The following is a 144,179-nucleotide window of genomic DNA, read 5'->3' as shown; positions in this document are numbered from 1 at the left end:
TATATACTATATGAGCCATTGAGACTCATTTAAACAAATAAACTCATCCATCTATCTACTTCAAACTACTTTAAACTTTAAACTATCTATCTATCTCTTTTTAACTAATCCATCTTTCTTTCTAACTTATCCATCTTTCTTTCTAATTAATCTATCTTTCTTTCTAACTAATCCATCTTTCTTTCTTTCTTTCTTTCTTTCTTTCTAATCTATCTATCTTTCTTTCTAACTTATTCATCTTTCTTTCTCTCTAATTAATCTATCTTTCTCTCTAACTAATCCATCTTTCTTTCTTTCTTTCTTTCTTTCTTTCTTTCTTTCTTTCTTTCTTTCTAACTAATATTTCCTTCATTCTTTCTAACTAATCTATCTTTCTTTCTTTCTTTCTTTCTAACTACTCTCTTTCTTTCTTTCTTTCTAACTAATCTTTCTTTCTAACCTTTTTATCTTTCTAACCTATCTTTCTTTCTTTCTTTCTAACTAATCTTTCCTTCATTCTTTTCTAACTGATCTTTCTTTCTTTCTTTCTTACTACTCTTTTTCTTTCTCTTTCTTTCTTTCTTTCTTTCTTTCTTTCTTTCTTTCTTTCTTTCTAACTTATCCATCTTTCTTTCTTTCTAATTAATCTATCTTTCTTTCTAACTAATCCATCTTTCTTTCTTTTGTTCTTTCTTTCTTTCTTTCTTTCTTTCTGTCTTTCTTTCTTTCTTTCTTTCTTTCTTTCTTTCTAACCTTTTTATCTTTCTAACCTATCTTTTTCTTTCTTACTAATCTTTCCTTCATTCTTTCTAACTAATCTTTCTCTTTCTTTCTTTCTCTTTCTTTCTTTCTTTCTTTCTTTCTTTCTTTCTTTCTTTCTTTCTTTCTTTCTAACTACTCTTTTTCTTTCTTTCTTTCTTTCTCTTTCTTTCTTTCTTTCTTTCTTTCTAACTTTCTAACTAACTAATCTTTCCTTCATTCTTTCTAACTAATCTTTCTCTCTTTCTTTCTTTCTAACTACTCTTTTTCTTTCTTTTTTTCTTTCTTTTTTTCTTTCTTTCTTTCTTTCTTTCTTTCTTTCTTTCTTTCTTTCTTTCTTTCTAACTAATCTTTCTTTCTAACCTTTTTATCTTTCTAACCTATCTTTCTTTCTTTCTAACTAACTAATCTTTCTAACTAATCTTTTTCTTTCTTTCTTTCTTTCTTTCTTTCTTTCTTTCTTTCTTTCTTTCTAACTACTCTTTTTCTTTCTTTCTTTCTTTCTTTCTTTCTTTCGAACTAATCTTTCTTTCTAACCTTTTTATCTTTCTAACCTATCTTTCTTTCTTTCTTTGTGTTAAATAATGCCAAGATCATGCTAAGAACTCTATAAAAACTCCATAGTAACCATCTGTGACAACTAACCTACCACTCAAAATACTTTAAACTACTTTTAAATACTTTAAACTTCAAACTACTTTAAACTTCAAACTACTTTAAACTTCAAACTACTTTAAACTTCAAACTACTTCAAACTAATTTAAACTTCAAACTAATTTAAACTTCAAACTTCTTCAAACTTTCTGGTCCGACTTTATCAAGCCAACTTAAAGTTTGTCTCGACGAACTTTCGCATCTAGTTTCTTACTGTTTTTCTATTTAAATTTGTTTATTTGTAAGTCTCTTTTTCCTTTTATAAATTATCCTTATTTTTGTTACTAAGACTACATATATACACTCACCTAAAGGATTATTAGGAACACCATACTAATACTGTGTTTGACCCCCTTTCGCCTTCAGAACTGCCTTAAAGGAGAACTCCGGTCAATTTTAACATTGAGCAAATTATTTTGTAAATTTGGAGTGCTGTCAGTACAGCCAGCGCACATCTTCCTGTTTTCGGTCAAAGTCCACAGTAGTCGATTGTCGAGTTCGGGCGCATGATCGTACGTACTAAACCTATGCGCGTGAACTCGACAATCGACTACTGTGGACTTCAACCGAAAACAGGATGTAAATACAGGTATGTGCGCTGGCTGAAATAACATCATTTTTATTCATATCTTGCACATCTACTGCAGTCAGATTCACACGTGTTCACTCAGAAGGAATCACTCACATGGCTGTGCACTTGTAATGACACATCAAGGATGTTAAGAGCCTAAAAGCAGGTTTAAAACTTGCCCCATTTAAGTCATCAGGGTGCAAATTTTAAAAAGAGGATAACACGGTGTACGCAACACCGATTTTTGTCGTTGTTCTCTGTATTGACAGCACTCCAAATTTACAAAAAAAAATGAGCTCAATGTTAAAATTGACCGGAGTTCTCCTTTAATTCTACGTGGCATTGATTAAACAAGGTGCTGAAAGCATTCTTTAGAAATGTTGGCCCATATTGATAGGATAGCATTTTGCAGTTGATGGAGATTTGTGGGATGCACATCCAGGGCACGAAGCTCCCGTTCCACCACATCCCAAAGATGCTCTATTGGGTTGAGATCTGGTGACTGTGGGGGCCATTTTAGTACAGTGAACTCATTGTCATGTTCAAGAAACCAATTTGAAATGATTCGAGCTTTGCATTATCCTGCTGGAAGTAGCCATCAGAGGATGGGTACATGGTGGTCATAAAGGGATGGACATGGTCAGAAACAATGCTCAGGTAGGCCGTGGCATTTAAACGATGCCCAATTGGCACTAAGGGGCCTAAAATGTGCCAAGAAAACATCCCCCACACCATTACACCACCACCACCAGCCTGCACAGTGGTAACAAGGCATGATGGATCCATGTTCTCATTCTGTTTACGCCAAATTCTGACTCTACCATCTGAATGTCTCAACAGAAATCGAGACTCATCAGACCAGGCAACATTTTTCCAGTCTTCAACTGTCCAATTTTGGTGAGCTCGTGCAAATTGTAGCCTCTTTTTCCTATTTGTAGTGGAGATGAGTGGTACCCGGTGGGGTCTTCTGCTGTTGTAGCCCATCCACCTCAAGGTTGTGCATGTTGTGGCTTCACAAATGCTTTGCTGCATACCTTGGTTGTAACGAGTGGTTATTTCAGTCAAAGTTGCTCTTCTATCAGCTTGAATCAGTCGGCCCATTCTCCTCTGACCTCTAGCATCAACAAGGCATTTTCGCCCACAGGACTGCCGCATACTGGATGTTTTTCCCTTTTCACACCATTCTTTGTAAACCCTAGAAATGGTTGTGCGTGAAAATCCCAGTAACTGAGCAGATTGTGAAATACTCAGACCGGCCCGTCTGGCACCAACAACCATGCCACGCTCAAAATTGCTTAAATCACCTTTCTTTCCCATTCTGACATTCAGTTTGGAGTTCAGGAGATTGTCTTGACCAGGACCACACCCCTAAATGCATTGAAGCAACTGCCATGTGATTGGTTGATTAGATAATTGCATTAATGAGAAATTGAACAGGTGTTCCTAATAATCCTTTAGGTGAGTGTATTTCCTGTTTGTATTAAGAGCTGTTCCCTCTGGCTATATCTCCTCTATATCCTATTCTGAAGAAACGGATTTTATGCAGCCATGTTTGCTTGTAAATTTTGATATTTTCAATAAAAAAAAAATAAAAAAAGATTTGACAGGTTTGGAACGACATGAGTAATAAATTAATGACAATTTTCTTTTTTGGGTGTACTAACATGGCTCGACACTGCGAGCATTTCCCTTGCATTCGACACTAAAAATAGATGTTTGTGAACTGTAAAATGTATTTAGGAGCATGATTGCGAATACAAATATCTAAATGTTTACTTAAACATCTAAAATGGTAGGCTATAACAAGCATCTTATTTAAATTTCAGTTTTCAATTTGGTTATGGGAAAACATCGATAAAGCCTAATATGATTATTAAACTTTAAAAGGCTATTATTTAATTAAGTAAATAACACGGATGAGTATGGCGGAACGAGTGGAGTCGCGCTGAAGGAAAATACACATTCTCTCTCTGACAGCAGCTGCGGTTACTTTCAGAGTTTTGCGATATTTTTTAGTGTACATTATTAAAATCTAAATTTAAATATGCTAATATTAATGGACTTGAGCTAACAATGAACAGTTGTATTTTTATTAATTAACGTTAAAGAATAATAACTATCAAATGTAGCTATTGCCCATTGTTGAGGTACTTAATGCATTAACTAACGTCAACTAATGGGACCTTATTGTAAAGTGTTACCTATTGTTCTTTATAGTTCTTTAATTAGCTTGACACACTTATTTGCTTTATACATTTTTGTGTGTGTTGTTTTATTGTACATTTAAAGGTTCAGAGTTCATTTTATTTTAAGAAAAAAGTTATTAAACTTGTTAGGAGGACAACACTTTATTCTAACCTAATTCGATACGTGACAATACCTTATACAGTGATAAAAGCGTCAGCAATTATCATTAAATTAAGATTTGATACCATCACATTTACAGTTTAAAGTAGGACTATAAATAATTACATGATTATTGAAAACAGTTTGAAGCAGCAATATTTAAAAACCTTGTGTACTTTTTGGATTCTTCTAATAATGTCTCTTTATATCCTTCTTAATCCGGTTTAACATCTATATAAATGAATATAAATCGTCTCGATTACTAACGTAACCTCGGTTCCCTGAGAAGAGGGAACGACTATTGCGTAAGTAGCTTACGCTGTGGGAAAACTCCTTTTCTCGAGAATATGAAGCCAACATTTTTTAAAACGCAGTGTAGCTGCACAGCACACACAGATGAGCGGCGAACGCGGTCATTGGCTGTGCTGCGGCAACTGCATAAACCTATCAAGGGGCGGCTCAGACGCGCGGTCCAATCAGGGCAATTCGCGCCCTGACGCGTCATAGCCTGCCAGAATGGGCGTGGCTAGAGGCTATAAGTATAGCCTCCCGAGCTGTCATAGCCAGGTTAAATCGACTGAAGCGATACACCGATAAAGCACAAGCACGGCGGATTACGCAATAGTCGTTCCCTCTTCTCAGGGAACCGAGGTTACGTTAGTAACTGAGACGTTCCCTTTCGAGAGGTCTCTCCTATTGCGTAAGTAGCTTACGCTATGGGAACTCCCTTCAAAACGCTGTGCGTGCTTGACTTCGCTCTAATAAGCCCGAGGCCGAAGCCTGAAGCTGTGAGAGTGAAGCATGATCCAAATAAGCCGGTCAGTGACGGGCTTCATAAGGAAACATAAGTGTGGCCTAAGAGGGCCATGATATAATGTTATATATGAATTACAGTTCTGTAACAGGACCGGAAATAACGGGCCCACGTTAAACAGAGAAAAAATGCCTTATTCGCAGTATGGTATAATATATGAACATAGTTCGTGTAGGAAAACGGGACCGGAAAGACTCGGATCCGCGTTTCATGGGGTGGGGTTTGTGATAACACATTCATACCGAAAGCACCCTAGAATGCAAGGCAGGGACTTGTAGGTTATAAAACCTGATAAAAGTGGACGGCGAGGCCCAGCCGGCCGCCGTACAGATATCCTGTATGGGTATTCCACACGAACAAGCCCAGGAAGAGGCCATGCCTCTAGTGCAGTGGTTCTCAATTCCAGTCTCCCTTATTTAACACACCTGAACCAGATCATCAGCTCATTAGGAGAGACTCCATGAACTGAACTGGGTATGTCAGATAAGAGAGACATCCCTTCCTTGTCTCCTTCATAAACAGCTGTCTTAGCTTGGGAACTGTTCCCACTGCTCTCAAACACGCCATTGTCAGACCGCTGCTGAAGAAACCCAACCTTGATCCTTCCATACTGTCCAACTTCCGCCCTATATCTCACCTGTCATTTTTGTCTAAGTTGATGGAGAAGATTGTTTTCTCCCAGCTTCAGTCTCACCTCCAACTGCACGTCATTGCTGATAAATTTCAGTCTGGTTTCAGGTCTAGACACAGCACTGAATCAGCGTTACTGAGGGTCAATAATGACATTCTAGGAGCCCTGGACAGTAAAAGCTCTGTGGTTTTGGTGTTACTGGACCTGACCGCTGCATTTGACACCGTGGATCATGCCATCCTCATCTCTCGACTTCAACATGCTATCGGTCTGCAGGGCACAGTGCTCAATTGGTTCTCTTCATATCTCACTAATAGAACTTTCTCAGTAATGCTTAATGACTTTTCCTCCTCAGCTGCCCCCCTGTCATCCGGTGTGCCACAAGGATCCATTCTCGGTCCTATTCTGTTTTCACTTTATATGCTGCCACTTGGTCAACTCATCTCCAATCACAACGTTCAATTTCATTTCTATGCAGACGATCTCCAGATCTACCTTCCTGTGATTCTGAGCAATCGTTCTGCACTGGACCCTCTTCATAACTGCCTTCAGGACATCAAACAGTGGCTTTCGCAGAATTTCCTTCATCTGAATGAAGGAAAGACTGAGTATATCCTATTCAGCCCGGACTCACCCAATAGTTCTCTCAGTTTTGGTCCTCTTACACCGCAGTTTGCACCCACTGTGCGTAACCTGGGTGTTATTTTTGACAAAAGCTTGCAGTATGACAAACAGATTAGTGCAGTTGTGAGGGCGAGCTTTTACCAGCTAAGGCTCCTCAGTAAGGTAAAACCATTCTTGTCAAGAGCTGACCTTGAAAAAGCCATTCATGCCTTCATCAGCTCAAGGATAGACTACTGTAATGCCCTCTACACTGGACTTAATCAATCATCCCTCAATCGGCTTCAACTGGTACAAAACGCGGCAGCACGCCTTCTTTGCAACACCTCAAAACGCTCACACATCACCCCAGTCCTCCGCTCGCTCCACTGGCTCCCGGTGCGGTTTAGGGTGGAGTATAAGAGCCTGCTGTTTGTGTTCAAGGCCATTAATGGTCTGGCACCGGCATACCTTGCTGAATTACTAACGGTCTACCAACCTGCCAGAACTCTGCGCTCCTCTGAACACACCTCTCTGGTCACTCCCAAGTTTAAATATAAAAAGTTTGGAGGCCGGTCATTTGCCGTCCAGGGCCCAAAGCTGTGGAACGCTCTTCCGCAATACCTACGAAGCATTACCGTGTTGAGTGTTTTCAAATCCCAGTTGAAAACACACCTATTCAGACAAGCTTTCAACACGTAGCTTCCTATTTGACTGTTATTTTATGCACATTTATGTTTTTATTTATTGTTGTCTATTGTTGGTTTTACTGGAAAGCGCCTTGTGCACCTTCTGGCTGTTGTTAGGCGCTCTACAAATAAAATTTGATTTGATTTGATTTGATACAAAATGTGCAGAGCAAGGGGTCCCGAGGACTGGAATTGAGAACCACTGCTCTAGTGGAAGGAGATTCCCAAGGGGCAGTGAAGGCCCTTAGACTCATAAGCCAGCGCTATAGTGTCAACTATCCAGCGCGATAATCTCTGCTTTGAGACGTCCCGACCCTTGGTGTGGCCGCCAAAGCATACAAAAAGCTGCTCTGACTGTCTGAATGAGGCAGAATGCTCCAGATATACTCTGAGAGCCCTGACGGGACAGAGTAAATTCGCGTCTCTTTCATCCTCTGGTGAGGAGAGAGCTGTCAGGGAAATAACCTGTGCTCTGACAGGGGTAGAGAGCACTTTAGGAATATACCATGTCTCGGCCTAAGGACAGCTCTGCAGTCGTTAGGTCCAAACTCGAGACAGGACGCGCTCGAAGACAGCGCGTGCAGATCGCCAGGCTTGGGAATCAGTTCCAGGTTCCGGTTTGGAAATGTCATCTCTGATAAGAGAGAGAGAGAGAGAGAGAGGTGGTAGTGGTGGTGATGCTGTCGGCTCACGCGCTAGTCTGTTTTGATCTTCTTTACCGCCAACAGAAGTAAACTAAGTAAACGAAGTCAATCCAACAGTGTGATAAGTGCGTGCCGTCAGATTTATATTCCAAGTTCACATTTTCATAGCCTGTTTAGATCGAATCCATGAACCGCATTATTACACCGTTTTCTAAGGCTACGCGATCTATTTAAAACTATTTACAATCATAAAATAGCAGAGTGCTATCATGAAATCGTAAAGGCTGTGATATGCGGCAAAAATATATGTACTGTTTTTTTTGTTTTGTTTTGTTTTTTACAGAGAAGCACGACGCTTTAATTATTTATATGCATGACAGCCTGCGCTCCACAAACAATGGTAGGTTGGCTTATAAATGATATCAAAACATTAATGCTAGATGTAAGTAACCAATGATCAGCCTGGAGAGATCAATGATCCTCCCAGAAAAAGCAGACATGCTTGTTTTTCTGCACAAGAACTGCTAGAAATGTTTAAATGTTAAATGATTAATTGATGAAGTTTTTGTGAAAACAATAAAAGTTAAAGTTAAAATGTAAACCATGATGCGTTGTTTACTCTTTTATAGTTTAGCACACACGACTAAGTGTGATTACAATACAAAGCTTTGTTTTAGAAATGTTTACTTTTTTAGAAATTTCAAAGCAATCAACTTCTGTATTGATATTGCACACTTTGTTTTCATTCTCTAAAACCACTTTAAATCAGACTCTCAAAGCCACCCTGTAAGTGTTCAGCAAATGGTACAGGAATCGATATGGTAATCGATAAGGAATCGCATCGATAAGCAGACTCGACAATGGCATCGATATCGATAATTTCTTAACGATGCCCATCCCTACAGATCGCCCACTCTCTTAACTGAAGCGAGCACCAGTAAAAGAGCGGTTTTGAGCGAGCGGTGCTTCAGGTTGGCAGACTGAAGTGGCTCAAATGGGGCGCCCTTCAGTGCTTCCAGGACCGTGGAGAGGTCCCAGATAGGCACGGAGGGGGGACGCTCCAGCAGCTCTTGTAAAAAAACGAGTATACTGTGTATCTCGCACGAGTGCGGGCTCAGGTTTCTAGCGGCACACCAGCTAGAGCAGGGGTTCCCAAACTTTTTCATTCTAGGACCCACCTAGACAAGTATAATCAATCTCAAGACCCACTTGCACTGGTGCTACCAACTTTCTCAGTTGGTCGCATCAGAATGATTTGGTCGCACCTTTTTTTTTTTTTTTTGCTACATGCCATGGGATTGATCAATGCATGCTGATGAGTTTGCATGCTAGTTTTGCACTGATGTAAAAAGACTGACAGTGACAAGACCTCATGTTAGCAAAATATTTTAAACTTTTAACTCTTAAAAAAAAACTTTAAAAAAACATGTTCTTTAATGTTTGATTACAATTTTACAGATGGGAAATTAAAATATTTTATCAATAATAATAATGCCACTGACGATTCTGATTATCGATGCGATTCTTTAACGATTCTCTTATCGATTCTTGATAGCACTGTGTGGAAAAATGTAGTCATATGCTTTTCAAAAAAACTAAAAAAAACAAGGGGTTTAATTTATTTTAAAGCTTAAGCTTGAGTAAGCAAACTGTACTTTTTATGTAATTTATGTAATAAATAGAACCTTATTGTAAAGTGTTACTGATTACACCGATTCAGACGTCTTCTGAGTTCACTGTTGGAAAGATCAGTTGTTTTAACCATTCATTCAAATTAATTTCAAAGGAGTCGATTAGTTCGCGAATTGGACGTGTCGTGCGCGTTGTGTGATTATCCCAGCAGTTAGGACACGGACATCCAAGATTTGTGTCAACACAGAAAACCTTTCATCACTGGATAGTTTTTTTGTTTAATTAAAGTGTTGTTTTATGTCAGCTGAATGCATGGGCGTCAGTTTGGTTTGAAATGTGCTGGGGACAGAGACGCATTCATAAGTGCATTTTCAGAAGTGCTGGGTACAATGACGCATTCATTTTTTTCTCTCTTTCGCGCAGGTTATGTTTTGGAAGACGATGTCCTGTAGCTCAGGCACGGCCCCACTTTTCAACAGGCCCACCCAAAAGTAAAAAAAAAAAAAAAAAACTTTTACTATATTCTAATTTTGTCAATAATTATAAAAAAATCGCCAATAAGCTCATAATTTGTGCTAAAATAGTGTTTAGTTTTAAAAACCATTTTAAAAAGCTGGTTATATTTTGATGTTTCTGCGCAAGTTCAGCAGACAGTGAGGTTCGGGTTTGTTCCGATCAGAGCTCGTGAGTGGAGAGCGCATTTCTGAATTTTCCGCTCCGCTCGTCCACTTCGTAAAAGTAATGATTATGAATGATTGTTAATAGGCTATATCTTCATAGAGATATAATTAAACAAAAACTAGTCAAAACACATCTAACAGAACATAGCCTAAGTTGTTTATTTTTTACACCTTGTGTTTTTATTTTGTTTTATTAACGAAATGTCAATCTTCGTGTTTATAACAGAAGATACAATACAATACAAAAATCTTCAAGATGTATAACGGATTGTCACCTTATAAACAGTCCCTTTTAATGGAATAATACACCCTTATAATAAAGAAAAAGCTTCAGTGATCAAGAATATGAACGCAATGCATTTAATTATACATTAAGCGTTTTCCTTTCATAGAAACCCTTTATTATAAGGAAAATAGGTGGCTCTTAACGTGTCTTTCTATGGGAGGATGGCATAGCGGTGCATAGCAAATATTCAATGCATTCAATGAAAATATTCAATGGTATTCAATGCAAAACAAATAAAATAAATAAATTATTGTGGCATTAATTAGCCCATAAACAATATTTATTTTAAAGCCTAAACGAATTTGTTTAAAGAAAAACACCAGCGTTGGGCGTTTATCTGAATAGGCTAAGTGTTTCAGCCGCCCTTTTCAAACTGCCGCAATAAAATGCAACAGAATTTGATTAGTTAAACATGAAGAGGATTATCAGTCTGGCATGGCCGCTCGCTCTAACGTTAACCTAGATAAATGTTTGCTATTATGAAGCGCATATCCGAGTGTTTGTGCAGAGTGTGGAGCGCGCACTATGACATGGATGGAGGCGCCGGTGCCATCACTCGCATTTTCCTATCAACAGTGGAAACAACTTAAAATACTCCATTTCTGGTTATACAGAATATAATAATACATCAGTCGCAACTACTTTTATTTGTGTAAACTCACAACAACAAGAAAACGGTGTGCCTTTGTAAAATAAAAGAAAACGAACAGGGAACGCTTTCATTATCTCTGTGAATTGGAGCGCGCCTCAAAAATGAACTGACAAACAGTAGACAAGCCTCACAGACATGAGAAATATAACTATAAAGTTACAAAAAAAAATGTCCACCAACGAAAAAAAATCCAATCGAAAGCAAATACGGTAGCTACCATCTGATAATGTAATCCTGTCCGTATGAAAGGCGCATCTAGACTACATTACAGCGGAGATGTGGAGATATGTATGCAGGCAGCCTACACTGATTTAGAAAAGACTAGATCATTAATAAACAATTAAAATGCATCGTTATTTTAAAACGACATAAGATCTCGTTAGTAGACATAATTGAGGTGAAAAAATAATATATATGTGGCAGCAATGCGTCACCGTATGATTCACGTCCGTAACCGAGAACTGACACGTTGTTTTTTCCCTCATAAATGCGAACACGGAAAATAAAATAAAATGAATATTATAATGTTTTTTTGTTGGGTCAGACAATGATTACCAAATTTCTCTCTCATATTGCTCCTCACAACCACTGAAAACGGTCAAAAAAATCGAACCAAAAGTCAAATTAATATGGACGGAAGTTAAAAGTGGTGGGTACAAAATTACTCATGACGAAATCTGGGGGGTACGCGTCCCCCCCGTCCCCCCCGAAATCGACTGAATGTCTGGGACGCTTTTCAGAGAAGATCAAAGGCAACAACTTATTTAGCAGAATTCACACCCAGCAGTAATTAAGGGGAAAAAAATCTCCGAATGCTCCACATGAAACTTTGGTCTTCCGACCTTTTACCACCGTGTCGATTTATTTTGATTAATATGTGCGAGGGAGAGAGAGCAAGACAGCGCTTAGTTTGGAGACCGTGAAGTCTTGTTTACACTTTCGCCTGGCTCCGAAGAGAGAGAGAGAGAGCGCGCGCGCGACCGAGTCTCTCTCTCTGCTCGTACTCTGTCACAAGCGCAGCCGTTCATCTACATTACTCACCGATCAAATAAGACTTTGGCGGGACAAAAATTCACTTTGGCGGGCGCTAAAACTCACTTAAGAGTCGTTTGTTCATTAATCGGACTGGTTTTGTTTCACTCATCGTAATGTAAATTTAGCTGCAGCTAAGTGCCTTTGTGCGACCCACCTTTTCTCACTGTGTGACCCACAAGTGGGTCGCGACCCACAGTTTGAAAACCACTGAGCTAGAGAACACTTTCCATTTCTGCGCGTAGAGGCGTCTGGTTGACGGCGCTCTAGCTTCAGCAATGGTTTTTGCCACTTTATCTGGGAGATCCCCGGGTACCCGTTGAGCGGCCAAACATGGAGGGCCCACAAGTCGGGACTGGGGTGCCAGATTTCTCCGTTCGCCTGCGTGAGGAGATCTTTCCTCAGCGGGATCGGCCACGAGGCTAATTTCAGCAGTTGTGCCAGCTCTGAGAACCATTGTCGGTTTCTCCAGAGGGGGGCTATAAGAAGCACTGCACATTTGCTCTCCCTGATCCGTTTGATGACCTGAGGTAGCATCGCAACCGGGGGGGAAATGTATAATGGGCAGTTCGGCCATATGTGGGCGATCGCGTCCGTACTCTTTGAATAAAATAATCGTCAGTGAGCGTTGTCTTCGGAGGCGTCCTCTGCCTCGCCGAAGGTGCTCCATATTAACTGAACCGTCTGAGGGTGAAGAGACCATTCCCCCGGGGGAACATTGTCTCTTGATAGCATATCTGCACCCTGGTTCAGAATGCCTGGCACGTGCGCCGTCCTCAGGGAGCGCAGGTTGTGCTGAGCCCACAGGATTAGACTCCTGGCCATGTTGTGCAAGGTGTTTGACCTGAGGCCGCCTTGGCGGTTTATGTAAGCCACCACTGTCATGTTGTCCGTTCGGACTAGTACGTGATCGCCTTTCAGGTGCGGGAGCAAGGCTTCGAGTGCTAGAACGACCGCTCTCATCTCCAGACAGTTTATGTGTAGGCGCTTCTCTGGGCTCGACCAAAGGCCAGAGACGGGCCTGCCCTCGTAGAGGGCTCCCCAACCTAGGTTGGAGGCGTCTGTCGTGACCACCTTTCTCCTCGAAATCACACCTAAACTCATGCCCGACTGGTACCAGTCAACAGCCACGCGTAAGCTGGTACGCGGCTGTTTAGCCAGCGTTGGAGAGGGCGCATTTGCAGTAATCCGAGCTGGAGCACTGCTGATGCTGAGGCCGTAAGACCCAGCATCCTCTGGAACCTTTTGAGGGGGGCGCGGGCGCCCGCTCTGAAAGATGCCGCGAGGCGCCAAACAGAGAGCGTGCGCTCCACCGAGAGGTGCGCTTTCATATGTATAGAGTCTATTACTATCCCCAGAAAGGAAATGTTCTGTCTGGGGGATAGTGTGCTCTTGGAAAAATGTATCCTCAGACCCAGGCATTCTAGATGGCTGATGATCCAAGATCTGTGCGTTATTAGCTATTCCTCTGATTGTGCTCAAATTAGTTTAGTATTCGCACTCCCCGTGCTGCATCCATACACTTCGTGAATGTACGGGGGGCCAACGATAGACCGAACGGTAGAACTGTGTATTGGTATGCCTGTCCCTCGAAAGCGAATCTCAGAAACTGCCTGTGATGAGGCGATATTTGGATATGAAAATAGGCGTCTTTCAGATCCACTGAGAAAAACCAATCTCCCAGGCGAATTTTCGCAAGGATATGTTTGGTTGTCAGCATTCTGAATGGGCGCTTCGCCAGTGCTTTGTTCAAGTGTCTGAGATCTAGAATGGGTCGAAGACCACCATCCTTTTTCGGGACGAGGAAATAACGGCTGTACAGACCCGACTCGCTCTGCGAGGGGGGTACTGTTTCGACAGCACCCTTTTCTAACAGTTTGAGCACCTCGGTGCGGAGAACATGTGAAACATCTTTTCTCACTCTCGTCTCGACCACGGCTGAAAAGCAAACTGTAGCGAGCAGCCGTGTTTTATTACGTTCAACACCCATAATGATATGCCGGGGATAGCCTCCCAGGCTCTGGCCCGTATAGCTAGGGGTTGAATAAAGGCTGGGGACAGGTCGCTGTGAGATAGGGACCCGGTCGCCAGGCCGTTTTGAGCTATAGATGGCGTGTATACAGCGCTCATGAGCGGGGGCGCACGCTGTACAGCAGGCGCACTAGTATTCATGTTCCCAGCATGTCGTATTCATGTTCCCAGCATGTTTGAGGGAAAACTGATGCGGGAAAAGTTTTTATGTGTAGCTGTGAGTGCTGAAGAGTGGACACAGGAGCTACGTTTAATATTTCTCCCGCGCTGGGCGGGGGGAGAGTGAGTGTCGAGTTGACAGTGTTTGTGTGTAGGGGTGCGTGTTGTAAAACAGGCACGCTCGCTACCTTTAATCATTTTTCAGCTTGAGCGGGGAAGGCATTTGTGACTGTGGGGACAGTGCTTATGTGCAGGGGTGCGTGCATTACAGCAGGCACGCGCGCTACATTTATGTGACTTCCAGCCTGGGCTGGGGAAATATTTGAAACTGTGGTAACAGTGCTTATGTGTAGGGGCACGTGACCTACAGGTGACACAGACAGAAAAGGGCTCTTTTCGTGCTTTGTGTGTGTTGCCGTAAAAACGGCGTTTGTTTGCAGGTGATCGAGTTTTGTAACCGGCACATTGACTGCAGTGTAGATATTTTCGGCCACCTGAAATGTTTGAAAAGCTTGGGGGAGGACGGTCCAGCCTTGGCGGGACTCGAGCTCACCCTTTTTCTCCGTTGTTAGGAAGACTTGCGAGGCTCGGGGTCCAACGCAATCTTGGGTCGGGGTCCCCGCCTCTCAGGGAACTGTCGGCGCCTAGCGGAGCGAGAGCGGTGACGAACTTCAGTCGCCGGCTGGGACTGAGTGGCCGTCGGTGCTGCCTTTACCTGTGAAGGTGGCGCCGCCTTCTTCTGGCGGCTCAACGCTGAGCTGGAGCGCTTGGGCAAAAAGTGGCGCATAGCCTGCGATGCTTTTTGAGCCTCAGTGAAGCGCTCGGCAAAACCTTTAACTGCTGGCCCGAATAATCCACCAGAGGAGATCGGTGCGTCGAAGAAAGCCGCCTTGTCTGAGTCTTTCATCTCTGTCAGCGTGAGCCAGAGGTGTCGCTCAAGAACAGTCAGGTTCGCCATGCTGCGGCCGATGGACTGGGCTGTTGATTTAGTGGCTCGCAGGGCCAGGTCTGTGGCGCTGCGGAGGTCCTTGAAAGCCTCAGGGTCAGGACCAGACTCGTCCATAGAGCGGAGAAGTTTGGCCTGAAACACTTGTAAAACAGCCATGGTGTGAAGTGCTGAAGCAGCTTTGCCGGCAGCGGCATAAGCGCGACCGGTGAGAGCTGACGTAACTCGGCAGGGCTTTGACGGATGAGAAGTGTTGGACTTCCATCCGGCAGCAGAGGGCGGGCAGAGGTGGGCGGCCACCGCTTCTTCGATCCTTTATCCTTCATGCCGTCCACAGAGGAGAGCATCGGAGGAAAAGAGTGTTTCAAGCGAGCTGAGTGTGGCGCTTTCCACGACTTAGAGAGCTCATCATGAACTTCATTGAAGAACGGGGCGGGTCTCTGTTGGGGGGCCTGTCGGCGCCCTTGCAGGAACCACTCGTCGAGCCTGCTGCGTGTAGGCTCCTCAGGGGAAGACCACTCGATGTCGAGGTCTTTGACGGCTCTGGAGAGAATGCAGATCATTTCGGTGTCCAAACTCGCTCTAGAACCGGCTTGGGTCGACAGTGGGGGGCCAGAAGTAAAGCCTGCCCAGTCGTCGCAGTCAGATACAGCGAGAGAAAGTCATAGGTTGCAGTTGCCGCAGCACAGCCAATGACCGCGTTCGCCGCTCATCTGTGTGTGCTGTGCAGCTACACTGCGTTTTAAAAATGTTTGGCTTCATATTCTCGAGAAAAGGAGTTTTCCCATAGCGTAAGCTACTTACGCAATAGGAGAGACCTCTTGAAAGGGAAATATATATATTTGAGAAATGCGGTTTGTGGGTGGGGGTTGGCAACGATTAGGGTGGAGCACTTTTCTTATGGCAGCGTGAAATTCTTATCAGCCCCTTTACTTGATGCCAGAACGATAGTGATCACATCTCCAGCCTCTTAATCATTGATCTGTTAAACAATTCGTTTATATAATGTCTGCAGAGTTTGAACTTTGTCCTGGAAGAAAAGTTTCTAATCTTTCTGTCATGTCTTGTTCCTTCTCATAAACTCTGATCGAATCTGAAAAAACGGCCATTGTAAAGTAATACATTTACTACCGCACATTTTTTATTGCACTTTGTCAAATTCGTTATTGTCCTGAAGTCATCTGTGGGCCTGTAAAGGTGCTGGTGTATGTGGCACTGCTAAATAATTTGCTGCTAAATACATAATGGCCTTACGTGATCAAAATTCGACGACATCTGAATTAATTATTGGCTTCTTAATCCAGTTTAACATCTATATAGAAAATGTATGTATAAATACATATATAGGCTATTTGAGATACGTTTTGTGGGTGGGAGTTGGCAACGGTTAGGGTGGAGCACTTTTCTTTAAATGGCAGTGTGACCTTTTTTCTGGCCCCTTTGCTTGCTGCCAGAACGCTAGTGATCACATCTCCAGCCTCTTAATCATAAATCTGTTAAACAATTAGTTTATAAAATGTCTGCAGAGTTTGAACTTTGTCCTGGAAGAAAAATCGGGGGCTCCAACCCCTGTTTTATCATCGCTGAGATTGGACAGAACCATCAAGGAGACATAGAAATCGCCAAAAAAATTATCCGAATGGCAAAGGTAAAGTACAGCTTTATCAGATATGAAGTCTGATGTCGATTTTGTCGGTTTTGGGGGTAGATATCAATGTTAGCAAGAGCAGGGAAACCCCAAAACCACAGTTTGCATATAGAAAAAATTACAAATTAATTCAAATTTGAGAAAATATATTAAATAATAAATGAATATTTTTTTCTTTATTGAGGACTTTTTTTTCTAAACAGAAGAAATGACTTGGAAACAGGATAGAGAAACATCCTGAGGGCCGTTCACACAGAACGCGTTTTCCATTCTACTGAGCTACTTTCCCTTTGTTTTTTTATTTAAAAACGATGGACATGTTTGACCATTTGCAGCATGCTTTAACTACAAAAACGTGTTCTGTGTGAACCGGCCCAAACTTAGAACCCCATCTGTTTAGTAACCATGGTAATTTCAGTCCAGAAATAGTTTTTTTTTTTTTTCAAATATCAGGTCAATAATTAAGAGGGGACGTTTCTATAATACAGCTCCTGAGCTATAACTCAAACATTGTATCACATTAAATTAACTTTAAGGTTTCTTATATGGTTAAACTCATTTTTGTTGTCAACCAAATCCACTTCTGCTTCCTACTTTAACTCCACACAGGACTGTGGAGCTGATTGTGCCAAGTTTCAAAAGAGCGAGATCGAACACAGATTCACCAAGCTCGCTCTGGAGCGTCTCTATACGTCCCCTCACGCCTGGGGCCCGACCTACGGGGCTCATAAACACCATCTGGAGTTCAGTCACCAGCAGTACAGAGAGCTGCAACAGTTCGCCAGTGAAGTTGGCATCTTCTTTACTGCATCAGGGATGGATGAGGTGAACAAATGAAAGAGGGTCTCAACGTTTCCCTAACGAAAAAGAAGTATACTTCAAGTTAATTTTATGAAGTATAAGCTACTTAAGTAATGTTCAAGTATATTTTTAAGTATACTTTATGTTAGGCTAAGTATACTAATATCAACTTGTAGTAAACTTGTAAGTGTACTATTTCAATACTGCTTGGGACTAAATTGGCTCACTTTTAGTATATAAAAGTATACGTTAAGTGTAGGCCTACTATAAGTGTAAGAGTAGTAAACCAATTAGTTTACTATTTTAATACAAGTAGTAAATTTTTTTCTTTATGAAAGTACACACTGAAGTGTAGGCCTACTCTCAGTAAACTACTAGTTTAGTAGTTTTACTGGAAGTATACTTGTAAGTACGGAGCCCCTGAGGGGACCTTTGCAACAAAAAATAATAATACGGACTGTCGCGTGCTCACGCGCTACAATTTCCGGTTTGGTTATAGTGTCATTACTACAAATGTGGGAAAAGGGATGAGATGAGAGTGTGCTTGGAGGATGCCTCCAGAGATTTGTCGTATTATAGGGAGCATGCATTTGAAATTGTTTGTGGACTGTGCTTTATTGTAAGAAAAAAAGCATGAATATCACATAAATGAATATCAGGTCCCACATCATGGATTACATAATCAGAGAGTAGCCTATTTCTTTTCGTTTAGATTTTTTCATTTAAAGACATTTCAAGCTTTCTTCAGATATTTCTCATGTATGTGAGGTATACACAGAGTTTCTGTTAATTTATGATGAGATGCGCTCCAGTTCACGAGCAATTATGCAAGTGAGCGCAGCCTCCTCCATGATTATATTGTCTGCTATATATTTGCTTCTCATTTATTAAATACAGGCAATTGGTTGATGAAAAATTTATAAAAATTAAGATACAATTTATACAAAACGAAATTCACTTTAAACAAAGTCTTCTACAAAACAAAACTTAATGAAGTGGTCAAAATCATGTCTGACCCACTCCATGTCTCATATATTGCGAAAGTGAAAGTGAAAGTGAAAGTGACACGTGACGGCCAAGTATGGTAACCCATACTTGGAATTTGACCTCTGCATTTAACCCATCCAAGTTAATGCACACACATTAGGAGCAGAGTAGTGAGTAGTTAACACACACACACTGCAAACGTGGATACACACACCCAGAGCAGCGGGCAGCCTTTGTGTGGCGCCCGGGGAGCGATTAGGGGTTAGGTGCCTTGCTCAAGGGCACCTCAGTCATTTCCCACCGGCTCTGGAATCGAACTAGCAACCTTTGGGTTACCAGTTCAACTCCCTAACCACTAGGCCATGACTGCGCATCCTATCTTACTTGTGCTGTTCACTTTTCATAATCAACATAGATGGAAAAATTATACATTATAATATTTTAACAAATATGAAACTAAATACGCTTATTTAATGGCTACAACACATAAGCCTATAGTAGGCCTACAGACTCTCTATTTGTACAAATTGCTGCACATTAATTTAATTCTGAATTTTGCACACATAAGTTGAAAGGCATTTGTTTGTGCATAGTAAAACATATCTGCAACATTTATAAATTTTACGGATAATTGTGCGTGCATTTATTAATTAGGCCTATTATCTTAATGAATAATGCAACAAAGACGAATAATGTAAACTGCATTGTTTATTCAGAATGGAATGGATCGCAAATGGATTTTGACCACTTCATTAAGTTTTGTTTTGTAGAAAGCCTTTCTTTAAAGTGAATTTCGTTTTGTATAAATTGTGTCTTAATTTTTATCAATTTTTCATCAACCAATACAATGTAAAGATTCCAAATTATAGACTTGGATGCAAAATGTTGCCCTTTATTATACAGAAATTTGCTGTTGGTGTATTAGCCTAAAACAGGGGTGGGGAACCTTTTTTTACCTAAGAGCCAATTTATTTATTTATTTTTTTCATTTTTGGTTAATGCATTTTTCCAAAAGAGCCACAGTATATATATAAATTCTTATTAAAGATTCAACAGTAGCCTAGGCCAGTAATTATTAGGTCCATAGACAACTAAAAAGAAACAAATATTCAGGAAACAATAAATAATTTGCAACATGGAGTTGAGTTACCAACTGATGAGCATAAATCCTGTGTGTGTGTGTGTGTGTGTGTGTGTGTGTGAGAGAGAGAGAGAGAGAGAGAGAGAGAACGCACACAGTACTTGCATCTACAGTGTTTACGTGAATACTCGACTTGGCATTTTGATATATTTCTGTGTTTATTTGACCGTTTAGGCGCGCAACCGAAAACAAAGGCTACTATGCTTGTCTGTGTTGCGCTCGGAGCGCGTGCACAGCATCCTGTCAGTAGAATTCAGTTCTCTTTCGCGACTTATCGCGCTTTTAATATTTATTTTCAATATTCTTTTCTTTCTCATTCATTCATGTTTTGTTATTAATAACTTCAAACAGAACGGTCAACTGAAATCTGCGCGGATTATCAACAATAGGACACATTTATAGGACATAAAAGGGTATGTGCGGCAAAAGTGAAAGTAGGCTAGGTGAAATGTTTCGAAATGTCTCTTTGCACAGAAAAGGACCCGTTTCAATAAAAGATATATTAAAGTTTATATAGCCTACTTTCACATTTTCGCTGCTGTTCTAAAAATGGTTTTCGCCACAAGCTGCAGCTGCTTGCATCCCAGTGCAGGAGCTCTAGGTTACCACAGAAACGTAAGCGGTTAGTTGATTGCTGTGGTGACTCGTGACACTCGCGAACAGCACTGAACACGCACTTTTGCCGGTACAACTTGAATATAATTATTATGATCATAAACTTTTCATTAACTTCGGTAGGCTGTACAACAAGGGAATGCAGATGAAGGGCAGCCTGCCTTTTTCTTTTTCTAAAGTTTTCTTTAAGTGAACATAATAGCCTATTATACTTAGTTTAGGCTACTATTTATATATTATTTTTGCACTTGCAGTATACTTTGTTCAAATGTAGATATTATTTTTATACATGAAAAATACATTTAACTGTAGGCTACTTTAATTTTAAAAACAGTTTATTAGCTTCATGCATTATTTTTTATTCAACACTTGAATGTCGGTAAGTTTCATAAAGAAAGGCAACATTTTAAACAAAAAAGTTGAGAAAATCACATCTTTGTCAAAGACTAGGCTACGCCTCAGATTCAGAACGATGATCAAAACACAGATGGAGTAGATCGAGTCCGACACCCCCACAGCTTCACAGTCGTTTTCTCTTCATGGGTTACGCTTCATTTCATTTGGTAATATTAAGCAGTTTTGATTTACACTCTGTTTAATGTTTGATGATCACGTTATTTTACATTTGAGTGAGCAATCTTGTATCACTTGTTTCAGCTCCTTCTCCTGTATTTTGTTTTGGAGTCTGGAGATTCTGTACTATAAGATGTGTCATAGCGCCCCCTACCGTATAACAGTGAAAACATGGATCGCTGGAAAATTCAGTCAATAGTGGGAAAAGGTAGAATTAGAGTAAATTCTTATGTATGCTACACTACCAGTGGACAAGCCTACACAAAAATTCAGATACGCAAAATTAGAAACATATCTGTTTTATGTCAATATTCTAATCAATATTTTCAAACAATGTAAGTTTCATAAGACTGTATATGAAAAACTATGTAAAAAAAAAAAGGTATATTTAATAGGCTACTCGATCAAAAAGGTTAACACAACTACAAGCCAAGTATACTTTGAATACTTAATTATACTTTTTAATATATATCGATCAAAAGATTGAGTAGGCTACAAGTACAGGCCAAATGAGGACTTTCCTCTCAATATAAGTCAAGTACACTGAAGTGTAATTTTAAGTATTTCTGAGAAGTACATATTAAGTATATTTTTGAGAAGTATATAAAATGTAGACTGAAAGTATACTTTCTTATTTTTAGTTTAAAAGAAGTATACTAATAGAACACTTGAATAAACTTATTTTTCGTAAGGGTTATTATATATATCAAGAGAATATGTGCATGTTAAACCCAGTAGATTGAAATGCATTTCATAACTTTTCCTCTCCCTACCTCAATCAGATGGCTGTAGAATTTCTTCACGAAATCAATGTGCCGTTTTTTAAAGTTGCCTCAGCTGACACCAACAATATCCCTTACCTGGAGAAAACCGCCAAAAAAGGTAAAACTCACTGACGCTGACACACATTTCAGATGAAAAGTCCAGAAGCTGTCGTTACAGAAACTCAAAAGTGTTGCTGCTGAAAAAAACTCTATGTGTTCTATGTGTTTGTCAGATTCACTGCCACGGTCACAATGTTCCTCTATTTACACAACATTTATCAGACACTATCCAGTGACTCGCAAATGAGAAAAGTACAAGCCCAACCGAGAACTGAATCTGAGAAGCTTCTCTTGCATTGAGACATTAGGTATTGACAGTGCTGATTGGCCAGAGAGCAGAGCCAATGAAACCTAGAAATTCTGGTGTGGATTTTCTGGAGTTTCATGTTGCTGGCTTTGAGTCTACAGAGAATTTGGCGTGTGTGTAATGTGATAATGACTAAACCTTTGACCTGATTTTCTCCCAGAAGCAGCTATGTCTTGAAGCTGATGTTTTGGTGTATTTGTGTAGGTCGTCCCATGGTGATTTCTAGTGGAATGCAGTCTATGGAGAACATGCGCTGTGTTTACCAAACCGTCAAGCAGCACAATCCCAATTTTACGTTCCTGCAGTGTACCAGCGCTTATCCACTGCCAATAGAGCACGTCAACCTCAGCCTGATCACTGTAAGACACAAATAACTTTACTCGCATCTTCATAAACTCCATAAAATTATAGTTTATGAAGGCATTTTTAGCTGAGTAGTTTCGGTTTCGCTTAGACTCTTTCGGTCTCCTTTTTCCTATGCAGGAGTTCCAGAAGGAGTTTCCGGATATTCCCATCGGCTACTCTGGACATGAGGCGGGCATCCATGTGTCTGTGGCCGCTGTGGCACTCGGGGCAAAGGTCCTGGAGCGTCATGTGACCCTGGATAAGAGCTGGAAAGGCAGTGACCACGCAGCATCACTGGAGCCGGCGGAGCTGGCGGAGCTGGTGAAAGCCATCAGGACGGTTGAGATGGCAATGGGTTCACCGGTCAAACAGATGCTGCCCTGTGAGGCTTCCTGTCACAGCAAGGTCAGATAAAACGCTCATTCTGACAGATTATACAGACTACCAAAAAATGATCAAACGTCATTCAATCAATGGTTATGTTCTTTCTTGCAGTTGGGTAAGTCAGTGGTGGCCCGGAAACCATTGAAGAAGGGTGAGACATTAACTCTCGACATGCTGACAGTAAAAGTGGCCGAACCGCACGGCATGAGACCAGAGAACATCTTCAAAGTGGTTGGCAAGAAAATCACTGTGGACCTGGAGGAAGATGCCACCATTACTGATGCCATGATAAAAGACTGATGAGCAGACATTCCAAAACTAAAGGGGCAATGAGGGGGTCTTATCTTACACTTCTATTAATTTTAATTATAATATAGAAAATCAGCCATTGTTAAACCACATTTTTAATGAGGGAGATTTTATTACATTCTTATTATTTTGACATCAGAAATATGTAAATATGGCGTCTTGTCTTGATTTTGCATATGGCTAATGTCTTGCTATAAGTTTGCTCCATGTTGTAACCTGTCTCACAGATGTACTACAAGTAATAATTTTTCTCATCGCTTTGGCTCAATTTTCAAATGAGATTTTTTTTCAAATCAGTTAGATCTCTGAACAATTAGTTTCTTGTTCACATCAGATTTGGTTCTTCTTTCGGTTCTTCTCTGTTGTTTGTTTTGGTCCTGTCATTTTCTGCAGCTCATGATCTGAGCAATTCCCAGATGTGTCTCCCCCATGTTGTCAGTTGATCATATGCTTTGTCCCATGTCCCATGTCCTTCTGTTGCTTACCTGCTGGCATTTGTGTTCAGGAACCTAAGACGAGGGGTTTGAACCCGGGATTCGTCATTTAGTGGATTGTCCTGTTATTCTCTGCTGTCGGTGGTCTCCTCTACCTGCGTGTCCATTGAGTGTGGGCAGTGCACACTATACGGATTCATGACCATTTTGGCGAAATGTTTGTGATTTAATCACAAAGAACATTGATGGCCAATTTGTATTGTTTTGGAAACATCTATTATTTGGTATTTTGGAAAACTGTAAAGACAAAGCACAGTCAGGTTTATATAATACATTTTATTCTTTTAATGGCAAAATTCCATGGTCACAAATGTAAATTTTCCTGTAAAAACTGTTTTATATAATTTAAGAAAGAAATTGAGCTTTATATTGACTCAATTAGATTTTCTATGAAGCAAAAAGCAGTTAAAACTTTGAAAATGTGTAAATGTTTCAATGTCTTTACGTAGATCTACATGAATCCCCCTAGTGTGCAACTCTGTTACTTTTGCTGTATTTTCTTGAATGCTGTACTGTTTGTAACATGCTCTTTTTTGTAAAAAAAAAAAAAAAAAAAAAAACACTGCGTATTCATAACAACTAACGCACTTTCCAGCAGATTCCAATTACCCCGTTATTCCGCAAGGGGGCGTTGACAATCCATAGTCATTGAATGTGTCAACTCTCAGTAAGAAAGCCCTACTAATTAATACATTTATTACCTGTGGTGCTAAATACAAGGCCATTTGTGACAACTTTCATCGTGTGAGTGTTCACATGCAAAAAGCTCCATTCAGTGAGCAAAATCTGTCAGACATGGTATATTCCATAAATATTTATGAGTATTACATGTAATGTTTGCTAAATTGGCAAATGGCCTGCCAATGTAATGAAATAGGAATCTCAATCTTACCAATCAGCTAACCAATCAAGTTTGGAAACTATATTCTGTAGCCTATATGGAGTTTGCTGACAGCACAATCACCACCATATTGAACATGGAGGAACATCACAACACTGAACAGTACTTTTTTTTCTAGAAATTATATGCTTTTTTTCTAGTAAACTAATGCTAACTTACATGTGTAAAGTGTGTAAAAATGAACAAACAACTGAGAATTTTCAGGTTACATGTAACACATTGCTGCAAAAATGTAAGGTAAAAATACAATGTTTTTTTCTTTTTCTTTTTTTGTGTACTACAGTGTTGACTTTTCCCAGTCAATTTTCACCTTCTCTCTGAAGCTGTATTTACACAGACAAAACTGACATTCTTTAACTGTATAGAAAGCAGATAGAGTCAACAAAAAAGTAGTAAAATAACATGAAATTTGTATATAACAAATATTTCCATGGTGAAAAGGCATCTAAACATTTTGACCCGTGTGGCTCAATGATAAAAACACTTTTTATTTTGGTGGCAATGACCAATTTTCTGACCCAATAACTAGGTTTTGAAGCATGAATTAAATGTTTTGGGTGAGTTATATGTTTTGCAGTCATGCCATTGTCACTGTTGTGTTCTGTTTAGTTTGTTTTTTCATTGGACTTGTCTTCTTCACTGTCATCATTAGTTCTTTTGTATCACCTGTGTTCCGTTAATCATTAGTTCATCATCATCACCTGTGTCTTGTCAATCACCTTCATCTGTGTCACCTGGTTTATGTTTATCAGTGTTTGTATTTAAGTCCCTTAGTTCAGTCAGTCCTGGGGTGCGTTCTCCGATAACGTTGTCTCTTAGCGCGCTACGAAGACTCAAAAGGTACACCTTAACTACAGGTATACCTTTCCTACGTGTGTTCTCCGAACTATACCTTAGGATGTTGCTTAAGGTAAACCTTCTTAAGTTCGACCTTAGCAGGCGCTGTCCATGGTGGAGGCGCTGAATAGGTTGATATCGATGCCTCGATGATCGATTGTGCGCTCTTTCCTTCACAGCGGTATAGGTAAAGTATTGAGAAAACAATGTTCTTTATAAAGAAGCGTTTTAGAAATAGTACAAACTGCATTTATCGGGGCTCATTGAAATATGTACATGCAGAAATAAATATGAGTAGGCCTATGTGTTTATAATTGAGCAAGTGCAATCCCAAACCCTCACGGCCATAATGTTCTCCACAACGTATGCTGATTATCCACCAGCCATGTAGTTGACATACACTAACTGGCTCCGCGGACGTCTTTGATTTAAAACAAGTAGCCTACTCGCTGTCTCGCTGCCATAGCTATAAAGTTTGTGTAAACTCATCTTTCTTTATATAGACTCCTAAGCCTTTTCTGTCAAATGGTTCGCCAGCTGATGTGCCTTAGGATAGTAATTAAAAAAAGCTAACAACCATTAGTGTATGGAAACTTTATTAATGAAAAAACTTCCATACACTGGGTGTAGGCTATAACAACTTAAGTATTTTATGTGTAAAATTTTAAAGTAAAGTAAAAATTTAATTTTAATACTAAATCAGATTTTATATTAAATGTTCATATAACATTTTCTATGTATAATTAAACTGCGATGTAGAAAAACTTTTTGCGTAGTGGTGGCCACTAGCGGTATGAACCGTCAGCAGCGATAAGGTATAGCTAAGAGCGCTCCAGACCAACCTTACGAACGTATGACTTACAGAAGGTATACTTAACTAAGAAGGTTTCGGAAACCACGTATTAACGATAAGGTACTTCTTAAGGTACAACTTAAGAACGACGTAGCGTTAAGGTAGTTTCGGAGAACGCACCCCTGGTCCGTTAGTCATAGGCTGTTTCTAGTGATGGCAAAATGAGGCTTCCTGAACCACTGAGACCTTGCAGGCCATTGCTTCAGCTAAAGGTTCATTACTCGAAGCTTCATTCAGCATCGCTCATAGTGACACCTAGCTACTGTGCAAAGAAATAGCAGACAAATTCATTCATTCTGAACCAGTGTCGCGGGCGCTCCCTCCCTCCCTAATTTTATATAAAATATATATTTTATAAATAAAAATATTTATTTTTAATGTAAATATACAAATAAATATGTATATTTATTTGTATATTTATATTTAAATATATTTTTTATAAAAATATTTTTTATAAATAAAAATATTTATTTATTTTGTACTCACTGTTGATGTCTGTAACCTTTCATTTGCAATAATAAAAAGACATGATCAGACATTTGTCCATTACTGTGTATAATATAAAATATGTAGCCTATCTTTCTCTGTCTGAATTTACTTGTCCAGAGTCACACTCACAGTTAATTAATTATTCATAAATTGTTTGGATAGTGACAGTATGAACAACAACAGTGACACTGTGTTGAGTGCAGTGCTTATGTTAGAAGGAGTGTAATAAAGTACATTTATTCATTTAGCAGATTATAGATAACAGATTAAAGTAAACTGCAACAGAATAGTCCGGAAGGAAGGATTACAATAGATTTTTTATTAAGAAACAGAATTATTTCAAGTGTGTTGGGGTTTAGACGATTCCTCTTCTTGGACAAAATCTCTCCAGCCTTGGAAAAGATCATTTCACAAGGACCAGAGGATGCAGGGGAACATATAAATGCCAGTGCCAGCTGGTATAAATGAGGACACTGATGCTTCTGTTGAGCCCAGACAGGGGAGGATTCCCTCTTTCTTGCTGGCTCCATTACCAGGAAAAAGGAAGAGTCACAAAAAGCAAACAAATCCAAAAGGGCAATCCAAATAAAAAAGCAATCCAGTCCAGATGCAAAAATCCAGAGCAATCCAAATAATCTTATCTAATTAATATAACAAGACTATAATATAGCTAGGCCTACTATAATAATAATATAGACTACTATAACTATTCTAACCTAATAATGTAATAATATAGGCCTACAGCCCTCACATATGACACAATAACGACAATGACAATGATAGTTTTCTAACTCTCTGACTCTCTGACACTCCTGACAACACCCACAAGGAGGCGCGAGTTTCGAATCCTTTTATCCGGAAGCGACACAACGATGACGTATTTACACAAACCGAGGCCTCGTTTGTCATTAGTCACGTGATTTTCACGTTAACAACACAAGCCTCGAATCGCGGCTTCATCTGGCATGCCCACTTTTTCTCGACACACGCTCCGACGCCTCGGTTCAAATGTCACATCACTAGCTGTTTCTCAATTCCAAGAACGCAGAGAACGGACTTGTGTTCTCGTGGAGACCGGTCTTGCCAAGCTTCCTTGGAAGAACGAACTCGGAACCGGCCGCAATGACTTCTGGGACACCAGGCGAGTACTAGCATTCGATGCATCCTCGGTCTGAACTTCGACGGTTAATGATGACGTAAAACGAGAACACAAGGACGCAAGATCGCTGAAGAACGCATATTGAGAAACACCCATAGTCTATGTAACGTTGTATTTAGTTAGTGTGTGTGTGCGCGCGTGCGCTCATCCTGCCTGTTTGTACCTGTTTGGAATATTATTAGAAGTAAAAGTTTGTATGGGACCCTTTTGCCTCTTCGCCTTCTTCAGCCCGCACCACACCCTGACAGAAGAACGGACCCAGAAACGCAATATGGGTGTTTCATTGTACCCGACCGATCGCCTACTGACCTGTTTTCAAGGCGGCCGCCAGATTGAAGAATATGTTGAGCAGTTTCTGGAGTTCTAACAGGAGGTAAACTGGGCAGATGATGTCCTCAAGACCATTTTCTGGTATGGGCTTGATGATCATTTACACCAACAAGCTCCAGCAGCAATTATCCCAGGTACATTCACTCAGTACCTGGATCGTGTGCTGTGGTTGAGTGGCTCAACCTTCACCGTTGGTGAGGTTGATGACATCGCCACTCAACCACTATCACCAGCCATTGTCATCGCGACGCCATCCCTCCTGTCTTTATCTCGAGCTCAGAGTCCCCTGTTCCTATCCTCAGCCAAAGTAAGTCTCCGCCATGGCCACCCGATCCGCCATTGCCTTCTGTCCGGCCGGTACCGTCCTGGAGTCCCCTGTCCTAGTTCTCCATTCTGTGGTAGACTCCCTCCCTCCCGTTTAGAAGTTTAGAAAATGTTAAGACTGTTTTGAAAATGTGCCAAAGCGATTGAGAAAAACTGTAAAATACTTACAAGTTCACATGTAGTACAGATGCAGTACAAATGAGAATTGTAGTTGTGACCTAGTTGTGCACTTAAAGTTTACTACTGTTACATATAGTACACTTAAGCGTATACTTTTATATACTAAAAAGTAGGCCAATTTAGTCCCAAGCAGTATTGAAATAGTACACTTACAAGTTTACTACTAGTACATTGATAAAACATACTTAAAATATACTTGAACATTACTTAAATTTCATAAAATGAACATGAAGTGTACTTTATCGTTAGGGTCAGTAAAAACTGCATGTAAAAATTTAAATGATACACACAATTTAAAGAAAAACAGTAAAATAATAGGGCAAAAGCAAAGTTAATTGATCATATAAATCACTTTTATTTCCAGCACATAAACACTGTTCGGTTTTCGTTAAGCAAAAGCTGTGGCACTGCTGCTTTCGTGTGGTGAGTGTCAAATATAAATGATGATGTGAAACAAATATCCATTTCCTTCTTTCGTTCAATATATATGCATTTTTTTCGGTAACACTTTATATTACGACCCGCAAACAACTGCGTAAGTAAACCGAAACTACGGTGTACATTTCTGTAATTATAGTGTACTTCCGTGTAGGTATAAGGGAACAATATGTTAAGTTTTGGGTAATAAAGGGGTAACAAGCAGATATACAACCTGCAAAGAACTTCGTAAGTAAACCGAAATTACGGTGTACATTTCTGTAATTATAGTGTACTTCCGTGTAGGTATAAGGGAACAATATGTTAAGTTTTGGGTAATAAAGGGGTAACAAGCAGATATACAACCTGCAAAGAACTTCGTAAGTAAACCGAAATTACGGTGTATGTTTCTGTAATTATAGTGTACTTCCGTGTAGGTATAAGGGAACAATATGTTAAGTTTTGGGTAATAAAGGTGTACAACCAAATATACAAGCAAATTATTTATAATGTAATTATTTTAAAACTAACAGGTACCTATTCTGTTAATATATTCCAGGCAACAATTGTACGTCTGTTGTATATAAAAGTTTTTATCACATTTCTGGAAAAATATGTTCTTGTGCAATGTAGTTACAGGGTAATTTTGACATCTGTGGGTTGTAAATTAAACTTTTTGGCAATGCTATTTATTGGCTTTTCTTACTAAACTACTTAACGTTAAGCCAAAAAAAAAAAAAATAGTTTTTGCTATGTTTTTTATTTAAAACGTACCATGTAGTACTTAGTACTACTACTTACCTTATCACATTGTATTGCAATGACACTTAAATGTCAGGGCAAATATACTGTGTAATTAAATGTTTTTTTTTATTTATTTTTTTTTAATAAGAGTTCCTTTCTCTGTAATTACTGAGCAAATAGTGTTGTTTCGTATTGTTACATAGTAAGTAGTGTTTGTTACCCATTTCAACTGTGCAGTTACAGGGTAAGTGTAACTCCTGCGGGCTGTAAATTAAAGTGGCGCTTGTTACCCCCTTGTTCTGTGTAGTTACAGGGTAAGTGCAGTAAATATACAATAAAGGATCCAATTTAATTTCTGACTTTTATTTTACAAAAAAATGTCAAAACACTTTTTCATCTTAATAAAACATTATCTTTTCTACAGTATACTCAAACAACAAAGTAACACATTATACCCCCCCCCCCCCCCCTTATTTGCGTCCCTTGCTTTTCTTCTTCTTTCTTTTCTTGCTCTTCTTTTTCTTAACTTCCACTGGGACTCTGAAGTTGAGGAGTTGATGGAGTCCCATTGGTCTTGCTGCACTGCAAAAATATGAATATACAGTATACATGCTCTTAGCAAGCTACACCTTCAATTTTAAGTTGTCGAACAATCCTCCACTCTAAACATTTTGTGCTACCTGATATTACTGTAGTAACTGTCATTTTGAAGAAAACACATTTTGGTGAAGTTTGAGTCAGATCATGGGGGGGTTGTGATATTTTATAGTGATAATGACAGTAGTGCAGTAGAAAATGTTTTTTTAAAAAGGCATAGTTGTTCTGACAGCAACAAAAAAAAACAAAAAAAGAAAAAAAAAGCATGAAACACAAACCTGAGGGCTGTGGCAATAGTTCAATAGTTCGGATTGAGCTGATCAACAAACGGACAGGGAACTACGTCATCACGTTGAAAGGTCACGCCTGCGCCGGCCGAAGTACCGCCCCACTGTTTACAATGCGACCGTACATAGGAGGATAATTCAAATAGTATTGTTTGCGATTATATATAGAAATAGTATTCAGTGAATATGAATATGAATAGTATATGAATAACATTCTGATGAATATGAATAGTAGTTCAAATAGTATTGCCGGCGCAGGCGTGACCTTTCAACGTGATGACGTAGTTCCCTGTCCGTTTGTTGATCAGCTCAATCCGAACTATTGAAGGTAAAAAGTCTATAAATTATATTTCTTTTTTTTAAATGACCTATCGTTTCGCTAGATAACAACCTATTCTTCAGCTGTGATCGCGTACAGCCCGTTTAAACACTTAAAAGACTTTTGAAACTGCATTGATTTGGACTTAACGATGGTGACCAATGAAGTCCGTTGTAAATTTTCATTTTGGGGTGAACTAATCCTTTAACAAGTGCATTTATAATGTACAGTACCAGTGATGTTTAGTTCTTCAATTTGATGTTTTAAAAAATAGGAAAGTGGTCACAAGTATAAGCCCTGGAGTAGGGCAGGAGTAAAATTTAAACGTCTAACCTTCTTTCTTTCTTTCTTTCTTTCTTTCTTTCTTTCTTTCTTTCTTTCTTTCTTTCTTTCAAAGATAAGATTATCACTCTTAAAGCAGAGATCACCTTGCTCAAAGATGAGTGTGATTTTTTGAAAAAGGACACTGAAAGGATGAAGTCTGCTGTCCCATCTGCAATGGCACAGAGATATACTGTTACTATAGTGCCACAGCCCTCATGTTATGTTTCTTTTTTAAAAAACATTTTCTGCTGCACTACAGTCATTATCACTATAAAATATCACAACCCCCCCATGATCTGCCTCAAACTTCACCAAAATGTGTTTTCTTCAAAATTACAGTTACTACAGTAATATCAGGTGGCAAAAAAATGTTTTAGAGTGGAGGATTGTTCGACAACTTAAAATTGAAGGTGTAGCTTGCTAAGAGCATGTACATACTGTATATTCATATTTTTGCAGTGCAGCAAGTCCAATGGGACTTCATCAACTCCTCAACTTCAGAGTCCCCAGTGGAAGTTAAGAAAAAGAAGAGCAAGAAAAGAAAGAAGAAGAAAAGCAAGAGAAGCAAATAAAGAAAGAAAGGGAGGGAGGGAGGGGAGGGAGGGGACGGAGGGAGGGGAGGGGGGGTATAATGTGTTACTTTGTTGTTTGAGTATACTGTAGAAAAGACAATGTTTTATTAAGATGAAAAAGTGTTTTGAAATGTTTTTGTAAAATAAAAGTCAGAAATTAAATTGGATCCTTTATTGTATATTTACTGCACTTACCCTGTAACTACACAGAACAAGGGGGTAACAAGCGCCACTTTAATTTACAGCCCGCAGGAGTTACACTTACCCTGTAACTACACAGAACAAGGGGGTAACAAGCGCCACTTTAATTTACAGCCCGCAGGAGTTACACTTACCCTGTAACTACACAGAACAAGGGGGTAACAAGCGCCACTTTAATTTACAGCCCACAGGAGTTACACTTACCCTGTAACTACACAGAAAAAGGGGGTAACAAGCGCCACTTTAATTTACAGCCCACAGGAGTTACACTTACCCTGTAACTACACAGAACAAGGGGGTAACAAGCGCCACTTTAATTTACAGCCCGCAGGAGTTACACTTACCCTGTAACTACACAGAAAAAGGGGGTAACAAGCGCCACTTTAATTTACAGCCCACAGGAGTTACACTTACCCTGTAACTACACAGAACAAGGGGGTAACAAGCGCCACTTTAATTTACAGCCCGCAGGAGTTACACTTACCCTGTAAATACACAGAACAAGGGGGTAACAAGCGCCACTTTAATTTACAGCCCGCAGGAGTTACACTTACCCTGTAAATACACAGAAAAAGGGGGTAACAAGCGCCACTTTAATTTACAGCCCGCAGGAGTTACACTTACCCTGTAACTACACAGAACAAGGGGGTAACAAGCGCCACTTTAATTTACAGCCCGCAGGAGTTACACTTACCCTGTAACTACACAGAACAAGGGGGTAACAAGTGGCACTTTAATTTACAGCCCGCAGGAGTTACACTTATCCTGTAAATACACAGTTGAAACGGTAACAAACACTACTTACTAAGTAACAATACGAAACAACACTATTTGCACAGTAATTACAGAGAAAGGTAGGCTACTCTTATAAAAATAAATAAAAAAAACCTTTTAATTACACAGTATATTTGCCCTGACATTTAAGTGTCATTGCAATACAATGTGATAAGGTAAGTACTAAGTACTACATGGTACGTTCTAAATTAAAGTCATAGCAGAAAAAAAAAATTTGGGCTAAACGTTAAGTAGTTTAGTAAGAAAAGCCAATAAATAGCATTGCCAATGTTTTTCGAAATCAGTTGTTTCTAAAATTGTTTCAGATTAAATTTGTATCATACTGTACATACAGCCATATATATATATATTTATTTAATTTACAACCCACAGATGTCAAAATTACCCTGTAACTACATTGCACAAGAACATATTTTTCCAGAAATGTGATAAAAACTTTTATATACAACAGACGTACAATTGTTGCCTGGAATATATTAACAGAATAGGTACCTGTTAGTTTTAAAATAATTACATTATAAATAATTTGCTTGTATATCTGTTTGTACACCTTTATTACCCAAAACTTAACATATTGTTCCCTTATACCTACACGGAGGTACACTATAATTACAGAAACATACACCGTAATTTCGGTTTACTTACGAAGTTCTTTGCAGGTTGTATATCTGCTTGTTACCCCTTTATTACTCAAAACTTAACATATTGTTCCCTTATACCTACACGGAAGTACACTATAATTACAGAAATGTACACCGTAATTTCGGTTTACTTACGAAGTTCTTTGCAGGTTGTATATCTGCTTGTTACCCCTTTATTACCCAAAACTTAACATATTGTTCCCTTATACCTACACGGAAGTACACTATAATTACAGAAACGTACACCGTAGTTTCGGTTTACTTACGCAGTTGTTTGCGGGTCATAATATAAAGTGTTACCTTTTTTTCTTCTGAGCTTTGTGCTCTCTTAAAAAAAAAAAAATATATATATATATATATATATATATATATATATATATATATATATATATATATATATATATATATATATGGCGAATGTACGGCAGATTCTTTCTGGGCTCACAATATTCTCTGAATTTAATAACAAAAAAAAGTTTTATTATAGCGCCTTTCCAGTGCTCAAGAACACAACAATGTACATGCAACAAAAGGGATAATTTCCCTTCAATTTTCAGTGCATCAATTTGATTCCTGTCAAGGGGAAATGATTAAGGTTATCCTTTTGTAATGATGTGGAGGACGCAGAAGAATCCATTTGCAGCTTTATTAGAATAGTCAACAGGCAGGATAAATCAGGGGCAGACAGAACAACGGAGATAATCTCAGAGCAGAAGTAGATAACAGGCAAGGGTCGAGGCAGGCGGCAGGAAACACAGTCCAATGAACAATCTGGGTTGAGACAGGCAGCAGAACAATCAGAGGTCGATATAACAGTCCAAGTCGAGGTAGGCAGCAGAAGAATCAGAAGTCGGTATAAACAATCCAAGGTCAGTAACAGTTCAGCAAACACAGGGAAAACGCTCAGAAATTGTACGCCGGGGCAATGCAAAACTGTTTAATGAACTTGAGAGTGAACAGGCTTTATATGGGTGAGTGTGGATGAGCTGCAGGTGTATGTGCAATCAGTCCCAGGTAAGCGGCATGATGGGATGTTGAGTTTGGGATGGTTAATATTCTGGTGAAAGTGTCCTACAGTGGTGAAGAGGAGGTGGAGTGGAAGCCTGCTCTGTAACACATGTAGTCCTCCAGATGTCTAGAACACGCAATCATTTTGTATTGATTATTTGTCAAATTGGAAATTGTTGACAATGTTGGCCATAAATATTTTGATATTCAATGGGTATTCCACTTGACCAAGCCCAAGACGAGCCCATGCCTCTCGTGGAATGAGCTCTGACGCCTAAGGGGCAACTAAGGCCCTTAGACTCATAAGCCAGCGCTATAGCATCAACTATCCAGCGCGATAATCTCTGCTTTGAGACGGCCCGACCCTTGGTGCGGCCGCCAAAGCACACAAAAAGCTGTTCTAACTGTCTGAATGAGGCAGAACGCTCTAGATAAACTCTGAGAGCCCTGATGGGACAGAGTAAATTTGCGTCTCTTTCGTCTTCTGGTGAGGAAAGAGCTGCTAGGGAAATAACCTGTGCTCTGAATGGCTTAAGGATGGCCCTGGAGTCGTTAGGCCCAAACTCAAGGCAGGACGCGCCAGTAAAAGAGTGGTCTTGAGCAAGAGGTGCTTCAGGTTTGGAGACTGAAGCATCTCAAACGGGGCACCCTTCAATGCTTCCAGGATCGTAGAGAGGTCCCAGATAGGCACAGAGGGGGGTCGCGGAGGGTTCAGCCTCCTTGCCCCTTTAAGGAAGTGGACAACGAGGTTGTTTCTTCCTAATGATTGTCCGGCCACAAGAGCGTGGGATGCTGTTATGGCCGCCACATATACTTTGGCGTGGAGGAGGTGGGACCCGCGACCATGAGCTCTTGTAAAAAGGCGAGTATACTTAGTACTTTGCAAGAGTAGGGGTCCAGGCTCCGTGCTGTGCATCAGCCAGAGAACACCCCCCATTTCTGAGCGTAGAGGCGCCTAGTTGAGGGCGCTCTTACTTCAGTACCCGTTGAGGGGCCATACATGAAGGGCCCACAAGTCGGGATGGGGATGCCAGATTTTCCCGTTCGCCTGGGTGAGGAGATCTCTCCTCAGCGGAATTGGCCATGGGGCTGTTTTCAGCAGTTGCGTCAACTCGGAGAACCATAACTGGGTCTTCCAGAGAGGGGCTATTAGTAGCGCTGCACACTTGCTTTCCCTGATCCGTTCGATGACCTGTGGTAGCATCGTGACAGGAGGAAATGCATATAGCGGACGGCTCGGCCATTCGTGGGCAAGCGCGTCCCTGTTCTTTGAGAAAAACGTTCGACAACGAGCGTTGTCTTCTGAGGCAAAGAGGTCGACCTCTGCCTCGCCGAATATGCTCCATATTAGCTGAACCGTTTGAGGGTGGAGAGACCATTCCCCTGGGGGAACTTTGTCTCTGGACAGAATATATACAGTTTATATGTAGGCGCTTCTCCGGGCTTGACCATAGGCCAGAGACGGGCCTGCCCTCATAGAGGGCCCCCCAACCTAGGTTGGAGGCGTCTGTCGAGATCACTTTTCTCCTCGAAACCACCCCCAAACTTAAAGCTGCACGATAATGGTTAAACTGACAATCACGATTATTTTGCTCAAAATTATAATCGTGATAATTAATCACGATTATTCTCATTTTAGTCCAGTCATTTTATGAAAAAAGGTTCAACTCAACTGATTTTGTATGGAAAAAAAAAAGCCCAGAAGAATCCCATTAGGGGAAAGTTTAGAAAAAAGACCCAAATATAGCCTATTCATACGCCTATTCATTCTTTTTCTTACGTGAATAGGGTAAAACTTTTAACCTTTAGATATCACCATGAAAATTACTGAGTTGATTACTTACATCAAGACAAACAAAAAATGTATTACAAGTTATTTGAAATTGTTTGTTAACATGGACAAACGGTGCATAATCTAATTACGTATGTGCTGATTTGCATAAATACCACAACAGATCTAAACATTGGGTATAGCCAGGCGAAAATGTCTTGTTGAATCTTGTTGACGTATAACAGTAAAAAACTTAATGTTGAGGTCTGAATGGAACCCATTTAGGCTACCCATGAACATTAATACATAGAGGCAGGAAGAAGTACTTTAAACCAGCCTTTATTAATTATTATTGCAGAGATGGGGTTTGGGGCTGGGTCCATGGTACTGTTTCTGGGGATTCACTCTTTATTTTGCCTACCTTTTGTCTTCTGTATTCTCCTTACCCTTGTCTCCTGTTCTTCCCTCAGACTCGTCCCCCAGAAACAGTCCCACGGGCCCAGCCCCAAACCCCATCTCTTAAAAATTAATAAAGGCTGGTTTCTAAAGTACTTCTTCCTGCCTCTATGTATTAATGTTCATGGGTAGCCTAAATGGGTTCCATTCAGACCTTAACCAGGGCCGTGCACAGACATTTTGAGGGGCAGTGGCCTAAACCAAAAAAAAAGGCACTAAGGGGGTGGTTGCTTGTTAACACAAATGATCCAATTTATATAAAAAAAAATATCCAATTAAAAGAGAATTTTTGACATTTTTATATTTACCTGTTCCATTTACAGCAACGCTTTTTTATTTAAGTTGTTATAATTTAGAAATAAAAGGCATATTTCCTAGCCTGATTTTAGCCTCTGATTTGAACGCTCTGTTTGAAGGGGCGTGTAAATGCCCACTGCTGTGATTGGCTGCTGTGAGACTTCAGTGTAAACGTCCTCTGCTGTGATTGGCTGCTGTGAGCCTTCAGTGTAAACGCCCACTGCTGTGATTGGCTGACATGCTTGCATATGAAATAGCTAGCATTACATGTGGAACGCTCTCGAAAACTTTTACCATTACAGCTATTATAAATTTTTACTATTACAGCTATCGAGATTAGCGAATCGTGAGAAGTTTAAGTATTTAGATCTATTCCCATCACATAAAAGGTTGCAGTGATGAGCATTGAGCAGATGACAGTCTGTTGATCGCATGAATGAAGATCTTATCATTGCAACGCAGTTTCTGTACTCTCACTAATGATTTCACCAATGCAAACATGAGGTAAGTACAGTAAGAGCTTCGTTGTGCAGCTTAACACCGTCATTGATTTCATAACGAGTTTTGGCAAGTGTCCAGATAAACTCGCGCTGTGTGATTGACAGCTTGGACGATTCGAAAGGGATTGTTTTTTGATCGCTTTCTGTAAATATATTAATCACAGTTTAAATAAGATTATTTTCATCCTACTAAGAGAAACGACGTGAAGTTGATCGTTTAGTCACTGGCTTGATTTACTGATGCATAAACAGTATTGAACGACTTTGAGAGAAAGATTATCTGTCTGAACTTCAACAATTACACATCAGAAATCCACATAACCCACTGGTTCTTCAGAGGCTCGGATGAAGGAACTAAAAAAATACTTTTGTGTTCATTTGTACATCCAAACACTGAGCAACTGCCGTGCTCCGCTCGTTTGCAAGCCATGATGTCTCTCGAGGAAAAACCAATATTGCACTCGCGCAGCTCATTTTCTCATGGGCGGGCCAGAAGAGAAAGGGGAGGTGACCTTTCCCCTTATGACGACATAAGGGGAAGATTTCTAGATTCGCCCGTCTGAGCTTTCATTTTCTCAAAAATACCCAGGGCTTGGTTTATACCCATCAAAACGTCTAGCCACTGGGGGACCATAGGTTTGTCTACAAAATGTGCCAACAACAGAAAATGTTGTTATTTGTATTAGATCTGATTGAGAGTACTATAATTTGATTAGACCATAGACAGTAAAGAAATGGACACAGCGACCCCATAAATTTCAATGGAGAAAAGTGAAGCAAATTAGAAGCACTCACTTCCTGATGGCTGAGCGTACTGCGCAGACTCAAACTGAGCTTGACGACGTAGATGTGAAATGAGCAACCTGTCTGACAGTTGTAAGTCTTCTAGTAGCTATGCCAAGAGAAATCTGAATCATTCCCTTCCGAATCTTGCAGAGACGGAGAGCGTGAGTAGGAGCTGTCCATGAGCTAGCAGCAGGAGCAACTTTATGGGCTTCTCCCTTGACTTTATCGGACTTTATGCCTCCACGTCCCCCCAATTAACTGCGAGCTTCTCTTCCTGTCTATATGGTAATTTCCAGAGAGTCGCATGGTTATGACGCAATCGTTAGCCTATTTTTACAAAAACTGCTTCTACGGGGCCATAACGTAAGATACAAGGTAATGGAGAATTTTATACATTGTCGTGTTTCTTTAGAAATAAATAATGGACAAATGGAGTCTTTAAACGCCTCAGATGTAAAGTTATTCGCTGTCAAAGTGATGCCACTTCTCTGATTGGATCCCGCTTCAGAATAAAACGTGTTTTTATTATTATTTTAACAACGTCGAAAACACAATGGCAGATTTTAAATGACCACATACATGTATACATGTATACATTATTGCAAAAGTATTATTATTAAAAAAAAAAATGTGTGGAGTATGTGTGCAGCCGCAGTTTATTGCATCACTTAATCGCGCGTCTTTTTGATTAGCCTAGCTGTCAGATACTGAATAAAAATGAAAAGAAACAGCTAGGCCTATTCATTCTTCCCTGGATGTTTTTTTAACGAAGAAATTAAATAATAGCAATTAAAAAAAAAGAGGACTGTAGTGCTGTCAGCGAAACGTTAGGCCTACCCACTATATGCAATAAAAACTGCACTGCAACAAAAAGGTATGGCATGTGCTTTTATATTGAATGCACTGTGACTTTTAATTAATAGTGCAATAGAGTAAATAGTGCATCATGCATTTTGTTTGGTATAATGTGAGGTAGCCTACCATTCGGTAATGTCGTTGTTCTATATAACGTTATGCCCAGAGGGAATGCCATAGCCTACTGCTCTATGTTTTTTGTGAAACGCCGCCACTTTTGCATGTCAAGTTCGTTGAGAGCTTTATTCAGTCCATTTTAAATTCTGATTTTGGTCATCTCTGAAATGGGTCAAACCATACCTGAGAAGTTCAAGTAAATATGCTAGTAATCTGCACTCATTCATGCATGGACGCCTGCAGGATTTCATCTGACGGTAGGCTACGCACAAAGGTTTTTTTATTTAACACTAAAAAGTTAAGCATAGGCTATATAGCTAGCCTAACTATAACGTTCCTTTCGGACCATCAGTGAGAGCAACTGTACCGCAGAACAAGTGAAGAGTGAAGACCTCCGATGCAAAAGCCTCTAAAAGCCACCTATGTCAAAAATCTGATAATAATAGGCAAGGCAAGTTTATTTATATAGCACATTTCATACACAATGGCAATTCAAAGTGCTTTACATAGAAGAAATTAAAGTAATAAAAAGAAATAAGAATAATTAAAACCGTTTAGAAAAATAAAATAAAATACAGTAGCCTACAGTATAAACAGTTGGACGAACTGTGCTCATTCAGTAAATGCATAGCTAAACGGATGTGTTAATAGGCCGCGACATAGTATACGTTCATACTTTCACTTAAAACTCAATAAATCCCAGCCTCAGCCCATTCAGAAATGTCGGTACTTAGGTAGAAACCTATACATAGGAGTCTGATAAAAATGTTAATATTAAAGAAAAACGTTAGACGGACTTAGAGGCTTTTGCATCTTAAGTCTTCAAGTATAGCCTGCAGGAACAATTGCCCAGGGGTCAAGCTGCGGGGAGCCAGAACTACGGATGTGCCCCGAAGCCGAATACCTTATTCACGACAGGCACAGATGATGGCTTCAAAACGCATGCCAAATTCTTACGAATAATAGGGGAAATATTCAGCAGACACACCCTGGAAAAATGTTGTCGATTCAACTTAGAAAAAACGATTAGACTATTACTGAATTCAACCAACCAGAAAAACTGAAGCACTACTGAAGCATAATGGCATAACCTGATTTCTCTGCAAGGTAATATTACTTAATATGTTTGATATAATCTTTTTATTTATTTTTTATGATGAAAGTCCTTTTCCACATTAATGTAAATACACACACACACACACACACACACACACACACACACAAATAATTCATTATCCTTACTTTGAAAAAATACTTACACAATTTAGTTACCATTATTTATTCCACTTTTGTTGATTGATCATAATTTTATCATTATTATGTTGAGAATTAATTGTCAGCCAAGTAGTGTTATTTCTCATTATACATAACAGTGAACCACTAAATAAAGACTGGTGTCAGTACTGCTCTACTCTTCAGCACAATATAACCACAACATTCAGTAACAGAAACTCCTCTAAATGTCCAACATAACTAAACATTAAACATTAACATAAACTTCCAACATCTTTCCCTTTACTGAAAAACACATAAAATAACACTTAATCCCTAAATTTACTCTCCTAAGGCAGTTCCTTGCAAAGCATGCTGGGAACTACAGATCCACTGCCCAGGGCTGCATTTCTCAAACGCATCATGAGCCTAAGTAGATAGTATGTAATGCGGTTATGTAACTCAAATACGTTAAAACAGCATTCCTTTGTTTTATGTTAAACCTGATTGAATTAGGTTACAACAGCAAAATTTGAATTTAAAGGTAGAATCAAGTAGAAAAACCTCCTTAAAGCAACAACTGCACGTTCACTTGTGTTTGCTGGCAGAGCCATGGGATAGCACAAAATTATACATATAATATACATATAATTACTAGAGTGAATGAGTGTGTGAAGTGGATGAGTGTAAACTATGAATGAAATTGCAAATCAATGGCACTGCCTTATGCGTCTCAGAAATCTTTGTTAAGAATAGCTACTATCAACTAAAATACTTGAAAATACTAAATCATGTGCATTTTCTACTATTTGACATGCCTATTTAAACGTTTTAAACCTTGTACTACATGATACACAAATGAGTGCAAAGTTGGCTGTGAATGAAATGAGTGTAATAGCAAATCAAATAGCTGTAGTCTATATAAACTACTGGCCAACAGGTGTTCGTTTGTGACCTTTTGACCTTCCGTTTCCAGAGTGTTTGTGTTTGTGTGTTTATGACCCTATATGTTGTGTGATAAGGGAGTAAATGTTTTTTCAGGTTGTCTTTTTATTGCTGCCGGTTAACGACCCCAGGTCATTGAATTTATGATCAAACGAGATATGGCAAAAGAGATATGGCAAAAGATCAAAAGAGAGGTTTGGTTTTCAGATTGCATGGCAACGTCCATAATGTCTGTGTGAGAATGAAAAGGCACAAATGAGTTTAAAGAAATAAGAAGCAGTTCTGTAGTTTACTATTTATATATTATTTTGCACTTTAAAGAAACACGCCGGCTTTTTGGGACTTTATGATGTTTTATTAACAAAGTTCGGGAGGAGCACGTTCAGGTAATTAAACCTAATTAAACACATGTGGAGCACATTCAGACAATCAAACTTAATTAGACACGAGTGGAGCACACTTTGTTAATCAACCCAATCAACGAGGTAAGAGGTGTACATATTTATACTGCAAACTTACCTCCGTTCGTTGACAGTTTAACAGCATCCCTCCACCACCCCATCTCCTCACTTCTAGTCCGAAATACTCTTACAACAACAGGGGAGTACTCTGGGTTCGGGCAAAATTTCCGAGCTCGGAGCCCTTCCCCGGACAGCACGCCAAATACGCATAATCTTTACTCTGTTTAATTGATGTAAGGGTGAACTTGTGAAAGCTTATTCACCGTATCCCCCAGAGTTAGATAAGTCCATACATACCCTTTACATAGCCGTAACTCTGTCTGACACACCCACCGCTAGCCTAGCTTAGCACAAAGACTGGAGGTAAATGGCTCCAGCTAGCCTACTGCTCGCAATAAGTGACAAAATAATGCCAACATTTTCCTATTTACATGTTGTGATTTGTATAGTCACAGTGTGTACAAATAACAAGGTCACATGAGACACAGCCATCTTCTAACAGTATACATACTGGGAACTATATTCTCAGAAGGCGAAGCACTGCTACTTGGGCGGAGTGATTTGCTCGCAGCACCTGAGAAGCCCTGTGGTGAGGAGCAGAGAGTTCGCTCAGAGTTTTCCTCTAGTAAAATCACAAACAGTTTTTGTTCAAAAATATAGAATTATGTACCAGCAGCACTCATACAAACATAATGCTTATGGACTTACGCATATTCTGAATAATTAGTAACATACAAAGCCGCTCTTATACACAACTAAATAATAAAGAGTTATGACTTGAAATGTTTGCTGTATACCACAATCAAAAACAGCTTATACAAAAAAAGTGAATGAACATCTGCAGAGAGCACAGTCAAAATGTAACTTTTTGTGACTGCACTGATACAAACTGTGACTGTGGAGGGCAGTATAACGTACGTATAACAGATCGGTTAACAGCATATTAATGTGAAAACTAAACAATACAGAAAGCAGCTCTCATACAAAAAATGCTAAATAGGTCACAATGAAATTGCCAATTTTCCATACGTTAGCTTTTAACGAAGAGGGTGCCGTTCGAATTTGGCTCTCAGCCATCATGGTGTCTCTGTGCACGCCACAGACTGTCTGCGCACTGCACGTCCGCTTCACCCCTAATTTCCACCAACTGCGGAACAGTCATGGTCATGATCTCGCGAATTCACATATGATCGCGCGATATAAGTGCTGAATTGCTGAGGAGCTCTCCGGCATCCGGCAAAAATAGAAGCTCTGCGTATCTGCTCCGGAGGGCTGCGGATCACCGGAGTCGGAACGCAGCCATTCTGCAGTCAGTGAAAATACACACATTGACTTTAATGGAAACCTATTGACTCCGCCGCCGTTCCGGAGTTGGTGGAAATTAGGGGTTAGAGTTCCGCCTTTTGCGTTCTGTCATATTAGTTATTAGAATTATTTTTGTTAGAAAATCGATTTTTGACATTTGTGAATCGATTCAGAATCGTCCGCATAGCGATGCATCTAAGAATCGATTTTTTTCCCCCCACCCCTAATAGTAATGAGGGAACTTAACAAGAACAGCTGGATGAAGATTAACTGAAGAAATCAGAAACCATAGAAATTAACGAGAACCAATGCAGACATGACTGAAAAATAAGAAAACAGAACATACAAGTGACAAATGACACTTTTGCCATTAATAAGTTTATAAGCAACTGAAAAAACTACAAATGTCAGGGCATGCCCGCTCAGGCCCCTGATGCTTTAAGCACAGACCGGTTGCGTCTGCATTGGCGATACCATTGGGCTGCGTGGGACTATCTGTCAGGGTTCTGTCACTTCTGTAGTTTATTTCTTGGTTTTGTGACCAAACAGAAAATAGGCTTCTAACCACAGGTGGAGAGCTGTCTTTCCAAACACACAACTTTGTGATGCTGCTTGCGAATGTTCGTTGGAACTATGGTTTCGGGAAACACCGATTCGTTGAACTATGCTGATAATGACAGAACTTGCGAACATTGTTGGCTAACGATGTTTTCGGGAAACTCACCCTTGATCAGAGAAAACCCAACAAACGTGTGAATTGACCTTTATAGTTATGAGTCTAGTGTATAAGCCTATCTAATTCTGTTTGTTAGCTGAGTGCCTAAGGCAGGGGTGGATTTCTGGTGCCAGTCTTTCCATCACAAGTGCTGCCAGCGGTGTCTTGAGTGGTGGTATGTGTACGTGTGCCTGAGAGTGTTTATGCACAGGCGTAAGGTGACTTGCTGTGGAGGCCCTGCTGTCATGCCTCGGCTCCTTTACCCTGAAACTCCTGTTCCTGAAATGCAAGTTATTTCGTTATCAGCATAGTTCAATGAGTCTGTGTTTCCCGAAACCATAGTAATCCTTATCTTGAGCCAAATAAGAAAGCTGACATTCCGTACAATCTGTATCTTACAGAAAAATTGGGGCAAAAATCTGAGCAAAAGTCATGTAGTGTATTCCAGCCTGACGTATCGATGTTCTACTGGTCACATTTCTTCAGGTGATGCGAATTCTCAGTTCAGAGTTCACCATACTTAAACTTTGAAATGCATGCAGCAAAATACAAAACTTTTCATGAGCTGTGAGATTCAAACATAACTAACTAAACTATTTAATTGACATCACAGCTCCTGAATTATATTTGTTATTTCTAAGGTGAAATAGATACAGTGTTCATGTTAACCACACAACTCGAGCTCAAAAGAACGATACCGGTTTTGAGCGATTTAGATGAAATGGGGTGGAGACGTCACATTTTACTTTAGCTTTCGAATTAGTGGCAATTCGGGGTGGCAATTGCTTGAATGGTGGGTCCATTATTATCTTAATGGAAAAACACAACAACAAAACAGTACAATGACAAACTGAAAACATAAAACTTTTATAAACAAAGCGAATAAGACGGCTTTATTAACAAAACAAATAAGCAAGGCAGCCTCATTCTTGTGGTGTGCTTGAGGTGTGTGTATATTAGAATTGCTGCCACCTTTATCAAGCAAAGTTTACAGATTGCCTCATTAATGTTTGTAGGTTCCCTATTATCATTTGGTTTAAATCCCAAATTTTCCCAATATACAATAATATTTACATTTCACTTCGAATTTTATATTGTGTAAAACAAATCTAAAATAAACTTAAACTCGCATTTATACATTCAATAATAATTCTACATTTCATTAAGGCTTTCTCTGTGGTTTGAATTAATTCTAGGCCAAAACATTTTGCTTTTGGGGAACACAGATTGGTCTAATAGAGAGACCAACATGAACAAAGACCCAAGAGTCAAAGTTGAATTGAAAGAAAGATATTTTACTTAAAGTGTTCATTCACCACAATTTCAAAGACAATCATCTGTGAGACAGGTTACAACATGGAGAAAACTTATAGCAAGACATTAGCCATATGCAAAATCAAGACAAGACATCATATTTACATATTTCTGATGTTAAAATGATAAGAATGTAATAAAAATGTCTCCCTCATTAAAAATGTGATTTAATAATGGCTGATTTTATATATTATTTTTATTCAAATTAAAAGAAGTGTAAGATAAGACCCCCTCATTGCCCCTTTAGTTTTGGAATGTCTGCTCATCAGTCTTTTATCATGGCATCAGTAATGGTGGCATCTTCCTCCAGGTCCACAGTGATTTTCTTGCCAACCAGTTTGAAGATGTTCTCTGGTCTCATGCCGTGCGGTTCGGCCACTTTTACTGTCAGCATGTCGAGAGTTAATGTCTCACCCTTCTTCAATGGTTTCCGGGCCACCACTGACTTACCCAACTGCAAGAAGGAACATAACCATTGATTGAATGACGTTTGATCATTTTTTGGTAGTCTGTATAATCTGTCAGAATGAGCGTTTTATCTGACCTTGCTGTGACAGGAAGCCTCACAGGGCAGCATCTGTTTGACCGGCGAACCCATTGCCATCTCAACCGTCCTGATGGCTTTCACCAGCTCCGCCAGCTCCGCTGGCTCCAGTGATGCTGCGTGGTCACTGCCTTTCCAGCTCTTATCCAGGGTCACATGACGCTCCAGGACCTTTGCCCCGAGTGCCACAGCGGCCACAGACACATGGATGCCCGCCTCATGTCCAGAGTAGCCGATGGGAATGTCCGGAAACTCCTTCTGGAACTCCTGCGTAGGAAAAAGGAAACCGAAAGATTCTAAGCGAAACCGAAACTACTCAGCTAAAAATGCCTTCATAACCATGGTTCGAATTACGTGGGAGCCAGTGGGAGCTGAGCTCCCATAGAGAGAGGATGAGCTCCCATGAAAGCAGCAAAGTCATACACCTGTGGGGGTCTCATCAGCACCATTATTTTAAATTACAAATAAAGCACTTTTTCCTTCAGACTACTGTAGCGTACCTATACGAGACTTAGGTAGGACAAGATGCCAAACACATGGATCTCGCGGGATCTCGGATCGTTATCACACTACATCCTTATGCTTCGCTTTCTGCCAGGACTTTTACTGACTTTTCTCAACTCACAGAAGTGACGTCAACGTTTGATCTAGCAGTAACATAACCCATCAGGCAAGTGTTATTTTAACATAGGCGTAATTTGCGGGTGGGACATGTCCCCACCACTTTTTGAAACCACTCTGGTTTCACTAATATACCAATAAACATCTCCAGTTAACTAGCAGAGCATTCATTTAGTTTGTTTGTTAAATAAGAGTCAATCTAGCGCTGAAATGTGTTGTTTTTTAAATCAAGTGATCAAAGTGCTCGTTGCCGCTGCGATCAGTGGCGCGGATACTGCGTTCTCTTGTGGCTCGCGCACAGTCTTCACTCGGACGCGCGCTTCAATCCGTTGTGGAGACTCTCTATTCGTTCCGGTGAAATTACAAAACAAAATGCACACAAACGTGTCCTTGCCTGATATACAACCACTGATAAACATAATCGATTTTGATGAGAGAGAAAAAAACCTATACGAGTGCGGATAAGAACCCAGAACCTCTGACACACTTGGCAAAAGTTCTGCCACTGGACCACTTAAATACACACTTAAAATTGTTGGATCTATTTATTTATTCACGTGAAAGTTAATCACCACTAACAACATATATCAGTCCTCATTAAACAACAAATTAAACCAAATGTACTATTTCAATTGAATTGTGTTAGCAACTCTTTTTTATGAAACATTTTTATTTATTTACATTAGTAAGCTACTAATGTACTACTACGATGAGCGCCTGCTCATAGGCTACTTTTTTTTTCTTTTTTTTAAGAGACCCCCACAAAGATGAAATCATAATTCGAACCCTGTTCATAACTATCATTTTATGGAGTTTATGAAGATGCGAGTAAAGTGAATAGGCTTGTTTGAGATGAGCAAAATCTGCGCAGAACCGATCACTGGTGATCACCGCGAGATGCATGCCGGTTAGAAATGTGTCCGAGTGCGGTCCGACTTGCTCTGATGTCATGCTGACGTATGTAAAAAAAAACTCTCGCGATCGCAAGGCGGACGTGTCGGATTCTGCAGTCGAGCGCAGTTGCTCTCCACCGACTGCGCTGATCAAAAGCATGATGGGAAACGACTTGCTGACGACACAGCCTATTGCTCATTGGTTTAAACAACCGTGATGAATTGTTCTCTTTTAAAAAAAAAATTATTTTAAAACTCTTATCTCATGTTTTTATGTGTATAAATTATGTGTTAGTATTCCCAAACTCTCTGACAGTGTGATCTATAGGTTATTTGATTGTTGTCATAGGCCTATTTAAAAAATATATATAAAACATGTCTTTAATTAAAGTAAAAATGATTTATAAACACATATTTGGTATGTAATTAAATGGGTGTCTTGTTCATTATAATTATTTTCATATAAAAGCAACAGAACTTAAATTACATCCAGTTTATTAGCAACACTGTGCACGAGCGTGAATCCCGTGAATCCCGCGATATCCATCTTTGATCTCACAGGTGTCTGACCTAACTATGAATGCGAGAAGAGAGATCTGTCCGTCTTGCCTGCGCTTTTTTCACTCCTCCCCTCACTGCAGCCGCCTACTCTCGCATACATTTCAGGCGAGGCAAGGCGCATCTCAAACAAGCCTATTGTGTCTTACAGGGATCAGGCTGAGGTTGACGTGCTCTATTGGCAGTGGATAAGCGCTGGTACACTGCAGGAACGTGAAATTGGGATTGTGCTGCTTGATGGTTTGGTAAACACAGCGCATGGTCTCCATAGACTGCATTCCACTAGAAATCACCATGGGACGACCTACACAAACACACCAAAACATCAGCTTCAAGACGTGACTGCTTCTGGGAGAAAATCAGGTCAAATTTTAGTCATTATCACATTACACACATGCCAAATTCTCTGTAGACTCAAAGCCAGCAACATGAAACTCCAGAAAATCCACACCAGAATTTCTAGGTTTCATTGGCTCTGCTCTCTGGCCAATCAGCACTGTCAATACCTAATTTCTCAATGCTCCAGAATAACTGACTTCAAGTGCACAAGAGAAGCTTCTCAGATTCAGTTCTCGGTTGGGCTTGTACTTTTCTCATTTGCGAGTCACTGGATAGTGTCTGATAAATGTTGTGTAAATAGAGGAACATTGACCTTGGCAGTGAATCTGACAAACACATAGAACGAGTTTTTTTCAGAAACAACACTTTTGAGTTTATGTAACGACAGCTTCTGGACTTTTCATTTGAAATGTGTGTCAGCGTCAGTGAGTTTTACCTTTTTTGGCGGTTTTCTCCAGGTAAGGGATATTGTTGGTGTCAGCTGAGGCAACTTTAAAAAACGGCACATTGATTTCATGAAGAAATTCTACAGCCATCTGATTGAGGTAGGGAGAGGAAAAGTTATGAAATGCCTTTCAATCTACTGGGTTTAACATGCACATATTCTCTTGATATATATAATAACCCTTACGAAAAATAAGTTTATTCAAGTGTTCTATTAGTATACTTCTTTTAAACAAAAATAAGAAAGTATACTTTGTCTACATTTTATATACTTCTCAAAAATATACTTTATGTACTTCTCAGAAATATACTTAAAATTACACTTCAGTGTGACTTATACTGAGAGAAAAGTCCAAGTAAATTTGGCCTGTACTTGTAGCCTACTAAATCTTTTGGTCGATATATATTTAAAAGTATAATTAAGTATTCAAAGTATACTTGGCTTGTAGTTGTGTTAACCCTTTTGATCGAGTAGCTGTGCCGTGCACAGAGACGCATGATGGCTGAGCGCCAAATTCGAACGGCACCCTCTTCGTTAAAAGCTAACGTATGGAAAATTGGCAATTTCATTGTGATCTATTTAGTATTTTTTGTATGAGAGCTGCTTTCTGTATTTAGTTTTCACATCAATATGCTGTTAACCGATCTGTTATACGTACGTTATAAGAAAAAGTTAACCCTTTTGATCTTTTTTTACATAGGTTTTCATATACAATCTTATGAAACTTAAATTTTTTGAAAATACTGATTAGAATATTGATATAAAACAGATATGTTTCTAATTCTGCGTATCTGAATTTGTGTGTAGGCTAGTCCACTGGTAGTGTACATAGGAATTTACTTTAATTCTACTTTACTCTTTCCCCACCATTGACTGAATTTTCCAGCTATCCATGTTTTCACTGTTATACGGTAGGGGGCGCCATGACACATCTTCTAGTACAGAATCTCCGGATCAAAATACAGGAGAAGGAGCTGAAACAAGTGATATAAGATTGCTCACTCAAATGTAAAATAACGTGATCATCAAACATTAAACAGAGTGTAAATCAAAACTGCTTAATATATCAAATGAAGCGTAACTTACAAGTATACTTACACTAAAACTACTAAACTAGTAGTTTACTGAGAGTAGACCTACACTTCAGTGTGTACTTTCATAAACTAAAAAATTTACTACTTGTATTAAAATAGTATACTATACTCTTACACTTATAGTACACTTAAACGTATACTTTTATATACTAAAAGTGGGCCAATTTAGTCCCAAGCAGTATTGAAATAGTACTCTTACAAGTTTACTACAAGTACACATTGATATTAGTATACTTACTATATAAAGTATACTTAAAAATATACTTGAACATTACTTAAGTAGCTTATACTTCATAAAATTAACTTGAAGTATACTTTTTTTTCGTAAGGGAAACGTTGAGACCCTCTTTCATTTGTTCACCTCATCCATCCCTGATGCAGTAAAGAAGATGCCAACTTCACTGGCGAACTGTTGCAGCTCTCTGTACTGCTGGTGACTGAACTCCAGATGGTGTTTATGAGCCCCGTAGGTCGGGCCCCAGGCGTGAGGGGACGTGTAGAGACGCTCCAGAGCGAGCTTGGTGAATCTGTGTTCGATCTCGCTCTTTTGAAACTTGGCACAATCAGCTCCACAGTCCTGTGTGGAGTTAAAGTAGGAAGCAGAAGTGGATTTGGTTGACAACAAAAATGAGTTTCACCATATAAGAAATCTAAAATTTAATTTAATGTGATACAATGTGTGAGATAGCTCAGGAGCTGGGGAGAGAGATGGGGTTCTAAGTTTGGGCCGGTTCACACAGAACACGTTTTAGTTAAAAATGCTGCAAATGGTCAAACATATTCCAAAAACAAAACAAAGGGAAAGTATCTCAGTGGAATGGAAAACTTGTTCTGTGTGAACGGCCTCAGGATGTTTCTCTATCCTGTTTCCAGGTCATTTCTTCTGTTTAGAAAAAAAGTCATTAATAAAAAATAAATAAAAAACTCTATTTTCTCAAATTTTAATAAATTTGTCATTTTTTCTATATGCAAACCGTGGTTTTGGGGTTTCCCTGCTCTCGCTAACGTTGATATCTATACCCCCCCACCCATGAAAAGAACCGACATCAACAAGGTATCAGTCAGACTTCACATCTGATAAAGCTGTACTTTACCTTTGCCATTCGGATCATTTTTTTGGCGATTTCTATGTCTCCTTGGTGGTTCTGTCCAATCTCAGCGATGATAAAACAGGGGTTGGAGCCCCCGATTTTTCTTCCAGGACAAAGTTCAAACTCTGCAGACATTTTATAGACTAATTGTTTAACAGATTTATGATTAAGAGGCTGGAGATGTGATCACTAGCGTTCTGGCAGCAAGCAAAGGGGCCGGAAAGAAGGTCACACTGCCATTTAAAGAAAAGTGCTCCACCCTAACCGCTGCAAACTCCCACCCACAAAACGCATATCAAATTGCCTATATATATTATTTATACATTTAAATAGATGTTAAACCGGATTAAGAAGCCAATAATTAATTCAGATGTCATTGAATTTTGATCACGTAAGGCCATTATGTATTTAGCAGCAACTATTTAGCAGTGCCACATACACCAGCACCTTTACAGGCCCACAGATACAGAGCCCCTATATGTGGTGGTGGAAATATTTTTAGGTTGGGAGAATTATTATTATTTTTTTTTTTTATATATATATATTTTGCGTTCCCTCGCAAAACATTTGCATTCCCATTGCATATTTTTAGGTTGGGAGAATTTTATTTATTTTTTTAAAATCTTTTGCATTCCCCCGAGAAACTTTGCGTTCCCTCGCAAAGATATTTGTGTTCCCACGCAAAACTCGTTTTGAGCTCGAACAGACACTGTTTAAGTTTTTCGGTTCCTTGCCACTGTTGCCTTTGGCTTGCTCAGTTGGGGATATTTGGGGATATTAATTTAATTAATCAGTCAACAATACTATTGATCAGCATTACCAAACGTGGACGTTTTCCACTAGAAACAAACATTGATGTATTATTTTAATTTAATACTGTGAAGCTGCTTTGATACAATCTGTAGGCCTATTGTGAAAAGCGCTATATAAATAAACTTGACTTGACTTGTTTAATGTCCCACTGGCAGTGTTTCAGAGCTCCGTACGTTAATGGAGCGTTTCATAGTGTTTGAACCTGAACTCGAATATAAAGAAATGCGGTCAGTGCTTAACTCAATGAGTTCAGTGAAGTTGGCAATATTCACATAGGCTATTCGAACTTCCCTATTCTTGAGCTAAACGTTGTTAAAACACAAACGACACCTATTTACAATCACAACATAGGCAACGAGCTACAACCCAATTCTCATCAAAACGAGCTTTATAATATTAATTTGTCTCTAAAGACGAATGAGAGACAAGTCCAAATAAGGGGTCGTCTGCAAAGTGCAAATCCTAAAACCATTCTGCACATTTTATATTATTAAACATATTCAAGCTTCACTTTGACGCACTGTACTGTCACCAAATTCAGTTCACACATCACTGCTCTCCTGCTGGTTATACTACATTACTTAGTTTGATTAAAAAAAAAAAAAGCATAATTTTTATGATTATTTATTATGAAATAAAATCAATAACTTCACCCTTTTTAGAAAAAAAATTAAATAACTTCACACTGTTATAGTGTAATGCCATCAAATTCAGTAAGCAAATATAATGCAAAATCTGCGTACAGTACCAATATAATTTGTGTAAAGAATAGGCCTACTTATTTTTTATGTGCAATTACTTCCCAAACTAATGTGTTGTAGGCCTATAACCAACATTAGAGCAGTGATGTGTGAACTAAATTTGTTGTGTTACAGTGAAGTTATTGAATATTTTTCATAATATAAAATGTGCAAAAGCAGTGTAGTATGACCAGTGGGTCACCATTGATGTGTAAACTGAATTGGGTGGCACTACAGTTTATAACATTGAAGTTAATGACTATTTTTGTATTTTTGACTTTGAGTTGATGCTGTAGTTGTTTTTTGTGTTATTGCACTTTGCAGACGGTCCCTTTGAACTTGTCTCTCAGCCGCCTGCTCATAGAGATCCATTTAGCCTATATTACAAAAGCTTGTTTTGATGAGAATTGGGTTGTAGCTCGTTGTCTAGGTTACTGTGATTGTAAATAGGTGTCGTTTGTGTTTTAACAACGTTTAGCTCAAGAATAGGGAAGTTCGAATAGCCTATGTGAATATTGCCAACTTCACTGAACTCCTTGAGTTAAGTAGCCTACTGACCGCATTTCTTTATATTCGAGTCCAAGTTCAAACACTATGAAACGCTCCATAACGTACTGAAACACTGCCAGCGGGACATTAAACAGGAAGTGTCTGTCCGAGCTCAAAACAGGTTTTGCGTGGGAACGCAAAAGATTTGGATTTTTTTTTTTTTATTCTAACATTTTTCCCACCACCACGTCCCTTTAGGGGCTCCGTACATTTACACTTTAAGACAAACGTTTTTTATGTATTTTGCTATGTTTTTTTTTTTGTCTTTTTTTTACTTTTGTTTGTACTTTGTTTTTTCTTGTATTGAAATTTTGGTGGATGGAACCCTGTTGCACTGTTTGGAGCATGCCCTTAAGAGAAAATTAAATGACCTTTAAGAGACTTCAGTGTTTTTACCTTTTTTTTGCTGCCTGCCTAGCCACAGCTAAGACCATCTTTACCACAGAGAATCCACCAGAATTTTCTGATTTACGAAGTGATATCAAAAGAGATATAAAAATACCTTCTGTAAAAACCTTAGTATCAACAAAATTTTGAACCTGGCTTTATCCAACATTCAGATGTCTTTGCTGGAAAGTATGCAAATTAGTGCAAATGAATGCACATCTGCACATTTAAACGTAACATTTCAGAAAGCTTGTATTACAAAAATGTTTTGCAATTCTTAATGCAATCAATCAACTGGGGAAGTATGATGATATTATTAGTATACTTGAGCTGTGCACTCAATTACTGATTATGTTAACTCAAACAGAATGTGTTACAACAGATTTCTAGTTCCCAGCATGCATTGCTTAAAACTCTGTAAGGAGAGTAAAAATTTAGAAATTACTTATTATTTTTTTATATTATAGTTTTTGCACAAGATCATTAGTGAGGGATCTGTTATTTTTAGAATTTAAAAGGGTGTCTGTTTTAAATGTAAGAGAATTGAGTTACGTATTCTAAATGTAATGGTTTTAATTAAGTTTCAGTTTCTTTTGTACTTTTACTTCACAGTACTCATAACGTCATGTGAAGGCCAAGTGTGGTAACCCATATTCAGAAATTGTTCTCTGCATTTAATCCATCCAAATGAGTGAACACACATTAGGCGCAGTGAGTAGTGAACACACACACATCCGGAACAGTGGGCCTGCAGTGTTTGCCCACCCTATTCCTGGTGACACAGCAATAGTACAAATATCCAATGTTTCTCTAAGTTTGAGACCATAAATCAGGTGTGTTTGATTAGAACATTTGCATGTCGTGTAGCCTCTGGGGACAGGGAACATAGTGTCGGACAGGATCTGGTACACGTGGATTCCACACGGCTAAGTAAGGGATAATGCAGAGCGAGGCAGTTGTTATAGCGAATACAACCCCAACAGGCTGATCGGGACCCCGACGCGAAGCGGATGGATCTTGAATCAGCTGAAGGGGTTGTATTCGCTATAACAACCGCCTCGCTCTACAATATCCCGCTTATTACATGGCTACCCACCAAATAAATCAATAATTTGACACAAAATATTGATTTAAAAAGGAGTTTATTGATTTAAAAACAATTGTATTGCTTCCGCTAAAGAAAATAGTCCATTCCGTCTCTACGGTTAGAATCCTGCGTCCATAGCAACGCTCTGTTTTTCATGGCAACGGTGTGTTATACTCCGCACAGCGGTCTGTTATCAAGAAATAACAGACCACATTCTGCATTGGAATTCAACCAAGCCATGTAATAAAATAAGTTAGTAATAAAATAAGCATATATCACCACCAGGTGATATGCTTTAGTTATTTTGTTTATCCTATTTACCTGCATTACCCTGTCAATTAGATGCAAATGTGCGCATTTTAACTAGTTGACGCCTAATTTGCATACAGATCGTCCCCAGTTAATGACTTACATCAAGAGTCTTTCCCCCTGAAATTTAGAAATCTAAATTGGTGAATTTAGAAGAAATCTACAGATGCAAACAGATGGAGGATACACTCTAAAGAACGTAGTAAATCTGAGTAACTGCATCTGGTACATTAATAAATAAAACTGAGTAGAAATAAGTTAACATTAAACATTAAAAATAACAATATTTATAAATTAACTTTTTATTTATGAGTAATTAAACTTTTTTTATTTCCTCTAAACCTTTATAAAATAGTATTCCATACAACCACAAATACATACATGACATTGGCTTTTATTGAATTTTTACTCAATTATTTTGGTAAGTTTAATTCAAACAATCAAGTAAGATTTTCAGAGATTTTATTAAGTTAATAAAGTTCAATATTTCTGTAATATTTACTAAGCCACAGAATATTTTTAAGAGTGTAGTAGGTTTAAAACAAACTCCATCTAAATGTGGATTTTGAAGGTTTTATTTGATGATGATGATACAGTCCTCCCTCAAATGTGAAACTAAGTCCATGTCAGTCACCATCAGTTATTGTGTATGTGTGTGTACATATCTAAATATATACTTGAAACTAGTAGCATAGAAAATGTTTTCAAAACATGCACATTGTGGAATGGTTTCCTTTGCTGCTCTATAAACCTAGTGAATACTAAGGAGACCATGGTTTCTGTGTGAACTGATTATTTTGTACACATCTTTTGAAAATGAAACAATTGCGTGAGTTTGAGGAAGATAAAATTAATTAACTTTTTTAATTAATTTTTTTTAAAGGAAGTCAGAGTTGCGTTAATATATATACTTTTTTGTTTAAAAAAAGAAAAAAAAATACGTAATTATGAGAAGTGCCCTTTATTTCACTTGAGCCCCTGCCCCTCAAAATGTCTGTGCACGTCCCTGCTTAAAACTATACATCTGCACAACACTCTCCTTGATAACATTAACAGGACATTTCCTTATCACATAGCAGAAGATTTAACATTAAACCATAAAATGATATGCAATAAGTAAATGAATATTGAATTTGAAGAAATTAGTCAATATGTAGAGAGAGAGATCAAGTAAAAAGATAAAGTAGAACAACTGTGTAATTGCTCACAGACACGCACAGGTGTTTTATTCTTTCAAATTAGATCCGATGTCATGTTAAACACAACCTGACTGTTTAAAGCTGAAACTGGAATACTCTTTAAAAATGAGCCCTGTCAATGTGATCCTGGTTCACGTGTGACGAGCTCTTCTTCTTCAGCGTCAGAATGTACTCTGCAAACTCTCGAACGGCTCCGTGGCCGGCGGGTCTCTGACAGGTGTATTTCGCTGCGATGAGATCTGCCACAGGTGCGTCACATGGGACGCCATTCAGCCCCACCTGAGACAGGATCTCTACGTCTTCAGCTTCTGAACCTGTGAGGGAAAACATCCCAGACTGCTCAATAAAAGTTTTATTATTTTGCATGTGGATCCAGGTTTATTTACACCATTCGTTTGAACGTTCCGTGTCTTCCAGTGTAAAACACTGCAAAATGCTCTAGATCGAAGCTTTAACTGACAGCCTATGATACATAGATTATTAAAATCTAGATTATTAATTAATAAAGAGCTACAATTTATTTTAGTAATTTCACAAGTAAATATTAGCATAGTTATACCATCAGGGGCGTAGCACAAGATCCCGGGCCCTATGCATAGGCAGTCCTGATGGGCGCCCCATGTTCCTCAAATCCAAAGAGGAGGATGAAGGGTCTGTTGCTACTCTACTCCCTGATGTGACAGTTTCTGAAACTGAGGGCCATGTGTTTCACAATGATCTGCTTCTACTAAATCTGACATAAATATAATGTTGACATGATATGTAGATGAGCTACCAAGCTACCTATGAGACTGATTAGCCTATTATTGTTCATTTTAGATATTATAGCCTATTAATTTAAAATTAAACATGTTTCAAATTAAGCTATTATAATGGTCTGTTGTGCAAACAGCATTGTTAATACAGTTTATTTATTTAACCTTTACCTCAGATTACATGTAACCAAATTATCATCTGAAAGTGTATGTTCTGCTCTTTCAATGGGTTGTCTCAGTTCATTTTTAGCACTAACGATCGCAGAGATATTCAAGCAGTTTAGCATTAGGCTATATATTTCGTGTTCTAGTTTGTGCTCAACTTTGTTTGAAAAGAAGTCCGTTACCAATTGTTTTCCCTTTGTGTTCTTTCCTTCTCCTGTCTTTCCTTTATTTTTTGGTGGTCTGATTTGGCTTTCTTTGAGAAAGACATTTCTACGCAGAAGTTTGCGCTCCACCAGATGCTCAACTAACTAACATGAACAAAATGCGTGCAGATGGACTAAATCATTTGGCGCATTAGCAAGGGGTGAGACCGTGAGACCTTAGATAGTCTTTACTTTTTTGTATACAAAATGTAGTCAGTCAATCAACCAAGTTATTCAGCCAATACACTAACTTTACATTTCATCTGACATTCGTTATGAAATTTAATTAGGAAATAAAAATATCCAGGTAAAATAAAATATATTCCAGACTTTTCAAGGGTCCTCCCTCCCCTTGGGGCCCTGGTAATCAGTACTGGTTTTACCCCCAGTCCGACGCCCCTGCAGTCGATGTCCACGTCGATATCAACGCTGTGCTCAGGCAGCATTTCATAGTAAGCGATCTTGCCCAGCTAAAACACAGAACAGATCAAAATAACTGAAGCAGAGCGATTGAGGTCATGAGCTCTCATGGAGAGGTTTCACACATGGGACATGTATTTTTTTAAATGTTGACTTTTTCTCCCATTAAAGCTGATGCCAAGTATCATTATCAGATTATTATGTCCAGCCAAGACTAAACTGTTAAACCAGTCAATTTTATTCTATGAAACAAGTTCATTTACACTTTAAGACAAAACACTACAGGCAAAAAGGTTTTTATGTAGTTAAAAAAAAAATGCATTTCTTAGTATTTGAAACTCAAAAGATTTTGTAGTTGCTTTATTCATTTATTTTTCTTTACAGTGTAGGCTACATAACTTTAAAAGCAGTTTTCTCAAAATGAGTTTTTCTTTTGCACTGAACCATAAATCCACTTCAGCAGCACTTACATAAATTTTTATTCCTATTTCTCCATTTTAATTTTATTTTTTTTCAGAGAGGTTTGTTCATATATCATTTGTTAATTTTAAACATTTTATTCATTAAAACGTTTTTTTTCCCTCTACGGGCTGTTGACAGAATTTTCTGATTTACGAAGTGATATCAAAAGAGATATAAAAATACCTTCTGTAAAAACCTTAGTATCAACAACATTTTGAACCTGGCTTTATCCAAACATTCAGATGTCTTTGCTGGAAAGTCTGCAAATTAGTGCAAATGAATGCACATCTGCACATTTAAACGTAACATTTCAGAAAGCTTGTATTACAAAAATGTTTTGCAATTCGTAATGCAATCAATCAACTGGGGAAGTATGATGATATTATTAGTATACTTGAGCTGCGCACTCAATTACTGATTATGTTAAGTATAACTCAAACAGAATGTGTTACAACAGATTTCTAGTTCCCCAGCATGCATTGCTTAAAACTCTGTAAGGAGAGTAAAAATGTAGAAATTACTTGTTATTTTTTTATATTATAGTTTTTGCACAAGATCATTAGTGAGGGATCTGTTATTTTTAGAATTTAAAAGGGTTTCTGTTTCAAATGTAAGAGAATTGAGTTACGTATTCTAAATTTAATGGTTTTAATTAAGTTTCAGTTTCTTTTGTACTTTTACTTCACAGTACTCATAACGTCATGTGAAGGCCAAGTGTGGTAACCCATATTCAGAAATTGTTCTCTGCATTTAATCCATCCAAATGAGTGAACACACATTAGGCGCAGTGAGTAGTGAACACACACACATCCGGAACAGTGGGCCTGCAGTGTTTGCCCACCCTATTCCTGGTGACACAGCAATAGTACAAATATCCAATGTTTCTCTAAGTTTGAGACGATAAATCAGGTGTGTTTGATTAGAACATTTGCATGTCGTGTAGCCTCTGGGGAGAGGGAACATAGTGTCGGCCAGGATCTGGTACACGTGGATTCCACACGGCTAAGTAAGGGATAATGCAGAGCGAGGCAGTTGTTATAGCGAATACAACCCCGACAGGCTGATCGGGACCCCGACGCGAAGCGGAGGGATCTTGAATCAGCTGAAGGGGTTGTATTCGCTATAACAACCGCCTCGCTCTACAATATCCCGCTTATTACATGGCTACCCACCAAATAAATCAATAATTTGACACAAAATATTGATTTAAAAAGGAGTTTATTGATTTAAAAACAATTGTATTGCTTCCGCTAAAGAAAATAGTCCGTTCCGTCTCTACGGTTAGAATCCTGGGATCATAGCAACGCTCTGTTTTTCATGGCAACGGTGTGTTATACTTAGCAGCGTCTGTTATCAAGAAATAACACACCGCATTCTACATTGGAATTCAACCAAGCCATGTAATAATAACTAATAACTTATAAGTGACTTAAAACTATACATCTGCACAACACTCTCCTTGATAACATTGACAGGACATTTCCTTATCACACAGCAGAAGATTAAACATGAAACCATAAAATGATATGCAATAAGTAAATGAATTTTGAATTTGAAGAAATTAGTCAATATGTAGAGAGAAAGATCAAGTAAAAAGATAAAGTAGAACAACTGTGTAATTGCTCACAGACACGCACAGGTGTTTTATTCATTCAAATTAGATCCGATGTCATGTTAAACACAAACTGACTGTTTAAAGCTGAAACTGGAATACTCTTTAAAAATGAGCCCTGTCAATGTGATCCTGGTTCACGTGTGACGAGCTCTTCTTCTTCAGCGTCAGAATGTACTCTGCAAACTCTCGAACGGCTCCGTGGCCGGCGGGTCTCTGACAGGTGTATTTCGCTGCGATGAGATCTGCCACAGGTGCGTCACATGGGACGCCATTCAGCCCCACCTGAGACAGGATCTCTACGTCTTCAGCTTCTGAACCTGTGAGGAAAACATCACAGACTGCTCAATAAAAGTTTTATTATTTTGCATGTGGATCCAGGTTTATTTACACCATTCGTTTGGACGTTCCGTGTCTTCCAGTGTAAAACACTGCAAAATGCTCTAGATCGAAGCTTTATAATACATAGATTATTAAAATCTAGATTATTAATTAATAAAGAGCTACAATTTATTTTAGTAATTTCACAAGTAAATATTAGCATAGTTATACCATACAATACAAGGCAGAGTAAAATGCATTTATTTATTTTTTAGATTATGTCTTGAGGTCTTTTGAATATACAGGAGCTCATAATGGAAATAAATTATACAGTACATCTAATATAGTCAGAGTTAAAATCTTGCCTTAAATATAATTTATAATAAACGCTGCAATATTCAATAAAAATAAGAACTGTATATTTGATTTCATGATACCTTTGATGAATTTTGCAACATTGACAATGAACTGAACTGAATCAACATTAAACTGAGTTGAATAATGACACTATTGTCTTTCCAGCACAATTTGAATTTGTCTCATATTTGATGAAGTCTTCCTCATTAATTCTGTTTTTTTCCTGTTTATTACTGTGAAGCTGCTTTGAAACAATCTGTATTACATATAAAGTGCTATATAAATAAATGTTACTTGACCTGCTTAAAACTGGTTTTGCTGGATTTTGAACATGACACTCACCCATGAAGGCCACTTCATCCCAGCGCAGTTTCTTCTCTTTCATCAGCCGCTCCACATCAAACCCGTTCTGCTGTTCTCCAATGCTGAGGCCACATCCGGCCTGCTGGGACACTTTCTCCAGGAGACCCCTGGACAGCGGCTCGTTCACGCTGGATATGAGGATCACCTGATGAAAGTTAGGAAACATGAAATCAAAATGATCCCTGTTTACTTTCTTAATACATATTCTTCTGCTCTTAATGTTGCATGCTATTGACAATAATAGATGTATGAACAAATGAAATGGTTTGTGAATGGCCATAGGTGTTGCTACTCTATGAAAAGGGGAAAGTAACGGCAGCTGTGGTTGGTATCCCATGGTATCCCATTTATGCATATCCCACAATTTGCATAAAAATCACTCATAAAAATAGGTGGATGGAAACATAGCTACTGTAAATGATAATTTTTATTTATTTTTTTACATCCAAAGTCTGTTCATTTGACAGTATTTTAATGTAAAATTATACTTAAAATGTCCTGTTATATTTACAGTTTATTTACTATAGTAAGGGAACTTCCCATTAATAAATGATTAGGTGTTTACCATAGTATTTTTTACAGTATTATACTGCTAAAATGTTTTTTTTATTTTTTTACAGTGTAAAGGTACTCTGCCCCATTATTTGTCCCAGGCTACACAACTGTACCTCTATATTTTCTCTCTTTAGCATCTGTACGCCTGCCACGTCTCGAGCATTAAAGGCCACAAGATCCTCTCCAGAAACAGACATGTATATCTTACTGCTCGTCAAACAGCCAGACACTTTACACAGAAACAGCCTGACCGCCGCTTTCTCCTCTCGGCCGAAGTAGCCAAACCTGCAGAACAGGGCAGCATTTATATCTGCATTATTGTGTTTTGTCACAAACAGAGTTTGATGAAATACTCACCTCAGAACTCTCTGCTCAGCGACAGGCCAGTCGATGTCCACGTCGATATCAACGCTGTGCTCAGGCAGCATTTCATAGTAAGCGATCTTGCCCAGCTAAAACACAGAACAGATCAAAATAACTGAAGCAGAGCGATTGAGGTCATGAGCTCTCATGGAGAGGTTTCACACATGGGACATGTATTTTTTTAAATGTTGACTTTTTCTCCCATTAAAGCTGATGCCAAGTATCATTATCAGTAAATAATTATAAGGATTATTATTATATATTATTGATATTACTGTTGTGTTTGTAAAACTGTGATTAAACAATATGCTAGGATATGGTTTTATTTTATATATGATGTGATTATTATAAATATCGGGACATATTTGAATGTTTACGATAATGAGGATTATCATATAGCATTATTGTGATTATTGAGACAGCATAATGTAACTGTGAGAAACTATAATATCAAATAAATATTATCAAAACAAATAAATTATTATTAATTTAACTGTTAATGGCATTAATGGTTATATGGGGTCATATATGACAGACGGTGACAGCTGTCCAAAACCCCACAAGGCTGCCCGTCATGATTGAAGCAGTGGGCAGAGCTGTCAGCACTCAGACTGTGACTTTGGTGACTATGAACCAAAATATTGATAACATCTTGGAGAAGCTTACAGCTTTGCAAAGGCAAATGGATCGTTTCGGAGACCCAAATGGACCAGGAGCTGTGTAAATTGGAATGCGGCTACTCGTCCCAAGACCAAACAACCCCAATCTTATCTGCTTTCGGCCCCCCTCTACCAGCACTGGCCTTGGCCGAGGCTGCTGCTGCAACAACAACTCCCTCTGGAGAGAGCACTGCAGCGAGACGCTCTCGCGTTCCTTCCCCCACTCCCCACTGACACCTGCTGATTGTTGACTCTGTCTGGGACCTGATCAAGGTTGACTCCATGGCAACTGCTGTGTATCGCTATGACATCCTGCGGACTGAGGCACCTAGATTAGGATGTCAGGCGTAGCGACTCTCCAGGCCTACACATACATACACGAACTCTTACATACAGATATGCAATCACCACCCCAAACCCCAATCCCTCGCCTTCGACGCTTTGTACCACCAGTCTGACAGGCGGGTCTGTGACCAGCGCCGAAAATGGCTGCAGGACCGGATGGCTGCTTGCCTGTGCTGGGTTACCTCCATCCCCCACTCCACTCCCCTGTTGCAAGTCTTGTGTGTTCATGTTGTGTACTGATTATGTGCTAATGTTGCTGAGGTGTTTTTTACTGTTCCCAAACTGTACTCCTTACAGGAGCATAGTCTGGGGGTTGCCTTTTTTTCTCCTCACCTCTCCCCATGTTATGCTGTATTCTTTCCTCAATGCTCTGTCTTCCTGTCCTGTCTACCCCCTTGTCATATTGTATGTATGTTTGTATGGACAGGTGGATGGCGGAATTTCACTGGTACCTGTGACTAAGTGACCAGTAAAGCTACTACTACTACTACTACTACTACTACTACTACTACTACTACTATATGGGAAGGAATTGGGGGTGGGAGCAAATAAGTTATACTTCTTTCCACTCCCTTTCGAGCAACTATTATTAGTGTAAATAATGTAGTTGGATATGTGTATCAAAATTGTAATGTGCGTGTGTGTGTACAGATACACCTGTGTATATGTATACGTGTGTACGTGTATAGTTATTATTTGTAATGTGTGTATGTATGTGTATATATTCTTTTCTTTTTATTGCTCAAAATAAACTTCAATCAAATCAAATCAAAGTATTTATGATAATTGTGTTGTACGTCACACGCATCACACACATGACCAGCGTCGGCCAATAGTGAGCCTACGTGGTGACGTACAAACCAGAAGCGCTGCGCTGTTACACTACGTGAATTCATTCAGGCCCACGCAGACGAAAATTAATAGTTGAATAAAGTCGTTATTTTTGTTGTTTTTTGTGTGCAAAAAGTATTCTCATCGCTTGATAAACTTAGTGTCTTGGACTATTTTAACGATGTCTTTAATAACTTTTCTGGGCCGGCAAGTTTCGATCCCATAGAAGCCTATGGAGGAGTGAGCCAGCTCTCAGATTTCATCAAATATCATAATTTGTGTTTCCGAAGATGAACGAAAGTCTTACGGGGTTGGATCAACATGAGGGCGAGTGATTACTGACAGAGTTTTCATTTTTGGGTGAACTAACCCTTTAACACTCGCGCCACCGGCCTTAAATTAAACATTAAACATTAAAATGACAGTAATTTGGACAAAAAAAAGATGGGGTTTTTTTCGGTGTAATCGAGTTGTTTTCAGTGTCGTCTAGTAGCAGCTGTACAGTTTAGTCGAATAGTCTTGCACATCCCTAGACAGGACTAACATGAGTAAATGCTCTTCCATTATTTCTATTTATTACATGGCTTGGTTGAATTCTAATGTAGAATGCGGTCTGTTATTTCTTGATAACAGACGCTGCTAAGTATAACACACCGTTGCCATGGACGCAGGATTCTAACCGTAGAGTCGGAACAGACTATTTTCTTTAGCGGAAGCAATACAACTCCTTTTTAAGTGTCAAATTATTGATTTATTTGGTAGGTAGCCATGTAATAAGCGGGATAATATAGTGCGAGGCGGTTGTTATAGCGAATACAACCCCTTCAGGCTGATTCAAGATCTGCCTGTCAGGGTTGTATTCGCTATAACAACCGCCTCGCTCTACATTATCCCTTACGTAGTATCCATTCATCACCTAACAAAGAAACTGGGCTGAGTCCTTTCAAAGATCATCACAGGTTGACCAATGTCATTGCCAGACACAGATCTTGCTGAGGCAGATGGTCTCCAGAGGGGGGACATGGAAATGGTATTGTGCCAGGGTAAATGATTTACATACAGCATACAAGTTTAAAACCAATATGGAATGGGTCCTATGTAGTTTTATTAGTCACCCCTTCAGCTGAAAAAGCTGTAAGATTGTTAGGCAACATTAATGGACACATATTAGTCATTGTAAATAAGCTCATACTCCCAAACCTTAGATACATTTAATGCGAAGGGAAAAAGTCATGGGAAGAACCTTGTCTTTTAGTGACTTGGGGGTCAACCCAATGGTGAAGATATGGTAGGTGGGAGCTAATGGGTAGCTTACACCACCTGGAGTTTAGTCGCCACACGGTCATAGCTGTCTATTTCTCTATAAGGGAGTCTGTTTTTCGTTGTCTCTGTCGACGGCCTTTAAGAAGTTCACTGGCAATCAGAATAACAAAAACTTCAGAGAGACAAAACTTCACAATATTCAATTTCAAGATGGTTCTTATGGAAGAACTATGGACATAACAGGCTAACATAACGTAACAGGCTATGGAGACATTTTTAAGAACAGAGACATTCTGGGCTTTAAGGTCAAAATTAGAGACACTGAAATTTTTGTCATATGACAGAGCTATAAAAGCAATGGGCTTTACATTCGTTTAGGATGATTTATGGGTACATCACCCTGAAGATCGACTAAGTTGGACTCTAACTATGTGTACTCAGTACAGGGGTACTAAAAATCACATAAATCACATATCTGTCATAAAGGGTTTAAGCCTGAATATAGATTAAAGCCAGGTCTATGGATAATTCTGGTTAACTATCTCACTAAATGGTAGAATCGAGCTAACATATTGCCATGATACTTTACTGTGTTGGTTCCTTACTGATTGATTACTCAGATTCCTTATTCCATCCATGGTTGGAACCTCACAATTCTTGTGGGTGTAATCCTCACAATTCTTTTTCCCGATATCAATGTTATGAAATCCGTTTTAACAAGATTACATTACATATTACATATTTTAAAAAACTTTGGTTTTATTTTTTCAGTTTTTTTATACTTTTTTTACAGACTCAATGACACATATAGGCCACTGGGGGCAGAATATGCCTCACGCTCAAGCACATGCATAAACAATCTAGGCTGTGTTTCCCATACAACAAGGGGATGAAACCCCTGAAAATGAAATTTGACATAGATTGTATTGAACATCAGCTTGTAGAACTATGCTGATACCGAAGGAAGTGGTTACCATAGTTGGCTAACAATGCTTTTGGGAAACACATTGAATGATTTGTGCATTTCAAACTGACAATTCTAGCATCAAAATGATAAACAACTTGTCAAGGGTATTCTATGACAACAAATGTTAATAGATTTTCACAATGACTTTTGGAAATTCCAGTTGTATTAAATCACAGGGTAAAACTGGTTCCAAATGCACAATTTGTTTTTTTAAGGTAGTTGATTATTCTTGGGACAACAAACAGCTGTTCACGATTAGTGTATGTCACTATAGAATAGAAATGATTCTCATTAACTTTATAGTTTCATGGCTTATGCCTGCATACAACAGTACTGATCCTATCAGTTTGCTCTTAAAGTGAAATCTGAAGGGAATTCTTCCTGGTGAATTTTCCAGATGTGATAAAATTCTTCTAACAATGAGAATTTGTTGTTCTAATGGCACACACTTGGTAACAAAGCGTATCTATTGTTTTCTAAGGGATGGAAAGATAGATGTTACTTTGCTTATCTATTGCTGGCAGTGTGAGTAGTGGATAGGATTATGACACAGACTAAGAATTCAATCTCTGAAACTGAATGTAATGAGGAAGGTTGTTTTACAAAAACACTCTTGATACACTGTTAGCCGCCCAGTGAGGAACATGCAAAGAGATTGCAACTGAGTGTTGTTCATTTATCCCAGATAGCTCTGGAAGAGCAGTGCACAATTTAGCTAAAGTTCTGCATGAACAGGTATAGCAAACATTTTTAGAGTATGTTTTGATAATGATCAAAGGTTTGCTTGCATTTAATCAATCTATGTAATCAAATGTTTTCATAAATGATTAAGAGGGGAGAATGAAGGATCTAAGGGTTTTCAATATCACCCTGTTTTACTTTATGAAAGCAACCATACATTGGTGTTTTATTTTCTTTCTTATTTTTTATATATTTAACTTCATAACCATTTATAAACATTAGTCATTGGCATAGTTGTCATTTGATTTATCATCTATTCATTTTATTATTATTTGATTTACATCATTTATTCATTTTATCATTTGACCATTTTATTATTATTATTATTATTCACTTATGTCATTTTAGGTTTTTAGATTTTATATTACTTATTTTAATTATTTCCTTGCCCCTGCAATGCTGGCTATTGTTGTTAAATCTTACGATTATGTGGTTTAAAGAGGTGTTTGTCTTCACGGGTAGGAGATAAGAGAATGTCTCCATTTCAAGGTTTTTAACGTCACAGGACGATGTTGTGAAGCAGTAATTTCCCATGGTTTTTCCCCTGGTATAATAACACTTGTTGGAATTGTACTGGTCAGATGAAGTCAGAGCATTGAGTAGTGTAACATCTAGATGAAGTCAGAGCATTGAGCAGTGTAACATCTAGATGAGGTCAGAGCATTGAGTAGTGTAACATCTAGATGAAGTCAGAGCATTAAGCAGTGTAACATCTAGATGAAGTCAGAGCATTGAGCAGTGTAACATCTAGATGAAGTCAGAGCATTGAGTAGTGTAACATCTAGATGAAGTCAGAGCATTGAGCAGTGTAACATCTAGATGAAGTCAGAGCATTGAGCAGTGTAACATCTAGATGAAGTCAGAGCATTGAGTAGTGTAACATCTAGATGAATTCAGAGCATTGAGCAGTGTAACTTCGAGTAGTGTAACAGCTAGATGAAGTCAGAGCATTGAGTAGTGTAACATCTAGATGAAGTCAGAGCATTGAGCAGTGTAACATCTAGATGAAGTCAGAGCATTGAGTAGTGTAACATCTAGATGAAGTCAGAGCATTAAGCAGTGTAACATCTAGATGAAGTCAGAGCATTGAGCAGTGTAACATCTAGATGAAGTCAGAGCATTGAGCAGTGTAACATCTAGATGAAGTCAGAGCATTGAGTAGTGTAACATCTAGATGAAGTCAGAGCATTGAGTAGTGTAACATCTAGATGAAGTCAGAGCATTGAGCAGTGTAACATCTAGATGAAGTCAGAGCATTGAGCAGTGTAACATCTAGATGAAGTCAGAGCATTGAGCAGTGTAACATCTAGATGAAGTCAGAGCATTGAGTAGTGTAACATCTAGATGAAGTCAGAGCATTGAGCAGTGTAACATCTAGATGAAGTCAGAGCATTGAGTAGTGTAACATCTAGATGAAGTCAGAGCATTGAGTAGTGTAACATCTAGATGAAGTCAGAGCATTGAGTAGTGTAACATCTAGATGAATTCAGAGCATTGAGCAGTGTAACTTCGAGTAGTGTAACAGCTAGATGAAGTCAGAGCATTGAGTAGTGTAACATCTAGATGAAGTCAGAGCATTGAGTAGTGTAACATCTAGATGAAGTCAGAGCATTGAGTAGTGTAACATCATCTAGATGAAGTCAGAGCATTGAGTAGTGTAACATCTAGATGAAGTCAGAGCATTGAGCAGTGTAACATCTAGATGAAGTCAGAGCATTGAGCAGTGTAACATCTAGATGAAGTCAGAGCATTGAGTAGTGTAACATCTAGATGAAGTCAGAGCATTGAGTAGTGTAACATCTAGATGAAGTCAGAGCATTGAGCAGTGTAACATCTAGATGAAGTCAGAGCATTGAGCAGTGTAACATCTAGATGAAGTCAGAGCATTGAGTAGTGTAACATCTAGATGAAGTCAGAGCATTGAGCAGTGTAACATCTAGATGAAGTCAGAGCATTGAGCAGTGTAACATCTAGATGAAGTCAGAGCATTGAGTAGTGTAACATCTAGATGAAGTCAGAGCATTGAGCAGTGTAACATCTAGATGAAGTCAGAGCATTGAGCAGTGTAACATCATCTAGATGAAGTCAGAGCATTGAGTAGTGTAACATCTAGATGAAGTCAGAGCATTGAGCAGTGTAACATCTAGATGAAGTCAGAGCATTGAGTAGTGTAACATCATCTAGATGAAGTCAGAGCATTGAGTAGTGTAACATCTAGATGAAGTCAGAGCATTGAGCAGTGTAACATCTAGATGAAGTCAGAACATTGAGTAGTGTAACATCTAGATGAAGTCAGAGCATTGAGCAGTGTAACATCTAGATGAATTCAGAGCATTGAGTAGTGTAACATCTAGATGAAGTCAGAGCATTGAGTAGTGTAACATCTAGATGAATTCAGAGCATTGAGCAGTGTAACATCTAGATGAAGTCAGAGCATTGAGCAGTGTAACATCTAGATGAAGTCAGAGCATTGAGCAGTGTAACATCTAGATGAAGTCAGAGCATTGAGTAGTGTAACATCTAGATGAAGTCAGAGCATTGAGCAGTGTAACATCTAGATGAAGTCAGAGCATTGAGTAGTGTAACATCTAGATGAAGTCAGAGCATTGAGCAGTGTAACATCTAGATGAAGTCAGAGCATTGAGTAGTGTAACATCTAGATGAAGTCAGAGCATTGAGCAGTGTAACATCTAGATGAAGTCAGAGCATTGAGTAGTGTAACATCTAGATGAATTCAGAGCATTGAGCAGTGTAACTTCCAGTAGTGTAACAGCTAGATGAAGTCAGAGCATTGAGTAGTGTAACATCTCGATGAAGTCAGAGCACGTACCAACGTGCTAAAACATGGGCGTACAAAGAATTCACAACATTATTTTACAGTATTGTTTTAATTATTATTTTATGTAGCCTATATGACAGACTTGCGCTGCAAATGTTCCTTTTCGAAGTGATTCCAATCATATTTCAAGCAATTCAAACCATCATGGCAAACAGCACACATCTGAAGCGTCTCAGCTAAAGGAAATGATTTATCGGCTTTAATACAGTGGCCAAATTTTCTTATTGGGTCGATAACTATAGTATTAGAAATGATCATATATCGGCCGATACAGATATACTGATTTTTAATTTCTAAAAAAATGTAATAAAAATTAACAAATAAATAACTGTAAATGTCATAAGTGGAGTACCAAATGAAAGGGGACAAGGGGCTTTTCAGGCACTAATAATAAAAAAAAACATTTACAATTTATGTCTTTACATGGTGTTTCAAGGCTAATTAAAATATTTTCCATGACTGAGAAGTCAAGGAACAGGTTTTTCACCATATTTTGATAACTACCCACCTGTTTAAGGCCGTTTTCCAGGTCCTTTCTCTTATAAAAGTAGAAAGAGCCATTTTCATAGAGTTCCCCAGGCCAGTCTTGGCGTCGAGGTCTGTACGCCACATCGATGTTCGGAGAAGTCGGATTCTTTCCCTCTAATAAACCTTCAGATGTAGTTAAAGCTTTTATTATGACTGTCACTAAACAAAAAACCTTTTCATAGAAACAGGGTTAGGGGACATAGAGATTTATAATATGATATCAAAGTATACTTAATGTGAGACTTCTGTTTTTACAACATGCTTTTAAAACAGTGATCATAAAGGATTGTGCATTAACATCAAATGGAAAGTCCTTATTTGCCTTATATTCATACAAAGCAAAAATCTGTAATTGTCTCCTTATTGGAGTTTGTGAGATGTTTTCGTGATCCTGTACCTTTCTGGTCCACCTCCACCCACCGAAACTGGTGTCTGCGCACCACTGAAAACACATAATCACACCCCTGTCCCGTGATCATCTGTAGGGCTTCTCTGATATGATGAGGGTGCAGACATGGAGACGTAGCCTGAATATGACAGACGATGTCCACCTCTAAAACACAGCGACAAAACAAATGACAAATACAGTAAAGATGGAGGCCTTTCTGGGCCGTAAACAGTTTTGGTAACACTTTACAATAAGGTTTCATAGTTAACATGAACTAAGAATGAACAATACTTTTACAGCATTTATTTATTGTTAATGCACTGTGAACTAACATGAAAAGTTTGATTTTTATTATCCAACATTAAATAAGATTGTAACAAATGTAGGTAACATTTTATTTTACAGTGTCCTTGCTACACATGTTACATGTTGTTACTATAGTAATAACTATATGCATAATTACATGAAACTAAACCTACAACAAACCTAATTCTAACCCTAACCCTAGTCAGTGTACTTAATTAATTAATATTACTCAGTACTTAAATGTATAATTACACTGTATCAAGGACAGATGTTAACAAATGAAACCTTATTGTAAAGAGTTAGCATTAATAAAGGCAAACCCTAAAATATTTTACATCTTTTAATTGTTTGTAATTGCCTTATATTCTAGGTCTCCCTCTTTATATTACACAAATTTATGCTTATAAAACATCTCAACATTTGAACAACATTCCTTGTTATAATTCATACTTTTTGCCTACTAAAAATATTTACAATTAGCCTACATATATTTGCATGGAAAATTAATTTCCCCAAAATTATTTAAAGTACATAAATTTCCTTGCTAAATATACTATACAAGTTCAAATTAATTCTGCAGTGCTCAACAGCAAGTTTTTTTACACACACACACACACACACACACACACACACACACACACACACACACACACGTTGTGTTTTCATGTTTTATAGGGACTTTCTATAGAAATAATGTTTTTTATACTGTACAAACTGTATATTTTCTCGCAATACACATACTCTATCCATAAACCAACCCATCACAGAAATCTTTCTGCATGTTTACATTTTCAAAAAACATCACTTAGTGTGATTTATAAGCGGTTTTCCTCATGCATGGGGACCAGAACATGTCCAAGGATTTGGGACATTGTCATCCTTGTATATATATGTGGTTTATGGGAACTCTCCATAGACTTAATGTTTTTTATTCTGTACAAACTGTACACATTTGTACACACACACACACACACACACATTATTAGCTTATATTTTTATCTTCTACATTCCTCAGTTCAAAACACATATGCAGGAAAATTATAGCATATAGGCTAAATGACAAAACATATATTTTTTTATCTCATAAAAGGCTCTACAAGTCATAGACTACTTGCAATGCAAAATATTATATGTCAGCAAGTTAGATCTTTTTTTAGGCATAAAATGAAAGTAAGATGATGCTGAAGGTCTGTCTCACCGGGTCTGTCTCGGATGAACTCCTGGATGGTCGCCAGAGAGCTGGAATCATCTTTGGAAACTTCAGGACTGCGACGATGAACTTTCGCACCCCAGACTTTAGCGACGCGCTCAATTTCATCATTATCTGTGGAAACCCACACACTGCCACACAACATCAGTCATTAAAATAATAAATATCTCAATTTTACTTACAAAAGACAAATTAAGACATTTAAAAGCAGCCTATCTGGTAATTGTAGCTCATTTTAATCTTAAACATGACGACAAACTTACTTTTTGCAAACTTTTGCTTACTTTCACAAACATTTAATTTATCTCCCAGTTTAAGTTGGTTCAACTTTCATTCACACATTGAATAACAAATATCATATTAAAGCCATAATATGAAAACAGTTAAGAAAAGCTCAAATGTAGTTGCCTGTCAACGACTCCTGAGTCCAGGCAGCTCTCAGCACCCATCCGATGAGAGGAACACCGGCCAGATTCTTGATGTTCTTCAGATGGATTCCTTTACTGCCACCCCGGGCCAGAATCAGAGCCGCCCGGTGAGGGAGTCCAGAGGACGGGGAACCGACACCCGAACTCACCTGAGCCTGTGCCTGAGCGAACCTGTGGCTCTCCATCGCCCTGAGACGCAGTGAGGGAACTGAGAAGTGAGATTCACACAGGATGCGGACTGGACACACTTTTTTGAGAATTATTTTATTTACTCGTTAGATTATTAGTTTGATCAATTTAAAAGCATATGTTTAACGATCGGAGGCGTTTCCTATATGACAAATACTCAAATAGATCGTCTTTATCTGCCAGATATTCATCACTACCGGTGCTACTTTTACTGTACATCTCTCGTATCACTCCGCGATCTCTGACTTCAGTTAACCAGAGACGTACCCTCCGTTACAGCATGAGTTGTGTTTTAAAACAGTCACAGGCAGTGGACATTAAGTGTTTTTATCATTGAGCCACACGGGTCAAAATGTTTAGATGCTTTTTCACCATGGAAATATTTGTTGTATACAAATGTCATGTTTTTTTGACTACTTTTTTGTTGACTCTCTATCTGCTTATACTGTAAAAGAATGTCAGATTTGTCTGTGTAAATACAGATTCAGAGAGAAGGTGAAAACTGACTAGGAAAAGTCAACACTGTAGTACACAAAAAGAAAAAAGAAATTCTCAGTTGTTTTTTCATTTTTACACACTTTACACATGTACGTTAGCATTAGTTTACTAGACAAAAAGCATATAATTTCTAGAAAAAAATTACTGTAAAATACAAATGTAGTTACAGTACTGACGTAGCTGCTGCTGTTCAGAGTTGTGATGTTCCTCCATGTTCAAAATATGGTGGTGATTGTGCTCAGCAAACTCCATATAGGCTACAGTATATAGTTTCCAAACTTGATTAGTTGATTGGTAAGATTGTGATTCCTATTTCATTACATTGGCAGGCCATTTGCCAATTTAGCAAACATTACATGTCATACTCATAAATATTTATGGAATATACCATGTCTGACAGATTTTGCTCACTGAATGGAGCATTTTGCATGTGAACGCTCACACGATGAAAGAATGTTAAGAAGTTGTTAAAAATGGCCCTGTATTTAGCACAGGTAATCAGTAACCACAGGTAATAGATGTATATAGTAGGGCTTTCTTACTGAGAGTTGACACAATCAATGACTATATGGACTGTCAACGCCCCCTTGTGGAATAACGGGGTAATTGGAATGTGCTGGAAAGTGCATTAGTTGTTATGAATCCATAGTGGTTTTTAAAAAAAAACAACAACACGAGGGAGCATATACAAACAGTACAGCATTCAAGAAAATACAGCAAAAGTAACAGAGTTGCACACTAGGGGGATTCATGTAGATCTACATAAAAGACATTGAAACATTTACACATTTTCAAAGTTTTAACTGCTTTTTGCTTCATAGAAAATCTAACTGAATCAATATAAAGCTCAATTTCTTTCTTAAATTATATAAAACATTTTTTTACAGGAAAATTTACATTTGTGACCATGGAATTTTGCCATTAAAAGAATAAAATGTATTATATAAACCTGACTGTGCTTTGTCTTTATAGTTTTCCAAAAGACCAAATAATAGGCTAGATGTTTCCAAACCAACACAAATTGGTCATCAATGTTCTTTGTGATAAAATCACAAACATTTCGCCAAAATGGTCATGAATCCGTATAGTGTGCACTGTGCACGAGTTTGTCTCTTTTTATAAAGTGGTGTTATTTAATCGTGTGCGTGCATCTAAAAGTAAGTTTCTAAGTTTCTTTTTCATTTGTTGTTAATGGGTTATCAACATAATTCTGTTTGTTAGGTTAAATAGGCCTCATTAAAGTCGTCTATACGGCCGATCGACCTGCTTATATTATCTTATTGCATGTTCATAGTTGTTTACACAGTACTTGTGTATATTTATATTATTTGTTGATATTGTCGAGTATGCTAAAAAAAAGTGCTTTGTCTTTCTGTTTTGCACGCGCTATCTATGTGACGTCATAGACGCAATGGCCATCGAACCAATCTCCGGTCTGACAAATTAACAATGTTATTTTAAGTGATTAAGTGATAAGATAAGAAAGATAAGTGAATAATATAACTTCTGGATATGTTCTAATCTATCTCTAACCAGAAATGGTTTATCTTTGTTATTGATTATTGTATTCTTATGCTATTATTTATTAATGTTTAGCCTACTTATGTAGACCTATTGGTTTCCATTTGTCTTATAGAACCACACATAAACCTAATAAATCCTCAACGAAACCTATGTGCATCTTCATTGTGTCCTGACCAGACATACCACAGTGATTAATTTAACCCGAGCTACATCGGTTACTACATAAAAGAAGTTGTGAAAGGTTTCACTAAGAATCAACTCATCAGTTTTGATCAACAAGCCATGTGCATTTAGTCATTGTGCAAATTGTGTCGGGAACTCAGAGAATAGAAGGACTCAAATGTTGTGATGAACGTGAGAAAAAAGTTTATTAGAAAACTTTGAGAACAAAACAGAAACAGTCTATGTGACTCTCCGTAAAATGTAGACTCTCCGTATGGTTCCCGTGCGCACTGCCCACACTCAATGGACACGCAGGTAGAGGAGACCACCGACAGCAGAGAATAACAGGGCGATCCACTGAATGACGAATCCCGGGTCCAGCAAGTGAGATGGCCTTGCTTACAAACCCCTCGTCTTAGGTTCCTGAACACAAATGCCAGCAGGTAAGCAACAGAAGGACATGGGACATGGGACAAAGCATATGATCAACTGACAACATGGGGGAGACACATCTGGGAATTGCTCAGATCATGAGCTGCAGAAAATGACAGGACCAAAACAAACAACAGAGAAGAACCGGTGACACATTCTGACCCGTGGCATACTTACTCTTTTGCACGTGTGCCAAAGCTCATGCAATTTGCTTAAATCAATAAGAAATTCAAATCTGATGTGAACAAGAAACAAATTGTTCAGAGATCTAACTGTTTTGAAAAAAAAAATCTTATTTGAAAATTGAGCCAAAGCGATTGAGAAAAACTGTATTACTTGTAGTACATCTGTGAGACAGGTTACAACATGGAGCAAACTTATAGTAAGGCAAAATCAAGACAAGACATCATATTTACATATTTCTGATGTCAAAATAATAAGAATGTAATAAAATCTCCCTCATTAAAAATGTGGTTTAATAATGGCTGATTTTCTATAATTCATTACATTTATATAGCGCTTTTCTAGGTACTCAAAGCGCTTTACATAGAAGGGGGAATCTCCTCAACCACCACCAATGTGCAGCATCCACCTGGATGATGCGACGGCAGCCATATTGCGCCAGAACGCCCACCACACACCAGCTTACTGGTGGAGAGGAGACAGTGATGAATCCAATCAGTATATGAGGATGATTAGGAGGCCATGATGGACAGAGACCAAGGGGCAAATTTGGCCAGGATGCCATGGTTAAACCCCTACTCTTTTTCGAAGGACATTTGAAATGACCACAGAGAGTCAGGACCTCAGTTTAACATCTCATCCGAAGGACAGTGCTCTTTGACAGTATAGTGTCCCCATCACTATACTGGGGCATTAGGACCCACACAGACCACAGGGTGATAACCCCCTGCTGGCCTCACTAACACCTCTTCCAGCAGCAACCTGGTTTTTCTCAGGAGGTCTCTCATCCAGGATCAGCCCTGCTTAGCTTCAGTGGGCAACCAGTCTTGGGCTACAGGGTGATATGGCTGCTGCTATATTTTTATTCAAATTAATAGAAGTGTAAGATAAGACCCCCTCATTGCCCCTTTAGTTTTGGAATGTCTGATCATCAGTCTTTTATCATGGCATCAGTAATGGTGGCATCTTCCTCCAGGTCCACAGTAATTTTCTTGCCAACGAAGATGTTCTCTGGTCTCATGCCGTGCGGTTCGGCCACTTTTACTGTCAGCATGTCAACAGTTAATGTCTCACCCTTCTTCAATGGTTTCCGGGCCACCACTGACTTACCCAACTGAAAGAACCCATTGCCATCTCAACCGTCCTGATGGCTTTCACCAGCTCCGCCAGCTCCGCCGGCTCCAGTGATGCTGCGTGGTCACTCCCTTTCCAGCTCATATCCAGGGTCACATGACGCTCCAGGACCTTTGCCCCGAGTGCCACAGCGGCCACAGACACATGGATGCCCGCCTCATGTCCAGAGTAGCCGATGGGAATGTCCGGTATTTTGTGACGTCAGAGCTACTCAGTCAGTGCTTCAGACCCACCCCGAGCTCTGCCCACCGTCAGGAAACTACATCATTGAACAGGCTTTCGAACAACATTAAAATAAGAGACCAGTGGCTAATGTTTATTTATTTGGAAATAACACAGCAATTTAGTTCGACCTTAACCGTCTGTTCTGCACATTTCACAAGTGACTGTTTCGTCAATCAGGCACAGTTCAATGCCAGGTGTTCAAAGAAGCTATCAAAGATTTAATGTTACATTATGGAGCCAGCATAATCTGAAATTATAGTTTGTAAACGGAAATGCAACACTAACGTGTTGCTAAGTTGATGCTGACGTGTTGTTTTGTACAGTCTAGATGGTTGCCAAAAGCTTAATTTGATAGAATATCTGTTAGAAACAAGACATAATACGTTGTTTGTTTTCCTAAGTTACAGACACCGTACAGACCGTACAGACACAGACATCAGTTGGTGTCTGATGTTTTTATTAAGTTAAAGACTGTGAGATTGAGTTCACTCAGTGTGTCTTTTGTTTTGCTAACAGAAACTAACGTTTAGTGTAGGCTACTTGCATGGCCAGGTTACCCGGGTAACTTTATTTCAAAAGTCTGAGATTGTTTACGGAGTTTAAATTAGCGTTAACGTTAAATCTGCGTGCAGCATTGATGTAATAGGTTATTATGAAACTCTTACAATAACGCAGAAAGTACAAAAAACAACAACAAAAAAACATTAATTACCATTCTGAAACATCCTTTTGTAAGCGCGTTTGAGGAGGTGGAGGTGGTTGGTTGTCTCCTGCAATGTTCCTCCATTTCCCTCAGCAATGTCCATCATTACAGGTGTTTTATTTACCTTACTTGTGCATCACCAAGCTACAGCATACATGACCCTAGTTACCTGTGGTTGGCCTGGCCTTGCATCACTCAGAAAACAACAGGCCAATCAGAAGAGAGGCTCATGAATATGAAGTAGACAGGCCAAAATCGACCTGTTCTTAGCAGAGTTTCTGAGAAAGGAGCTGTAAAACTATATTGAGATTGTTTTGGTACTTGTACCGCAAATATATATTCTTAAGGACATCAAACCCTAAAATAAAACTCCAGAAAGGTGTACAATATGGGACCTTTATTTGGCGGTCAAGTTTTTCCTGTCAGTCATCTTAAAGGGTTAGTTCACCCAAAAATGAAAATTCTGTCAGTAATTACTCACCCTGATGTTGTTCCAACCCCGTAAGACCTTCGTTCATCTTCGGAACACAAATTAAGATATTTTTTTATTAAATCTGAGTGCTGTCTCACTCCTCCATAGGCTTCTAAGACATTATAACTTGCTGGCCCAGAAAATGTATTAAAGACATCGTTAATATAGTCCAAGTGACTCCAGTGGCTCAATCTTAAGTTTATAAAGCGACGAGAATACTTTTTGTGCGCAAAAACAAACAAAAATAACGACTTTATTCCACTTTTCATTTCCTTCTCTCTGGGCCTCGAGTCTTTTCACGTAGTGTTTAAGCGTAGCGCGTCTGTGCACGTCACCACGTATGACACACATGACCAGCGTCGGCCAATAGTGAGCCTACGTGGTGACGTGCAACACAGACGCGCTACGCTGTCCCCCCCCCCCCCCCCCCCCACTTTTTATAAAATGTAAATTCGTCCCCCGCACTTTTTCATAGGGCAAGTGTGTCCACAACAAGCTGAGGTTTTCGCGGGTGTGTATAGCCTACATCGAGATTTAAAATCCAAAGAGTCAAGGATAGTCTATCTACATATGTGACTTTCACGTTTCCATTGGAAATCAGTCACTCGTGCATCACGACACGCCCATGCTCGCACCCGCGCCCAATCCATTTTTTTTCATAGAGGTCGCAATGAGTTCAAAACGGCAAAAAACTCTTCACTCCTTTTTCACGAAAACACATTTAAATAAATGTTAATTTTAAAGCAGCCTACTTCAGTGTGATATTTTACCATATTTTCATGCTTAACACTGAGAATTTGAATAATTGTAATGTGATGATCAAATATCATAGGTTTGGGTGGTTGGCGGTTGGATTATTTATTTTTAACAGCAGATTTGGGTGACTCAAAGTGCACCAGATTAAGGAATTTCTCTTTAAAATGTAAAAATTTTCTTCCAGGGGGGCATGCCCCCGGACCACCCTAGAGGTACTGAGCTCCACCCACAAACACAGTATGATAGTCTACGAAAAATACTAATTTAAATATGGCTGCGGGCCCAAGCCGGTGGCACCACCACCCTGGTGCCTTTAGTTACTCAGCTCGCAGCTATATTTATATATATATATATATATATGTATGTATGTAGGGCTGTCGCGATAACCGCAATATCGCAGTACCGCGCTTCTGACAAGCCAACTGCAGAGGAATTCAAGTAACCGCAGCAACCGCGATATTCGCGTGTTTTCATTTTTCATAAGGCAATACCCTTCTTGATTTGAACTTCGTTCATGTGTATTGAATGTTAAATAAGTTAATGATAATAAGACGTGGTGATCATGGTTTTATTATGGTGATTTGTACAGAGGCTTCGTGGAGTTGCACTTAAGCCTAAACAGACAGTGAATGAGAGAGATCGACTGAGCGCGTGCGATTACCTGCGTCTGTCTTTGAGGTCAAGTCATATTCGTGAAAAGGTTGCCGTGTCCAAGGAAAGTTAAATATTTGTCCTGTCATCCTTAACGTTTAAAATGAAGGGTATTTACCATGAATGGCATCAGCGACAGGCAGCGCTGGTCTGCATCCACAGCACGAGGAACTCGCGGTCGCGGGAAACAAAACTTAGTGAGTCACGCATTGAATCAATGCCATTTGTCTCTATTAAGTGAAGCTTCAGCGTTACCCATGCGACGCATTGCTGGTCAGCTGAGCCTTGAAAAGTGGAGCTCAAAGTTAAAAATAATTTACCTTGTTTCATTTAATGAATCAATCAGCGTTTTTGAACGTGTTGTTAAATGAATGGTTTAATGACTCACTCAAAGACAGTCCGTTGCCGTAACAACTGCGCGCTGAGTAACAGGCTTTCAATGCGGAGAGACGCTGTTTAGTTTCGGTTTATTGGTTACTGAAAATGTACTCGTTTTTGTGCATGCTGACCACATCGTGACACTTATAGCAACAAATAAATATAAATAAATCAAAATAAATTAATAAATGCGGTAAAACCGCATATCGCGCTATTGAACCACTCATAATTACCGCAAGGGAAAATCCTTCACCGTGACAGCCCTATATGTATGTATGTATATATATATATATATATATATGGTGTGCGTCCACAGCGAGGAACGGGCAGAGAAGAGCAAACGTTTTTTAGTTCATTCCTACTTCCATAGGAATTCATTGAAAACGCTCGCTCTGCACCATTATCCATGTCAGTGCGGACGAACATATTTTACTTTTATTTTTAAGTTAGCAATTCAAAAGCCCCCAGCGGTGTCACATGCTGAATAACCGGTGGTAAAATATTCCTCACCGTCACATACCTAGTATATTTTTATATAGATACAATAGGCCTACCTGACTTTGAACACAAGAGGGCAGTATAGCACTATGAATGACATTATTTATTTATTTATTGGACTAAAAAAATATTCTGGATGTTTTTAAACTTAAACAATTATTAAATTGAAAAAAAAGAATAAAATGGGTTTAGTTCTGATATTTGTATAATTTTATATAGAAATAAATGGTGTATAATTACATTTTTAGAAGATAGGAGGTTTTTAGTGTTTCCTTTTTTGACATTACTTTAATCCCTCGCCATAGCAAAACCGTTTGAGATATTTATTATCTGTTTACAATTTAGCATCTTTAATGTATTTTCATCATGTTGAAAAAGTTTGGTGGGAATAAAATAAACCCCTTAAGAGAAGTGGGTAAAAATTCAGAGGCTGATTTTGCAAAGAAATCCACATTCAAACCAAAATATCTGACTTCCTGTTGCTCTGAGCTAATTACTGTAAATTAGAAAATTGTCCGGCTCGATGAGACCAATATGTGTTCTGATTTTTGTGACTGTACATAAAATTAACCCCCTCACTTTTGTCAAAAGCATTTAGAAAGTGACACGCTTCCTGCTGCCAGTTGGTGGCGCTATAACTTTGACTCACAATAGTTACATACATGTGATCGGCCTCTTACCACGAACACACTGCTGAAGTTTCATCAAGATCAGTTAATGTATGCAGAAGTTATAACACTTCGTTTTTATCTTTTCTCGCCATAAATTCGTTTCCTCGCCACGGCCAAACCGTTCGAGATATCAAAAATCTGTCCGCAATTTAGCATCCTCAATGTCTTGACTTTATGCTGACCGAGTTTGGTGGCAATTGAAAGTATTGCCTAGGAGGATTATTTCAAATACCAGAGCAAGCGTTCTCCAAACAACCCATAATAGCCGACTTCCTGTTGGGCTGGCGTAAAACTTGACCGAGGGAAAGTTGTTCGGCCCGATAAGATCTATACGTGTACTGAGTTTCATATTAATTCATGCAAGTGTGTTTGATCTATGGACCAAGTTTTCAGACACCGTTCAAGGGTGAAAAATCCCCCCCCCCCCCCCCCCCCTCCTCACACACACAGAGACCGAGAGAGAGAGGGAGAGAAAATTCTCCAGAAAAATCCACATTCAAACCAAAATATCTGATTTCCTGTTGGTCGGTGCTAATGACTGTAAATTGGAAAGTTGTCCGGCTTGATGAGAACAATATACATACCAAGTTTTGTTGCTGTAGATGAATCTAACCCCCCACTTTGGTCAAAAGGTGGCGCTACTGAGCCATTCCACCACGCCCGTTTCTGAAACTTTGCACATGTCTACTGGCTAATAAATGTGATGTGTCTGTCGAGTTTCATGGAATTTCAAGCATGCTAAGAGTCTCAAAAGCATCAAAAAATAATATTAAAGTTCGATGCGTTGCCATGGACACAGTATCTAAGATATCAATAATCCTTTCACAGGTCTACATCTGCTGTGGGTCTACATTATACACATAAAGTTTGAAGCAAATCGGGTAAAAATAAGAAAGTGATTTCAAAGCATTTTGAAAGTGACAAACTTCCTGCAGCCAGTTGGTGGCGCTATAACTGTGACTCACAATAGTCACATCCATGTGATCGCCCTCTTACAACGAACACACTGCTGAAATTTCATCAAGATCAGTTAATGTATGCAGAAGTTATAACACACTTCCTGTGTCCCATTATTCGCCATAAATTAATTTCCTCGTCACGGCCAAACCGTTCGAGATATCAAAAATCCGTTCGCAAGAATTCATCCTCAATGTCTTGACTTCATTCACACCGAGTTTGGTGGCGATCGGATGAATTCCCTAGGAGGAGTATTTCACATTCCATTGTATGCGTTTTCCAAACAATGTATAATAACCGACTTCCTGTTGGGCTTTTGTAAAACTTAGAGCACGAAAGTTGTTCAGCCCGATGAGATCTATATGTGTACTGAGTTTCATATTATTACATGCAAGCGTGTTTGATTTATGGACCAAGGTTTCGGACCCCATTCCAGGGGGAGCCCCACTGCCACGCCCGAGTACCAGCTTCAGTCCGGCCCTGATGGCCGCAGGTTCTGACGTGTGTGAAAAATTTCAAGAGTTTTTGAGCATGTTAAGGACCCCAAAAGTGGCAAAAAGGCAAAAAAAAAAAAAAATCTTTCCCTAATTATCTTATTATTAAAATACATGATCAGGATTTTACCACATCCGCCTAGTTTTGAGCCAGGAAAAACCCAGCATTTGCAATATAAAGTACTGAACATCTTTCTTTCTTTCTGTTTTATTGCTTTAAAAATAAATAGCATATTAAGCCAATTAAGCAACCTGTCAACAAAAGTCTGAAAAAAACTGGTATTACACTTGACATTCTGTCCCCCTCACTTTTGAAATGATGGCTACGCCCCTGAGATTATGTGTATCGTTATGCTGTAGGCTATTATTCTGCTTGTTAAAATGTATGCAGTAATTTACAACAGGCGTGTTCGTGTAACAAACTATAGGTGATTCATGCTACAATTCAGTAAGCGAGGCATTGCATGCAGGGGCAGCGCTATGGCAGTTGCCATACCCTAGCAGTCAGTTCAGATAAAACATCAGCTAATGATGATGCTCCTTAAAGATTTTAGGATCTTAAAGATTAACACTGTTTCCCACTGTAAAATATGGGCTTATTTATTTATGAAATTCCCTTCATCTAATGGCATGAGACTTTGTGACTTTTCCTACTCTTGCTACACTTCATACTTCAGTGAAATAAAATTGCAAAAAAAATATATATATATATATATAATATTCATTTGATAATAAATTCAAAGGAAAACCGCAATAAGTCGACCATTCACGATGAGCGCTGCTCTTATAATCTTACCGCTTCACCGATTTCTGATGACTTCTCTGATTGGATAGATACAGACTGTTGGTCTGGGAACGCCCCCGGGAACGCCCCGTCACATGGGGGAAAACATTGCCTTGACGCTCATTGAAATACACCGGACAATCATGCCGAAGAGTTGCTGTGTCGTTTTCTGTACCGCCAATAAACAAACAAATTATGAATTGAAGTTCTACATCCTTCCTAATAAACACACAGACACCGGAAAGGATGACAAAATGGCTTTTGAGCTTTCTTTTTTTTAGATTACTGTGTGAGTAGATCCCTGTGTGATATAGTAGGCCTAGTGGGTGTTAAACTCGTATTAGGCAGTGGGCCAGATTTGTCTACAAGGATTAATAGTTTTGAGTGAAGCATACGTACAATTGTTAAGTGACAAGGTTTTATGGAGTTATAGTATGCAACATATACGAAAGTTGATTGAGTTATAGGCTAATGTTACCGCTACAGCTACCGCGATGTCTTACCTGGAGATTCAACCAGATAACAAAATATGTCTGGAAACGACACATCCGGCCATTTGGTTGGGTCATTGACCCAGTTTTTTATTAAATAAGGGCAATCATAACCTATTGCAGTTCATTTTGCAATGTACCGTTGCCGGTCGGCAGGCGTCAATGACTCGCAATAAGACATTTTTGTCATTCAAATACACACTATGTTCGCTGTGTTTTCCCCTGTTACAATATATTCGGTTCCTGAAATATTTGGTTCCAATGGGTGTATCATGAATATTCACGAGACCATAGCGTGGGCGGGCCGACAAATACAAGCGAGTGGAACAGAAATTATTAGCGTGAGCACCTCAGATCGCATTTTGTCCTAAACTACTCCTAACTGTTCGTTTCTCACTAATGACTGAGATGAAACTTTTTAAATGTCTATTATTGCATGTTAAAAATAAATATTAACAAATATATTCTTGTGTTTTGATTCGTCTCCCAAAGTTGTCTGTAGGCTATTATTGAAATAGATTTTATATTATATATGATAGCTCAAGACAACATAGGCTACTTGGAGTTGCATGTTGTTGCATGCTTTGAAAATCTTTTTGATACAGAACTGTCAAAGGTTATCATAAATGTTAAGCTTCAGTTGCTTTAACAGTTGTTTTCTCTAGCAATGCTTTAGAACGTTGGTCAAATTAAGTGATAATTATTTCAATTGTATTGATGTATACATAGCAAGCTCCAACTACTAAAGTAATGTTATATGTGCAATTTGTAGTTTTGAATGTAGGCTACCATTCCAAAGGTAAGTGCACTTAATTGTAATAAAACAGAGACGAAACTCTAGCAAATTGATTCATTTAATTTAGTTTTTTATTTGGCAATGCCAAATTTCAAATTTTCTTTCATTGATATCATGCATAGGAGTACAAAATTAAGGGTGTTTGCATCTAGGGCAAATAAAAACCTCACTGTATAATATAGTATAAGACTTCATCTAAAAGTAGTATGTTTTGATCATGAAGAGACAGAGAAATCACTAAGTATTGGGCTACTTAACTCACCTCTCATTGTGAAGGTCTGTGCCCTTCTAAGAAGGACATATTTTATTTATTTTTTTAGAAACACCATGAGGAACCTTTTCAGATTTTTTCAATTCATACAAGGTTTTAAACATTTCCTTATCTATATTGACAGCCAAAATGACAAATTCAACAAAGATGGGTAGGTTTATTCATATGAATTGTGGTTGAGACTCGTTATTCTTTTAAAACATCACCATTGGATGTTGAATGCTTCACAAACTATATGTACTGAACCAATTATTGATTTGCCAAAGCTGTGTACAATAGTAAATTGCACAGAAATAGAGGTCAGAAAATAAGTTTCTCAGGTGTGGTGGGATATGGACATATAATTAAAAAGTATTCTCATTTAAAGAATATAATAATTTTTATAATATAAAACAATATGCATAAAGTTATCTACCTATCCTAAATATGGTCTAGAGTCTAGACTGTTTAAAATTGATAAACAAAAACATCTGCCTGAACATATTTCTGTGTAAAAAATTGAGTTTTTTTTTAAAGCATTCATTCATTAACTCGAAATTACTTTTATAGTAAGATACAGTGTCTTAAAATTACATATTTTATTCATATTCATCTGTAAAAACGAGAATGTTAGACAAAAGAAAAAAATGGGATCAAGGACAAAATTAATACTTATAATAAAAATAATAAAATATTTACTATATTATTCAAATATGTATTTATAAATATACCTTTCCTTAATATTTTGGTATACCCATGCCTTCTACACCAGTGTGTTTTTGTGTTCACTTGTTTACAAAAAGATTACATAAGAATGATAACATTACTAAACTGACAAGATGTAGGCTTAATTTTTATGATTAATGGTTAGTCATTATTATCAATTCATTTGACCAACCTTCTAAAGCATTGCTAGAGAAAACAACTGTTAATGCTTAACATTCATGATAACCTTTGATAAAGTAAAGGTTGTGTATCAAAAAGATTTTCAGTTGAGTCAGTATAAAGCAACATCCAAAGCATGCAACTCGCAACTCCAAGTTCTTGAGCTATCAGCCTATAATTGAAAGGCTATTTTAATAATATGCAGACAACTTTGTAATATATTTGTAAATATTTATTTAAACAACAATCACACACCTTTAAAAATCCAAAATTTGGAGAAATATGCCTTTATTGTAGGTCTTGCAACGCTTCCTACAGGATCAGGTCTGTAATAGTTCAGGTAAACTCAGAGTAGGCTACTGAAACACATGCTACAAAACGATGAATTATTTATAAAATATATACGAGTAGTTTAAGATTAACTTGGTTCAACTTTATTACCTGTTTGAAATAAATAATCCATAAAACAAAACGAGGCGCTCACGCTAATAATTTCTGTTCCACTCGCTTGTATTTGTCGGCCCCGCCCACGCTGTGGTATCGTAAATATTCATGATAGCTACACCCATTGGAACCAAATATTTCAGGAACCGAATATTTTAGGCTTGTTTGAGATGCGCCTTGCCTCGCCTGAAATGTATGCGAGAGTAGGCGGCTGCAGTGAGAGAAGGAGAGAAAAAAGTGCAGGCAAGCCGGACAGTTCTCTCTTCTCAGTGGATCTGACACCTGTGACTCTGGCGAGTGGATAGTGCCATTTCTAATACTACCCTGAAGAAGAAGGAGCAGTCTACCCTTCCGTCGCCGTCAGTCCGTGTCTATTTTTGAATGGGATTAATAGAGACGGCAGACGACAGACCACGGCGGCGTCTCAGTAGGAATGTAACTGACGGCGACGTGGCGATGGCGTATGTGAGAAATGTTTACAAAAATCATGACGTCTGAACTTGGCACGTCACCTAATAAGACGTCTGATAAACACGTCGTCCCTCTGTACGTCGCCTAATAAGACGCCTGATAAACACGTCGTCCCTCTGTACGTCGCCTAATAAAACTGATAAACACGTCCCTCTGTACGTCGCCTAATAAGACGCCTGACACGTCTTTCCCCATGTATTTCGCCTTTAAACATTTCAAAGTTTGCATTAGTAGATGTACTTGTTATAGGCTATTGCTTTTAGCCTACAGTAATTAGTAAACTCATTTCTCAAAAAGGGCCACGTGCTTAATAACTAAGTTTATTCAATGTTTGATACACTAGGCTACAGTCAAAAGTTTTTGAACGGTAAGATATTTTAAACAGTAATATTGTGAAATAGGCTATTTATACAACTTAAAATAACTGTTTTCTATTTGAATATATTTTAAAATGTCATTTATTCCTGCAATCAAAGCTGAATTTTCAGCATCATTACTCCAGTCTTTAATGTCACATGATCCTTGAGGAATCATTGTAATATGATGATTTTATGCTCAAGAAACATTTATGATTATTATCAATGTTAAAAACAATTGTGTACAATTTTGTTTTTATGGTTATTTGAATAATAAAAAAAGTTCAAAACAACAGCAACTACCTGAAATTTGCCAGCACAGAAATAAATTGCATTTTAAAATATATTAAAATAGAAAAGTTTAAATTGTATAAATTATAAATTGTGAAACAGTTTAAATTGAATAAATATTTCACAATATTATTGTTTTTGCTGTATTTTGAATCAAATAAATGAAGCCTTGGTGAGCAGAAGAGACTTTAAAAAAAAAAAATCTTACCGTTCAAAAACCGATATAGCCTAACTATATTGGCTGTTACGTTAGTGTGTAAAAGTTTTTTAACATGTTTTCATTAAGTCCTTATTTCAACATAATATCTCATTATTTCGACATAAGTCGTTATTTTCGACATAATATCTCGTTATTTCCACATTAAGCATTCTTATAATGGTTTTCTATGGGAGGAAAATTCTTAACGTGTAATTAAACATCTGATTTTTTGTACATATAGTATAGCCTACTTTATTATGATTTTAGTATCATAATGATTTATAAATGCAGGCACAATTATCCGTGAACTTGATAAATGTTGCAGATGTTTTATGCACAAATAAATGCCTTAGTTTGAACTTATGTGTGCAAAATTCAGAATTAATTGAATGTGCAGCAATTTGTACAAATATAGAGTCTTTAGACATGTTGTAGCCATTAAATAAGTGCATTTGGTTTCATATTTGTTACAATATTATAATGTTTTTTTTTTTTTCCCATCTATGTTGATAATGAAAAGTGAACAGCATGAGTAAGATTGGATGCGCAATATATCGGGAGACATGATTTTGACCACTTCATAAGTTTTGTTTTTTAGGAAGTCTTTCTTTAAAGTGAATTTCGTTTTGTATAAATTGTATCTTAATTTTAAGCAATTTGTCATCAACCAATTGCCTGGATTTAATAAATAAGAAGCAAATAGCAGACAATATAATCATGACATGGAGGCGCCCGCGCGGTCACTTGCATTGCACGTGAACTGGAGCGCATCTCATCCTAACTTAACCGAAACTCAGCGTTTGTATAAAATTGTATTAATTATAAATTGTGAAACAGTTTAAAATAAAATAGTCAATAGTCAACTTATTTAAAATAGTCGACACTGACAACCCTAGTTTTGAACATTTGAACATGAACCTACATTGTTTTGCATTTTGTGACTAAAAGACTATTTCCCTGTCTTATATTTTTTCATTGTTGATTTCTTGAAAATAATAGGCTATTAAAATACTTTCTTGTCACCTTCTCCTGAAAACAATATCGTGAATAGTTTCATATTGTGTATTTGCCCATTATGGTCAACTGTGTTAATTAAAATTATTACCACCTTCAAAAGTAAAAACTCAGAATGACACATTCCAGAATTTTATGTTTATAGATTACAATTAATGAATTTATCTGTTCAACTTTAAAGTTGTTGTTAATAATTGTGCAAAAAGTTGTGACTTTGATATTGTATAATTTGCATAGTCCTCATATCCAGTAGAAAGTGAGTGAATTATTTAAAAATATATATATATATATATATTATGTTCGTAAACCATTCAGAGATGACATTAATGTCATACACAACTTTGTATACAATAAAAAATTTGTATCAATGATATTTTCAATGTCATCAGAACACAAGAAAAGAATGATTGATTAGAAAACAAAACAAAGGAAAGATAAGAAAAGCTAGGGGGAAAAATAGATATTAATTTATTGTGGTGCGACATTGGAGTCACACGTTGGTGTCACGCGTCTGTGGTGCAGCATACCCCTTCTGTCACATAAAAGTACACGACTGTCGACTTCGGTAGGTTATCCGTGGCACTATCCACTCGCCATACACGTCAACATGACATCAGAGCAAGGCGGCCCGCACTCGGACACATTTCTAACTGGCATGCATCTCGCGCTGATCACCGGTGATCGGTTTTGCGCAGATTTTGCTCATCTCAAACAAGCCTATTGTAACACCCCCACGCCGACTCCACCCTCGCCACGCCCCCAACTATGACTAGATGCCAACTGTATGTATCCCGCTTCAGAATAAAACGTGTTTTTATTATTATTTTAACGTCGAAAACACAATGGCAGATTTTAAATGAACACATAAATGTATACATGTATACATTATTGCAAAAGTATTATTATAAAAAAAAATTGTGTGGAGTGAGTGTGCGCAGCCGCAGTTTATTGCATCACTTAATCGCGCGTCTTTTTGATTAGCCTAGCTGTCAGATACTGAGTAAAAATGAAAAGAAACAGGCCTATTCATTCTTCCCTGGATGTTTTTTAACGAAGAAATTAAATAATAGCAATAAAAAATAGGATAAAACTTCCACCACCAAAACCTACAACTATTAAGGTATCAAACAGACAACTGCAAACTAAACTTTTACAAACTGTTAACCATGCGAAAATTCTATGGGACCCTGAAGCTAAACCAAAGGGGATTTTTGGTGGTCACATTAATATTAGAAGTCTTCCATCTAAAACGGAACAATTGGAAAAATTATTATATGACTCAAATCTAGACTACCTAGGGCTCACCGAAACTTGGTTGAAAACAAATACCCCTGCAGGTGCCTATACTATTCAAAATTATAATTTATTTAGAAGAGACAGACCACATAAAAAAGGAGGTGGTGTGCTGTTAAAAGGATGTTAAAAGGAATATCCAATGCAAACAGATGGTTTTTCCCGAAAATGGCTTGGAATGTGTGGGAGTTACGATTTGTCTATCCCCTGAAATGTCTTTTAATGTTGTAGTATTATATAGGCCGCCTAATGAGAAGGATGCATTCTTTGATATGTTAAAAGATGTATTCAAAGTCTGTAGCAACAAGGAAACTATTTTTATGGGGGATTTTAACTTAAATTGGTTGGATAAAACACGTTCCAATAAGTTAAGGCACCTTGCCAAACAGTTTAATCTAACTCAAATGATAAAGAATCCAACTAGAATAACTAGCTCCACTAAAGCACTGCTAGATTTGATATTCACTAATAAGTCAGATTGTGTAAATAAAACATATAATTTAATAACCGGTTTATCGGACCATAATCTAACACTGGTTTCTAGAAAACTCTCCAAGACCCGTTATAGAAATCAAAATAGAGAAAAGACTTGTATATCTTTTATTCCTAAGCGTGACATGGAGCTCTTGGATACTGAAATAAAAACTACTGTCCAAAATAATTTAGTTTGTGGCCAAGACTGTGCACTGTAAAAATTAAACCGTGATTTTTACGGTAAAAACACGGCAGCTGTGGTTGCCAGAACTTTACCTTCAAAAATACGGTAGCAACGTTATTGGTTTTACAGACTTAACTTAAAATTTACAAAAATAAACCGTATTTTATCATCTGATATAATATGAATTTACCATCCTATTGAACTATTAATATCTGTTTTGTACCATTGTAATACACTCATAACCACCAATCACAGCAGTGATGAGAGTCACATGATCAATCAAAGCTCATCACAAGCAGCTCTTCCACAAGAAAGTTAATACTAATTTATAAAAGCTGCATAGTGTCATTCACACAAACATTAAACACCATCATGGTAACACATGAAATTTAAAAAATGCAATAAACATTAATTTAACAACATTAAATGTAACATAAAACCCTAATGTACATAACTGATTAGAAAAAAAGAAGAAAAAAAAACTAAGAAACAGTTATTTCAACAAAAATACATCAAATGTGAAGTGTCACACAGGGAATTGTGGGAATGCCAATTTACGGTTTTTCACTGTAAATTATACAATGAGTTGTTCTTTTTCACTTTCAAAAACCGTAAATTTAACGGTATTTTACAGCAAAATTACATTAAATGTACCGTTAGATCTATCACAGTTATTTACCGTATATAGTACGGAAACTTTCTGTTAACCAATTAACAGTTTTTCACTGTAGCATTTTTACAGTCTTTTACCGTTAAAATTACGATCATTTTTTACAGTGTGTGAGCTGGCCTGTAGCACTCTTAAAAATACAATTACTCAAATTCTCTCTAAATACACAAAAAGGCAGCCGCGAAAATTTTAAAGTAAAAAAATCTTACCATGGCTAAGTGAAAGGTTATGGCTTTTAATGAAAGATAGAGATGCTGCCCTAAAAAAGTATCTCAAGTCAAGGTTGGGGACTGACCAGTTGATTTTCAAAAGCCTGAGAAATAAAGTCACAGGACAGCTCAGAAGAGCTAAAGCAGACTTTTTCTTAGAAATAATTAAACAGGCTAAAGGGAATAGTAAAATGATATGGAAGTGTATTGACAATTTATCTGGGAAAGAGCGGATTAAAAATGGACCTATCGAACTTAACATAAACATTGACAACAATGAAACACACGCACCAGGAACGCAAGCCACTGCAAAGGACAGCTTAATGGTTGCCAACATGTTTAATGACTACTTCATCACTTCAATTCTGGAACTTTGTAAACCCTCAGAGCTGCTTTTAACACCATCTGCAGCCTTTGTTGGGGCCACGGTTGCTGGTCCCACAGGAGGACTTCAACCCACTCTGATGGAAGTACTGAATTTTGAATGTGTAAATGAAGGCAAGGTCAACAAAGTTATTACATCACTCTCTAACTCGAGAGCAAAGGACTCATGGGGTCTTGATTTGCTGTTACTAAAAAAATATAAAGAGGACTTTGCTGAACCAATTGCGCACATAATTAATCAATCGTTTAGTGAGTGTCTATTCCCTTCGTTCTGTAAGACTGCAATTGTCACGCCCATTTTTAAATCAGGAAATAGAAAGGACATTAAGAATTATAGACCCATTAGTATACTGCCTGCAGTTTCTAAAGTTATTGAAAAAATTGTCGCCGAACAGCTGATTGAGCACCTCGATAATGGAAATATGTTACATCCCATGCAATTTGGCTTTCGATCCAAACACTCCACCGACACAGCTTGTTGTTATTTCCTCGAGGTGATCAAATCCAGTCTGGAGAAGGGAGGGGTGGTTGGGGCCGTTTTTCTGGATCTACGTAAGGCATTCGACACCGTTAACCACTCAGTGCTGCTGACAAAACTGTGGAATTTCAATCTCGCTGCAAACACTATTAGTTAGACCGTTACCAGTGCGTAAGAATAAATGATAAAACTTCACCGTTTAGATCCTGTACTACAGGGGTACCCCAGGGGTCTATTCTGGGGCCATTGCTCTTCAGTTTGTACATCAATGACCTACCTTCCATCTGTGATGACGTGGAGGTCTTGATGTACGCTGATGACACGGTTTTATATACTCAGGGTTCTAATGTCAATTCTGTCGCTGCTAAACTAACTAGTTTACTAACTAAACTAATCTGTGGCAATGAACAAAGCAACAGAGTGGATGAACAAGTCTTGCCTTACACTGAATACAGAGAAAACGGTCACAATGTATTTTTCGAACAAAAGAATTCAAAGTGCTATTCCAAATATCTATGTGGATAGTTACATGATCAAAAATGTGGAAGAAGTTAAATACCTTGGTGTGATCTTGGATCCTGTACTAAATTTTAAAAATCATGTTAAAAGGGTATGCCGTATTTTGAAATTTAACATCGCTAACTTCCAGCACATCAGAAGCTCTTTATCATTGGAAGCAGCAAAATCTTATTTTCAGGCCATGATTATATCGCATATATTGTACTGTATGTCATCGTGGTCTCAAGCCAAACAAACTGTTTTAAACCCTCTTAGATCATTACATAATCAGGCCTTGAAAATCCTCGATAAAAAGCCTCGGCGGTACCACCACTGCAATATACTTGAAAAGTACAGTATACTAAGCTTTGACAACCTGATCAGGTATTCTGATATCCGTTTGGTTCATAAAATCCTTAATGATGCTGCCCCACCCCCTTTAAAAACTTATGTACAGCTACGCTCTGAACTAACAAACAGAGCGTTGAGGTCTGTATCTAGGGGTGATTGCAATGTACCCAAAAGAAAGTCAGCCATCTCTCAATCAGCCTTTTCCTATAAAGCCATCAAAGAATGGAAAGGGCTTCCAGACAATCTAAAGAACAATGCAGATTTTTACAGTTTCTCACGGACAGTCAAAGACTGGCTTTTAGACCACCAGTCCTGTTCACACTAAAAGTACCAGACGGGTATCTGGCCATCAGATGATGTACCATTTGATGGCTTTTACACTGTATTGTGTTTTGTGTGTTAAAAAATAAATAAAAACTGTTGCACTTTATATATTTAGCACCTTATAACATTGCAACTAGCTAATTTTTGCACACAAATTGGTAATTTGCACTTTATATTTGTATATTGTACCTTCTCTGTAAACTGTTTTTTTTATATATTGTATTAACTGTCTTTGCTATGTAATTTTAACTTTGTTATGTAATTTTAACTGTGTAGGACTACAGATGGAAATTAGCATAGAGCTAAATCTGGTGCAGCCATCTTTTTAATGTAACTGCACACTGTCCTGATATAAAATAAAAATAAAAATAAAAAAAAAGAGGACTGTAGTGCTGTCAGCGAAACGTTAGGCCTACCCACTATATGCAATAAAAACTGCACTGCAACAAAAAGGTATGGCATGTGTTTTTATATTTAATGCACTGTGAGTTTTAATTAATAGTGCAATAGAGTTAATAGTGCATCGTGCATTTTGTTTGGTATAGGCTAATGTGAGGTACCATTCACACGCCCAGAGGGAATGCCTACTCTATGTTTTTGTGAAACACCGCCACTTTCGCACGCCAAGTTCGTTGAGAGCTTTATTCAGGCCATTTTAAATTCTGATTTTGGTCATCTCTGAAATGGGTCAAACCATAGATATTACCTGAGAAGTTCAAGTAAATATGCTAGTAATCTGCACTCATTCATGCATGGACGCCTGCAGGATTTCATCTGACGGTAGGCTACGCACAAAGTTTTTTTTATTTAACACTAAAAAGTTAAGCATAGGCTATATAGCTAGTGTAAAAGAATTTCCTCTATCCTGACTATCTGAAATAAAACTGTTGCGTCTACTGTCGACACAGAGCGTCTACTAATCGACACTTAATAAATAATAAAACTGTTGCGTCTACTCATCGACACAGAGCGTCTACAATCGACACTTAATAAATAATAAAACTGTTGCGTCTACTCATCGACACAGAGCGTCTACAATCGACACTTAATAACCTTTATACTCCAGCTCTTGCGTCTTCAGTCGACATCTGGCCGAGTTTCTTACTCTAACTTACTTGATTCCCTAAACTGACCTGCTGCGCAGCAGAAATTAACAGACAGACTTTCAGCAAATGTCCTTCAAATGCTTTAATAACGGCCGGGAGAGTCTTCGAGCAGTTCTCAGAGAAACTCTCCCAAGAAGAATCAAGGCCGGAGGATCTCAGACAAATTCCATTGAGACATCCCACCGTAAAACACATATACAACAGTTTTTATAGTATAGAGGTATGACATAATCTCAGGCTGCATTACATAATTTCCCCACTATTTGATTGGTTCTTCATATGCAAACCCCTCTGTTACTAGGTAAAGCAAACTCTGATCTTGCGGTGACTTCATCTGTAATCACAAGATTCTAACAGACTGTCTAGTTTCATTTCCCAAAACTAAGTTATTTTTACATACATACGCACACAGTCAAAGACACAAGTTTTCCATTGGTTTCATACAGTACATCCTATTCCATTGTTAGATGTTAAATAAGGTTAGATGTTATAAACATGGTTAGTTTAATATACAGTTTAAAATCTCCACGACAGTTCCTCTCTCTGGTCGTAATCACACGACACTAGTCTAACTATAACGTACCTTTCGGACCATCAGTGAGAGCAACTGTACCGCAGAACAAGTGAAGACCTCCGATGCAAAAGCCTCTAAAAGCCACCTGTCAAAAATCTGATAATAATAGGCCGCGACATAGTATACGTTCATCAAATACTTTCACTTAAAGGTGATCTAAGTAACTTTTTTACCTTAACTGAACAGCTTCAGAGTCATTGGAATGGTTATATTACTTAGTTGGGGTTGAATGGTGGTCGTTTCGCACCCCCCTGGTGCCCGTGAGCGGAAAAGCCGCACTTGCAACTTTGAGCCGTCTCCCAATAATAACCCCGCCGAGTCAGGAAGTATCGCGTGATATCAGGTCTCGCGATGTAAACAATTGCTTTACGGCCAAAAGAAATCTGCTAAAATGCTGTCATTATTGCGCTCCCTCACGCTGTTCGAACCCGAATGAAGAAGACGTTTTAAAGAATGTCCCATCTGCTTTGATGTCGTTGATCTACTAGCCTCTGGTTTAGTTTTTACAACAGTGTTGTCAAATATCTATTCCGAAGCTGTGGGGGGAGCTCTAGAGAGAAACCTGCGAGCAAAAAGCGAGAATACAGCGAAGAAATCCCGAAACTACTGAGCCCTGCTTTAAAACTCAATAAATCCCAGCCTCAGCCCATTCAGAAATGTCGGTACTCAGGTAGAAACCTATTGAGAATGAGGAGATGTCGTCACGCCACAGCGCCCCCGCCCTCAGAGACCGCGTCATCCTCCCCTTTCCGCCATTTTGGGAGGATACCCGCCAGCACCGTTCATTGTTTGTATTGGTAGTAGAGGAGATTGTCGCACTATTTTAGAATGCCTGGAAAACACTGCTGTGTAAAAAACTGCTCCAGTGTCTCACACGATTGTCATGGAAACCGTAGGAACCATGTGTTACAGTTTTTTCGTATTTGAAAATTTAAAAGTAAAAAAAAAAAATCATTTTTGTTTGGCATTGGTAGTAAGTTTCTCCCTGTAAGGACCCTTTTCTTTTGTCGCATTCTTCTCCATTTCTTCTTAATTTTCTCGTAATTTCTATTATAATTCCTCGAGCCGTCTTTCCTGCTCCGTCTCTGTATTGCTCTTGCACTGTTGCCCCTGGCAACCGATAGCGTATCCTCCCAAAATGGTGGACGGGCTCAATTCGTCACGTGACAGCAAGCTACCTATGAGTATGTCCTCATTCTCAATAGGAGTCTGATAAAAATGGTAATATTAAAGAAAAACGTTGGACGGACTTAGAGGCTTTTGCATCTTAAAGGGTTAGTTCACCCAAAAATGAAAATTCTGTCAGTAATTACTCACCCTCATGTTGTTCCAACCATGTAAGTCTTTCGTTCATCTTCGGAACACAAATTAAGATATTTTTGATGAAATCTGACAGAATTTTGACTCCTCCATAGGCTTCCAGTGTGACCGAAACTCACCGGCCCAGAATAGTTATTAAAACATCGTTAAAATAGTCCAAGTAACTACAGTGGCACTACATTAAGTTTATCATGCGACGAGAATACTTTTTGTGCGGAAAAACAAACAAAAATAACGACTTTATTCCACTTTTCATTTCCTTCTCTCTGGGCCTCGTAGTCTGTTTGCGCTGCGCGTCTGTGTTGCACGTCATCACGCAACACACACATGACCGGCGTCGGCCAATAGTGAGCCTACGTGGTGACGCAAAAACACTACGCGAACCAACTAGAGGTCCAGAGAGAAGGAAATGAATAGTGGAATAAAGTCGTTATTTTTGTTTGTTTTTGCGCACAAAAAGTATTCTCGTCGCTTGATATACTTAAGATTGAGCCACTGGAGTCACTTGGACTAAATTAACGATCTCTTTAATAACTTTTCTGGGCCAGCAAGTTTCGGTCACACTGGAAGCCTATGGAGGAGTGAAACATGGCTCAGATTTCATCAAAAATATCTTAATTTGTGTTCCGAAGATGAACGAAGGTCTTACGCGGTTGGAACAACATGAGGGTGAGTAATTACTGACAGAATTTTAATTTTTGGGTGAACTAACCCTTTAAGTCTTCAAGTATAGCCTGCAGGAACGGATGTGCCCGAATACCTTATTCACGACAGGCACAGATGATGGCTTCAAAACACATGTCAAATTCTTACGAATAATAGGGGAAATATTCAGCAGACACACCCTGGAAAAATGTTGTCGATTCAACTTGGTTAGGTTATTACTGAATTCAACCAACCAGAAAAACTGAAGCTCTACTGAAGCATAATTGAATAACCTGATTTCTCTGCAAGGTAATATTACTTGATATGTTTTATATAATTTTTTTTTTTTTTTTTTTTATGATGAAAGTCCTTTTCCACATTAATGTAAATACTCACACACACACACACACACACACACAAAAAAAAAAAGAATTCATTATCCTTACTTTGAAAAAATACTTACACAATTTAGTTACCATTATTTATTCCACTTTTGTTGATTGATCATAATTTTATCATGTTGAGAATTAATTGTCAGCCAAGTAGTGTTATTTCTTATTATACATAACAGTGAACCACTAAATAAAGACTGGTGTCAGTACTGACATTAGCATTGAATATTGAGTTCCCACAGGCTGAGAACAAGCACTACTCTTCAGCACAATATAACCGCAACATTCAGTAACAGAAACTCCTCTAACACTTAATCCCTAAATTTACTCTCCTAAGGCAGTTCCTTGCAAAGCATGCTGGGAACTACAGATCCACTGCCCAGGGCTGCATTTCTCAAACGCATCATGAGCATCAAGTAGATAGTATGTAATGCAGTTATGTAACTCAAATACGTTAAAACAGCATTCCTTTGTTTTATGTTAAACCTGATTGAATTAGGTTACAACAGCAAAATTGGAATTTAAAGGTAGAATCAAGTAGAAAAACCTCCTTAAAGCAACAACTGCACGTTCACTTGTGTTTGCTGGCAGAGCCATGGGATAGCACAAAATTACATAAACCTCTAAAATTACTATGAGTGAATGAGTGTGTGAAGTGGATGAGTGTAAACTATGAATGAAATCGCAAATCAATGGCACTGCCTTATGCGTCTCAGAAATCTTTGTTAAGAATAGCTACTATCAACTAAAATACTTGAAAATACTAAATCATGCGCATTTTCTACTATTTCACATGCCTATTTAAACGTTTTAAACCTTGTACTACATGATACACAAATGAGTGCAAAGTTGGCTGTGAATGAAATGAGTGTAATAGCAAATCAAATAGCTGTAGTCTATATAAACTACTGACCAACAGGTGTTCGTTTGTGACCTTTTGACCTTCCGTTTCCAGAGTGTTTGTGTTTGTGTTTGTGTGTTTATGACCCTATATGTTGTGTGATAAGGAAGTAAATGTTTTTTCAGGTTGTCTTTTTATTGCTGCCGGTTAACGACCCCAGGTCATTGAATTTATGATCAAAAGAGATATGGCAGAGGTTTGGTTTTCAGATTGCATGGCAACGTCCATAATGTCTGTGTGAGAATGAAACGGCACAAATCAAGTTTATTTATATAACAAATGAGTTTAAAGAAATAAGAAGCAGTTCTGTAGTTTACTATTTATTTATTATTTTGCACTTTAAAGAAACACGCCGGCTTTTTGGGACTTTAGCTTATTCACCGTATCCCCCAGAATTAGATAAGTCCATACATACCCTTTACATAGCCGTAACTGTGTCTGACTCACCCACCGCTAGGCTAGCTTTGCACAAAGACTGGAGGTAAATGGCTCCAGCTAGCCTACTGCTTGCAATAAGTGACAAAATAACGCCAAGATTTTCCTATTTACATGTTGTGATTTGTATAGTCACAGTGTGTACAAATAACAAGGTCCCATGAGACACAGCCATCTTCTAACAGTATACATACTGGGAACTATTCTCAGAAGGCGAAGCACTGTTACTTGGGTGGATTGATTTGCTCGCAGCACCTGTGAAGCCCTGTGGTGAGGAGCAGAGAGTTCGCTCAGAGTTTTCCTCTAGCAAAATCACAAACAGTTTTCGTTCAAAAATATAGAATTATGTACCAGCAGCACTCATACAAACATAATGCTTGTGGACTTACGCATATTCTGAATAATTAGTAACATACAAAGCCGCTCTTATACACAACTAAATAATAAAGAGTTATGACTTGAAATGTTTGCTGTATACCACAATCAAAAACAGCTTATACAAAAAAAGTGAATGAACATCTGCAGAGAGCACAGTCAAAATGTAACTTTTTGTGACTGGCATTGCACTGATACAAACTGTGACTGTGGAGGGCTCAGGGCAGTATAACGTATGTATAACAGATCGGTTAACAGCATATTGATGTGAAAACTAAACAATACAGAAAGCAGCTCTCATACAAAAAAATGCTAAATAGGTCACAATGAAATTGCCAATTTTCCATACGTTAGCTTTTAACGAAGAGGGTGCCGTTCGAATTTGGCGCTCAGCCATCATGCGTCTCTGTGCACGGCACAGACTATCTGCGCACTGCACGTCCGCTTCACCCCTAATTTCCACCAATTGCGGAACAGCTGCATTCCGACTCCGGTGATCCGCAGCCCTCCGGAGCAGATACGCAGAGCTTCTATTTTTGCCGGATGCCGGATGCCGGAGAGCTCCGCAGCAATTCAGCACTTATATCGCGCGATCATACGTGAATTTGCGAGATCTCGTGGGTCCTCATGACTTCAGCTGTTAGTCATGGCCGAAGCCGTTCCGCAACAAATCCGGAACTGGTGGGTATTGCAGGACGACGGAGCACGGAGCCGACACGCAGCGGAGCCGTTCCGCAGCCATTCTGCAGTTGGTGGAAATTAGGGGTTAGAGTTCCGCCTTTTGCGTTCCGTCAATATTAGGTTATTAGATTTTATTTTTATTTTTTTTAAATAGATTTTTGACATTTGTGAATCGATTCAGAATCGTCCACGTCCGCATCGCAATGCATCTAAGAATCGATTTTTTCCCCCACCCCTAATAGTAATGAGGGAACTTAACAAGAACAGCTGGATGAAGATTAACTGAAGAAATCAGAAACCATAGAAATTAACGAGAACCAATGCAGACATGACTGAAAAATAACAAAACATACAAGTGATGACACTTTTGCCAAACAAGTTTATAAGCAACTGAAAAAACTACAAATGGCAGGGCATCAGGCCCCAGATGCTTTAAGCACAGACCGGTTGCGTCTGCAATGGTGATTAGCTTCCGCACCATTGGGCTGCGTGGGACTATCTGTCAGGGTTCTGTCACTTCTGTAGTTTATTTCTTGGTTTTGTGACAGAGCCCTGGCACTCCTGTTTGTCTTGTCTTTGTGTGGGCATGTGGTTTCGAGCTGTTCGTTCTCTTGTCTGTGTGCCTTGTTTCATGTGTGTGGCGTTTGGATCCCGGCACTTCGGTCTAGTTTGGTTTCACTTCAGTGTCGGGATTCGGAAATTTATGCTCCGCGTGTTTGTATTCTGTTGTTTGTATTCTGTTCATTCTCGTGTGCTCTGTCTTGTGTTGGATTTAGAATTATCCTTGAATTTAGAAAAAAAAAATTGTCATGTTCACACTGCCCCAATCGACACCAACAAACACTGATTGAACATGGTCATTCAGGTGAAAACAAACCCTGACCAACGCCAACAGGGGTAACACACAGGGGTGCGTTTCCCATACAACAACGTCACTCGCTGCTTATCTACCATAGTACGATGCATCGTTGAAGAAATCAACTAGCTAGTCACGACTGTTTCTTGAGCCCATATTGTCAAAAATTGGTCATTCAACCACTTTGGCTTAGGATGTCACGCACGTGGTTCGAGGGTGCAAAAACGGTGTTTGGAAAGTGCTGTCAATCTAGGCTTGTTCTTACGTAGGCTGTTAGAGCACATGCGCACACTTCAAAAACGACGCTTTATATCACTCCCTCCAGGAAATAAATGACACCATGGTTCTGGTTACTGATGGATTTATTGCTCTTGTCATCCTTTTCTCCGCCATCACATTCACCGTCAATGAAATCCACCGTCAAACTACAGTATGACAATGTAAAAGATAATCACGTTCACACTATAAAGAGGTAAATAAAAATACACTCGGGAGATACAAACGTAATACACATACCTCGCTGGCTGCATATAACCAAGAGGGAATGAGTTCACTTGAAAATACCCGGTTCAAAAAACAAAAATGAAAAACATCTTTACTTCTTCACTCAAAACACGAGTAACTTTTGTAATCCACACACGGAGAATAATTTCTGCCCAAATATGTGTTTTTCCTGTTGCACCTTGAAAAGTGTCCGAGTGCGACGCAAAATGTACTTTAATTCCTAGTTAACATCGACACTCAATATTCATAAATGGATTAAACAAATATAACAAAACATGTTAAATAACAGAAATAATATGTATGGCAGTTATACTTTATATCTCTTGACAAACTAAACAACGTAAATGACATTTGTATGTATTCTAAATAAAAGATTGTACTGAATTTCAGCTTGCTTATTTTGCACATGTCGTGCAAACAAGAAAATAGGTCTTTCCAAACACACAACTTGCAAATGTTCGTTGGAACTATGGTTTCGGGAAACATCGACTCGTTGAACTATGCTGATAATGACAGAACTTGCGAATGTAGTTGGCTAACGATGTTTTCAGGAAACGCACCCTTGATCAGACAAAACCCAACAAACGTGTGAATTGACCTTTATAATTATGAGTCTAGTGTATAGGCCTATCTAATTAAGTGTGCTTGCTGAAAGCAGCACACTTATAGTTCTTCTTAAGTTTTCTTATTATTATTATTATTATTATTATTATTATTATTCCCGGGAGAAAAATTTTGGCCAGCTCCTGCCCTTTGAGACAGAGACACCGTTCCAACTTTAAAACGTACGGTCAGTACCGGTTTAAGTTGCTCGCGAAGATGACATCACGAGTCCATGTCGTTTGTCCGCCACACTGGATTGAACAGAAAGCGAAACTAAATTTTCACAGGTCACAAATTTAGTCCGAACTTCACGAAACTGGACGTGCATGATCCTTGGACCAAGCCTCACAAAAGTTACTAGAAGGATTTTTGATTTTCGGAAGCGTTTGCCCGTCACAGCCAAACGAAATCAGCGGCGTAGTCGCCAAAACAGGAAGTAGTTCATATTTCAGGAACTCTATCACGTATCGAAACCAAACTTTGTACATTAACTCAAGACTCCAATGTGAGGATGTACAAGATAAAATAAAAAAAAAAACCAATCCAAAATTGTACATAATTTGGCAACCCCCCCCCCCAGCTATTTGGTCAGCTCCTGCGCCTAGGCCCTTTGAGACAGAGACACCGTTCCAACTTTAAAACGTCCGGTCAGTACCGGTGTAAGTTGCTCGCGAAGATGACATCACAAGTCCATGTCGTTTGTCCGCAATATTGGATTGAACAGGAGAGGGGCCAAGATGGCGACGAGGTAGGAGGTGTTTTTGAAGTGTCGTCGGGAAAGTTTTAGGTTGGATGATATTACAACCGTGTACACATTTTATATGAATGAACAAATACATGAGATTGGCGATTAATCTCTCAATTTGAAGCGAATTTATGGGCAGAAGAAAACATAAACAAGCTCCAGTTGTTACCGTGGCAGTGCCTGCACATGAGTCAAAGATGGATCATGTTCAAAGTGCATGTAACGTTATCATGGAAGCTACCTTTTCATCAGAGGAAAAACACGAATCGAAGATGGAAGAGACAACGAACAAATGGTTTGACTCTCAACCCAAACTCTGTGATCTCCTTGCTACTCCTCTTCCTGACACCCCAATTAAGCCGAGTTTGAAAAAGTCTAAACGCGAGCACAGTGAGCGTTATGACACTTCTGCTGAAATTTTGGCGGCTATTCGCGAGTTTCGCGATGAGATGTTTCAAAAAATTTCAACAATTGACAAGACAACCGCCGTTACTGCAACGCAAATTGAAAGTTTGTCTTCGACCGTACATCAGCTTGTTTCTGAGGTGACCAGTCACAAGGAGGCGTTGAAAGTCGTGTCGGCTGAGATACAAGATCTTAAACATGTGAGCACAACTTTGAAAGAAGAGGTTGGAGATTGCAAGCGGTACAGTTGGAGGTGGACGCTGAAGCTGCACGGGGTGCAGGAAAAAGATGGAGAGGATACCAGGCGTGTTGCAGTCAATATCCTTGGCAAGGTGGTACCTGGAATCAGTGAGAAGATGGAGGATGCAGTGGATATCGCCCATCGTCTCGGCCCGCGAAGAAATGATGGTGCACACAGATCTATAATTATCCTATTTGCTCTTCGCCGTTTCCGGGATGCTGTCTGGCAAGCTGCCAGAGGTTGTAAGTTTCTCCGCGACAACAAGCTGCGACTCACTGAGGCCTTATCCCCTGAGGACAGGGTGGCAAGAGAAAAACTTTGGCCCTTGGTCAAGAAAGCCCGAGATGAAGGGAAAAAGGCTTCTTTTCGTGGATCGTTTGCTCTAATTGACGGGAAGAGATTTGATTTTGCCAAAGTGTAGGCCTAGTAGTATGCATTGCATTCTTCCGTTCTTTCCTGGGTTGAGGTCAGCTATTGTATTATAGCTGATTACCCTGGTAAATGAATGCCTCATATTTGGTCAAAGACTGATTTATTAACGTTCAAATCTTCAATACTCATGTCTAAACTTGACTCTTGTTATGTCTTGTTTTGATTTTCGCTTGCCCTGATTAATATATGTGCCAGTTCATTTGGCTTTTTTTTTTCTTTTCTTTTTTCTCCTCGATAAAGAAATTTTATTTCTGTTTTTTTGGCGGGAGAGTCATGTTTAAGAAGTGATTATCTAGGTTCAAGATAAGTCATTTTGTTTGTTCTATGACCTCAGTGGTTTGTATATCATTCCTTCCTTTAAAGTAAAGTTTCCGTACAGTTTCTTCAGTCGTTGATACATACTTTATTCTTTCTTTTTGTCTTTTTCTTCTTGTTATGGATTTCAAGTTTAGTTCGTTTTCTGTTATGTCCTTAAATGTAAGAGGTATGCGTGATGTGGTAAAGAGGAAAGCTATTTTTTTATTTTGTAAAAGCTGCGAAACTGATTTAATTTTTCTTCAGGAAACACACTCTTGTGAGTTGGATGTTAAATTCTGGAAGAATCAATGGGGAAATTTAATTTATTATAGCCATGGTTCTAATCACTCAGCTGGGGTTTCAATTCTTCTGCACAAATTTAAGGGACAAATTCTGGAGGTAATAACTTCAAGTGAAGGTAGATGGATTATTATGACATTAAAGCAAGATAACTCAACTTTTATTATTTGCAATTTGTATGGCTGTAACACCCTCTCTGCAAACAAAATATTATTTTCTCAAATTACTTGTAAATTGACAGAATTGCTGGATAAATACCCGGGCTCCTTTCTAGTTGTAGGCGGAGATTTTAATGAATGTTTAGATAACACACTGGACAGATTTCCTCCTAGAAGCAATGAAGGTCTCAATATTAATCATAATTCTAATAATATTTTATCAATATGTTCTTCTCTCTCCCTCACTGATCCTTGGCGTTTCTTTCATCCTGACACGCAGGACTTTACTTGGTCAAATGGTAAAATGTCGTTAAAATCTAGAATTGATTTCTTTTTAGTTTCATCATCAGCCCTGCAATTTGTTAAAAGTGTATCTCATTCGTATGCTCCCCTTTCTGATCATAAACAAATAATTTTGAAATTAGGCTGTAATGATGATAGTCGGAAGTTACGCGGTTATTGGAAATTTAATAACTGTCTTTTAAATGATAATATCTTCAATGACAATATAAAAAAATTAATTAAATATATGTTTTCTGATCAAATTCATAATGAGTACAGAGCCAATTGGGAATTTTTTAAATACAGAGCTAGACAAATAGCTATAAAAAGAAGTAAAGATTTAAAAATATCGAAAAATAAAAAAATAGCTGAACAAATAGAAAGAATAAATTCTTTGTTGATAGGTAATATATCTCAGGAAGAGGAGTTAGAATTAAGACAATTACATCTACAAATTAATCAAGCCTATCTGGATATTGCCAAAGGTGCCTTTGTCAGGTCCAGGGCTAAATGGCTGGAAGAAGGAGAGGTGAATTCTAGTTATTTTTTCGCTTTAGAGAAAAGGAACTGCAAACGAAATTCTCTGACTGTTCTTAATATTAATGGCGTCAACTGCACAGATTCTAATTTGATATCTAATTTTGTCACAGCCTTCTACAAAAACATTTACACATCTGTGTTTGATAAACACAATTGCGAAAATTTTATAAAGAAGGTTCAAGCTCATGTTCCAGTTATTGATACTGACTTTAAAGCCCTCTGTGATTCTGATTTGACTATTGAGGAAATTCGAATAGCGCTTCACTCAATGAAGAAAGGAAAATCTCCAGGCAGTGATGGATTAACTGTTGAGTTTTATATTCATTTTTGGGAGTTAATCAAACAACCATTGCTTTGTATGTACAAAGAATGTATTGATTCAAAAGAAATGACAGCATCAATGAAACAAGGCATCATCTCTCTTGTTCCCAAACCAGACAAGGATACTCTTTTAATAGACAATTGGCGTCCAATTACGCTCCTGACTATTGATTATAAAATTTTAGCCTTGGTTTTTGCTAATAGATTAAAGGTCAAGCTTAATCAGGTTGTTGCAGAGACACAATCAGGTTTTATGAAAGATAGACATATCAGTAACAACATAAGACTTATTTTAGATCTTTTAGACTATACAGATTTTATACATTCTAAAGCCATGATTCTTTTCCTAGATTTTTATAAAGCTTTTGACACCCTTGAGCATGAATTTCTTTTGCAAACTCTTAAATTATTTGGTTTTGGTGACTTTTTTGTTAATATTATTGAAATGTTTTATAGAGATATTAGCAGCTCTGTCTTAATAAGTTTTAATACTTCTAAAAGATTTTTCATTACCCGCGGTGTCAGACAGGGCTGTCCAATTTCCCCCTTTTTGTTTATTTTAGTTACAGAACTTTTATCTTTAAGTATTATCCATGAACAAAGCTTGGAAGGTATATCCATCTTTGATAGAGAAATTAAAATCTCCCAGTTGGTGGATGACACAACTCTCTTTTTAAAAGATAAGAGTCAATTAGCCAAGGCTATAAATGTAATTGAGCAGTTTTCATGTGCTTCTGGATTGAAACTGAATATGTCCAAGTGTGAGATAATGACGCTCTATAAAAGTGATGATTCTTCAATTGATGGTATCTCTGTTAAAGATACTGTAAGGTATCTTGGTATTTATTTAACAAAAAATGTAACCACTCGACAACAGCTAAATTTTTCTGGACGGATCAAGAAAACAAAAAATATCTTTAATCTTTGGCTTCAAAGAGACCTTTCCCTTTATGGGAGGGTTCTTTTGTCCAAAGCAGAAGGATTATCTCGTTTTGTATATCCTTCTCTTTCCCTTTTTGTTAATGACTCTTCTGCTAAAGGAATAAACAAAATTGTTCTAGACTTTATATGGAAAAATAAACCGCACAAGCTAAAAAAAACAGTCCTCTCAAATTGTCGAAAAAAAGGTGGACTTGAAGTGTTAGATTTTAGTGATACAGTGAACACCTTTCGGATAAATTGGATCAAAAAATGCTTAACAAATCCTAATTCTATATGGTTTTTTATCCCAAATCATATCTTTACCAAAATTGGTGGCCTTCCCTTTATATTGAAATGTAACTACTTGCCTAACAGATTGCCAGTTGCACTTTCTAAATTTCATCAGCAGGCCCTTCTTGCTTGGAAGTTATGCTACACCCACAATTTTTCACCTCATAAAACCTTTCTATGGAACAACTCTAATATAATGATTAGGAATAAATCTATTTTTCTCTCTACATGGTTTAATAGGAATATAATTGGAATTCTCTAAATTTTTGATAAATCTGGTAACTTTTTATCTTATGAAGAATTTATGTCTGTTCATAATTTCCCTTTACCGTTTAAAGAATATAATGCAGTGCTTAAGGCAATTCCTTCCGGTCTAAGTCAACTTGTTAAATGTCATCTAACCTTTAATAAGAGTGTCACCAAAGAACCTGATTTGATCTTAGATGGTATAAATATACTTAGTAAGAAATGTAATAATAAGCATATTCGACATATTTTTCAGAGTAAAAAATATAATGTTGCTAAAGGCAAATTTTATTGGGCCTCTTTTATTGAACTTATAGACTGGAAGGAAGCCTGGTTGTTACCTCATAAGTATTGTATTTCTAATAAGACTAAGGAAGTTCATTTTAAGATTTTACATAAAATATACCCAGTAGGGCTGAACGATATTCTGTTTTAACATCGACATCGCGATGTGCAAATGAGCGATAGTCACATCGCCGGAACATGCGATGCGAAGGGTAACGTTAGTAGCACCCATAGTGTAAGAGAACGGGTAGCACACAGTAAACACGAGTTTGTTGTATGGCTTTTTGCTGGGGTGACATACGCGTTCCGCGTGCCTGCACAGTGATTGTTTGCTCTGCCGCGCTTACGCTCACAGCCAACATTCACTGGCAATCCTCTAGCTAAAAATGCGCGACGAAGTGGATCGTCCGCAACAAAATCAAAATCAGCTATTTGGGACTAGCCTATTTCGTCTACAAAAAGGAGGATGTTGACCAAAAAGAGGTAGGCTACTTTGCTGGAGTGTTATAAAGTCGTGGATGGTTGTCTTTTTTTAAAAATCGTTTCGTGTTCGCATTTATGAGGAAAAAACAATGTTACGTGACATTATGGACGCGTCATGCGACCGTTATGAAAGCCGCACTAAAAGACTGCTTTAAAACTTTCACAGAGACCTCAAACAGAAAGCACAAAGCCTTTCTTTAAAACGAATTTCGTTTAGTATTAATTGTATCTTAATTTTAAGCAGTATTTCATTATCCAATTTTCTGGATTTAATAAATAGGGCCTAGCCTAAAAATTAAATATAGCAGCCAGCGCCTGAACTGGAGATTAAGCTATCATCCATGAACCGAAACTCAGCATAAAAGGTAGTCTACTCGCCTCTCACACACCTAAAAATAACAATAATAATAAAAAAATAGAAATATAACTATTATCTACAGAAGAACCATTAAAAAAAAATTAATCTGTATGAAAAGTGCATTTCTCCCGATCACTGCTGCGAAGATCGCGAGTCAGTAATTGTCAACTTCATCTTTACAGAAAACACTTCTTTATTAATAAACAATTAAAATGTCTCACTGTAATATTTTACATATTATTAATCATTACTTTTGCTGGTTCTAGGTGCCGTTTACATGAACGCGTCACTGAATCAGCACAGAAAACATAATTTTTCAGGTCCTAGAACCCGAAGAACGTTAGGTCCTGTGTAGAACGTTCACCGAATTCTGAGAGAAATATGTTTCTGGAATAAAATATTAAGTGGCCTTTTTGTTACTTGTAATGAAGCTTGCTTATTAGTGAAATTATTAATAACATGGAATGGTAATTATTGACTTTAGCCTGGATTGATGGCTCGCAATATCGCGATATATATCGTTGGGAAAAAAATATCGCAATGTAATTTTTTTCCCAATATCGTGCAGCCCTAATACCCAGTGAATGATTCTGTTGCAAAATATATGGATGTTGACAGTTCTTGCTCATTTTGTGGGAATAAGGATGAAACACTGATCCATTTATTTTTCCAATGTGAAAAAACTCAAAACTTCTGGAATAGGTTATATCTCCATATTGGCAAGCACCTTGATTCTTCCAAATCCTTTCAATTAAAGGATATAATCTGTTACTATAAAGAAGATAAAGCTAGTACTTCAATTAATTATATTGTAAATTTTTTTATTTTGTTTGGAAAAAATTTTATTCACAAGCAAAAATTCTCTAAATCGCAGCCTACATTTCCGCATTTCTTAATTGAAATTGATACATTTTTGAAATCTCTAAGGTTGATTAAAAACAAGAAAAGTGATAGATTCTTGAAATATTATGATGATATTTTTGATAATACCACTGATGCATAATGTTTCCTCTGTGTATGTCTTTTATTTACTTATTTTGTATTTATATTTATTTTTATATGTGAAGCTTTACATATATTGATATAATTTAATTCCTGTAGGAGTTCTATTTGTTCTGTCTGTTATATTGGATTGTTATTTGATACATATTCAATAAAAAAAAAAAAAAAAAATATTGGATTGAACAGAAAGCTAAACTAAAGTTTCACAGGTCACAAATTTGGTCCGAACTTCACGAAACTGGATGTACATGATTCTTGGACCAAGCCTCACAAAAGTTACTAGAAGGATTTTTGATTTTCTGAAGCGTTTGCCCGTCACAGCCAAATGAAATCAGCGGCGTAGTCGCCAAACAGGAAGTCGTCCATATCTCAGGAACTCTGTCACGTATCGAAACCAAACTTTATACATGAACTCGGGACTCCAATGTGAGGAAGCACAAGATCTGTTTTTTTTTTTTTTTTTTTTTTTTTTTTTCAGGCTAATAGACAAACCCATTTACCTATGTCTATGCAAGAGTTTCACCTTTTAATGTTAATGCATTTATCTCTGGAAACACCCACTATTTCCCACAATCCGACTCTATAAGGCGATAGAGCGCGAATGAAAAATAAACAAAAATGTCACCATGGCAACGGTGCACGCGAGTTAGAAAACAATCATTTATAAGACCAGACGCCTGGTTATTTATTTATATATACCGTTATATCTATATTTGAATAAACAAATGTGTTGTGTTGTGTTGTGTAGTGTTTTGTTCTCTTTAATTTTCACATATAAATGTAAAAAGTAAATAAATATGACAAGCAAGTGTTTTTATTATCTTTTTTTTTAATCAAATAACGCAATAAACGTGAAAAATACATACATACAATTGTTACATACAATTCATACAGCCAAAAAAAGGAATTATTAAAGATGGGTAGGTAATGTTTATGACAAATTGTCTGAGCTCTCTGGCGCATGATAATTATGTCAGAGTCCGAATTATTTGCTGATGTAGTGCACTCAACTGCCATTCATTATGTAGAGATGGAAAATAATAAGGCGCCCTGTACAGCTATGATCAGCTGTTCGGCCGAGCATTCAATGTTGTTATGCTGCAAGCTGATGGTTCGTTGCTGCCGCGCTCTATCACTCGCACACCATAAAGAGCAAATTGTTTTTTAATGTTTCAATTTCGTGGAAGCGGATAATTTCTTCACAAACAGCTCATTATGACTCAATGTTAGAATGCTGCACCTACACTTGATAGTGTGAATAAGATCAGCGCAACGCAGACCACTGCATTGACAGGGTAAAACATATGATCTGTCTACGGCCAGGGCTCAGCGGAAGACAGAAAATGCCGGTCCAGCGCTGATTGAGGAATTAAATTCAAAAATAAAAGACAGTTTTACATATTTTTTCTCGCATTCTCGCATTTTTTCTCGCATCTCGCATCTATCCACTACCTGCTAACGTTAGTTCACTGCACCCGAGCAAGCACACTTTGCAGTTCCTCCGGAAATGCATTTTTCTAGTTCTGTTTGTTAGCTGAGTGCCTAAGGCAGGGGTGGATTTCTGGTGCCAGTCTTTCCATCACGAGTGCTGTCAGCTGTCGTGAGTGGTGGAATGTGTACGTGTTGTTAGGGGTTAACAGTTTAGGACCCAAGGACCAGATGTTTGAAAAGAAGACCCGGAGTCAGAATTATAAAAAATTGAAGAAAAGTTTTACTGAAGATAATTTGCAGTTTCATCAGCAGAAGTCAGCTTCAAGACTCACACAGGAGTTCGTAGGCCGCCCCGCTTACAGTTACAAAGATCACAGCAGTTATACCGTTTCCAAAGTCTAAGCTACGTCATTGCTTACAGGCTGAATGATTCTTATTGGCCAAGAAATTGATAAACATAGTAATTTTCCACACATATACAGATAGACTGAAGCATTTCTCCATAGATTATGCCGCTGACACTCGGACCCTGAAGTTAGGCACGTCATGACCTTCCAGGTCGCAAATTTGGGTTGCTGGGTGCCAGCATGTCTCGAACAACAACTCAGTCAATCTCCAACAATGCCAGTGGTTCCTTAACCTGTAAGCAAGAAGACTAACACACACACCGACACACAGCTTTCCCAAGGTTGGATTTGGCCAGGCTCTAACTATAAACAGGAGTCTCGTCTCAAAACATCAAGATAACAAGTTCTTTCTCTCAGAATAGGACACTTTAGTCTAAATGGAAACTATAGGCTTTAACTGACAAATGGTCCCTTAAACTATAGACTTAAATGACCCCTATGTGTTTTAACATGTTGAAGACCTTTCTCAAACACAAAACCAGTCCCTATTTAATTTCTGGAAGCTGGGATAAATAGGCAAGCAACGTTACTGCATTCAAATATCAAATACTGACATTAATGAATACATGAAAAGAACATTTCAGTAATCACACTGGTAACTTCTATAACAAAGTAAAATCTCCAGAGAAGTCATTCAACTCATTTGATATTTAGAAGGAAAAGTGTTGATTAATACCTTGATTATAATCACTCATTACATATACATTGAAGCAGCAGTGGATTCCAATCCACTCCCTTCAGTGTGCGTGAGAGTGTTTATGCACAGGCGTAAGGTGACTTGCTGTGGAGGCCTTTATTCCCTGCTATCATGCCTCGGCTCCTTTACCCTGAAACTGGGTGTGACAAAGGGGTGTGTTTCCCAAAAGCATCATTAGCCAACTATGTTCGCAAGTTCTTTCGTTATCAGCATAGTTCAACGAGTCTGTGTTTCCCGAAACCATAGTTCCAACATACATTTGCAAGCAGCATCGCAAAGTTGTGACCTTGGAACAACACTCTCGACCTGTGGTTAGAAGCATAGTTTCTTGTTTGCATGATACTAATCCTTATCTTGAGCCAAATAAGAAAGCTGACATTCAGTACAATCTGTATCTTTTATTTAGAAAACATACAAATTTACAATTTAATTTTCGTCTTTTAGTTTGTCAAGAGATTTAAAGCTGCATTTTTGACGAGTGTGCATGTGAGAACATGCTCTACGTAAGAATGAGCCTATGACTGAATCTGGAAATTTGACTGGTGCAGACATTTGGCAACTACTACCGACTCACCCAGATCGCAAATCGGGGTAAAAATCTGAGCAAAAGTGAGCTGTGAGATTCAAACATAACTAACTAAACTATTTAAGTGACATCACAGCTCCTGAATTATATTTGTTATTTCTAAGGTGAAATAGATACAGTGTTCATGTTAACCACGCAAATCGAGCTCAAAAGAACGACACTGGTTTTGAGCGATTTAGATGAAATGGGGTGGTGACGTCACATTTTACTTTAGCTTTCAAATTAGCGGCAATTCGGGCTGGCAATTGTTTGAATGGTGGGTTCATTATTATCTTAATGGAAAAACACAACAACAAAACAGTACAATGACAAACTGAAAACATAGAACTTTTATAAAGAAAGCAAATAAGACGGCTTTATTAACAAAACAAATAAGCAAGGCAGCCTCATTCTTGTGGTGTGCTTGAGGTGTGTGTATATTAGAATTGCTGCCACTTTTTATCAAGCAAAGTTTACAGATTGCCTCATTAATGTTTGCAGGTTCCCTATTATCATTTGGTTTAAATCCAAAATATTGCCAATATAGGCGCTTTTACATTTCGCTTTAAATTTTATAATGTGTAAAACAAATCTAAAATAAACTCAAACTCGCATTTATACATTCAATAATAATTCTACATTTCAATAAGGCTTTCTCTGTGGTTTGAATTAATTCTAGGCCAAAACATTTTGCTTTTGGGGAACACAGATTGGTCTAATAGAGAGACCAACATGAACAAAGATCCAAGAGTCAAAGTTGAATTGAAAGAAAGATATTTTACTTAGTGTTCATTCACCACAATTTCAAAGACAATCATCTGTGAGACAGGTTACAACATGGAGAAAACTTATAGCAAGACATTAGCCATATGCAAAATCAAGACAAGACATCATATTTACATATTTCTGATGTCAAAATAATAAGAATGTAATAAAAATGTCTCCCTCATTAAAAATGTGATTTAATAATGGCTGATTTTATATGTTATTTTTATTCAAATTAATAGAAGTGTAAGATAAGACCCCCTCATTGCCCCTTTAGTTTTGGAATGTCTGCTCATCAGTCTTTTATCATGGCATCAGTAATGGTGGCATCTTCCTCCAGGTCCACAGTGATTTTCTTGCCAACCAGTTTGAAGATGTTCTCTGGTCTCATGCCGTGCGGTTCGGCCACTTTTACTGTCAGCATGTCGAGAGTTAATGTCTCACCCTTCTTCAATGGTTTCCGGGCCACCACTGACTTACCCAACTGCAAGAAGGAACATAACCATTGATTGAATGACGTTTGATCATTTTTTGGTAGTCTGTATAATCTGTCAGAATGAGTGTTTTATCTGACCTTGCTGTGACAGGAAGCCTCACAGGGCAGCATCTGTTTGACCGGTGAACCCATTGCCATCTCAACCATCCTGATGGCTTTCACCAGCTCCGCCAGCTCCGCTGGCTCCAGTGATGCTGCGTGGTCACTGCCTTTCCAGCTCTTATCCAGGGTCACATGACGCTCCAGGACCTTTGCCCCGAGTGCCACAGCGGCCACAGACACATGGATGCCCGCCTCATGTCCAGAGTAGCCGATGGGAATGTCCGGAAACTCCTTCTGGAACTCCTGCGTAGGAAAAAGGAAACCGAAAGAGTCTAAGCGAAACCGAAACTACTCAGCTAAAAATGCCTTCATAAACGATCATTTTATGGAGTTTATGAAGATGCGAGTAAAGTGATTGTGTCTTACAGGGATCAGGCTGAGGTTGACGTGCTCTATTGGCAGTGGATAAGCGCTGGTACACTGCAGGAATGTGAAATTGGGATTGTGCTGCTTGATGGTTTGGTAAACACAGCGCATGTTCTCCATAGACTGCATTCCACTAGAAATCACCATGGGACGGCCTACACAAATACACCAAAACATCAGCTTCAAGACATGGCTGCTTCTGGGAGAAAATCAGGTCAAAGTTTTAGTCATTATCACATTACAAAGCCAGCAACATGAAAATCCACACCAGGATTTCTAGGTTTCATTGGCTCTGCTCTCTGGCCAATCAGCACTGTCAATACCTAATTTCTCAATGCTCCAGAATAACTGACTTCAAGTGCACAAGAGAAGCTTCTCAGATTCAGTTCTCGGTTGGGCTTGTACTTTTCTCATTTGTGAGTCACTGTCTGATATTTTATGTAAATAGAGGAACATTGTGACCGTGGCAGTGAATCTGACAAACCTCCGTCAAAGGAGAACGAGTTTTCAGCAGCAACACGTTTCTGTAACGACAGCTTCTGGACTTTTCATTTGAAATGTGTGTCAGCGTCAGTGAGTTTTACCTTTTTTGGCGGTTTTCTCCAGGTAAGGGATATTGTTGGTGTCAGCTGAGGCAACTTTAAAAAACGGCACATTGATTTCATGAAGAAATTCTACAGCCATCTGATTGAGGTAGGGAGAGGAAAAGTTATGAAATGCCTTTCAATCTGCTGGGTTTAACATGCACATATTCTCTTGATATATATATAATAAACGTTGAGACCCTCTTTCATTTGTTCACCTCATCCATCCCTGATGCAGTAAAGAAGATGCCAACTTCATTGGCGAACTGTTGCAGCTCTCTGTACTGCTGGTGACTGAACTCCAGATGGTGTTTATGAGCCCCGTAGGTCGGGCCCCAGGCGTGAGGGGACGTGTAGAGACGCTCCAGAGCGAGCTTGGTGAATCTGTGTTCGATCTCGCTCTTTTGAAACTTGGCACAATCAGCTCCACAGTCCTGTGTGGAGTTAAAGTAGGAAGCAGAAGTGGATTTGGTTGACAACAAAAATGAGTTTCACCATATATGAAATCTAAGTTAATTTAATGTGATATAATATGTGAGTTATAGCTCAGGAGCTGTATTATAGAAACGTCCCCTCTTAATTATTGACCTGATATTTGAAAAAATTATATTTCCGGAGTGAAATTAATAGTTACTAAATAGATAGGATTCGAAGTTTGGGCCGTTTCACAAAGACCACATTTTTGCAGTTCAAAACACTGTTAAAATTGAAAAACAAAGGGAAAGTAGCTCAGTGGAATGGAAAAACGCGTTCTGTGTGAACGGCCCTCAGGACGTTTCTCTATACTGTTTCCAGGTCATTTCTTCTGTTTAGAAAAAATTCATTAATAAAGACACTGTGGTTTTGGGGGTTGATATCTATATATCTCACTGTTTCCCCCCCATGAAAAGAACTGACATCAACACGGTATAAGACTTCATATATGAAAAAGCTGTACTTTACCTTTGCCATTCGGATCATTTTTTTGGCGATTTCTATGTCTCCCTGATGGTTCTGTCCAATCTCAGCGATGATAAAACAGGGGTTGGAGCCCCCGATTTTTCTTCCAGGACAAAGGTCAAACTCTGCAGACATTTTATAGACTAATTGTTTAACAGATTTATGATTAAGAGGCTGGAGATGTGATCACTAGTGTTCTGGCATCAAGCAAAGGGGCCGAAAAGAAGGCCACACTGCCATTTAAAGAAAAGTGCTCCACCCTAACCGTTGCCAACTCCTACCCACAAACCATATCTCAACGCATACTTTTGGTTTGGAGGTTGACGACCAGTGTTTGCAGGTGTAAGACTGGAGAAACTGGAAGAACTGGAAGAGAGGGCTACTCTCTGAGAAAAGAAAGGAAATTAACATTTGAACTCTCTTGCTATATTACCATCACCATTCGAGACACGATCACACTTGAGTTGATCACCTCATTCAATTTACAGTACACATCATTCCCTTCAGCCCTACCTGAATTCACCCAAAAATCTATATGGTTTAATATGAACAATTATCATACAGTATTATACATGTTTGGTATCATTTGAAATGTCTCAGTGTGACTGGTATGAAAGTCTCATTCCCACAGAAGTAAACCAAAAAGGTAATAAGGTGTGGAGAGTTTAGAGATATCTTGTTAACTGCTGTGGGTGTGCCCCCATAAACTTCTGTCCCCAGTGAGTCTGGGACGGTGATTAATGCAAGTTCCTACTGTGAACTCATGTTTACATTTGAAAAGAGGTTTCTGCCTTGGTCTGAGTATTTAGGGAGATGCTGAAGAAGGCTCGTGGCGATTTGTAACTCAAATTAGCCCGTGATGTGGAGTGTATGTGTATGCAAAACACTCCACATCATGTATTTTATAAGGTCAGGTTCGCATCTTCTCTCTTTATTCCAGAGCATTTGATGTTTTGCATTTATTATCTTTGAACTGATTATGAAATTGGCATGATACATTTACCTGACATAATAAATTGTTGCATTTGATTGTATTCCGACTGACTCTGAAATTGTTTTCCCAAGTAGATCTATTAAACGGATTCGTATGTTACCGCAAGTTTTGTGTCAGATTAGTGACTAATATTTGGCACTAATACAACTGTACATGTTTTGCAAAGACTAGAAGTGAATTTCCATTTAGGGCAGCAAAAGTGCTGCTTGACCAACCTAAATCTGGGTGTGTCTTACCTCTGTTTTAATTTAATGTTACTTTAGATAAGTGTACGTGGGAAACCATGGCATGGCCAATCCAAAGCTATTAAGACAAGTAAAGTTGGTTGACGTATATCTGTAGTAGTGCCCATACCTCTACTGAAGTAAACGTTACTTTAATTTCAAGTGTATGCAATCACGGGGGCTATACCAAAGTGTCTTTAGCTATGTCTACATTAATCCGGATACATTTGAAAACGGCGTTTTCGTTTAAAAACGCTCTTCGTCCACACCAGCGTTTTCAGGCGTTTTCCGACGTTTCAGTGTGGATGAGAAACTTTTGAAAAACGAAAGCACTGAATTCACCTTTACTGCGCATGCGTAAAACCTCACAAAAGATAACATGATACAGATGGAAAAATAAATAATGAAGTTATCGCGGAATTCTTCTGACAGGATAATTTTATTTAGCAAAATATCTCACCATTCACTGATGCGGTCCAGGTCGCACGCAGTCACCATATGTTTGGTCTAAAACGCAACTGCTCTCATGTATTGCCGCAGGACAGCAAATGTGAGTAAATTATGACAAATTTGCAGGACTGTGATATGAAGAATGTGCAATGTAGAATATTTTTAGCAACAGTGTGAAAGTGAATAGCACATAACAGGCACAATACTGGTAAACATTAATATCTATTGGTACAATTTGCATCACATGACTACATTTACATCATAGTTTTTAAATACCACCGATTACACAGTCCACACTACGACGCGAAGACGCGGTGTTTTCAAATTTATACGCTTTAGAGTATGGCGGGTGCATAATGCCACGGATAACTTACCGAAGTCGACAGTCGTGTACTTTAACGTGACAGAAGGGGTACGCCGCACCACAGACGCGTGACTCCAACGTCGCACCACAGCACGCCGCACCACAAACGCATGACTCCAACGTCGCACCACAGACGCGTGACTCCAACGTCGCACCACAGCACGCCGCACCACAAACGCATGACTCCAACGTCGCACCACAGACGCGTGACTCCAACGTCGCACCACAGCACGCCGCACCACAAACGCATGACTCCAACGTCGCACCACAGACGCGTGACACCACATCACAATAAAATAATATGGATAAGACACATGCCTTTGGTGTGAGAGACCCGGGTTCGAATCCACTGTGAGACACCAATGTGTCCCTGAGCAAGACACTTAACCCCTAGTTGCTCCAGAGGCGTGTGACCTCTGACATATATAGCAATTTTAAGTCGCTTTGGATAAAAGCGTCAGCTAAATGAATAAATGTAAATGTAGATAAATTCATTAATTGTAATCTATAAACATAATATTCTGGAATGTGTCATTCTGAGTTTTTACTTTTGAAGGTGGTAATAATTTTAATTTACACAGTTGACCATAATGGGTGAATACACAATATGAAACTATTCACGATATTGTTTACAGGAGAAGGTGACAAGAAAGTATTTTAATAGCCTATTATTTTCAAGAAATCAACAATGAAAAAATATAAGACAGGGAAATAGTCTTTTAGTCACAAAATGCAAAACAATGTAGGTTCATGTTCAAATGTTCAAAACTAGGGCTGTCAGTGTCGACTATTTTATTTATATATTTTTTGGTCATAAAGATAGATCTGAAGTGAATAATAGCCTTTAGTATGACTTAAATACATATTACAAATGAGGCAATATAATTGGTTCAAATAAAGTAGGCTATTAAAAGTAATTAATTATTTTATTTTATTTAACAACACTATTAAAATACATGAAGAAATATATAAACAATAAACATATGTATATTATGTACAAATGCCAACAGAGGGCGCAAGAGGGCTGACGATAATTGTTACACTTTACATCAAGAGCAGTACTACGGTGACGCATTACTGCCACATACATATTATTTTCCCCCCTCAATTATGTCGTAATAACGAGATCTTATGTCGTTTTAACGTCATCTTTTCTCGTAATAACGAGATCTTATGTCGTTAAAAGTTTTAACGACATAAGATCTCGTTATTACGAGAAAATATGTCGTTTTAACTTAAAACGACATATTTTCTCGTAATAACGTGATCTTATGTCGTTAAAACATATCATTTTTCTCGTAATAACGAGATCGTTAAAACGACATCTTTTTTTATTTTTTATTTTTTGCCTTTATAAGGACATGTGTAGTCATGTACAAAATATGCCTTTATCCACATAAAATTGACAGCCTATCGCGCCTTTATCACACTTCTAGGTTCAAAAAGCTTAAGCAAATAGTAGCAGCCCCCGATCAGGCAAAATGAATCAATGAGGCCCTTTTTTTAAATATATTTTATATAGGCCTATAAGTTTTTTTTTTATATAATATATTATATATAGCCTAAGATATATATTTTTTGTTAATAGGCTATATCTTCATTACCTAGAGATATAATTAAACAAAAAGTAGTCAAAACACATCTAACAGAACATAGCCTATAAGTTGTTTATTTTTTACAACATTGTGTTCTTATTTTGTTTAATTAACGAAATGTCAATCTTCATCTTTATAACAGAAGATACAATACAAAAATCTTCAAGATACAGACATATACAATCTTCACATGTAGCCTATAACGGAGTGTCACCTTATAAACAGTGTGTGGTGGAATAAGCAAATATAGAAATATATGGTTACCGGTAGTATCTTAATTTAAACTTTATTTTATTATTTTATTTGTTCATTAACTAATTATGCTAACTCAACTAATTTAATGTAAAGAGCTGGATACTAATTACTAATTAAATAATGTCAAATATTAAATGTAGGCTATTGATTAGAGTTGCCATAGACTAAAGGATTTTTCTAGACTAGTAGTCATTCATTTAAGCAATTAGGACTAATTGCACGTTTATATTCAACCCTCATTCACACATGAAAAGTTGGTTGATAACATAACTGCAAAAACATAGACTATAGTCAACATTACTTGTTTACATAGGATATATGGTGTAATGTTTTTTTATATATATATAATTTAAGTCTTAAATCTATAGGTTTTATTTCTTAAAAAATCAGTTTGACAGTATTTTGCCGTGGGAAGACAAACTAACTTCATCCAACATTTTCTTATATTGAAATTGTTAATTTCCTACTCCTTAACAGTTCATCATGCTCTCTATTATTTATAAATCTTGGAATATTTGAAGGTCAGGTTAATAGCACATGTTACACATTAAGAAAACTGACTGTTAATTCTATGTTGTACTTGCCCTTATGAAAAAGTAATATAGGCCTAGTTCATGTTGTTGTTTACCTGTCACATTTGATACAACAAGTATATAATTACAGAGCCGTAGCAAGGGCTGTGACAAGTTCAAGAAGTTCAAGTAAATATGCAAATAATCTGCACTCATTCATGCATGTAAAATTCTAATGAATAATAGAGGAAATATTCAGCAGACACACCCTGAACATTTTTTTGGTCAGTTCAACTTAGAAAATGTATTCGGGGTAACATCTACAATAACTGGTTTTGTTGACATGAAATAAATTATTCAAGATTACTGATTATAACTGAACTCAACGAACCGGGAAAAACTGAAGCACTGTCAAGGAATTACTGTCAATAGATATTTAACCTGATTTCTCCAGCAAGGTAAAATTACTATATGGCTGATATCATCTATTTTGTTTTTAGATGATGAAAGTCTTTTTCCACATTGATGTTAATATGCTAGAATTGAATTCATTACCCTTACTTTAAATGAGTTTTTACACAATTTAGTTAACATTATTTATTTCACTTCGGTTGGTCTAACCTAATTTGATAATCAACTTATTGAAGTATAAATATCAGTTAAATTAATCTGACATCATATTCAGATATTTAAATCACTAAGAATAATCTGGTATCAGTACTAACTGTAATTGTTATTTGTATTGAGTTCCCACAACCTGAAAACAAGCGCTACTCTTCAGCACAATGGTAACCAACATTCAGTAACAGAAAAATGTCCAACATAACTGAACATTAAACATTAACATAATCAACCAACATCTTTCCCTTTACTATAAAACACATAAAATAACAGTTAATCCCAGTGGTGGACAGTAACGAAGTAAATGTAATTCGTTACTGTAGCCTACTTTAGTAGCTTTTTTGCGTATCTGTACTTTACTGAAGTATTTAAATTTGGGGAGACTTTTACTTTAACTCCACTACATTTCAAAGTCAAATATCTTACTTTTTACTCTACTACATTTTCTAAATCAGTCGTTCCTTTTAATTTATGAGTGGATAAAAACTTAACTGGTCAAACGAGCCACCAATCACAGTACAGCGCACGTTTTGTTTTGAACTTGGTTTACCCCTGTTACCACCTTGGCGGTATCTACTACTTAGCGCGAACATACGGTTCAACGTGATTAAATGATGGAAGGAACTGCTAACTCTAACTTGCCACAACTTCCATGGCCTTAGTTACACGATTTTTTTAAGTAGTTGAAAAAAAGAATGAGTCCTTCATTTTTAAGTGCTTTCTCTGCCTGCCTCGGCCCTGGTATCAGTATGTTTTCCAAACTTAAAACGCCGTCTCAGTGTGGACGGAAGGCCAAAACTGAGAGGAAAACGTATTATTGTAGTAGACATAGCCTTTGATTGTGTAAGCGTGAATGCGACCGATCATCAGGTATCTATAGCAATTACCTCTGTTTGGTGACCGAAGCTGGCGAGCTTGTGATCGTGAGACCCACGTTAAACAAGGCATGAGGACCTCTGAGCGACATAGCTTCCTAATATGAACAGGTAAATATATAAGTTAAGAGTTAAATAGAACAATCAAATGTATTGCTAAACTATTATATAACTGACCAATAACCAATTGGCAATCTAACCTAAATTCGAGGTCGTCATAAAATGGAGTCAAATATAAAATGGAGTCAGATAAAAGCTTAAATGAAATTAAATTACTTTGCCACGCAGAAAGACAGTAGCCTAACCCGCAGAGACCTTCACCCGTTCTATCGGATGCGGATGCCGCCTTTGGACTGAGACAGACTTACACAGATTCCCAGGGCATGCTCCTTCATGAGATTTATTTGTGTGTTTATTAATTTTTACAAAATGGTCTGTTGAGGTGCCATTCACACATGAAAAGTTGGTTGATAACATAACTGCAAAAACATAGACTATAGTCAACATTATATATGGTGTAATGTTTTTTATATATCATTTAAGTCTTAAATCTAGGTTTTATTTCTTAACAAATCAGTTTGACAGTATTTTGCCGTGTGAAGTCAAACTAACTTCATCTAACATTTTCTTATATTGAAATTGTTAATTTCCTACTCCTTAACAGTTCAGATCATGCTCTCTATTATTTATAAATCTTGGAATATTTGAAGGTCAGGTTAATAGCACACGTTACACATGAAGAAAACTGACTGTTAATTCTATGTTGTACTTGCCCTTATGAAAAAGTAATATAGTTCATGTTGTTGTTTACCTGTCACATTTGATACAACAAGTATATAATTACAGAGCCGTCGCAAGGGCTGTGACAAGTTCAAGAAGTTCAAGTAAATATGCAAGTAATCTGCACTCATTCATGCATCGACTCGTGCAGGATTTCATCTGACGGTACGCACAAAGGGGGTTTTATTTAACACTAAAAAAATAAAAATCATGATAGGCTAGGCCCTATATAGCTAGCCTAACTATAACGTACCTTTTGGACTATCGGTGAGAGCAACTGTACCGCAGAACAAGTGTAGCCTGCAGGATCGATTGCCCGGGGGTGAAGCTGCGGGGAGCCCTGTCAGATCTACGGATGTGCCCCGAAGCTGAATACCTAGAAACCACTGTTATTCATGACAGGCACAGACAATGGCTTCAAAACGATTGTAAAATTCTAATGAATAATAGAGGAAATATTCAGCAGACACACCCTGAACTTTTTTTTTTTTGTCAGTTCAACTTAGAAAATGTATTCGGGGTAACATCTACAATAACTGGTTTTGTTGACATGAAATAAATTATTCAAGATTACTGATTATAACTGAACTCAACGAACCGGGAAAAACTGAAGCACTGTCAACGCATTACTGTCAATAGATATTTAACCTGATTTCTCCAGCAAGGTAAAATTACTATATGGCTGATATCATCTATTTTGTTTTTAGATGATGAAAGTCTTTTTCCACATTGATGTAAATATGCTAGAATTGAATTAATTACCCTTACTTTAAATACGTTTTTACACAATTTAGTTAACATTATTTATTTTACTTCGGTTGGTCTAACCTAATTTGATAAACAAATTATTGAAGTATAAATATCAGTTAAATTAATCTGACATCATATTCAGATATTTAAATCACTAAGAATAATCTGGTATCAGTACTAACTGTAATTGTTATTTTTATTGAGTTCCCACAACCTGAAAACAAGCGCTACTCTTCAGCACAATGGTAACCAACATTCAGTAACAGAAAAATGTCCAACATAACTGAACATTAAACATTAACATAATCAACCTACATCTTTCCCTTTACTATAAAACACATAAAATAACACTTAATCCCAGTGGTGGACACTAGTAACGAAGTAAATGTAATTCGTTACTGTAGCCTACTTAAGTAGCTTTTTTGCGTATCTGTACTTTACTGAATTATTTAAATTTGGGGAGACTTTTACTTTAACTCCACTACATTTCAAAGTCAAATATCTTACTTTTTACTCTACTACATTTTCAAAATCAGTCGTTCCTTTTAATTTATGAGTGGATAAAAACTTAACTGGTCAAACGAGCCACCAATCACAGTACAGCGCACGTTTTGTTTTGAACTTGTTTTAGCACCTTGGCGGTATCTACTTAGCGCGAACATACGGTTCAACGTGATTAAATGATGGAAGGAACTACTGACTCTAACTTGCCACAACTTCCATGGCCTTAGTTACACGATTTTTTTAAGTAGTTGAAAAAAAGAATGAGTCCTTCATTTTTAAGTGCTTTCTCTGCCTGCCTCGGCCCTGTACAATTTCTTCTTACAACAATTCTTCTTCCAGTCTAAGGAAACACGTAGAGGTAAGCCATTTTCATTAAGCTCATTTTTTAAATGAGAAATCTAACAGTAGCTTGCAGAAAACTATTGTGCATGTTAAAATATAAGGTGCATTTCCATTACAGATTTGCGCAAAACTTTTGCGATTTTTTTTTTCTTTTTTTCGAAATGTCGACAAAAAGCTATTGCGAAATGACAGCATTTCCATTAACCGATGTTATGCGACTAAAACTTAATTTTTTCCTCTCGCGATAAGTAAAATCATTCCAAAAACCATGGCAACGGATGTTGGTAGGTTTATGTACTAAATCCCAGCCACTGCACTAGCCATTATTATTAATCGAAGGAGATGTATGTGCGTTTTCCAAGCATTAATTGTAAGGAACGACCCTTATAATAGAATGAATAGAATGAGGCATTTATATAGCGCTTTCATATGTACTACTGTACACCCAAAGCGCTTTACAGTCATATCAGGGAATCTCTCCTCAACCCCTTGTTATAATACTTGTGAGCGGCACATTTCTGGGTGTTTCTCCCTCATATCTGCTCCGAGGTCTTGATTGTGGCATTAATTTGAGGTTTAGAATCCATTATTCCTGTATGTGATGTGCACCTGTGTTTGGGGATTGAAACTGCTGAAGGCTCTGCTGCAGTGACTCCAGAGCACCAGGCTGAGTTATACCGAAGGGCCCATTGTGCTTCTATGCAGATAATTCTCCAGCTCTGCCTATAGAGTCATGAGGTTTAAGAGTAAGGTCTGTTTATGTCTCAATATTCCTTATGTGTTGTTTTCTGCCAAGTTATCTATGTCAGAAATTTACAGTTCTACATCATGTATTAATTTAAAGAAGGAAAAAATGAGTTAATTAAAGTAATTATTACAAGTTGGGAACATAATGATTACATTATAAGAAAATGTTGTATTGGTGCATGTATGATGCTAAAACAGTTGACTGGTGGAGTGGAGTGCTCCTTATTAACAGAGATTGTTATTTTCAAAAGTTCAGCTTCCAAAGACTGTGATCTAACTTAGCCTATGCTGAAAATAATGTCATTTAAATTAATAGATTGGTGTGCCAAAAAAGTGACATTAGAGTCTTCACATAGACTGAGATAAGCAAGAGTCTTGTGACAAAAATGATTATATGACATTATAGACATAAAAAAGACATAGTACTTGGATACTTGAGTACATTTGAAGGCAAATACTTTTGTACTTTTACTCAAGTGAATGTTTAAAGGCAGCACTTCTACTTTTACTTGAGTAATATTTTACCTTGGGTATCTCTACTTTAACTCAAGTACATGGTATGTGTACTTCGTCCACCACTGCTTAATCCCTAAATTTACTCTCCTAAGGCAGTTCCTTGCAAAGCATGCTGGGAACTACAGATCCACTGTCCAGGGCTGCATTTCTCAAAAGCATCATGAGCCTATACTGTAAAAAGTGACCGTGCAGTTGTTGCTTTAAGGAGGTTTTTCTACCTGATTCTATACCTTTAAATTCTAATTTTAACCTAATTCAATCAGGTTTATGTAACATAAAACAAGGGAATGCTGTTTTAACTTAATTGAGTTACATTGACTCAATATACAACTTCCAATAAAGCTCAAGATGGACACATGCGCACTACGATTACACCTCACCTATAGAGGGCAGTATAGCCGTGACTAGTGTCAGCTACAGGATATCTGCTCTGAAGGACAACGAAGAAGAAAAAGTTTGTGTTTGGCTGCTCCTTGCTGATCGCGAATTTTGCTTTAATGAGAAATTGTGATTTGGGGTTATAATACACATTATGTTGCATCAAAGTGAAAATCACAATTGACAATATAAAATCAAAAATCACATATACTCACATAAAAATGTCTTGTTCACTTTAATTAATTAAAATGAGCTAAAGTAACACACTTTAATTTAAGCCTCGTAGAGCCATTGCCACCAATGGTGTGTACGATCTACTTACACTGAAAAAAAAACAAAAAAACTTTTGCTGCTTGTTCAATTTGCTTAGTTAAAATGAGCTTAACCAACACAATTGCTATACATTTTGTCCTAACTTAATTTGATTGTGTTCAATCTACTTAAATATATGTAAAATTTAAGTTTACTTAATCAGTTTGTGTTGGATTACATGAATGATTTGTGTTGCATTAACTGAAACTGGGCGGTGCTTGTTAGTTCCCAGCATGCTTTGCATATGGTTGAATTAAGAGAGAATAAATGTTAAAATTAAGTGTTATTTTATGTTGTTGTTTTTTGAGAAAATGAGAAAAGGGGAAGACTTGATTGTGTGTAATTGTGTTTAATGTTCAATTACATTGGAATTATTAGAACCATTTCAATTGCAGTGGGTTACGGAGAAGAGAGGAGCATTTTGTTAGACTGTGGACTGATTCAGATATATGCAACTGCTGTGACTGAGGGAGCATGTAAATCTTAGCAATTAATATGTTAGTATATGGTACTAAAAGTGTGACGGATCTGATCTTTCTCCTTCACTCTGCGATGTGGTTTACACAAACATTCCCGAGATCCGATAGACACCATCGGTAGGACAGGCTCAATCTCTGGACGAATCCCCCCAATGAATGCACTAACACAAATGCTGACTGGTGTAAATCTGTTTTCTGCAGCTGTTGAATTAAATAAAACACCATTTTAGTGGTATTTCGCTGCAGGTATAACTGACTGAGACGGAGCATAATGCATAATATGTTTGTTTAACGTAACTGTTAGTTGGAACCTGTTGACATAAAGTTAAAGGCAACATATTTTTTTTTACACAGGGTCAGATTACAGCCTTTATCTGACTTTGATTGAGAGAGAGACTCTGAGGCATTCAGAACTGGTAGGCTAACTGAATTTTCATAAACCTTAAACAGTTTCATTATAGGCCTACTATCTTTTATAGCCCAGATTAAGACTTTGCCAGAAATATCATGTGTTTTCCAATAAATATCGTTGTTTATATTTGTCTTTTCACTTTATATATCTGTGCAAATCCCATGCTTTTGGAGTCATTGACAGTAATTTTACATCAGCTTACTTCTTCACTTAGCCTACTATAAAAAAATATTATAAATCTTTCCTTCAAAGGGAATTCCTTAAAACTTTAACCTTATGTCCTTGGTTTTGGCTCTTGTTCTTTCTCTGACGAAAACTTTACATTTTCGTCTAAAGGCAATGGCGCAATTTTTTATTTATTTTTTATTTTATTTTTTTAAAGAGCGCGCCTATAATGTAATGTCATGTGCGCCTATAACTATGGTAAATAGTTTCCTGTGTTTCCCCTAACTATGGTAAATAGTGGGGGAATTGTTTTTAACCTTTTCTACACTACAAATAATGATTTTCTTATTTTGTGTTGTTTTCCAGGACAGATATCTAAACATTCATAACAAGATCTATTGTAAATTAAACCTAAATTATATTAAAAAATCTGATGTCTTTGCTAATCACTGTCTTTTTCTATTCATAAAATATATTAATAGTAAGCATAAGCATCTATTTAGTTTAAGACCCATCCGCCACAAACAAAAGTATTTTACAATGGGTGGGGTGGCAGGAATGCGTATGCAAATACGTCAAACATCTTAAACATCTGTTTACTTTACACAAACCGGAGTCACCTGTATCATGGTGAAGACTAAGATGAGACGGAAAAAAAAGTTACTGGTCAGAGAATGTCACTTCTATCATTTAAGGTCTGTAATTAAAGATCTCATTAAAGCCATTTAGTTTTACTTGAAACATTTAACAACCAAATGCCCTATTAATGACAATCATGTCTTTTAACATCTCACTGTCTATTATTTTCAACTGAAACACTGTGCTATAAATATCAAGTTTATCACTTATGACACAGGATCAGATTACAGCCTTTATCTGACTTTGATTGAGAGAGATAGAGTTGATGCTATAGGCATACCAAAACCCACTACGGCATGCTGAGGGAATGCAGCCTCACTACACTGTGAATTTGCTCAAAAACATAAGGGGGTTTCGCACCAGAGGAACCTTTTCATAGTTCCTACAACTATTGGCGGAAGTACCCGTTTTTTGGCATGTTCGCTCTGCAGGAACTAGGAACGATTTTAGTTTTAGGAACTCGTTTTGGTAGTGGCGGCTGGTGAAAACTACCTTAGGTGGGGCTGTGTCATATTCAGTCGGTTTCAATAGTCTGGTAACCGTGAGAGTCTTTTAGCGTAGTGGCTCCGAGGTTGTGGAATGCTCTTCCTCAAGACATTCGTCAAACATCCACCCTTCTTCTCCTTCAAATTTTTTTTTTTTTATCTGAATATTACTCTTCAGCTCAGTCTGTAAATTCTACATTGTTATTGATATGCTATTTGTTTGAATCCCTCTTTGTTTGTGTCTTTAACCTAACATTGTAAGTGAATATTAGGCCTACTTTCTGCCCTTGGTATGTGTATTGTGCTTTTATGTTGATGTTTATTTTGTTATATTCCTTAACCCAGTCCCAGTGGTTCTCAAACTTTCTAGAGTTGTACCCCATGAGGCTTTTAACATCCTTCTGCGTACCCCCGCTCTTCAGTCACACCTTTTTAAGTAAGGGACAATATTTGCCCCCTTAAATCGATTTTTCCAGTGCATTTTTACCTTTACAAATACCTTTATAAAATAAATAATGCTTTAAATAATAAATGTTAATAATAAATGTTCAATAGAGAAATATGCAATGATGGTAAAAACGAAGTGATGCTTTTAAATATTAAATTAAAACAGCCAGTAGGTGAAGAGTCATCGAGTCATTCATTCAGAAATGAAGCAAGTGGCTGTATTTATGAATTGAACATTGAATCATTGACTCTAATGATTCGTTCAAAATCGCAGATTCGTTCACAAACACTGCTGTGTGCTGCAGTTCTGCTGTGGCTTTTGTTGGAGCTATTATTTTGTTGTAAAAAATACTGACAACTGTGTTGAAAATGAACATCACTTAATATTAATATTTCGTTTGTTGAACTGTTGTATAAAATCAATGTCACATTTGTAATCATGTGGATCTTCATATAATGTGATCAACATTAAACACAGGAACACACACATGGTATGTCTTTGTATCGAAGAGAGTTTGATTCTTATATCGATCTCCATGCACAGCCTGTGTCTATATTTGTTCTTCATGATCGTAAGTGCTAAATCCATACTTTTACAAAGGTAACGTACATTGTCGAGAACGGTAGTATAGCGCGATTTGCCAATGCAGCAATCTGCACGAGACCTGTCATATAGCCTTCTGTTATGGAATGATACAGACAGATGGTTAAAGTGAAATATGGTGGTTTATTGAAACACAGCAGGTTAATGGAGAGATGGACGATAAATGAATAATTGTCCTTAAAAGACGTGCCGCAGTGCGTGATAGTTGGAGTGGAAGTGGAGTGCACACGCCTCGGGTTGCTGGAGATAGTGTTCGTAGACACCGATGATACAGGAAACACACAGACACACCAGGAGTAGACTGGGGAGACGCAGGAGATCAGGAACGAAGGTAAGCGATATAACTTCGGTCTTGAATAGGCTGTAAAACAGGAAAGCAGTCTTTAATCAAAACGAGACGATAATGAAGCTCGAAGCGTGTGCTTAAATGCTGTGGTTGATGAATGACTAGACTGGTTTCAGGTGTGAGTGATCAGTACTCTGGGGATGGTGCTCTTTGTGATTGGCTGCTGATTGAACCTGGTACGTCTGTTACACCTACACGCTGCTTAAATGCAGAAAGTTTTGACCGCAAAAGATGAGGTAATTTGATCGGATGTCATGTATTTATAGCATTTTACCTGATAGAAATGCATGCTCAGTTTAAATCTCATTTTAAGGTGAGGTAGTATTAAAGGAACGGAAAAATTCAGCATTTTGATATGCCCGCCCCTCGAAAGCAAACTGCAGACACGGTCTGTGTCGAGGAAGAATGGAGACATGAAAGTAGGCGTCCTTCAGGTCGATCGCTGCAAACCAATTCTGTGGCCGCACACATTCGAAAATGCGTTTGGCCTAAGCATCTTGAACGCTCAAGCCGCGCAGGTCCAGGATTGGCCGTAACCCACCGGATTTCTTGGGTACAATGAAGTAGGGGCTGTAGAAGCAGGACTTCATTTCTGCTGGACGGACAGTCTCAATCGCACCCCTCGCCAGTAGGGTGGCGACCTCACTGCATGACAGGGCTCGCATTGCCACCGACCATGGTGTAGCGGACTCCACGGAAGTGGGGAGGAGACCGCGCGAACTGAATCGCGTAGCCAAGCCTGATGGTCCTCGCGACCCAGCGGGACAGGTTGGGAAGCTCTAGCCAAGCTCCCAAGAACTGTACCAGCTGGGTCATACGAACCACAGATGTACCCTCGATGGGGCAGAAAGGCGGAATGACCGGCCTGGACGTGGGAGGCACAGCATCCCGGTGTGGGGGCACGGTCATTTGCCGCATCCTGACAGAGGAGGCCAGTGAAGGACCAGCATTCCACGGGGGCCTGCTCTGCCAGGGGTCTGGCGACAGAGGGGGACGACAGTGGCGAGGCCCGTGAGTGGCGCACACTGTCATCTGGGACCTCTGGGGGCTCAGAGATGGGTGTATCTCCTGGAGAAAACACCTGGAGAGAAGCTCGTCTCGAAGAGTGAAGAGAATGAAGATCTTAGAATGGCTTGTGGAGTGAAGAATTATCTTGGCTCTGAAGCAAAAATATATCTGCATGTTGCCAGCTTACTTCCTTATATTCCCATGAGGTGGGGCGGAGTTATGCAAATTCCGCAGAACCATGGCCTTTCCTTGCCATTGACTCGTTTTGTAATACTCAACGGTGAGAGGCTTTCTAAGCGAAACCCCATTCGTCGTCACAACGTAACTTGTAGTGACCACGAAAGGGAAGTGTGAATATGTAGGCTGTGTTGATGAGGGAGTGCAGGTGCAGCAAGTCAGTAATCTGGTGATTGTGAATGAGTGGGCGGGTCCTGGTGATTAGGGGATGACTGGGGCTGTGACAGTGTGGCAGACTCTGTGACAATACTCATATAATGCCTGTTGTTATTCATGATGAAAAAAAGCGGACAGGTAAAAACATATAAGTATTTAGAAGTGATGATAGATGATATGTTATCTGGGAAAGATCATATAGATACTCTCTGTAAAAGAATAAAGCAGAGAATCTAATTCCTTCATCGTCTTAGGTCATTTGGAGTAAGAAAACTGATTCTTCTTGTTCTTTATGTCTGTGATTATAAATATACTGCAATATTGCAATTCCATATAGTATACGAGTTTGACTGTTATGGTAAAAACAAAGGAAAGTTGTTTAATCAAATACAAATTTGTTCAAGGATTGTAGGCCAGCCTCTTGAGAAGTTATATAATTCAGCTTATAATTCAGAGTGGAGCAAGACAGATGCCAGAGACAATCAACCTTTGCCAACCTCTACTCTAATTGTTTTTAGCAATTTAATGCATCCTTGCTGAAAGTATCAGTTTCCTTAAAAAATTCTTACTGACTTTTGAAACTTTTGAAAAGTAGAATCCACATGCATGCATACATGCATAAATAAAAAGAATCACACCTTAAACATTATTGAATAATTTTAGTGGTATCTTTCCTGAGTCGTCTTACTAGCAAAAAATTTACAAGGCAATGGAAAATTACTGCTGCAAAACACTGTCCTTGATGACATTGAAATGAGGACATTCACACAGCATATTAAACATTAATATAAAAGGACTGGCAATAAGTAAATGAACATTGCATTTGATTTTGAAGGAACAAGTAAATGTACAGAGAGAGATCAAGTAAATAAAGTAGAACACAGCTGTTTTATTCATTCAAATATACATAATATAACAGCAACACAAACTGATTGTTTAAAATAGAAACTGGAATATCTTTAAAAATTAGCCCTGTCAATGTGATCCTGGTTCACGTGTGACAAGCTCTTTTTCTTCAGCGTCAGAATGTACTCTGCAAACTCTCGAACGGCTCCGTGGCCGGCAGGTCTCTGACAGGTGTATTTCGCTGCGATGAGATCTGCCACAGGTGCGTCACATGGGACGCCATTCAGCCCCACCTGAGACAGGATATCTATGTCTTCAGCTTCTGAACCTGTGAGGGAAAACATCACAGACCGACCGCTCAATAAAAAAAATATTATTTTGCATGTGGTTCCAGGATCTGTTCAGTTCTGGTGACATAATAATCATTACATCAACTTAATATTGTGTGTACTTTAAACTCAAATTTCTGCGTTTGTTTTTTTGTTTTAAGATTATGAGGGCACATATAAAAAATAATGATGTGCATTGAAGAATCCTTTATAATATACACTGTAATTGTAAAGGACTCTATTTTGTGAAGTTAGGTGAAAGGCTAGTCCACTACGGAACTCCGGCAAGAAGTGTGACAGGAGACAGAAGATTGTTAACTGTTTATCTCTTCAGGATGTGTCAATATACATGTCCAGCATTATACAGCCATTAGCCATTAACTGAGGTGGTAAAATGTGGTTTAGTATTCATGCACGCACATTTACCACTCGTAGAAGATGGCGGCAGAAACAAAACAGAGTAAACTGAAACCGCTCTGGCGGAATGCACATCAGCGCGCTGTACGTGCGTAACAGCGTAATACACATTAAAAGGCTACCCATACCAAATGTATAAGGAATTTAGTACAGCCGCCCCCAGATTAGTATAGCTAAAATATAGAAGATATAAATTCCTTAGTTCTTAACATCGGTTTCATCATCGTCTGGGAGTGCTGGGAGTTGAACTAGCTTAGCCACAAGTCAAAGATACAGACGATCCTTTATTCTGACCTTTGCTGACCTAATATGGCCGTCTTTGCTGGGAACCAGACTCTCAACCCTACCAATGGGCCAGTGAGCACGAGGCAGTTGTGGGTCCACCACCATTACCAGATCCTGAGTCTCACTGCCACTTAAGACGAGGCTGGAGGTTAGGTAGGTAATGCCGGGTATAGTACGCCCAAAAGTGATCACCTATAATCTGGGCATGGCGCCATCGACGTTTAAACAGAGGTAGAGTTCTCAACGGGTCGGGTCGGCCCGACAAACCCGACGGGACCCACGGGTTCGGGCCGGGTTCGGGTCGAAAATATAATCAAATGACTCGGGTCGGGTCGGACCTCGGGCTTAATCTTTTCCAGTCAGTGAAAAAAACAAAACATTTATTAATCATCGCTGCTGTTCACCGTAAAGAAAGTCTGGCTGCTGCGTGCAAGCGCATCACGGAGAGGGGCGGGGGCAGACCTGACGCCGCTGCGTGCACGCCTTTAGCCTGGAGAAGAAGATGGAGTTGGTGAAAAGTAAACTTGCCTCAGGTGAATTCACCGTCGCTACTACAGCCTATTTATATATTTAAAGTTTATTGTTTCAGTTGTTTGTATTGTTAAAAGGCGTGAACATTAAAGGTTGATTTGAATTTCCGTCTGCTGGTCATGATAATACGTGTATGAGAAAAAAAAAATCCGACGCGACGTCGGGCCGCAGGCCGGGTTCGGGCAGATAATTCATGTTGATGTGTCGGGTTACATCGGGTCCGGGCTTTAAAAGCCACGGGCCGGGTCGGGTCGGGTTGTTATTTTCAGGCCCGTTGAGAACTCTAAACAGAGGTTCTGGAGTGTAGACCACTTGGGGTAGTGAAGAGTCCCGCCACCCCATGAGGAGGTACAACTACCTGCAGAGCTGACTTCACAGATTTGATCTCTCACTCCCATGTGCCGCCAAAATGTGGCACCGCAGGAGGATTCATCTTGAAAGTGATCTGATGGTTGGCCAGCCGTTCCTGCCGTTGAGGTTCCATTCTCCTGAAGGCTTCTCTCAGCTCTGTTTCGGCACCTCTGAAATTAGTCCCTTGGTCAGAGAGAATTTCCCTCCGTGCTATGAAACGTCTCAGGGCAAGGAAGAAAGCATCGGCATCCAGGCTATTGAGGAGATCGAGGTGTATGCAACGGGTAGTCAGACATTTAAAGATCACACCCCATCTTTTTTCTGAGCGGAGGCATACTTTGACAGTGAAGGGCCCGAAACAGTCGACACCTGTCGAGAAGAATGGTGTTGTGAAAGACTGTATTTTGTGGACTAACTGTAGATGACCAGAGTCCGCAAATGCCTGACGCAGCTCAATTCATCTCCTGGAAAGCCTTGGTTAAGGCAACATACCAGTCCCTTTACGGGGCGGCCAACTTAGATGCAGGAACTCAGAGTTCTGATTATCGGAGCTCTGAAGCGTTTTTGTTAAGTCGGTCTCAGGTTGAGTCCTTCCCTCTAGAGTTCAAAGCCTTGAAGGCAGGCAAACCAGTGGCCCCTTCCAGTCGTCTGAACACTCTGGCACCGGAGTTTGATAAAGCATTAAGTCTAATTCGAGTTGGAGGACGGCTCTGGAGATTGGAGGGCCTGAGTCCAACCGAGTCTCATCCGGCAGTTTTAGACCCCCATCATTCTGTTACCAAGCTCCTCATCCAAGACTTTGATGAACGCTTGTTTCATCCCGGTCCGGACAGAGTTTTTGCTGAGCTCCGTCGTTACTACTGGGTCCTGAGAGGCAGGCAAGCAGTGAAGCAACACCAGAGGTGGTGCGTTCAATGCCAGAGGTGGAGGGCTAAGCCAACAGTACCCATTATGACTGATCTACACTTCTATGACTAGTCTACGACTTCTCCATAGGGGGTATAGCTGGCCACTGATCTGGTGATCCACGGAGGAAATGAGGTCCCTGATTCCACCAACTGGGATTTGCCAGCTCTACCAGTGTCTTCCGCCAGGTGATGTCATCTGCCGGGTTATTTGCTGAATCCACATATCTCCATGAGTGCAGGTCAGTCAATTTCTGGATTTCGGCCACTCTAGTGCCGACAAATACTTTATACCAGCAGGACTCAGACTGTATCCAGGTCAAGACGGTAGTAAAGTCAGTCCAGAGTGTCGTCAACTCAATATGAATGGTCAGCTCTTGCAATAGAAGCTTAGTGAGCTGTGCACCCGCCAAGGCTGCAAAAAGTTCCAACCGCGGCATTGTCAATTGTTGCTTTGGAGCTACCCTTGACCTGGCCATCACGAAGGAAGTGTGGACTTCACCCTGTTGCTCGATAAGCAGGTACGCTACTGCTCCGTATGCCACCTCGGCTGCATCACAGAAAATGTGTAAGCTGAATTGGGATGCCTCCACCTTGAAATGTGAAGGGATGTAACAACGGGGAAACACAACCATAGCAAGGTTAGGTAACTCATGTTCCTATGCTCTCCAGCTCTCAAGCAGATCTGTGGGAAGGTTTGGGTCATCCCAACTTCTCAGTTTAGCCCAGAGCTTTTGGACTAAAACTTTAGCCCTGGTCGTGAAGGGGTTGACGAATCCTAAAGTGTCATATTGGGATGCCAGGACTTTGTAGATGTGTCTCATTGTCGGGAGACACTCTGTCGTTGGGCGGTGTCTGTAACCCAGACGATCATTGAGGCAGTGCCACATCAGACCTAGAGCCGGCTCCTGAGGGTCAGAATGATTCTTCTGCAGCCATAGCTCTATACTCTGTGATTTCGCATTCGCTGGTAAGTGCTCGACCACTGAGGGGACATTGCTGGCCCACTGCCGTATTTCGAACCCCCCAGATGCAAGAAAGGATCTCATCTTGTTGACTAACTACCTGGCTTGTTCCACAGTGGGAAGACTCTGTAGGCAGTTGTCCACATAGAAGCTCTGTTCTATGGACTGTCTCACTCCTTCGTGCGAAGGTCGCACAGCATGGACTGCAGGTTGTTCCGAAAGGCAAAACGTCCCACTGGTAGATATCAGGCTGATCACCTTTCCGCATGTTTTGCCAGATGAACCTCAGAAGAGGTTTGTCCTCCGGCAGGAGTCTCACCTGATGAAACATAGTATGTATGTCTCCGCTGATAGCAACTGGATGCTGTCGGAATCGAATGAGAACTCCCAGTAATGAAGCACCAAGGGATGGGCCAGGAAGGAGCTGCTGGTTGAGGGAGAGACCTTGATGGATGAAGGAACAGTTGAAAACTAGTCTGTCCTTACCATTGTGGTGGACAAGATGATGTGGGATGAACCACGATTCCTTATCCATATGTAGAAGTTCTGGTGGGACCTTGACAACATATCCTGCATCCAAGAGCTTCTGGATCTTGGCCTCATAAACCTTAGGCTTCTCTGCATCCCTGCTCAAGCATTTCTCCGTACCCCTGAGATTGGGTAGAACTGACTCCCTGGTACCCTTCAATGGTGGTGTATTTGGAGCGCGTACAAGGGGGGTAGTATAACGCCAGATTCCATCCACTTCCACACACTGAGTTCTGCTCTCCAGTAGTTCCATGGCTACTTGTTCCTGTCGTGATCGCATTACCAGCTTTTCGTTGCGGTAAGGAAGAATGTCCAACTGCCACAGCCTTTCTACCTCTTGGAGTATAGGATCTTGCACCGATGAAAGGGAAGTGAGCAAACACTGCTGAGGTGGTATTTGGTGCGGGAGAAGCCTGTCTGGTCCCTGGAGAACCCAAACGAGCTGCGTATGTACAGCTGCTGGTCCGCCATCTGGGCCTAATCTGGTGGGCTCCTTTGCAGTGATTAGACCTGGGTAATCAGATCCAATTAAGAGAAGGGGCTGAATGATGGAAGAGGAATATCCCTTAGGTGACTGTAGCTCCTCTGAAGTCTCTTGCTAGGGTATGTCTGCTCAGTCAAGGTCAGGAGAGGTGCAGAGAATACACCAGAAAGGTTGTACCTCTCTTTTGGCCTGGACTGGGATGAGAGCTGAAAGTGGACGGACTGTCCCTCTAGCTGGGTAATATCATGACGAATGGTACGAAGGGCCATAACCTCCTTCTTTCCTTGGAAAGTATCGCGGACGTATCGCCTGCGATAATTAATGCGATATGGCTCAGCTTGTCAGTTAACTACGGCTCTGTGTAGTAAATGCCGCTCCATTTGAAAGCAGGTGATGGCGATTTACTACTAATCAAGGAACCGGCTTTACTGACGAGAGGCGCATATCAATGTCATGCGAAATATCGCCCAGCCCTAATTCATGCACACACATTTAACACTCGTAGAAGATGGCGGCAGAAACGAAACTGAGAGTAAACTGAAACCGCTCTGGCGGAATGCACGTCAGCGCGCTGTTCGTGCGTAACAGCGCAATATACATTAAAGGGCTACCCATACCAAATGTATAAGGAATTTAGTACGGTAATATAAAAAAAGAGAATTGTTCAGTTGATTTCATGATAACTTTGATGGATTTTGCAACATCGACATTGAACTGAACTGAATCAACACTAAACTGAGTTGAATAATGACACTATTGCCTTTCTAGCAGACTTTGAATTTGTCTCATATTTTATGAAGGTTTCCTTATTAATTCTGTTTTTTTCCCGTTTATTACTGTGAAGCTGCTTTGAAACAATCTGTATTGCATATAAAGTGCAATATAAATAAATGTTACTTGACCTGCTTAAAACTGGTTTTGTCATTTTTGAACATGACACTCACCCATGAAGGCCACTTCATCCCAGCGCAGTTTCTTCTCTTTCATCAGCCGCTCGACATCAAACCCTTTCTGCTGTTCTCCAATCCTGAGGCCACATCCGGTCTGCTGGGACACTTTCTTCAGGAGACCCCTGGACAGTGGCTCGTTCACGCTGGATATGAGGATCACCTGATGAAAGTTAGGAAACAGGTGTTGCTACATTATATAATAAAAAAAAAATACTGTTAAAGGGGTCATATAATGGTACATGCACTTTTACAAGTTGATTGTACTGAAATGTGTGTTGGCAGTGCCTGTACACAACCATCATAAAATTATAAAAATCCATCCAGTGGTTTTTGTTTAATCTCCTTATATGTTTTCCCCTCTCTCAAATCAAGCCGTTCGACCTAGTGACGTCACACGGTCGGACGCCCCTCCCACGATTGTTGATTGACAGCAGCGTTTCAACACAGACCCACCCTCGCTCGTGAGCGAGCTGTCTGTCATCATAGTCCGCGCATCATTGTTGATACGCTGGAGCACTGTCTATGAGCAGAATGGCGTCTAAGTGATTGTGGTGTTCTGTTCTTGGGTGCAATAAGGAACACAGCAGTCATTTTGATGTTCCTAAATCCGAACCGCTGAAGACGCAGTGGCTGAGTTTTGTTTTCGAAGGGAATATTCCCCACGATCAACGTCAATGCTTTCATGTTTGCGCGAATCATTTCACACACCAGAGTGCTTTACAAACAAGGGTCAGTATAAAGCTGGTTTTGCTAAGAAGCTGCTCCTGAAAAAAGGATCGGTACCAACTATTCGTGTTTCTGCTGCACCTCCAGAAGAAGTGAGTGTAACGTTTTATTAACCTTTATATTCATATTTATATTAATCTTTGCAAATCGCTTGCTGCACGCTTCACAATGAATGCGGCTGTTTACACTCAGGGTACATTACGGCATGTTTCCTATGTACGACGTTCTCAATATAATTCATAATCCCACGTTTATAATGAACAACGCGTTATGGTTATTGTGTTATTGTGTTAACAAACGGTGTACGCACAGAACAGAGGGGCGGGGTGAGCAAAGCTCATTATCATTTAAAGACACATGCACTTAAACGGCGTGCTGAAAACCGAGCTGTTTTTGAACAGGTAAAATTAGTGTTTTCTTACAATACTAATGAGAATTTTTAATTAAAGTTTATTACAAACTTTTAATTTAGACCCTAAAGAATCATATTAGCTTGTACAAAAATGGCATTATATGACCCCTTTAAAAAAAACACAAGCTGTGGTTGCCAGAACTTTGCAGAAAAATACTGCATATTTCATTAACTGGTATCATGTTAATATCACATCTGACTACTCTGTTTTGTACCTGCGTAATATACTGATAACAACTGTAATAATACATACTGTAAGCAAGAAGAGTCACATGATGAACTAGGTTAAACTTTTCCACAAGCTGAGATAAATGCAAAAATACAGAAGGTGCTCACAGTGTCAGGCACACAAATGCAAAACACCATCATGGTAACAAATCACACTAAAATAATGCAATAATTAAACCATTATTTGTCCCAGGCTACACAACTGTACCTCTATATTTTCTCTCTTTAGCATCTGTACACCTGTCACGTCTCGAGCATTTATGGCCACAAGATCCTCTCCAGAAACAGACATGTATATCTTACTGCTCGTCAAACAGCCAGACAATTTACACAGAAACAGCCTGACCGCCGCTTTCTCCTCTCGGCCGAAGTAGCCAAACCTGCAGAACAGGGCAGCATTTATATCTGCATTATTGTGTTTTGTCACAAACAGAGTTTGATGAAATACTCACCTCAGAACTCTCTGCTCAGCGACAGGCCAGTCGATGTCCACGTCGATATCAACGCTGTGCTCAGGCAGCATTTCATAGTAAGCGATCTTGCCCAGCTAAAACACAGAACAGATCAAAATAACTGAAGCAGAGCGATTGAGGTCATGAGCTCTCATGGAGAGGTTTCATACATGCGCTCAAAAAAAAATTTGTTTGCCTCCTAAAATGAGCTAAAGTAACAATTTTATAACATTTTGTCACAAATTAATTTAATTGTGTTCAATCAACCCTAATATATTTAAGACTGTTGTCTAATTTGTGTTAAAACTACATGATTCATCTTTGTTTACAACTAACTGGGCAGTGGATCTGTAGTTCCCAGCATGCTTTGCAAGGGACAGCATTAGGAGAGTAAATTTAGGGATTAAGTATTATTTTATGTGTTTTTCAGAAAAGGGAAATGTGTTGTTAATGTTAGTGTTTAATGTTCAGTTATGTTGGACATTTAGAGGATTTTTTTCGAATTTTGTGGTCAATATACACAGCAGAGTGGTTCCTGTGTTTAGGCACATGCTAATGTTTAATCTATGCTAATGTCAGGACAATCGCTAGTCTATTCTTATTTGTTATTATACATTGTCTATAATTATGAAAGAAACTGCTTATAATTAATTTACCAATGACATTTTTTATTTTAAGTTTGACAAGCATAAAAAGTCATTTTATAAATGAATCAATTTCATTTAAACTGTATTTTATCAAATTGAGTTGGACCAACTCAATTACATTTCATTGCCTGAATTTGTTTTTATGAGTTGGGTGTATATCCTGCCCTCAATTAAATTGAGTTTGTCTAATGAGTTATTTTTGAGTTTGGGACATTCTCGAAAAATGTTGAGTTCACTTTGTTTTTCTCCCATAAAAGGTGATGGGAAGTATTTATAAGCATCTTGACATTTGACTTATGTATTTTATTTTAGTTTGTCTCACAAATGAAGGACTGGTTGTGATATCAGTGATTATTAAATCTTTTTTTCTAAAATGGTGTCAAAATCATCTCAAAATACTTACCTCTGTTCAAACTAAAATTAACAAATTGTAAAAATAAAAATAAAAAATTATCAAAGAAAATCTTTCATGCAAACATTTAAACAATTGTAATGTGAACACTGAAAAAAACATTTAAACGTACACTTTTTTGGTGCCTTTTCTTACTCTGAACTTAGAAGTACTTTTTTTTTTCAACATTTCTGAAAATGTGTCCTTTTACTTTTGTATTTTCAATGATATTAAGACTGAAAACAGCAGTGACAAAAAATATTTTATATTATTCATTGTTTATTTTGATTATTTTTTCCCATTTGTATTAATTTGGATTTTGGATTAACGTTAACCTCGGACAAAAGATATAAAAATAAATAAATAACTGTAAATCTCATAAGTGATGTACCAGATGAAAGGGGACAAGGAGCATTTCGGGGACTTGTCAAAAAAATGAAATGTGTAAAATAATATAGATTCAGCCTATTTTATATTATAAAATAGTCTATTTTAAATTATTTTTTATATTTTTATTACATAACTGTGCTATAAAATTATGCCTGAGACTGAGAAGTCAAGGAACAGGTTTTTCACCATATTTTGATAACTACCCACCTGTTTAAGGCCGGTTTCCAGGTCCTTTCTCTTATAAAAGTAGAAAGAGCCATTTTCATAGAGTTCCCCAGGCCAGTCTTGGCGTCGAGGTCTGTACGCCACATCGATGTTCGGAGAAGTCGGATTCTTACCCTCTAATTACAATGAAAGATAGTGAAGAAAGTGTAAACCTTCAGATGTAGTTCAAGCTTTTATTATGACTGTCACTAAACATAAAACCTTTTCATAGAAACAGGGTTAGGGGACATAGAGATTTATAATATGATATCAAGGTATACTTAATGTGAGACTTCTGTTTTTACAACATGCTTTTAAAACAGTGATCATAAAGGATTGTGCATTAACATCAAATGGAAAGTCCTTATTTGCCTTATATTCATACAAAGCAAAAATCTGTAATTGTCTCCTTATTGGAGTTTGTGAGATGTTTTCGTGATACTGTACCTTTCTCGTCCACCTCCACCCACCGAAACTGGTGTCTGCGCACCACTGAAAACACATAATCACACCCCTGTCCCGTGATCATCTGTAGGGCTTCTCTGATATGATGAGGGTGCAGACATGGAGACGTAGCCTGAATATGACAGACGATGTCCACCTCTAAAACACAGCGACAAAAGAGTTTTCAATAAGGGCAAACCCTAGTTTCTAGTTTAGGCACATTTTTCATTTTGTTGCCAACATTTTAATAACTTCAACCGCAAAGGTCAACAACAGATCTTTTATTGTAACTTGATCATCCATAATTGTGATATGCCTAAACTAGAAAGACCAAATAAATCAATTTTGAAAGGTTTATAGCTTAGGGATATTTTTCTTGTCACTGGTTTTTATAAGGCCAAACCCTTAAATATTTTACATATTTTAACCGTTTGTAATTGCTCTATATTTCAATTCTTCCTCTTTAAGTTGCACAAATTCATGCTGCTTATGAAATCTCTCATAATTTCAACAATGTTTCTTTATGAAATATAATTTTCTCAGCAAATTATAATTCATACTTTTTGCTTCCTAAAAATATTTAAAATTAAATATATTTATGGGATTTTTTTTATATATATATATATATATATATATAAAAAAATATATATTTTAATAAAGCATTTGAATATTCTTTTTCTGTTAAAATTACAAAAACTATGAATTTCTACTTGCCTCACTAAGATTTTCACTGGCCCCAACACACACAAACACACACACACACAGAGTGAAACGCACGCAACACACACACACACACACACACACACACACACACACACACACACACACAGAGTGAAACGCACACAGCGCACACACACACACGTACACACACAAATCAAAAGATCAAGTTTGAAAGGTTTCTAATTTAGGCACATTTTTCGTTTTGTTGCCAACATTTTAATAACTTCAACCATAAAGGTCAACAACAGATCTTTTACTGTAACTTGTTCATCCATAATTGTCATGTGCAAAATGTGCCTAAACTAAAAAGACCAAATAAAACATTTTTGTTGTTGTTGTTGTTTCAAATTATAATTATGATTTTTGTTTTATTAATAATTTAATTATATATTTAATAATTGAAATATTTCAACATTTATTTAATGCTCATTTTGAGCAAATTGACCCTCCATAATTATTTTACAGTTGACATTTTTATTTCAAAATTATACAATTTGTTGTATTACACATTCTTCACACATGCATTATTATTATTTATTTTTTTACATTATTTTAAAAATCTTTATTATTCATGGTGCTTAAGAAAGGGAAGCATTACTATTACTATCTCACATGCTTCTGTTTTCTGTACAAATTTCAGCACCTAAATCGCCTCGCACCATTTGTCACAAATAACACTATTTTCATGCATACATTTTATTTTTAAATGATTTGTAAATATGTATTAGCCTATTATGCATTTTTTTCTCTTCACCTATATATTTAGTGGGGTAATTATTATATATGGGTTATTATTTTGTAATATTTCCATGAATTAGATGTACATTTCAGACATCTTTGCTAAATTAAATGAGTGAAATCATTCAATTTGATTTCACAGTGTTTCTATTATGACATATCTTCATAAAAATGTATTCTTAAAATTGGGCAATTAAATATATGTAAAGAGTAATTTACCTTTCAGACAAATCTCTTTTACTGGGATTCTGCTTTGTCTGCCACCGGTTATTCAATAATTATCAGTTAAATTGTCAAAATAAAATTTTATATAAAATATTTGATTTAATATTTTACATTAATGAGACTTTTAGAAAAACATAGGTTTATTTTATGTAAGAAGAATTTATACATTCTGTCAAAGTTTATTTATAGGGGTGCCTCTTAGGCCATCTTGCCCCTCTTTTACTATTTTACATTTCACGAGTTCACATCTACATATAATTAGTACAATAAGTTTATGCGTATTTGGCGTGCTGTCCGGGGGGAGGGCTCCGAGCTCGGAGTTAGGCCCGAACCCAGAGTACTCCCCCCAGTTGGTAAGTGTAGATGGAACTGTAAGTGAGGAGATGGGGTGGAGGAGGGATGCTGACAAACTTTCAATGAACAGAGATAGGTCTGCAGTGATTTTATACTCTGTCATTGAGTTGATTACTGATTAATCTCCAGCTGTGCATAATTTGGTTAATTATCTGAACCTGCTCCTCCCGAACTTTGTTAATAAAACATCATTTTGTGCTATAACAACTAAATTAGCAAACGTTTCTATTTATTACCTATAATAACACATTGGCTGAGACATCTTTTTTTTTTTAGCACATACTAAACCTATAATACCTATATATATATGTCACAGTTTAAAAGTAAATCCACATCGTTCTTAATGGGGCATCTTCCCCCATGTTAGTTGGCATTTCAAAACTTCATATGTCAGCAAGTTAAATAATTTTTTTAGGCATAAAATGAAAGTAAGATGATGCTGAAGGTCTGTCTCACCGGGTCTGTGTCGGATGAACTCCTGGATGGTCGCCAGAGAGCTGGAATCATCTTTGGAAACTTCAGGACTGCGACGATGAACTTTCGCACCCCAGACTTTAGCGATGCGCTCAATTTCATCATTATCTGTGGAAACCCACACACTGCCACACATAACATCAGTCATTAAAATAATAAATATCTCAATTTTACTTACGAAAGACAAATTAAGACATTTAAAAGCAATTGTATCTCATTTTAATCTTAAACATGACGACAAACTTAGGCAATATCCACCACAAACATTTCATTTATCTCCCAGTTTAAGTTGGTTTCATTCACACATTGAAGAACAAAAATCATATTAAAGCCATAATATGAAAACAGTTAAGAAAAGCTCAAATGTAGTTGCCTGTCAATGACTCCTGAGTCCAAGGCAGCTCTCAGCACCCATCCGATGAGAGGAACACCGGCCAGATTCTTGATGTTCTTCAGAGGGATTCCTTTACTGCCACCCCGGGCCAGAATCAGAGCCGCCCGGTGAGGGAGTCCAGAGGACGGGGAACCGACACCCGAACTCACCTGAGCCTGTGCCTGAGCCTGAGCGAACCTGTGGCTCTCCATCGCAGTGAGGGAACGGAGAAGTGAGATTGACGGGATGCAGATTGGCAATAGCCTAATAATAATTTAATAATAATATATTCACTAGATTATTAGGTTGATAGATTTAAAACCATATGCTTAACGATCAGAGTCGTTTTATAGGGCTTCCTCTCTGACAAATAGATTGTCTTTAGGCTATCTGCCAGATAATCATCACTCAGCCGAGCGACCGGTGCTACTTTCACATCTCTCGTATCACTCCGCGATCTCTGATGGTTTTAAACGGAGACGTAGCTATCCGTTACAACATGTCTTGTCCTGATATGTGTAGGCTATAGAAGTTGAAGAATATCCAGATAAAGCAAGAAAACAAAAAACATCCCAGGAAGAAAAACAAATTCTGTAGCCTGTGACACAATGAGAGAGAACTTAAAATATAAGACAAGTAACTTAAATTGTTTAATAATCGACATTTTAATTGCTTAGTTAATTAATAATAATATAAACAAATATTGTAATTGTTGCAGTGTTGTAATGGACTATGTTTCTTAGCGGAAGCTTTAAGATTATAACCATTTAACGCCAGACATATAATTAACAGAA

General features: G+C 38.3%; 4 protein-coding genes across 6 annotated transcripts in view; 1 reads left to right on the top strand and 3 right to left on the bottom strand.

Annotated features, from left to right (window-relative positions):
* The window catches only part of LOC311283551 (N-acetylneuraminate-9-phosphate synthase-like), a 79,484-nt gene extending 56,410 nt beyond the window's left edge, over positions 1-23,074 (top strand). The window contains exons 2-7 of one of the 2 annotated variants that reach the window (XM_084398039.1): positions 16,632-16,753; positions 17,363-17,578; positions 21,653-21,752; positions 22,206-22,360; positions 22,485-22,751; positions 22,842-23,074. In XM_084398039.1, the coding sequence (XP_084254165.1) occupies positions 16,632-16,753; positions 17,363-17,578; positions 21,653-21,752; positions 22,206-22,360; positions 22,485-22,751; positions 22,842-23,030 (1,049 nt within the window). In that variant the 3' untranslated portion in view covers positions 23,031-23,074. Of the gene's footprint in view, positions 1-16,560; positions 16,754-17,362; positions 17,579-21,652; positions 21,753-22,205; positions 22,361-22,484; positions 22,752-22,841 lie in introns of those variants that run through there. The other variant, XM_084398040.1, reaches the window with a different exon arrangement.
* A 22,133-nt stretch (positions 23,075-45,207) lies between these two features.
* On the bottom strand, positions 45,208-51,051 carry LOC311283418 (N-acetylneuraminate-9-phosphate synthase-like). 2 transcript variants are annotated; one of them, XM_084397783.1, is made up of 7 exons: positions 50,834-51,051; positions 50,101-50,316; positions 48,637-48,736; positions 48,011-48,165; positions 45,790-46,056; positions 45,508-45,699; positions 45,208-45,422 (listed from the first exon to the last, which is right to left on the bottom strand). In XM_084397783.1, the coding sequence occupies exons 1-6, from the start codon at positions 50,963-50,965 to the stop codon at positions 45,511-45,513; spliced, it is 1,059 nt and encodes a 352-aa protein (XP_084253909.1). In that variant the 5' UTR covers positions 50,966-51,051; the 3' UTR covers positions 45,208-45,422; positions 45,508-45,510. The 2 variants fall into 2 exon arrangements, with proteins under 2 accessions (XP_084253909.1, XP_084253910.1); XM_084397784.1 differs by having other exon boundaries at positions 45,208-45,699.
* An 8,000-nt stretch (positions 51,052-59,051) lies between these two features.
* Positions 59,052-143,597, bottom strand: LOC311282751 (N-acylneuraminate cytidylyltransferase B-like; the record flags this gene model as incomplete). The annotated part of the gene is made up of 8 exons (XM_084396768.1): positions 59,052-59,851; positions 60,552-60,717; positions 61,241-61,412; positions 61,485-61,579; positions 69,644-69,786; positions 140,505-140,660; positions 142,995-143,137; positions 143,386-143,597. 8 exons carry the CDS (start codon positions 143,595-143,597, stop codon positions 59,637-59,639), a joined length of 1,302 nt encoding a protein of 433 aa, XP_084252894.1. The 3' UTR covers positions 59,052-59,636.
* LOC311282518 (N-acetylneuraminate-9-phosphate synthase-like) lies at positions 112,327-115,781 on the bottom strand. Its single transcript, XM_084396320.1, has 6 exons — positions 114,823-115,781; positions 114,099-114,314; positions 113,881-113,980; positions 113,297-113,451; positions 112,907-113,173; positions 112,327-112,816 (listed from the first exon to the last, which is right to left on the bottom strand). Exons 1-6 carry the CDS (start codon positions 114,952-114,954, stop codon positions 112,628-112,630), a joined length of 1,059 nt encoding a protein of 352 aa, XP_084252446.1. The 5' UTR covers positions 114,955-115,781; the 3' UTR covers positions 112,327-112,627.
* Positions 143,598-144,179: the final 582 nt, after the last annotated feature.

This window comes from Rutilus rutilus, assembly GCF_951802725.1.
Source record: "Rutilus rutilus genome assembly, chromosome: 23".
NCBI lineage: Eukaryota > Metazoa > Chordata > Actinopteri > Cypriniformes > Leuciscidae > Rutilus > Rutilus rutilus.
Note: the sequence above shows the minus strand (reverse complement) of the source record. Positions and strands in the feature narration are given on the sequence as shown.

Coding starts and splice junctions, on each gene's coding strand:
- LOC311283418 (XM_084397784.1), bottom strand. CDS start 50,965: ATGTCTGCAGAGTTTGAACTTTGTCCTGGAAGAAAAATCGGGGGCTCC. Junction 46,057..48,010: donor TCAACCTCAGCCTGATCCCT/GTAAGACACAAT, acceptor TTTCCTACGCAG/GAGTTCCAGAAGGAGTTTCC. Junction 45,700..45,789: donor AGGCTTCCTGTCACAGCAAG/GTCAGATAAAAC, acceptor TCCTTCTTGCAG/TTGGGTAAGTCAGTGGTGGC.
- LOC311282518 (XM_084396320.1), bottom strand. CDS start 114,954: ATGTCTGCAGAGTTTGACCTTTGTCCTGGAAGAAAAATCGGGGGCTCC. Junction 113,452..113,880: donor GGAGAAAACCGCCAAAAAAG/GTAAAACTCACT, acceptor GTATTTGTGTAG/GCCGTCCCATGGTGATTTCT. Junction 112,817..112,906: donor AGGCTTCCTGTCACAGCAAG/GTCAGATAAAAC, acceptor TCCTTCTTGCAG/TTGGGTAAGTCAGTGGTGGC.